Here is a 144,179-nt window from a genome sequence, read left to right as displayed (position 1 = left end):
TAGGAGATGCCATTCTGATCCAAAGCCCTCTGAAATTGATGGAAATCTTTCCATTGACTGCAACGGGCTCTGGGTCAAGCCCCAAGCATCCAAGTGTGTTTATACCTTTTAAAAAAGAAGGAATTCACTCTGCACATGTTTCAGTCCCTCACATTTATTGTCAGCAAACCTCTGGCAAAAGAATGCCTTCCTCTGCAACAGGACTCTCACTGAAGCCAGTAGGAGCTATATATACAGAGACTGAGGACAGACTCTTGATGTAAAACCAATAACAAATTGGAAAGAAACTTGATTTTGAAACCACACAAGACAAAATTTAGTGAGAAAGCAAATCTTTCTTTGTAAGAAGTACAAAATAACTCAAGTTTTGTATACCTGCAGGTTAAGAAGGAAATTTTCAATGAGGCACATTGAACCTTTGCAATATACATTAAAAAAAACACTCATGTAAATCTAATACCATTATAACCATCTTCCTTAAACACTGTAATTATATCCTCCAAGGGTAAGTACATGAATGGTAAATTAAAGATGCCATTTAAATTATTTTATGCAAAGCAAAGATTTTTTTACTTATTAAAGGAATTTAATACTACTTATAGGTGTCCTTGTTAAATGCAGATTGACAGTGAAGTTAAAGAATAAAACCTCATTTATTTTTATGCTAGTTTATAAATTTTCTGAAGTCCAAGTCCTCTCACAATAGTTTACAGTAATTGGATTAAAACTATCTTCAAATACTTTCCACCACATCTTTTACATGAAACATCTCGCAAAACCCATGTCTATATAATCGTTTTACAGTGATTATCAAAAAAATACTATGGAATTAAATAAAAGTGGATTGTTATGGATTCTCCTCCCCAAACAATAAAATCCTAGCACCATACAAAATATCATGATTTAAAACTGAGTGCTGGCTCTCCTTCTCTCTCTTTCTTTCATTTTAATAACCAAACAAATTATTTTCCAAAGCATGACTGTTAATATGCAGATTGGTTTCCAGAGTAGTTTTCAAAAATATTTTTTTTCTTGCATTTTGCTTCAAGAAGAAAAGTATGAAGTAAAAAAAAAAAAGAAAAAAGAAACAGATATGGGAAATAAAGTCCTAAGGTCAATTAACAGTGAGTCCCCACGGAGGCAAAAGTGGACATTTCGCGACGGATGGTGCTGAAAGGGGAGAGCTCCAGTTCTGTGGTGTACTCATTGTCATTGTCATCACTTGTCACTGTTGAAGACTTCTGGATGCATTCATCACAGCAGCAACAGCAACACTCCATAAAGGCCCGGCTGAAAGGTTTACAGAGACAGAAAAGGAGAACTGGGGTAACACAGGACTTAAAGAACAAAAGGAACTGACTAATGAGATGGAGGAGGTCCATAGTCTGCCGAGAGACCCCTGTGGACATGTAGGCAGTCACAATGTTGCAAATGTTTTCAGGAATGATGCAAAACCCATATAAAATGGTCAAAGCCACCACTGTACAGTTCATCTGACTTTCCAGCTGAATTTGTCGCTTGTTCCCCCTCGTGCAAGCCTTTTCCGCCCTCCTGATTTTCCTCGCTGTTACCAGGGAGCAGGTAATAGTGAAAAGGGTAGGCAAACAAAAATAGCAGCCGAAGTACCACCAGAGTCTTGCCCCATCGTAAGTGAGAGCTAACACGTAGATGGTGTCAGGTAGCGCGGTGGATATCTTCACCACGCACCGCTCCCCCGGTGGGCTGCCGCTGTATTCGGGGTCCTCCTTTGCCAGCTGGCGCAGCACAACCTCTGGCAGGGCCAGCAGCAGCGCGCCCACCCAGATGACAGCCAGCTTGGCCGTCGTCGAGGTGCAGTTCTCGATCATCTCATAATACATCTGCACGTTGGTGGCAGCACGAAATCGGTCGATGCAGAGGGCGCACAGTGTGAATGTGGTGACTCCGAGAGAGGCTACCTGGGAAGGAGAAAAGGGAATGCAAGTTAATACAGGTACTGTCTGGGGGGAAAGGAAAAAAGGAAAAAAAAAAAGGACAGCTACAAGGGTACAGTCCATTTTTCAGTGGAGAGTGGGAAAACTTCATCTCCTTCAAAAGTCCCCTGGTCCCCTGTTGATGGCAGTCTTCTTAGAGACAGAAGATGAAGGCCTGAACTCACTCAGGCTGAAGAGGGAATTAATTTATTGTACATGGGATGAAGGCTCTTACCATTGAGCTGTTCTCTGGAAGAGATTTATACTCTTTCATAGTTAAAGAAAGCTCAATTTGTACTCTGAAACACCAGTCAAGTCTAGCCCCTTAACTGACAAAGGCAAAGGAAAACCTAGTTTAGGGGTATCAGTGTAGGAGACAGTTAAGGACCATGGTGCCGAGCACCATCAAAAGAAGCATCACAGACAGAACTTAGCTTCCAGTGTTTGCATCCAGCATGCATCTCAAAAGAGTACGTCCTTCTGTTTTTCTGCCTACAAGTATTTATTTCAGCTTGGTGTCATCCTCTCCTGGAGGCCTATGCAAGCATCTGTGCAACAGTGAGTGGAAAAAAAATTGAGGAATTGACCAATATATAAAACTAAACCTCTCCCCCCCCTCCTTTTTCTAAGGGGTGTTTTTCAGAAAGATCAGTTCCACCACAGGGGTTGGAATTTAAGTCAAAAGGGGAGAGATGGGAGAGTATTCCTTCAGCAGAAGTATGAACTTACGCCCACATCACATGTTCATCAAGCATGTAGGGGATCACAACATTGAAACCTTCCATATCTACAAAATTTAGGAATCCTGCGGATTAGGCATCTACTGAACGGAGTAGGATCCAACAACTGCTTTTGTGGACTTAGGCTTTTAAGTGAAATTTTGATGGGACGTAGGCACATAAAGTCATCCCGTACTGTGAGTTCAAAGAGACTGTATCTGAAATCTTCAGACTTCCAGAGCCTGTGCAAAACTGACCTTTACTATAATAGTTAGGCTTTAATAATCTATCTTCAACATTTCATTTAGAAAAAATTCACAGGAAAATCTAGGCTTAATTTCGTAGGAAACAACATCCTGTGGGAGAGTGTACTGCAGGCCAGGAGAAATGGCAGAAGTATCATTGTTTATATGATTTAAAGATGGATTGGACAGAGCTCTCAATTATATACTGTAAGGAGCAAGTACAGAGCAATGCATGTTCTCTAGCTTTAACAGCCATCATTCTGTGCATGAATAGAAATCTTGTACTGTCATGAAATATAATTTCCTATCATTTTCTCCTGTTTATAATTAAATTTCCTAAAAATAAATTTGCAAGAAGACTATATACATTTTGGGATAATCCTATTTCCAATAAATTAAACTTCAGTTCAAATTCAAAGCAGAACTCCCATTAACTTCAATTGGAGAAAGATTAGGTGCCCTGTTGCATTCTAATTCATTTATTTTCTTGGGTTTGCGTGCTTGTGTTATGCTGAAAACGTGTTGATGCAAAATAAAAGAAACTGTTAAATAATATTCCTAATAAATATAAAGAATGCTTGCTCTTATCATGAATAAACCACGTGTCTGTGCAATTAACTGGGAAATCTAGGGTAATATTAGGCAGTTCACTATAATTTTGCTTACCCAAATTTGATGTGCAATGATACATTTAAATTTCATATAGGTAGACTAAAAAAAATATTTTCTGATTTCCACCATAATTTTGAAATATTCCTGTTTATGCATCTCTTGTAAAAAGTTCTGCAAAGATAGATAGTACAATTATGCACAATTATATAAATGTATTATTAATTTTGGCCTTCAGTATTTAATAGCCATATCAGATTGCTAAAATTGAATATCACTGAAAAATATTAGGCATTTGGGATTAGAACTGTCAGGCATTGGCTTAGTTGGGGAATTCTTTGAAGCAGCTTCCTAAAAGATGGAATGAGTAAGATGCAATCTCTTACTAATTAACTTGCAGGAATATTTAATGATGACAAAGCAGTTACTGTAAACATTTTTAATAGGCAAACCTATTGATTTAGGAAGTTAAACTGACAAGATTCAAAGAAAGCTTGGTAAATACAGCAAAAAATAAAAACAATTAAGGAAAAATTACAGTTACAGGGAAATCTTAATGAACAGTGATAAACTTAGGTGATGAAAGATAATTTTCATGTATCACTGCTGAGAGTCAGATTTTTAAATTCAAGATGAGCAACTTTGTTTCCAAAACATTTAAATGTGTGTGCAGTCTTCAAATTCCTTAGAGTGACAGCAAAACCTTTAGCCAGAACATCCAACATGAATAACAAAAGGGTCAGGACTCGGCTCTCTACAATTACGGGAGACAGGGAAATAACCGAGGTTCAGGAATGAATAGGAATTGAAATAAAAATCAGCAGAACAGAAGAAAATCTGAGGTTTTGTGCATTAACATTTTCTCTCTCAGCTCTTACATGAGCCGCTCCCCCCGCCCCCAACACACACGCCTTTATTGCTTTACCATTTCATTGCAAACAGGCTGTTATACAGTGGCCAAGACATTAAAACTCTGGAGTTGTTAAGGCTGGACTAATGAAAGAAGACAAGCCTACCATGAACAAACATAACCTACGGGGTTCCTGTCACATTAATTGACCAACAACTTGGAGGTTTAAGACAGTGAAATAGAGCAAGAGGAAACAACTAAGAACAGTTGAAGTCGGCTTTGAAAATACTCCTGTGGATTTACTGATGAAACAAGCTAAACAAAGCTGGTGTTTCTCTGGAACAGGCAATGGTTTCCTATTTTCTGTAGATTAACAGAGTTAGTGATGCCATGGAAAAGCTTGCAAAAAAACAAACAAACACTCCCAAGCAGATGAACAGGGATTCACTCCAGCTGACTTGCTTAAAGGCAGTAGAGCAATTTAAGGGTCTGATTACTTGCCCCACATGGCAGACTATGAGTAATAGCCAGCAAAATTAATGGGTGCTGCTCACAACCTATGTGGGTGAGAATTGGGACATGCATTTTGCGTGTTCATGCAATTTTAGTTTAGGGGTGTTTCTTCATACCAGTCATACTAATAATTAGGGTTAAGCTGAAAACATGGAAGAAGCCAGAGGAGTTTCCTTTTTAATCTGTTACATTGCCCTGAAATAACCACAGAACAAAGATAATTTGTTTGATGGGGAGTAGGTAAAGGACAAATTAACAAATCCTAAAGTGGTGTGAAGCTGCATGGAGTTTAATGGTGCTGCTCTTGTTGTAACAGCTGAGTTTCTGATATGCTGATATGCTGTTGCAGTCTTAATTCCAACAACATGGCAGGAAATGAGGCAAGGCAAGGGCGAGTCAGGCTCAGTAGTTTTTGATCATCACTTAGTTGTCTGATTTATTTCCATATGGTCCCTATGAAGATTCTCTTTCAGTCTCTAGACATTCAGGATGACACCAGTTTACATCTTTCTCTTACTAGATGATATCAGAAAAGTCCCCAAGTTTCTAACTGAACGACCAGTGAGGAGGTGGTGAAGTAACCCCTGCTTTGAGGAGGTGCCCACCCTATTTGGGCAGAGAACCACTGTTGAAGGGATTACCAGGTACAGCATACACACACAAAAGAAGACATTATTGTTACAAGAGAGTCTCTTAATACTGTTGCTCCTTTAAAAGCATTGACAGGGATGTTAGTGGGCACCGTGATGCTCCTTCAAGACAGTGCATAAACCTTTGGTCATTAGCTCACCAGCTGTTAGTCAACTGTGTCAAAACTCATTTGGGGAACTGAGGCCAGAGAGAACAACAGTAAACTCAGGAAATGCTCAGCTTAATTGCATCAGTTCTCCTCTCCGTCCCTCCAACATACCCATTCCCCTTTCACGGACTTTAACAATTACCGAAATGTTCCCAGGCCTTCCCTGGCCTGTCCTACTTCTTCTCCTGGCTGTGGTCCCACAGCTCTTGGCCCTGGCCTCTAGGCGTAGAGCCTCTGGCTGACCAGGGAAGCAGCGCAGATGTAGTATGGTGAGCAATGCCAGTGGAAATAAGACTGAATTCTCTCTCACTAATATCTGCGTGACTATATAAAGGTAATGAAAACAAAACCAGAAACGAGATCAGAAAAGGTGACTTGGGTGAAAAGGTCATCAAAGACCAAATTCTGTGAGTGAATATAAAAGAGAGGTTAGGTCACTCAGTCCAGTAAGACGAAGACCAAGAAGTGATATTGCTGCTATCTACAAATAAGTCTATCTTGAGATACAAAAGTTACTTAAGCCGAAGGACAGTGAAAATAACAGAATGGGAATCAACCAGCCATGAGCAACTCGAGGCTGGAAATGAGAGGGACCATTAATCATCTCAGGCAACATGTTCTCGTGCACGCCTTCTGATGGAGAAGTGAGGGGAAACAATGTAGACTGAGTTTATATGGAACAAGATAAAATAAAGGAGTTATAAGAAGTGGCTGCCTCTACCAGCTGAAGCTGGATTTTCTAAGACAGAATATATTTTATGTTGATAACACAGAGTTTCTTAAACTACATGGCACTCTTCCTTCCTTTGTTACAAAGCAGGATTTTCCCGTTGTTATAGGAAAGCTGAACTACAGAAAAGGTTGATGACTACTAGCCAAGCCATCTCTGAACTCTCAGTTGCACCCTGTAGACTCTTTATATCCATTCCTGTTATATAAATGACTAATTTTTTTCCTCCAAGCCATTATAGTTTATCATCTTATTATGGCTGTTCTATATCCACATCAAACTTCATAGCTTTAGAGCATGTTAATGCAACAGACCATGGTGGTTCTTGCAGACTTGTTAGTTTTGCCTAGGATAAATAGTTAGTACAGACTGCAATACTTTTTTTTGTGCTACTCTACACTTACAGTACAGAGTCCAGTAATAAGACTGGACTACTGCAAAATAAAAGGTCATCCCGTTGCAAACAATTATTTAATTGCTTAAGTTTATCTAGATTTCTGGTTTCTGTTTTTTCAATTAAAAACAAAAACAAAAACAAAAACAAACCCAAAACCAAGAATGACAGTCATTACTATAAAAGAACAAAAATAAGTAAATATAATATCTCTATATTTCTTACATGAAGTGCTATTAAATATTAATGGCTTTATGTTTTAAAATAGGTAAGGGTCACTCAGTTAAAACACTACCGTGGTGTGGCAGAAGTAATTCAGTACCTAAGGAGTACTGGGGCCAGGGTACCCCTCTGACATTAGCAATTAGCTTAAGCATCCTGGATGAAAATCTATGTCACCTTAATTATCTAAAAGACAGAATGGTAATTCTGGAAACTACTATCATGGAGATGTCCTACACACGTGGAACAACGGGTACAATACGGTTGTTTCCTTTGTAGTACTATCAACATTCAAATCAGGGAGACATAGAGCACATGTGCTTTGTGTGTTTCTTATCCTTCTGTATATCCTAAGAGTAATAGTGTTCAGAATCAGAATCCACTTCCAAGAGCTGCTCTTGAATTCTGTTGGAAGCAGAAGCCAACCAGACCGTCAGGGCACTGGAAATACTCATTAGTACACCACATGCTTATCCAGAGGGTTGGGAAAATCACAAAACACAGAAGGATTTAATTTTTGTTCATTTTCCTGTTTGCAATCTACCATGATACCATATACATAAATTTAATTTACTTTTTTTTTTCTTTTTTTTAAATAAATGAGTGCCATTCTCCACGGAGGATCAAATTCTCATCATGTTACACAAGGGACTCCTGCACTAATTCTTAATATTAACAACATGGAACTGCTGCTAAAAATCTGCCTCTTCCTCCTTTGCAGGCAAAATCCTGTCATATGGAGAAATGACATCCCAGTGCTCATAGTGGAGTCAATGGTGATAGCAGATGCTGCCTTTTTCTCTCCACACATATGTAACTTAAATATTACCGACCCAGTTTTAAACCTAGTCTGACAGAAATTCATTTCCATGCTGAAATGCCACATGCAAAGTTTAAGCCAAAAGCAAATTTTTATGGACAACTTATAAGCCCCTAAGGACAGGGTTTGCAGAGGAAAAAAAGATTGACAGAACAGCCAACATGGCAGCTACCATCATCATGCTGTAAATGCCTAAAGGGTGGAGATATATTAACACTTCTGTTTTAAATAATTATTTATTGTGTGATAAGTGCTGAAGATATTTTGCTCAGTAAAAGACACATGTAGCCATTGCCCTAGAAAACTCTCAGTGAGAAGCTTTGAAACTGCAAACCTCTCTGACGATCTTTGCCTACGACCCAGAGGACTTACTGGAGGTTCAGGAGCCTAGCTTTGACTAGAGTCAAAGAAGAGATGTAAAGAAGATGCCGCATAACAAAAGACACAGAAAAGACAGATAATACACAGCTTTTATAAACTCCCATAAAAAATGTATTTGCTTCCCTAAAGTGCAACTTAAAATAAGGATATCTTCTGACAGCTTTAGAACAAGCAGAGAACGGCCACTTTCTTTGTGCCTCTCACTTGCCTCTACCAAGTAAAAGAGAGAAAGGGGAAATGCCTCACCTCAAATTGTCCCGGAGGGTCAGCTCCAGGGAAAGAGTAATTCGTATTCCAGGCCAAATCAATCCTTATGCTTTCCGCTAAGAATACTAATCATGATAGCTTTCCTGAGCTGGAAGTTACCCACCAGAAAAGGAGTGATGCCACAAATTGATTGCCAAAAGCACATGCAGAGACTGGGCATCATATTTCAGAGGCTTTCATTGTCAGCCTGCTCCAGAGTGAAGCCAGTCTCGTATGCATGATATGGTCCAGATGAGGACACCACAAACTTTGTCTTTCTCTTCTTTGTGGGGGGTATGAGGGGCTCATGTTTATTAGCACTGAGTGCAGGGCTGAGTACCATCACTGGCCTCAGAAACTTCTTGCTCTGTGCTGGACTGCAAAGGATGGTAAATCAGCCTCTGCAAACCCTCATTCTAGACCGTTCCCCTATTCTAAATCCTTACTCCACTATAAGTAGCTTGTCTCAACCTGCCAGCATAGAAAGTGATGCCTACTTCCAACGACCCCCCTCAAACTCATCAAGCTTCTAGCATAACCTCCAAGAGCAGAATGCACACAACTCAAGCAAGCTTCCTTTTAAAGCCCAAAAGATAGTTTCTAGTCCTAGTTGACACAATCCATTTGTCATCTTGAGCAAGCTGCTCTGGGCCTTAAACAACTTACTTAACCTCTTCACTATTGGCTTCCAGCGTTAAAATAAAAAATAAAAATGCTTCTTCAGAGGACTGTTATATTTAACACCTGTGAAATATTTAGAAGCACAGTAAAACTACTGATTTTGTCTACATCCACACTTCTTTCTATTAAAGCCTAGCATAAATCTGTAAGTAGGGGAACTGGAACTATATTTTTCTGTACTCCTTTTTTTTTTTTCTTTCCCCTAGTCCTTTTGCTGAAAAGACTGGGTGTGCTTAAACAAAGAGAAAAGGGTTCCACGTTGGCAGGGCTTGTGGAATAGAAATTAGCCAAGGTCATTGTCTTGGTATTGTTGTTTACCCTATATCTCCTGATTCTGAGCAATACTGAGAAAAGTATATGGAACACAACATAAACACAGTGTACAGGTAAACACTTCAGGCACGCGTGCCTAAAGCTAAACTTCTGAACCATCTGCAGAAAAGTGGCAAAATTTCAAGAACTGCTGAGCAGGGGATTAAAACTGCGAAGGAGAAGCTCATCTCCACACATCCTTATGGGCAGAGTAGCTGCCCCAGTTGTTCTAATTCCCTTCTCAGTTCCCCCTCAGTGCATTCAAAACTGCTTCTCCAGGACAGTGCTATCATCAGGGTCAAGTGAAGTTCTTGGTGGAGATAATTTCATCCACTTCTACTAACCATCTGTCTTTCTAGCTTTGTTCTTTAGTAGTTTTACTCTCATCACCTAAAGACCTTGTGAGAAGCACAGAATTAATTTACTCAGTTTCTTCCTCAGACATGTGCACAGCATTCCTTATGCAAGCATAGCCATGACATAGTTTTAAAAGGTAGTTAGAAGTGGCCAAACTGTGATGCAATATATGGCTGAAATGACTGCTTAATGTACTTGGTCACAGCAGATCTTTATTAGGTATGGAAAAACTGCCCTTTAAATTAAATACTGTGGAGACCTTCCACTGCTGGAAGCTCAACATTTACCTATACAAATGTGCTTGAAGATATCATAAAACATTTTCCCCAGACTGTGTGCATATGTGTTATCACTGGCAACAGATGCTTTGTTGAAATTCTGCACAATACCCATTAAACAGCACAAATGAAAAACAATTGGCCACAAGAGGCTAAACTAAGAAAACTCAAGGTTCCTCACTGGGATCACTCGAAACCTTCAAACACAATACAAAGCATGCTTGAGTTATGTTAAAATGCTGTGATCACCATATCACTTGCTCTGGATAATCAGACATCCCCGGTTGCCTAGTTCTGAAAGTACAAACTGGAATGACAGAGGGTGCAGCCCAATAAGGGTCTTTGATGCTTGAAAATGAGATATTTCTGGATCTACAACTCTGGGTGAGACACGTAGCTCCCTAAACAGCATGTGAGGAGAACTGGCATACAAAAAAGAGTGCAAAGCATGGAACAGAGAGACACTTAACAAAACGCTGGGCTAACTTACAGAAAACACAGACAACAGCTTAAAATTTGTCCATCTTCAGGAAGATGCTTCTATTTGTATTCCGTGAAGGTCTGGAAACCTCTCCTGAAGATAGCTGTCTACAGCTTTCCTCTCAAGGAGCTAAGAAGGCTTCATCTTTCTCCCATTGTGTGCGAAGGGGATGAGCCTGCCCAGGTGAGTTACGAGGGAGAAGACAGTGTCGTTCACCTGCCAGATGAGCGCACTGCTGTGAACAATCCTTGACAGAGCACGGAGCGGCAGCTACTCACAGGGCAGATTTCACGACATGCTCCACATCTGCATTGCTCCTGGTGGTGTCAGTGCCACTGTATAACAGCTGTGAGGTTTGAACAACACTTGGAAAGTGGCAAAACTTTGCTCTAAGTCCATCCTCCGTCTCAACAGGCTCAAATCCTGATTTCTAGGACAGTGTCCTCCTCGCCAAGCTCAAGACAAGCTGTGGAGAGGCACAATCCACTAGTGGTGTACACTATCTGCCACTCATGGCTTCAGTCTACAGAGGGGGAAATCCAGCCTTTTACTCACTGCTCCCAGGGTGATGAATATACTTTACATACATGAGTATTATATTTAAAGACTACTGAATGAAAGATATACAATCCTGGGAGCAACACAGAACCCCAAGGATATATCTTTTTACATCTGTACCTCAGATATAAATTAATTAAATTTCCTCAGGGACAGGGAGAATGTTTCACTTTTAGATGCCAGTAATAATTAAGCCCAAGACAGGCACCATGCTAGTGGTCCATCACGACTGGATTGGTGTCAGTTCTTGAGTAAGACTTCAACTCTAGACATCTACAGAACTTTAAAGTGAAAAAATAAGGTGTCATTAAAGTATAAAGGGGGGATAGCAACAGCTGAATGTTTTTCAGGATTACAGTTCTGAAGTTCGGCAACTACATTTCAGATAAGCTACTTTCAGTTTGACAAACTCTTTAGTGCCCAAAGCTGCACAGCATAAGCAACTAATTATGAAGAATAGCGTGGCCATGAAAGTAATTTCAATTACTGATCTTTAATTAGAATCAGCATTACAAAGAATAATTTCTATTTTGTATGTGGATGCACCAAAAAAAAGGTGAAATGTCACTATAGGAAAGTCTTGCAAACACTTAAACTACACTAGCTACTTTAATTGAAATGGTTACACTTTAACTGAAACAGTACCACTTATTGGTTAACACAGTAGCCCCAGAACCCAATTCAGAAACTTTAAAAGCTCCTAGTACTATCGGTTTCTCAACAAATACATATTTACTCCTTCATGTCTTCTTAAATGCAAATCGGTTAAGTGTGCTCGGAGTTTTTCAAAGGTAGTGGTATACCACTGGCCTTGAATTCATCTAAGCGTAGCACAGCTCCACCCTTTGTCCAATACCACCGGTAATAAAGTGTATCACATACGAAAGAAGTGATAGCAATTCAATGGCTACACACGCCATACATCTTTATGAACACTTTCTTAAAAATATCGGTTGACAGTTAGTTATGTATTACCGTGTACCAATGTGCTGTCAAAACTGATATTCTGTGCATTAATAACAAGTTGGGATTTTTTTCTTTTCTTTTTCTCAATATCTCATTCTTAGCACAAGAGAATCAACAGTTACTTCCTCAGCTTTCAGTTACAGAATAATGTTGAACGTAAGGTTTTGTGAATGCAGCAGAGCCAGCCAGAGCCAGCCAGAATTACGGGCTACCATCCTACCAACAAGCATCAGCGTTCAGTTCCAGTAAATAAATAAAGCGGACAACCTGAACGCTGCCGGCAAGACTCTGGCCAGCTGGCTGAGAGCTTCTTTGACAGAGCCTCTGAACAGCTGCCAAGAAGCTGCAATTTAAGTGGAGCCGGGGTCATTTTTTTTTAATAAAGATAAGCCAAAAAATAAGTGTGAGATTTGAATGCTGAAGTATAAATTAAGAGCACATAAATGACGTTGATGGTCCTTTTTACGATCACCTTCTTACAGCCTATCCCCAGTCACCCCCTCCTTCCACTTTCCTGATTCACTTCAGGAAAACAAGAAACGTAAACCAAAAGACTTGAGATTTAATTCTGAGAGGATTCTTCACCTTTCAGGATCACAAGGAGCAAGGAAAGTTCGGCAGAACTCGCGCGAGTGGAAGGAAAAGCTAGACGCGCTCAGCCCGAGGCTACAGAAATCCCGATGCTGCTGCACCTGATGCGGCCAGAACCTCTTCCATCACCGCGGGGCCGGGCCGGGGCCAGGGCCCCGCTCTGCCTCAGGAGCGCCCGGGGAACCCGGACCACGCCGCACCTGGATGTCCCCGGGCCGCCAGCAACGAACGCGGGCAGCGCCGGCCCCGCGCGTAGCTAAGGCCGGCGGCGGAGACGCGACGGGAGGGGTGCTCGGGGGCTCGCGTCCCCTCGGGCGGGCGGGCGGGCGGGCGGGAGCGACCGGGCCGCCCGGGGGCTGGCGGAGGCGCACGGGCCCGCGCATCCCTACCCACCGCCATTACCTCGATGTACGGGACGATTTTGCAGGAGAAGTCTTCTAGGAGCCACTTCTTGGTGAGCTCCTGGAAGATGACCAGCGGCAGGCAGAAGAAGACGATGAGGAAGTCCCAGAAGGCCAGGTTGGCCAGCAGGGAGTTGGAGATGCTCCGCATGTAGTAGTTGTGGCAGACGATGCACATCACTGCCATGTTGCCCATGATGCCGATGCCGAAGATCACCACGGAGAGGCACATGACGGCGTAGGCGCCGTACGACTCCTCGGTCAGCGGGTAGAAGGGGTTGCGGAGGCGGGCGCGGCGCCCCGTGGCGTTGCCGCGGCCACCGGCCTTGCCCTCGCCGCCGGCCGAGCCGTTCAGGGGCAGCCAGCGGGGGCCGCCCGCCGCACCCCTCCCCGCCGCCGCGCCGGCTCCGCGCTCGCTGCTCCGCGCCCGCCGCCGCTCGGCCCCCGCCGCCCCGCGGGGCGCGCAGATGCCGCCCGGCCCCGCCGCTCCGCCGGGCGCGGCGTCGGCCCCGCGGAGGAGGGCTCCGCGCCCGGGGAGAGCCGCGGCCGCCCGCCGGCCCGGGGCGAGGGGCGTCGGGGCTGGCGGCGAGCGGGAGCGCTGCGGGGGCGCCGGCAGCCCGGCGGCCGCGGCGGGGGCCAGGGCGCAGGCAGCCCAGGCGCCCAGCACCTGGCAGAGCAGGGCGAGGGGAGCGCGGAGGGGCTGCATGGCCGGGAGGCGGCGGGGCTCACCCGCTCCCCTTCAGAGGCGACGGCCGCCCCGCTCGGCGGGGCTAGGAGCGGGAGACATGCCCGCCCGGCTCCCGGGGACAGCCTGCCTAGCCGGGGCGGGAGCAGCCGCGACGCCGCTGCCGCCGGAGCGTGGCTCCCGCTGCCGCCGGGGTCCGCCGCGGGAAGCGGCCGGCGCTGGGGGCGCGGCGAGCGGAGCAGCGGGGAGGCTCTTCTTGCCACCTCCCGGGGCAGACTCGGAAAGTTGTGTCGCAGTCCCCGACGCGCCGAGTTAATGTAGCAAGTGCAGCGCCGGGAGGACCCCCCTCCGGCGCTCCGCCCTTTCCCGGGACCGCTGCCTCCGCGCCAGCAGTCGCACCGGCCTCGTGCTGCCTATTTACATCCTCCCGCCGCTGCGGGCAGTTGGTGGCTTTATTGGTGAGGAAAGGTCCCTTGTGGAAAACACCTTCCCTCTCCGGATAATCGCAAGCACTAATTCCTCCTCTCCAGCAACCTCGGAGAAAACAGGTTGCTGCGCGCAGCTCAGGGTGTTTAAGAGCTTTGCAAAACTCTTGCCGGGATTAATCGCCGCGCCGCCTAAGCGCTCGCACCACGGCGGAGAGCGGCGACAACGGCAAAGTTGCTGGCGGCGCCGGGCGGGCGCGGCGCCGGGCGGGCGCAGCCCCGGGACCGACCCCTCGGGGCTGCTCCTGCCTCCCGAGCCGTGCGGGCACCAGGAGAAGCGGGGCGGCAGCCGCGGCCGCCCGGGCAGGCAGCGGGTGGGCGGGGAGCAGCGAGGCGGTCTGCGGCGGGCTCCGCTCCTGCTCCCGGCTCCCCGCGGCTCCGGCCCCGCTCAGCCCGGCACGGCTCGGCTCGGCTCGGCTCCGCCGCGGCTCCCGGGGGCGCGCCGGGGAGGCGGGCGAGGAGCTCGGCGGCCCGCAGTGCGCAAGCGCCGCCCGGCGGCGCTGCGGGGCCGACCTGCTGCCCGGCCGAGGCCGAGGCGCCGCCCGCCCGCCGGGGAAGCCGGGCGGCGGGGCGCGGGGAGGGTGCGGGGCCAGCCGAGCCCTGCCCTCCCCGCCCGCCCTCCCGCAGCCTCTCCGTGCGGGGATGCGCCGGCAGAAGCCACTTCCCCGCTGCCCGCCGCCCCCGGGCGTCTCTGCAGCCTGCCGGCTATCCCCACGCTGCTGCCAGCGCCCCGGTCTCAGGGTCTGGCCGCCCGCCTCGGCTCGCGGATGGCAGCGGGGCCGGGGGGAGCGATAGGCGAGCGAAGCGCCTTGCTCCGGTACGGGGAGTCTCCACCCCGGCACGAATCCCGGGCGACGGGAATAGAGGGTGAGAGGTGATGGGGCAAGCTGTCGGCGTCTGGGTGGAAGGTGAGGAGAGGTTTTACCAGCCCCTGAGGGCACCTTGCTGTAGGGGGCAGAGGGCACGGTTGGGGGGGGGGAGGATGGGGTGTTCCTATATGAGAGCGCAAAATGAAGCACAAGGGTGCCGTTGAAGGAGATGGCGTTCAAAACGTCACCCCCCGCAGCTGGACAGCATCAGAAGCGTCTCCACGTACTTTCAACGCCTGGAGAGGCAGGTCTATGTTCCTTTCCTGTTTTGAACATTTGTGTATGGTTTCGTTTCTTGGCTTTGTACAGTCAGATAAACTTCGCAGCTCTTTCTCCTTGGTTCTCTGATTTTTATTTAATTCAGGTGATTTCTTAGCTTGCCAAAGTTCGATACAATAAATATTTCACTGTAAGTAGCCTTAAGGATTCTCTATTGCCTTTGTTTCCATTTTTAAGAGTTTTAGTGTAGCTTATTCCCAACAGGTTTAAAAGTTTCTAACTTTTCCCATAAAGCAGTTTGAGAACCTTTCTTTCTCCCCCTCAAACGTAACTGATTTGATATAAAGATCAGAAATTTAGTCAAAGCTACCAGAGCTCCCCGGTTTAGGGAGAGAAATCAGGACTGTGGATCTAATAGTCCTGTAAATTCTTTTCTTGCGGGCCAGTTTTTAAAGTCTTGCGATCCCAAGTATGCTTGCAGGTTGGGGCCCCGTCTTTTTTGTATTAATGATCAACAAAGAAAACCATGTAAATCTACAGTAATAGAAAATACACATCACATACACGCATAAAACCAATCTATCAGCTGCAACAACAGAGACAAGATTAGTACCACTTTTTCTCAATGGGGTTGAATCAAGCTGTAGTGTCGAAAAGATCCTTTCGTACGAATTGTTAATTATTGTTTGTATGTAAAAACACAGCTGCACAAATTCACCTAGCTGGCAGAAAGGTAGGCTTTACATGAAGGTACACACTAGGCTGACCTTGCTGTCAACAGAGAGAGAAAAGTGCCTTCCTGAGGTCATTTATCTGATATTAATGACCAACGTGTGTGGTATAAACAGCTGTCTGGAGGTGCCGCTCGGACACATCTACCCTAGAAGGAGCTTAGAAAATAATTTTGGATGAAAAATTTAACCTTTCAATGGCTAAAACTAGTGAGTCCTGTCCCATTCAAATCTAGGTGTAGTGCCGTTCCCCTGGCTGTGACGGTTACCCAGAAAACACATGAACAGGACAAATGGAAAGCTTTTCCTTTTCCTGAAACTGTTCTCTCACACAGGTAGGTGAGGTGTGATTGTGGGAACCTTAAGGCGTTTCTAAGCTTACAAGAACAAGTGTGGTAAGTTAGGCACCACTGTGTTGAATGTCCCTTAGTATAAGTCAAGCCATTTTATTCATCATCTTCCTTAGCAAGGTAAGTGTCATCTCATGGAGTTAAATGATCAAGCTGATTTTAAGACTTCCTAATAAATAATAAGTTTTATCTAATAAAGATATCTATGAATAAAAAAAACCCCAACCTACCAGGAAAAGAAGAGAATGGTAAATATATTTAACCTTTTTTTCCCTTGTATTTTTCTCCCATTTGTTTCTTCTGAGCTCAGCTGGTGTATAAAAGGAGTTAATGATGATAATGAGCTTACATTTACTGCGCCTTTCTTCCTGAAGAGTCCCAAAGGGCATTACAAACAGATATGATAAATTCACTGCTTGTTCTTAAAGGATACTGAGGAATATTGCTTCTGGCTTTTATATGGAAGGAGCAGGCAGCAGTTAGCAGACATATTGCCCTTCTGCATACTTCTGCAAGAAATATGGATCACGAAGAAGAAGGTTAAGCAGTGTTTGGTTTACGTCACTGATCCTTTAATGGTGAGATAAGAACTGAGTCGCGCATAGGTTTTCCAGTGTCAGCATTCCACCTGCTTTATAATAGAGAAAATTGATCTCTAAACACAAAAATTCTCATAAATTATTATTCTCTGCTTACATTTTGTCACATTTCTCTTACTTCATTAAGTATTTGGCTTGTTACAAAGAACAGCACATACAAAAAAATTGGATTCTGTAGCTTGTAGCCATATAACCACCTTGCCTGGAACGGAGGAGCTTGTTGTATTTATGTAGGCGTGATGGAAGTGTTCTTCTGGGCTTTTGTCTTGTTGAAACATTTACATCAAAGGGAATCAGAGGAATGATATTTCCCAGAAGTTTCTTATCTCACTGAGATGTAGTTTTGTGTAGAGTTAGGTGTATCTGCATCTCACCATAATTACCTAATTCTGCCAGTCTAAAAAGGCCCTCTTTTGCTGGCTTTAAAAACAGTTAATTTGCCATTATGATAGTACCGTTTACTATTGCTGCCCTGTTAGATGCTGAAAGTTAGTGCCTGAAGGTTGTGTTTTCCCAGTTTCTTTGGTCTCAAATATTTAATTGAAATTTTGCTGCAGCCCATATAGTTTCTGAGTTGATTTTCTCTGGGGAGGGGGGGTTGTTGAGGTTTTTTTTTTGGGGGGTGGTGCATATGTCCTGTGTCTTTGAAATACTTTTGGTATTTTTTATGATAAGATCTTCCTTTATGATAAAGCTCCTATTCTGTCATATTCTGATACAGCCTCCAGTTCAGTCAGGCTTTCACAACTCATAGTGTGCTTCTCTTCTAAAGGACTTGTACATGTTTTGACAATCTTTCTACAAATTCATGCATCAGCCTAGAAAGAGTCTCACAAACCACAAGCAGACGTTTATATTTATAACACATTAAAAAAAAAGAAAAGAAAAGCATTTTTCTCTGTTAGATGAGGGAACTAAAATTCAGAGATGTTTTTGCAGCCAAAATCTATGAAAGGAAAACCAATACACATGTTCTTACATGAAAAAACCCAGAAAATTATGGAATTTGAAAGGTTTCCAAATACATTCATTCTTTTTGGTAGGTGTTCTATGACATTTCAACTATGATAAAGAAATCAATAGGCTTTCAATGCCTGCAATGTTGGTTTTTTGACATCTCCAGTATTCATTATCTGAATAAGTGATACTCCTAGCCTGAACGTGTTACTGTGTTGCAGCAAGAAGGGATTATTGTTGTCCTTTTTACCTCTCCTCAGGGTTCATATCAACAGTTCGTCAATGAAGAAGAAAAAGAGTATATTTCCAAAATAACATCTGTTCTTTTTTGGTTTTAAACTATGGTGTGCTCAGCTACCTTACACTCCACTCTCCTTCCTCGTTTAGGCAAATGTAATAGGGCAACTTTTTTCCTATAGAAAAAAGACTGATTTGTTTACGCTGTCTTCTTACATCTCACTGGGTTTTGATGTGTATTACCTTGTCATAAAAGTCTGAGTTCAGAGAGAACATAATTTCTGCAATGTGGTGTCATTGAGATTTTTATTCCAGACTGACCAAAATCCCCTAATCAATGGAAGGACTTTTGTTGTTGAATTCAGTTGCATATATGGCTGGGTCAGGCCCTGTACTAATAAATAAATGTTGAAAAGTTTGAAACTGAAATTCAAAAAGGAATTCAAAGTTTAACGATAATATTGGGAATTTCTCACAATTACTATTCTGATTCTGCATTTATTGACGTCCATTAGGAAAGCTTATGATGACTCCCGAATATAGATCGCTATTCCTGTTTAGTTTCACATTTTAAATTATAATAGTTTTCTTTTTAACCTTTCTCTTTTGCTGAAGTTTGAGTTCTGTTTTAAAGGGCAAGCATCAGTGCTTGTATCACATAGTCCAAATAGATTTGTTGTTTAAGTTATCCTTGTTTTGAAAGATAAGTATCAGCAACCCTTCTATTACTATTAGTAATAAAAAGACAAGTGATCTATATTACATGGAAAACTAAAATGTGGTTGATACTTGCATTGCTGCTTTTCTGTCCTGTTTTATCCAAAAGGCAGAACAACATATAGACTATCTAACAACATCGATCATTGGAAAGAGATGTCATCAATACTTTTTTTAAGGTGGATTGCTTGGGGAATAAGTTATATTTATATAATGTGGAGCTATGGGAAAGAGTATCTATTATTAGTGACTATCCTTGATAGACCATAGATTAAGACAATGAGGGTGAAGCCACGTGAGTCACGTCCATCCACATCAAATCGTTCTATTTCAGTCTCTCATGTTAGCATCATCCCTTTTACCTGTGTTCATCTTCACAAGGTTCTGTGCAGAAAGTGCTCAAACAGATAAAAGGTCTCAATAAGAGGTGAGATGCAAAGACTTCTTTTTTTCTTTGCCTGGCTATGAAATTCAGACCAGGGGAAAAAAATAATAAAACCTTTCCTTTTTAAAAGTTTATCCAAGATTTTCACTCTGTAATCGGTAAGAAATGTAGAAGGGCAATAAAAGTCTTATGGACACAGGTTAAACCTTTACAGACTTTTAAAATGGTAGCTGGTGTCAGCTTTCAACCTAACTGATTTTTCTAAAGTGCCCACCATGGTGAAATTCTTTTGATCATTGCATTTCAGAGAATTCTTAGATATTTGTTTGTTTGGTTGGTTGGTTTTTGTTTGTTTTTTGCTAGCTGCTTTATACAAAATATTTTTTCCTATACTTACCAGAGCCCTTTTACTTTCCCCATGCAGAAAAATGGCCATGGTCCTTCTCACTTTCTTGATCTCCAAGTTTGACTATTTCAACTCATTTGGATTGGAGCCATAAACCCTAAAAAACACAAACTAGTATTCAGAGCTTCAAGTCAGTCTGCCCTTGTGATACAGATAATCACCTGGAACATTGCTCCGGTTATTCACTGCTTGCCCTAGTTTGTTATTTAATGCAAAACTGAAGTTCAAGGGAAATTAAGACCTGAACTGTGGTGACTTCTAAGTTGTGGTCCATGACCTAAGGAAGATCTGTGAGGCCATAGCACAGCTGGTCTGGAGAACCTGATGGAAGAATGAAAGCTCCACCGTTTCCAGTTGAAACTGTGCTGAGAAATTCTGAAGAGTTGGCAGTAGTTCATAGATCCAAAAGGTTTTGGAAGCACTGCTGTCCTTGGGGTGGCCCAGATTGCCCAGCATAGCAGCACCTCCTCCAACCCCCCCTGCTGTCCAGCCCAGAGTGGGCGATAACATGTATCTCAGAGTGGCAGAGGCAGTTGAATGACATCTCGGTTGTTGGTTTTAAGCAGCCAGTGCAGCTGTAAAGAGAAATGAAGAAAATGAGGGGAAGGGGAGTTGAGAAAGACTCTGTGAAGGACAAAGAGGGAGAGGAGTCAAGAAGGCTGACAGAAAAAAAAAGTCATGAGTGAGGAAGAAGGGATTCTCTTGAGAGAATATGAGGAAAACAAGAACAGCTTAAGGAATAAAATGGAGAGGGAGAGCCTATGGCGTAGAGACTGCCTCATCCCTTGAAAGCATGGAGCAGACAACTTTAGTTTAGTTGTCCCTAGCTCCTGTTGTTACCTCCCAGTGTTGTGGTCTCCGTCTTTCCCTCCTGCATGCATCTCAAGATTTTTCTCTAGTTTGGAATGCTAAAATGTATTTAATTGTAAACGCTTAAAACCTTACGTTTCCTCCATGCACAGGGGATTTTCTCCCTTCCTGTACCACGTTAAACTACTAAATATGCAGCGCAAACATACATTAGCTTTTGTGTCCAATGAAGTGCACTCCAAACCCTCATATGTATGCTGCCCTCCGTTCCTAACAGTGAGTGTAGGCCATTGCTTTGCCTGTACAAGATATTTGTTTTTCTGCTGTGGGCTGTCCCTTCTCCAATGCAGTAGCTTGCTGCTGTCTTTTTAAGTTGGTTTTTTTTTTATAGTTAGACCTTAGTTTGTTATTTTCTACCACTTTAACATTACTCTAACTGTAGTTTCATCTGCAGAGATCATTTACATGCTGTTTACCTTTTCTTCCATCTTATTAATGAAGTTATTAAAACAAGAAACAACTTTATACCTTGCAGTAGACCCACTGCATACTTCCCCACAACTTAGTGCAATCCGCTGCCATTTCTCATCAGCCAGTGTTTGTGATCCCTCAACCTGTTTTCAATTTACATGACAATGTTTACATCCAGAGCAATTTGAATTCGTTTTGGGAGATTTAGTGAGACACTGTATTAAATCCTTTATTAAAATCACGCTGTGTATCTTTCATCCAGGATTTCTGCAGTTCTATCAAAAAAGCAATCATGTTTTCTTGGCACGACATGTTCCTTATGAACCCATGCTGCTTATTGCTTATCGTTCCATTATCCTTTGAATGTTTAGAGGAGTGTTTTGGGGTTTGTTTTTTTCCCGTTTATTTTCTTTTTCCCCTCAGCAATTGTTCTGTTCTTTTGCATTACAGAATGTGCTTGAAATTAGACTCCTTGTTTAATAAACCACCTTTCTTCTCTTTATTGGTGTTTGAGGCTATACTTGCTATGCTATATGACTTTTCAGAAATAACTTTTGAGGGCTTAGTATTTTCAGTGTGTACTCAGAGTTGCCTTTAACCTGGACTAATTGGCTGGATACAGCTGTTTTTCTTACTTGTGTGCTATCAACAGCAATTTTTTATTTCTCGTTTTCTGTCAATAAGAACAAATAATAAATACATGTATCTGAGAAACATGAGTTTTGCCCACCTGTCTCCTACCAAAGTAACCCCACTTTTGGGCTATGTTTGCATTTATTTTATGTCTTTTAACAATCCCCTTTGGTATCATTAACTTGTTCTTGGCTTTATCCTGAAAGCCATTGAGCACTTCGACTATGGTCTAACGAAATTGTAAGAATATATTTACATTTCATCGCTGAAGTCATCATGCAGCTTTTTTGGGGAATATTCATACATTCAGGTTCAGCACAAGATTTTATGCTTTGCTGTTGCTCATACAACTCATCTTCTATGGTTCATCTTTTCCCTGAATACTAGCCCACTCTGTATATTTTGCTTTCTTTTTCATAAATAAATATGTCACCTTGGGGAGAAGAGTTATTTAAAACTATATGATATGTTTCATGTACATTCTCCCTTTCATGTCACCTTTGTTCTCAGTTAAGCACAGATCCAGAATGTGTTAAAGTTGGTAAGAATATTCCAATTCACCGCAATCAATTTGGATCACACCCTTAGTTGTCAAATCTCATATTTTGTTTTAGTTTGGGGTCCTCTTTTCTATTTTTTTGTTTTTTTTTTTTTTTTCCCTCTTTTATTTTTTTTCTCTCCCCCACTTCTTTATCCCATGATAAATTCATAGCTTCTGAAGGTTAACAATGAATAGAGAGATCTACTAACTGCATCTCAGCAGCTGGGGGGTTATTTGTTTGTCCATTTTCATGTTATGCCCTTGTGAGGGACATATCTGTTACCTCTTTTAGGTGTAGCTTGATTTTCCGTATTAGCATAATTTTCCATATTTGTTTTAAAGACTGAAATTCTTGCCTTCTATAGCATTGTTCCAGTTTGCCAGCATCTCTTAATGAGGACATAGTATAAAGTCACTGGAAGGGTCAGCAGGTCGTTGAGGAGAAGAGGCAGTCAGGGATGCCAGCTCTTCTGTCACTGATCTTATGAATCACGGATGTCCTGGACCACACAAGGCTTCTGAGGGCGTTGGTAAAAGCTGCTTGTGGTCATGTTGTATTAGGCTGTGCTTTTTCTACCTAAATAGCATCAGCACTCATGTCTGTTTAGGTGGAAACCTCAGCTTGCTGCATGAGCTAGTATATTCTTCCCTTAAAATCATCGGTGAATACCCTAATTTAAGCAAGCACCATTGCTACGAGAATGTCTCTTTCAAATGAAATATCATGAGGAGGCACTTGTTAGCCGTGCCCATTAATAAATTCCAGGATGCTTTTTACAAGACTGAGGATATCTTGACATTGAGAGTGTGGTCATTTCCCGCACCAGAAATGTCTTCACTTCAGTGGTGGGTGAATGACTTGTACAGCAGAACAAATTTTTGGCTGTGGCTGTTCTTTGCTAATCAGGCCAGCAAAGATACAGGGATAGAATTAAAGTAAATCGCCTTTTAGCTACTTCAATTCTAAAGCTTCTAAAAACTGCTTTGGGTTTCAGGGATGCTTACAGAAATAGTGCTCTGGACTGTTATCTGCAGCCCTCTTTCCTCCTGAGGGGTGTCACAGAGCCATCCTAGATGGTGTTTGGCAATCAGCAATTTTCTTAAATCAGGAAAGTCTCACTTGCCTTGTTTTAACTGCTTTTTAGTATGTGTGCTTCATAGCTTAAAGAGACCAGAAAAAAAGGCCAAGGATCCAGTTTGGTCTCTGTAAAGAGCTTTAGAAATGCATTATTGACCTCTCAAAGAACTTAATTCTATGGGAGCCTGAAAAACAGAGAAAGCTATGTGTTTTCCAGAAGGAAAATGTATTACTGGCTGGAAGAGGTATTTAAAATTGTTATAAAAAATGATAATTCAAAATCCACCAAATAATCTATAATCCATTTTTAAATAACTATGGTTTGAAAGAAAACTAATGGCATTTATTTTTCTCTGTCTATTTTTACTTACAGGCTGTAAGTTAAGAATTATTATAGTCTAATTCATGAAATGAGTGTTGTCTGGTATGATATGCTTATTTTTTTTGCTCTTAGCAGCCACTGTCAAACTGTATTTCATTTGGGTGTTGGCAAAATGTTAGCTTACTGTAGAACGAAACACGTACGCATTTCATGTGAAACACACATGCATCATATAGCCTGAGCCTGGCTGAACTGTACCTCACTGGGAGCTAAGGTTTCTGTCATGTCCCCTCCAACGTTAGAAAGGTAAGGGACAGCGGGAGTGATTTATGTGAAGAATTCCAAAAATATATTTAATTAATAGTCTAAATAGGAAAGGGCTGTGCTTTTATGTTCGTGAAGATCATTCTGAGACTGAGCTTCTCTGAAAAGCACCCATAGTTTAGCTTGAGTCACCCACTTGAGCATTGCTTAATATGAGGGGCTGCTCTTTCTAACCACTTGCAGGGAAGGCTTTAGCCGGAGCCAGGAAACAGAGCACAACCCAAGCTGCCAGCTTGTTACTGCGAGAATCCTGCCTTCATTGAAGTCTTTGGATTAATGACTTCAGACAGACAGATGTGAGACTCTGAGGCCATGTGTGGGGGAAGGGCTTTCTCGTCGGAGGGCTCTGGAGTGTTCTTGGTAGCAAGAGTAGCTTTATTCCCTGAAAAATACAGGGTGGTGACTGAGCAGCTGTGAAGGAAGGCTGGCAAAATGGAAGGAAAAATATAAATATTGCAGGTATCTTTGAGCTGGGAAGTAATGCACAACAGCTACTCTGAGTCCATCCAAGAAAACCCCATGTTTCTTTGTTTACTGTATAAATCTTAAGCTAAAATGAGTTCCCAACATCTGAATACAGTAATGTTACCAATGCATCATTGCTAATGGAAGTGATCTGAGTTTCCCATGAGCCATCAGGAGAACTGATTTCTTTGGGGTAGAAGATGTTATAAAACACCAGATCTGTCATAGCAAATCCATCAAGATTATCCCCTGCACACTAGCTTTTCTGCTATGCTCTCAAAAATAAATAATACCAAATAAAATCTAAACATCTTCATCAAGCACTTATAAATTAGGGGATACCCTCTGGGGCACAAGTCACAGTATGTGCATTTTACAATAAAATATTTACATATTCTGTGACATCTGTATCGTACAAGAGAGTATAATCTTGAATAGCATTTGGAATGCAATGGTGCACATAGAAGAGCAAGTAGAAATGTTACACAGTATTTCATAGAGTGCTTATAAAATTACTATGGGAATATAAAAATGCATAACACTGATATCCTGAAATCCATGTAATAGATTTTTGTACAGATTGCATAGTCAATATAATATTAATTACATTTTTATAATGCTGTATGTTGTAAATGCACATATGCACAAGTAGTGTTCCACACAAACACATGCTCTGTCAAACACTTACTAAAGTGTATATGTCACACTTTCTATTTTGTGTTGTGTGTTAATGTTAAAACCAAGAAAGTAGCGGCATATTTTCAGTCTAAATTCATAACATTGGGAATGGATAAATGGGAACAGATGTGATGTAGAAGGAATTTTATTCTGGAGGGCTGTCATAACAGAATTAAGCTATCCAGCTGACTTCATATTCAATGGTAGAAACTTTCAACAGTGGGTGGTGTATGAGCACAGAGGCACACCAGTTTAGAGCTCAGTGAGTACTTCTTAAATATAGCCAAAGTAAAGCCTGGTGAAAGATTTAGAAATAATAAGCAGCAGCTGATGCAAAAAATTTGCTGGGTGGACATAATGTGTCACAATAGCCCATCACACTGAGATAATGTACAGCTGCAATGACGTCAGCTGCCCTATCAAGAGTCCTGTGATGGGGTCTTGGAATAATGCAACTGAATAAAAATAATAAAAAAGGCTCTGTTAGCATATGCAGTGTGGTGGTAGGCTGGGGACTTCTGAGTACCCTCTTGAGGTGTATGACCCTTGCCAAGAGCATGGAGCTTCTCAGGTTTGGGGATGAACAACTCCTGACGCATTCAGTTAACAGTATCTCTCAAAATTTCCCATGGAGTAGGCCCTGCAGCTACAAGGCCAGAAAAATGTATCTTGCATCATCAGCATAATGGTAATACTCTGTCCTGTGTTCAGTAATGATCTCACCAAGAGACTTCGTATTTACAGCATGGGAAATGGGAAAGGAAGAGAGCCTTGAAGGGTGCCACATTTCAAATTCCTTTACTCTGACACATAATTACCCAACAGAGCCAGTTATCTCCCATTTTTTAGACAGCTGGAAAAGGAAGGATGCTTTTATGGGTAAGACCTTGGGAGACACAAGCTCAATAGCTGGCTCTGAGAGAGGTCTTTTAGTGTGCCCTTGAGCAAGTGCTCCAACTGGCTGCTATTTGGTACCCCTTATTTACAAGAGGATCACTATTTCTGGTCTTCTAATTGTCTTGATATTTCTAGGCCCTTGGGGATGTGACTGGGTTGCAGCAAAACACCTATAAAGTGTCAAACACATGACGTTCCAATGTTATTTGGACCTGTGTGCACTACCAAGCTGCAAATAATGAGCAATGAATAAGACTACTGGAGAACAGCTTTAGAAACACCAGCCATTTCCTCTGGTTGCTAAAATGAAATATTATGGATTAGAAATATTATTTATTTAAAAATTCCAGGAAAATCTAAACAATATTAAACTTTTTAAGGGACAGAACAGGTAATGACACCTATAATTAATGCTGCCCTTCAATTTAATTCCAGAATTTTTCCATTTTCCTAGAAATTGGCAAAACTGAGTAGGATTATTTGCTTCAGGCTGAATTTTTAGGCTATTTTCTTAGAAAGTTTCTGGGTAGAGTATTAAGGAAACAATCTATTGTTTTGATCACTATGAAATGCTGACACCTGTTTCCTTTGGAAGCTTTCAAGCAGAAGCTTGAAATGTATTGCAGAAGGCCAGAGAAGGAGGAGGTTCCCTTTCATTATTTCCCTGAAATGTTATTCCACTCGAGCTGTTTTCTCTCTCTGCAAGATGCGTGGTGCGCATCCTGTTTTCACTGCAGATGATCCAGCACTCTGACCAAGCCATACACATGCCAGCACCAGTGTCTGTGTGCTGAACATTCCCCATGCCAAAGGAATAGCACCAAATCAGGGCTTTGTAATTGCTCATCCCAATTGCTGGTGCTATGGAGATGTATCTGGCTGCAGAGACAGTGAGCAAAAGGAAGGAAATTCCTTCTTCTACCATTAATGTTTTTATTAATCTCCCTGCTCTAACCAGAGATCAGAAAAGAATCATAAAAGAATCTCAGCATCAGAAAGGAAAGGAAGGAAGACAGGAGTTTTGCAGGGGAGGCACCTAGGGGGTGGGGAGCGGAGTGGAAGGGGACAGGGGGTGGGGAACGGAGTGGAAGGGGACAGGGGTGAGGGTGAGGTTGAGGGAGTGACAACTCATGAGTCTGGAAAAGGGGGAAATGGGGCAGGAGACTGGGAGCTGACAGATGAAAGAGGAGGTGGAGAAGGCCTGGATGGGGTGGGACTTTCTCATGGAGACAGACCATGCAGATCTGAAACGCCAAGGGAGCTTGAGATAAAGCTCTGAGCAATGCAGGAAACAAGAGTGAACAAAAGACACGTCATAGTTATTGAACAAAAGCTACATGTCATAGTTAACAAGAAGAAGTATGGTGTAGCACAAATGCAAATTGTAGTGGAGGGGCAAACACACCTACACTGAATGGGAATATGTTCAGAAGGAAGGTATGGTGGTGTAATCCATCATTTGCCACTCACAGACAGGCAAATCATCAGAAGATGTCAAAGAAGTGGGGCCAGGACATCACTTTCAGTCACCAACACAGGAAAAGGGAGCTGGGACACCAGGCGTAGAGAAGAGAAGAAAAGAAAAATCTGCTGCAGTCCTGTGCAAAACTTATACCAAAAAAAAACTTATACCAAACCACAGGAGACAAATCAGAGCTGCTAAGTCTTAACCCATCCTGTGCCTCTGTGGTGACTCTGCATCCTCACTCTCTATTCAGGTCTCTGCATTGCTCAAGAAAGGCAAAAAGGTTCACACAGAAAATGCTCCATTTAGAAATGATTCCAGCCAAAAATATCAGTTGCAGCCCTCCACAGATACAGAAGTATTCCAGAGGCAAATCTCCTCTTGTTTTGGATTATCTACTATCAGTGCGTCAGTGGCAAAAGCCTGGTCTGGGCTTCTACTGCACAAGAGGGAAGAGAGAAGCAAGAAGAGTTCTTGCCCCGAGAGCTTCTGGGCCATGAATATCTGCTGCAAGCAGGCAGCAACAGACCCCCCAGGAGTGACTGGCAGCTGTCTCAGATCACCAGCTATCCCTAGAGGGTCTCAGCAGTGCTGAGGGTCTGCTGTCGGTAGAGCTGTGCACACGCTGCAGAGGCAGCCTGGGCTCTTCTCTCTTGCTGGTGTAGGGACAGATCCTTGAGGCACTGTAGGCTCACGGCAGGGCTGGGTGTGGATTCCTCCCCTCACACACACATGCACACACACACAGGGACACATGCTGTCTTGGGTATCCTGCCCCTGACGTACCCTGTCAGGGAATTACTCTGTGTGTCTGCCGGTAACGGTAGCAAAAGTATCAGTCACCAAAGATAGGAGAGGAGGGGATGCAGGTGAAATCAGAAGAGGTGATGCCAGTGAGCACTGCTGCACTGGTTAACGTGTGGGCTGTTCTGTGTACCCTGCTGAAACTGTGAAGGCTCAATTAGCAGCTTCCCCCCAAAGGACTGGCAGCTCCTCTAACCCCGTACCTGCTGCATACAGTGGATACACACTGGAATGGCTTGTGAGTCACGTGAAATATAAGATCTTGCCCCTTCTGAGCAAAATGCCTCTCAATCTCAGCCGTATATGCTGCTAAAGATCTTTTTCTTGAGTCTCTATGATTGATATTCAGAGAGTGAAAGAGAGGGGAGTGGTCTTGGCTGTCAGCATGAAGGAGAAGCAGCAGGACCTTGGCTGCAATGAGAGGTGTTTAAAAATCTGAATGCTAACATCTCCTACAGCACTTCCCTGAAACAATACGCTGGATAAAATAATAGGAGCCCTCCTCCTAGTATTTTACAGACCAGCCTGTTAAATGAGTGACCACCCCGTCAATCTAATACATTATTGTGTCTGAGTACCACTTTTTGATATATTTCTATCCACGTGTTCTCGAGTGCCTTTTATATCAGACTGACATGGACTAATAGCTTGTAGATTATCAGAGCAAGCAGGCAACAATTGAGAAAATTATTGGTGCCTATTAATATGAGAATGCTAACTATTATGCTAATTGTGTATTCACAAAAAAGCCAGAGAGCAAATATATGGTACCTTCACATAACAAAGTGTTTCAGCTGATGTTATTACTGATTACATTTGAATTCATACTTTTCAAAACACTTGTGCTTTTTTACTTTTATGCTTGACAGCAAATTTCTAAAAATATTTGGTGATGCATCCTGGTACCAACTGTGCAGGGTCTGCAGTAATTTGTTATCCTAGAGAGTCATTCTCAAGCTGGACAACCCAGTTCAGTGTGGCAGGACTTTTAGGAATGGTAATATCATTTCATTAATATGTGCCCTAGTGCTTTATTTTTTAAGGACACTGCTGACCACACACAAACACACAGACACAGTTATGAATGCTGCACTGCCCCTGTAGAAATGTGTCTACCATATTTCTGCTAATTGTGACATTTTGTGTCACTCATGGGTGCTGGTACGTGGCTCTGAATAACTGAGACACCAACTTCCCGGTTTTTCTTGCTGGTTTCCCCTGTTGCATATAATCACAAGAAGTGTAGGAGCAGCTTTTTTTCTCTTCTGTTGCCAGAGTATTGCTATTTCTGACATCTTAACATCTAGATGTTGTAAGGGAAGACAAGACAAAGCAGTCTTGTTCTAAGCTGCCATGGTGGGATACCAGTATAACATCCTCTTCTTTAGAGCTGGGGACTGGAGAGAGACCTTCAAAAAACCTCATTCTCCAGCAATGAGGCGAGTTAAATAACGACTGTCTGTGGCAGATTTTTGTGTAGCTCATTTCTAAAATTCTCCAGCAAGGATCTCCCAGCCTCTGTGGGAACAGCCTCAGAAAACACAGGATTTTTGCTTTACATTGAGATGTCAAATAAACCTGTGTTGTATGGCTTAAAGGTAAAGACCAAGTAAGGAGAGCAGTCTTGAGAGAAGATAATACACCTGCAGAAAACTCTTTCCACCCTACATACATTTTTTTCTGAGGCTACAATAAGTTGAAAAGAGATGACCTCTCTCTTAACAAGCAATCAAGGATGTTCAAGGGCTACTGGAAGGTGCTCCTACTTGCTGATCATGCTGTTGAATTTTTTACCCGACATGATTTGGCACGATTGAAAAAAGAAGTCTGACATAAAATTTCTATTAAAATGTGAAAGGGAGGAGCAACACATTCTTCTCTTTCCCTGGGAACACAGCAATTAGTTCACAAGAGTTTTTTAAATCCCACAGCAGCTTAGTCAGAATGAGAGTGAGAGTTTTTAGCCGTTTCTGCTGAGATGTGCTTTAAGAAAAGAAATTATGTTTCATGGAATACTTTGGCAGTTCTAAAAAAATATGCTCACCTCATTGCAAGACTGATGAAGTTTGAGTACCATTAGTAATAACCATCTCTGAATATCCTCTAAGGATGCTACTGTTATTACCATTGAAAATTTAGCAATCCTGCTGTAGCAGCATAAAAATTAAACTGATGAGCTGCAGCTTAAGTATTTAACAATAAGATATCAAGCGAACTATTCAAATACGCTGCAGCTTAGCAGTTCATAGCTGTAACTAACGGAGAACGCAACAACAAATATTAGAGATATTAGTGAGAAGCATGCAGTGTGAATGCTGGGGAGGGCATAATGGATGGCAGAAGAAATGAAGCAGCAAAGATAGGTAATTACTGAAGGAACAAGAGATTTTAGTACCTCTGAAGCTGACAGGTAGTAAAGCATTAAATGTCTGATCCAAACTGATTGAAGTTGATGATACTATAGTAGCAGCAGCTAATTTTTCTGTTATATTCTAATGGTTAAGGTGCTTGGCCAGGAAGACGACTGTTTTCAGGTCAGTGCAGCTTTTTTTATTCCTCTATGTAGTCAGGAATGTAGGAGTTACAGGAACAAAAAGGAAGGAAGAAAGAGTGGCTCCAGAACTGAGGGTTAGACACTCATTTTTTGCATAACAGGTTAGTGACTAGTACCTTCCACGGGGAAATAGCCTACATTCAGTTCCCTCCTTGGAGTCGTTTAGACACCTATCTCCCGCCTACCTCGCGTCCTAGGGCTAGGACTTTCTTGGGAAGCAAGCGAACACGGCCCCCCACCTCCCCAGGGCATTTCTGCACATTACATTACCTACTCACTGAGAAGTAATCCCAAGCAGCCAGGTGAAAACCTGTGTGTAGAAGCCTGCTGGTGACCGAGCAGTTGTCGAGCAGCTTGCTGCCTATACATCCACTAGCAGGAGGAAGCGCCTCTTGAGCATTATTGGCAGCAGAAATCTCAATGTGGATGGAAAAGGAAAATTATTTGGGGTGTGTTCTGGTTTCGGCAGGGAGAGAGTTAATTTCCTTCCTAGTAGCTGGTACAGTGCCGTGTTTTGGATTTAGGATGAGAACAAAGTTGATAACGCACCAATGTTTTAGTTGTTGCTAGGTAATGCTTACACTAGCCAAGGACTTTTTAGTTTCCCATGCTCTACCGACTGAGAAGGCTGGAGGTGCACAAGAAGCTGGGAGGGGGCACAGCCAAACTGCCCAAAGGGACATTCCATACCATGTGACGTCACGCTCAGTACATAAACTGGGGAAAGCTGGCCGGGGGGGCCGCTGCTCGGGAACTGGCTGGGCATCGGTTGGTGGGTGGTGAGCAATTGTACTGTGCATCACTTGCTTTGTGTATTATTATTATTATTATCATATTATTATTATTATCATTTTATTTCAATTATTAAACTTTTTATCTCAGCCCATGAGTTTTTCTCACTTGTGCTCTTCCAATTCTCTCCCCCATCCCACCGGGTGGGGGGAGTGAGCGAGGGGCTGCGTGGTGCTCAGTTGCCAACTGAGGTTGAACCACGACAGGGTGGAGTGTATGAGATACTTTGTCAGCTGCAATCCCAAATGGGGAGCTGCAATCCTGGCAGTCCAGAAACCCTAGGAATGACAGAGCTCTGCTGAGCTCCTGGTGTTCTCCTGAGGACCTGAAGGCACCATTCAGAGATTCAAGTATTTGTTTCTGGCTTGAACTCAGGTCAGTACCTCTTCACTCTAAATGGGCATCTCCCAGAGCCAGAAAAACACACAAAAAACCAGAAAAGGATTTGACTGATCAGGCACTTGATCTGACATTTGTTTGTTGTTGATACTATTTTTCATTGCCTCCAGGATATTTTTCCTGGTTTTACTCAGGCAAATAACCGTGAGTGAAATCAGAGTCAAGCTGTTCAAATTTAGCCAAAAGGATGGGTTTCTGCAATCGTATTTAGTTATTTGTCCAGCTTGTGGAACCCCAAAACTGATGCATGCATATGATTATTTATTATATTGCTGTTATTACTTTGACTGACAGGAGGAAATAAATAGAACTTCATACCAAGATCAAATAAAAAAGGGTCCAGACATATGTATTAGATGGCTTTGAAGCTCCTGAAGCTCCTTTTTCTGAGCCAGTAAAAACTATAATACAAAAGTAAAAGCAGAGGATTTTGTTACAGTATATTTGTCATAAAACTAAGTGAATTACAGCAATACTTGCAGAAAAATACTGTACCAAGAATGGCATATAAATATCACTTTTAAAGTGCAAATATTGATCATGAATCTGTCTTATAAGAATATAACACTTTTTTTTTTTACTCAGTAAAGGCCTTAAAATGTAAGATTATATCAAAATTATTTGTATATAGGCAATAAATAGTATTTGGTGGTGAACAACATTAGGTTCCAAGGCAGAAGCAAGGGACAGCTATTTCTCTAGCCTGAGGAACCTCTCTGTGTAATAATGAGCACAATTCTCATGTTTTTCTTCAACATCAATGTGTTCAATATAGGCACAAATTGAGCTTTAAAGAGGATTTTTCAGGCAATTTATACTGGTGTTTGCAGCTGTTTTTGCTGGAGGAGAATTTGCACAGAAATAAAAAGTCTATTAACATCCGTAAGTACAATTGCCCAAGAGAGAAAAAGGATAGAGAAGAGGAGGACGTCATTCAAAATGATGACAATCACTGTAAAAATTGTTCTTTCTCTATGTTCCATAACAACCATCAGTCAATATGGAAGTGAATCTGTTCTTTATTACAATTCTTTTCCTCCAATTTGTGTCCAAGATGGCTTGCTTTTGGCACTCACATTTCCTCTTTGGAAGCTGAAGAGAAAAAAAAAAAGATTAATTTAAAAAAAAGAATTTTAAAATTACGTTAACGTCACAGAGCAAAAATGAGAACAGAGGAAGTTACATTTCAGCCCTACCAGTTTCAGCAGTGTCTCCCTAATTTGAAATTGCAGTGGTTCTGTGAACTCGAGTCACGTTTTGGTTTTTGCTTGACCTTTTGTACGAAGAGGCAGGTGTGAGGGAATATTCAGTCCCCTATGAACATGTTATACTAATGAACACAGTCTTGGGAGGGGAAGGCAGGGGTCGGGGGGGATGCTATAAACCCTAAGTTATTTTCCATTCCCTTGCCTCCCATCCAGAGGGTGTTCAGTGCTTTTCAGAAAGTGTTTAGCCGATACAATCTATCCTATTGTGATTTTCAGTTTACTGTGCAAGTGATTGACTGATGTTGCTAGTTAATGTAGTGAATATGTTTCTGTATATGTTTAATCTGTGTGGTTTAGGCTGTGTTGAAATCACATCAATTTGCAGGGTTAACTGTTATGCAGCATAAATAGGGCCTGCACGGAAATTTGAATTGGGAACTAAATGAAAGGAGGCAGAGATAATTCCAGCTGTCACTATCAATATTTCCAAATGTTTGGGGTTTTTTTTAATGCATACTTCTCCCATTTTAAATACTAGTTTGGGGCTACATATGGATAAAACAGGAAACCATTTTTGACTCAGATTTTGCTCCCCCAGGAACCACACAGTTGGACGAACTGATGTACACACACACACACACACACTGCACAACGAGCATTGCCCACATTCTGACTTGCACAGAAGGCACTTGCTGTCTGCCCTGCAAGAAACACCTGTAATTTGCCCAAAGAGTAGCGTGCTACTGATACTACAGATAAAGACATTACCAATATACAGACTGCTTCTCCTTCAGCACTTTGTGACTTTCCAACTCATAGTTTAAGGGCCCTTAGTGCAGCCTCCCTGTTGGTGCTGACCAAACAGGGCACAAAGCTGTGATGGAAATCTTTAGCCAGATGCCAACATTTTGTAGGATTGCCAGGATTTGGTAGAAGAATTATACTTATTTTAACATTCTATTTAATTTATATTGGAAAAAAAGGACTGTGGCATTAACACCATCAAATGTGTGCAGACACATTTACCTATAAACAGACCAGAAGGCTCAACTAAATATTCCTTCCTGCCTAGATGAGGTGGGGATGTAGAGGCAAAACAAGTGGATGGAACATGCTGTTAGGCTGAAGATCTGCAGGAAAGACCATTTCCTCTCATCTTGACATCTCCCTTTATCTGTTTTAATCTTGGAGATGGAACAAAAGAATATATGTTTCACAGGCATCTCTAGCCTATCCTGCACAGCTGCACTTGCTGTGTGTTTCTCTTTAGCACATTGAATGATTTTACACATCCACATCCTAAAATATGTAGGGAATAGCTCCCTCCCCTGCAAAATAGAAGGCATTGCTGCAAGCCATAGAGGACCAATCTTGTACCTATTCCTTAAGTGTTACAGGGAAAATCAGTCTGTTAATTGGATTGCAGCGGTAAACTGCACTTGCTGATCCATTTGTACAGTATTTCCTATATTTAGAGCATGCAATTTGTGAATTATAGTCAGACATCTAGGTTGTAAATTCATTTACAAATATAATAAGAGTCTTCAAGAAACACAATAGAAACAGCTCATTAAGGAAATTCTTCCCTAAGAATAAACAAACTTTGCATCTCTTAGACTTCTCTTCTCTGATTGGAGGGCTTTTATGTTCTTCCAATAAAAAGAAGATAAAAAGCATCTGTTTCATAGTCAGCATGTAGACAGCATAATAGTGTAAGAATACAAATACTACAAGAACTGCAGATGCTGGGTCAGTCCATCTATCATAATATCTTGTCTCAAAAAGTATTTGATGTCCAATGCTTCAAGAACAGTGTAAGACTAGCATATACAGACAGCAATCTTTTCCTAAAAAAAGCCCCAAAGCCCAAAAAACACGTTTTCTTGCAAGGTCATGGCTTTACGCTTTAGAGTTCATTTTCATGAATTCTAACACGTCATGTGTTTGCAAGAAAATGTATGAAGTAGTTTAACAGATTATGCATCCTCTGTAAGAAGTATGGCCTAAGAAGTAAATTAATGGGTTTACCAAAGATGAGAAATGTTTTAGATAATATTTTCTGCTTGCATTTGCTTAACTGGTGTTTGGAAATATCCATACTAATTGGGACCCCTGGGTGCAACAGCAATACAAATAATAAATATAATGTGAGCATTGATCAAAGTTCCCCTTTTCCCCTAGTGCTAAGATTAGAAGTATGAAATTACAAGAAACACTAAAATGGATTTAAAAAAAAAAAATCTGCAATAATAAACTTCTATGTTGTTATCCAGCAAATTTGTAAAGGTATTTTAATACTCAGCAAAAGGTGCCAAGGCAGATTCAGACCAGCAGCTGAGGAGGCTATTTTCAGAGGTTTGCTGGTCAGAATCTGGCAATTCTTTTTCTATCTGTCCCTTAGGTCACAACATATTTCCACATCTGTTTTTTTTAAGGTACATCTGATCTTGGACTGCTGCTTATGTTAATAAACATAGCATTAAGAGTCCATTTCTCCTCCCACATGCATTGATTACACTGTAAGAAGCCTACAGCTAAATTTAGGTCCCTAGCGTGCATTCTGGGGTGGCCAAGAAAGAGTTTGTAAGGTACTAGCCAAACTATTCTAGTTCAGTTTTATTCTTGATCCAGGCTTAGTCCCTCATATCAGAGACCTTCCCAGAATTAGGAAATTAAATGAGAAGACTATAATCTTGAGCGTACTCCACTGATACCTAAGGAAGTTTTGCCATGATCTTCAAATAACACCAGGATTAAGATATTAACCAGCCAGAGCCCTGGTGTAATTGGGCAAGTCTGGCTGTGTGGCATGAAAGCCTGCTCACCCCAGAATCAAAATGGTCCCCTTCTGGTGTAGAGTGGGTGGAAGGAGTGAGACACTTGGATTTTCAAACTGAACAAAGAAGTTTATATGTTGATCTTAGAAATGAATATGATAGTGTAAGTTTGTCAGATCTTATGTATTTTGCAGGCCCACAGTCATAGAAAAGACTATTAACCTTGCTATATAACACCTACTGAAGAGTCCATTATTTTTACTCCCACTAATATGCTTCTTTTGATTCTGAAAGTATGATTGTAAAGAAGCATTTCTTTACCTTTAGAAATTTAAACGCTGGCTCGCAAAACATTCTCCTCAGTGTTACACAAGTGGGAATTGAGTTTGCTTTACTGAAAACAGTTAATAAATGCCAATTTCAGACCCTTTTGCTTGATTTTCTGAAAAGAATCTTCACAGTGTTTATACACATAATTCTCAACATATGCTTAACGACAAATAATGAGCAACCCACTAGTACTAAAAAAGTAGATCCAGACATGCTATTTTAATACGAAGCCATTAAAACTGTCTGTCAAATATGAATGTCAATCATTTTCAAGCATCTGATCTGCAAAATACCAAGGCACATTTACAGCAAAAGCAAACTGCAAAGCTTCTTGGTTTTGACCATGATATATGGCACGAGTCCTTGTGAAATCCTCACTCTTGCAATTGGTAAAACATACGCATTTATGGAAAAGTTGGCAGAAGGAAATTGACTATTTTAAGAACAATAAAAAGATGGTGATGAGCTAACAGATTTCATCACTATTCTCATTTCTATGAGAATTGGCCACTAGGCAGGGTTCAGCACTTTAGGACTCTGCTGACAGGTAACATTCTCTGACTTTTCTTTGCTTCCTGAGAAATCTTCCCAGATGACAAAGATGCAATAGGAATTAAGATCTGATCTCAGTCATTACCAAATTATTACTGGAATAAGAGAAGTAAACCTGGCAGAATTAATAACATGGTGTTCTTGATGCACTTTTCTTTGTTTCCTTTTCTTTTTTCATCCAGCAAATATTTAAAATATTTTTAAACCAATAATAAAATATATATAATATTTTAAAATATTTTAAACCCAACAATTACTTTTTGGTGTTGTTGGTACTGTTTTGGTGGGTTGCACATCATATTTCTGGAGTCTAAATTTTCGGCCACAATAAAGGGCATAACCTTACTGAGATTGATGACACACTGGCCCATAGCTGAGGACAGTATGTAAATATGTAAATATATATATAGCTTCCAGTGCTGCATATCTGATCTTTCAAAGATATCCCTTTAGTAAAGACAAAATGGTGAGAATAGTTACTCGTCCAAGAAGACAAACCCATTTTGTAATTCAAAGGAAGGCTTTTTTAAGAAGATTGAAGAGATGGATGGCCATTTAGTTTATTAACTGTTGAATAAATACACTATAGTCCTGTAAAAAAAATACAGTAATATCTCATTAAGAATATTATCTTCTTTTGCATTATAAGACCCAATGGTAAACTGCAATGGAATATGCTGAGAGTTATGAGGAGCAGCTGAGGTCACTTGGTTTGTTCAGCTTGGAGAAGAGAAGGCTGAGGGGTGACCTCATGGCAGTCTACAACTTTCTCAAGGGGAGGTGCTCATCTCCCCTCTCCAGTGACCAGCAATAGGACATGAGGAAATGGAATGAGGCTGCGTCAGGGGAAGTTCATGCTGGACATTAGGAAAAGGTTCTTCACTGAGAGGGTGGTCAGTCACTGGAACAGGCTCCCCAGGGAAGTGGTCACGGAGTTACCGTAAATCGGCAGATGAAGAACTCTCTAAGACTCAATTTGGGGTTTTAGAAAGCAGGCATTCTTTATTGCAGCGCTGGGTGCAAGGTGGAATTTCCACAAATCAAGCACACCTAAGGCTAGATCACCGTTACATTTATACACAAAAATTACAAGGTAGTACACTCCTAATTACAATGATTGGTTAGTGATTTACATAAACTTATAATATCTGCTGTGTCATTCCCTTCTGTTCCTACGCTTGCGCAGGGGAAGGGTCTTCACCTGGGCAAGGGTCTTCTTGACCTGTGGGTGTGTTTTTTAGTATTATAATGAGGACAGTTCACTTCAGGACACCTTAAAAGTAGGTTTTGTTGCCAAGTTGGCCAGCTAGATATCTACCTTGCCAGGTTGTCAAATAACTCATCCCATATACAATAGAACCTAGGGGCTCTGGTTATGGTCTAGAGAGTCCAGAGAATAGGGAATAGGGACTTCAAGCAACACAGCCTCAAATAATAAGTAACACAGCATCCTATACATAATGCTACCATAGGGGCTAACTTATTAGAATCAAAATGTTCTTATAGTTGATTATTTCATAACCTAAAGATTCAGTAAGACTTAAGATCATCTTCAACAATGGCACCAAGCCTGTCAGAGTTCAAGGAGCGTCTGGATGATGCTCTTAGTCATATGGTTTAGTTTAGTTAGTCCTGGGAGGAGCAGGGAGTAGGACTCAATGATCCTTATGGGTTCCTTCCAACCTGAGATATTCTGTGATTCTATGATTCTATGATTGTAAGCAATATGAGCTAAAGAAAATGTTGGTACACTCATCACAAAGTTACAAGGGGAATTGTGAACTCTCAAACTTTTTCAGTTTTCCTCCAGATGTAATTGCAAGACAATTTCAAGTCAATTAACTGTAGAAAATCTGATAAGATATAGCCCTGTCTCTCCCACCTGACAAAAGCTGAGGCAGAGTATAAGAAACAGCACTGATGAATAATGTCCTTTGATGTGCCTTATGGTTTAGGGATGTCCTGTGCCAGAGAGTTCATATTTCTAATTAGTCAGGAATAGTCTGGAAGTAGGAACTGCTAAGCAATTAGCTGTGGGCATAAATCCCATCAGGAGTTAAGCACAGGCAAGCTTTTGGTGAAATCCAGCCCTTCCTGAAATTGAAAGCAATACACACTTATTGATTTCAACAGCATCAGCAACGTATTGACTGCATCATTTACCAGTTCATCAGCCATTTTGTCCTTGATCTGTTTACTTTTCTCATCCTTAATGCATCCAGTGTGAAATCCACTTCCCACTTCATGCTAGAAAGGTGACTTTTTCAATTCACAGGAGCAAAATGTTGAGAGTTCCAACTGATGGCCTAAAACTATGGCTAAATTCATCTAGTGTCTCCCACCGTGAGGTGGCATGGTTGCAGTGGGGTAACACCAGCCTTGGCTGCAAAGCAGTCTTCATTGCTTGTGGCCTTTCGAACTGAAAAAAGTTAAAACCAAAAGGAACAGGGTGAACTGAGGAACAATGTCACCTCCAGTGTGTTGCCTGAGAAATCATTCCCAGTGACACTGCGTAGACTAAGGACCCTGTGCTGGGAATAAAAGGACTGGTGACCTTGTGTCATGACTGCATTCAACTAAAAGTTGTTGTCTTCTAGTTGTTTTGTTGATGGCAACATCCAGAAAGTCCCTAAATGTTTAAAGGAAAAGTGAAATGTGTTATAGATTTTTCACAGTCTTTACACTAGGAAGAGTTATGTGCAACATTAAGCTTAAATTGATTTTCAGTGTTTGAGCACTAGCCTGGACAGTGGGTCTAATTAGTGTCTGCAGTTATTTAAATAACAGTATTGAATGCCTGGGTTGCAACAGTTCCCATCTTGGTTTAGAATGATGTTTTGTTATGGAAACTCTTCTTGTGCTTCTGAGAGGTGAACTTACTGGGGAACTTTAAACATTGAACAAAAATTGCTTTTGTTATTTAAACTGTGATAGTTTTGCCCGAGTACTCAGCTTTGAAACAAACAATGAAAACAGAAGCTGAGCCACAGAGAAACCTGGCTGCCAAAAAACACATCTCATGGGAAACACAAATCTATATTTATAAAGGGCTTAAATTTGCCGTGATCCTTTGTTAATAAACTTGGTCTTTGGATGTCTTTTCCACCAGCTTTGTGCAAAGTAGGCAGAAAACAGGCCTGAGTGGTACCTGTGGTTCATCAGGACAATGCAAACCCACTATAGTCTAAATCACAACACCTTTCTCCATCCTCTGTAAGGAAGGTATTTTGAGACAGAAAAACTGCTAAGATGGGGTCTGGGAGGGCTGTGGGTCACTAATTTATGTTCAGCCAAGAAAACAGTTCCACAGGAGCTGGCACATGTTAAATGAACCAGTCAAATCCGAGAAGAAAGACACCTGTCTCACCTTGGCTTGCACTCCTTAGCTGTGCTGACTGTTATTTGGCCACTACTTATATTTAGAAAAAATTTGTGCGTGGCTATTACATGCTCATTTCCTTTCAGAGTGAGGAAACAAGACAGATTTATAACTAAATGCATATGACAGGCTTCTCAGCTAATCCTTCAGCTTCTGAGTACCCTCAGTTCCCATTGAGGGCGTGTGAAGTACAGGAGTGATAGCACCTTGCAAATGCACGTAAGAAGGAGTATTCAGGGTTTGCAAGTTCAACAGAAGCAGTGACAGAGCTTCAGTACAGGGGTAACACCAGGGACATCACACATTTTTCTTATGTTGTGGTTGCATTTACTTTCTGAATGAGTCATATTCAGATTTTTTTTTTCTCTCCACAAATCACTATGAAATTATAATGGTAGAAAAGTGTAATTTCAGCCTCTATGCTTTGAGTGATGTTCTTCTAATTTGCAATCACTTAATTAAGGTCTGACATGGCTCAGCTATTCTTTACACATACAGTGGTTGGCCATCTGGGCTTCACTAATAAATAAGCACTTTAATGGCTGAACTACTTAATAAACTTTCAGTGAGAGAAGAGGGAAATTAAGTCAATTCTTTCATTATGAAAATATGCTGTGCCATCTAGTTGTTCAAAAGCAGATGTCACTCCAATTCAATTAAGCTGTTTAATGACCTGCGTGCTTATTACTAACTTGACTGAAGGTTTGACACAGTTAAAGTAAATACAAATGGCTGGTAAGATTTCAGCTTGTCACGTTTCTGCTTTTTGCTACTTCCCCAAAATATCCACTTCAATCTCTGGTTTTTTCTTATGATACATGACAAATTTGCACTGCCTGGTCTGAAATAAGGGTTTATGCAAATTGTTAACAAACATACTTTTCTTATTTTCACTTCCAAATGTGTAGTTTTGGTCTCACAAAGAATGTGTCAAATGATTCAAATGTGAGGCAATCATGAATGTTGTTGGTTAGATAGACAGCAAAGCTCCCCAAGCAAGATCTTTGTTTAGTCATTTAGCTTTTTTTGTTAGTGACAGATTGGGAGAGATATTAAGGCTGCTTTTTTTCTGTAAACAATTTCTTATAATATGCCAGGTTTTAGAACATGTTAATGAAATCTCTATATAAGTTCCTCCTGGATTATTAAGAAAAAGACATGCAATGCTCACTGATTATTAAAATATTATTCAGCACTTCGGTTTTTATAATGTGCTTCCCTCTTCCTTCTCTCCCTCATCCTCCTGACTTTTTTAATTAGTTAATTATTGCTTAGTACTTATTACTTACACAAAATTCAGCATGGATTATCTCTGTTGCAAACTTAAATCCATGTTGCAGACTTCATGGCCACATATGCATTGTGAGGTGGCTCACCCAGTCTTTCCTGACAGAAATATGAAGTTGTGTTGATTAGGTGTAGGTCATCCTGGCTATGCAGCGGTATAGACTTAAAGAAATTCTACAGACGCTGTGCCTCCCACAACAAGGTGTACACGCTAACTGTTGCCGTGCTGCATAACTTAACCTCACAGCATTCACTAAGTCCTTTTCTTGACCTTGCCATGGGCAGTAAAGTCAGTTACAGCTGGTCAAAGCAAACATTTGTAGGAAAGGTCTAGGCATAGCTAGCCCTGCCTGGGGGTGGGATAAGGACTAGGTGGCCTTTTAAAATCTGATTTTCCACTGGATCCTATGCAAGTATCTATATATTATAAGTAAATGAAGTTTTTCAGATGTGCTGATAATTCCAAAATGGTGACTTAAAAACAAAAAGAAATTCTGAAGTAAACCCTAATGCAGATGCTGTGGATGGATGGCTTCCTGCTAAGGAGCAAGAAGCCTACCCTTCAGACATTCATCTCAGGTCAAGGCTCTCTTGATTTCCAGAGTCCATGATGGGAAGCAGATAACCTGGGAGCCCTGGAGGCCCAGAGCCGTCCACATGGTGATGCAGCCCTAGAGCAATAGACCCTGAAAAACAAGGCTCTTCAGCATCTGGTGCTGCCAGGCAGCTGGCAAGCCTCCATCTGAGCATTGTCTATGTTCCAGCAGAAGGGTTTGAATTGGATGTGTTTCTGCAAAATATTTGCGTTTAGACTTAGTTGTCATTTTCCAATTTTTAGCAGGCAATTTTTAGCCTGCTTTTGCCACATCACAGCCCATGTTTTTGCTGGGTCAACAACGCACAGCAGCACTTCTTCTGTCCATTTCTCTATCCTTGTGGGAATATGGGGCTACCTGGAAAGCACTGCTTCGCCCTCCAATTCTTAAATGTGTCCATGTGTTTCAGAAAATAGCCAAAGGTACTCTGAGTAAGGGCTTTGCCACATGGATTTTGAGGCCACTGCAACTGTGTTGTTTTTTTTTTTTAACTGGCTGTAAACAGTTTGGACTGGAACTCATCTCATTTGTGCTTTCCCATGTCCAGAAGTCATCCATCTGTATTAGGAAGTAGGTACATTTATTTCCCTATCAATGTACCAAAAGCAAACTTGTAATTGTGAGGACTTTACAGTTCAGACATGGCTAAAACTTGTGACGTGGAAAATGTTTTAAGTTGCTCTGGAGGAAAATACAGATTCTTTTAATTCGGAAACATGAAAGACCATAGCCAAACCCAACTCACTTGACAACCAAGTACCAGAGATGTTCTAGAAACCCTTCTGAACAGCTAGAAAATGCAAAAAAATCAAGAGCAACAAATCCAGTGACTCCATCACTGTATAACGTTTTCCTTCAACTTCTCACCTCTGTGGCTACGGTCATCACCTGCAATTCACAAGCTTTTTTGGAAGGTGAATCACAAGCACATAAAATATAATGTTGTTCTCTTTTCCTCCATCTCCTCCGTTTTCTCTATTTTGTACAGTTTATACTTCAGTGAGCTTCTCTGATGTTTAGCCAATACAAACCTACTGAATTGTTCTGGGACACAGATGCTCCTTAAGAAAGTTGCTTTTCTTTCCTCCGTTACATTCTCCTTATATGTACTCCTCTGGGTGAAGTCTTACTTATATGGACTCATCTGGGTGAAATCTCACTCTGCCTACTACACAGTTCAATGTAACAAGGGTCTTTTCCTAGTGCAAGGCTACCTACATCTTAAAAAAGAAGATGCTTTCTGCACTGAGTGTTGTAATTATTCAGCAGAGGAATCAGTCTTTCACTTGGGGTATTTCATAGGAAAAGGTAAACATGTCCTGCCAGTGCTCAGACCTGAATGAAATCCATTTTGGCATGGCTAGTACGGTTCTGAGCTTGGTCTGATCATTCACTGAACTACCATACTCCTGTGGCTTTTGGCCAGCTCAGAGTAAGGGTGGTGTATAGCCTGTGAAGCACTGTAAAACACTGTGTTTTTTCAGTCTGAAGAGAAGGGCTGATATTATCTAAGAATATTATTTTTGAAAACCACTCTGAAATTAACAGAGACAATTTTGAAACTTGAACAGATCTCCAAACTTCCTCCAATACAACAGATTTTAAGAACTAACCAGGAGTTAAACCAGAAAATAAGTACAAATACTTTGTGGCACACTACCCAAGGATTGCCCTGTCTACTTGGTCTTTCTAGCCGTGGTTACATGTCACTATATGCTCATCAGCAAATCCAGTTTAAGAAGTTACTTCCACCATTTCTGTTACTTATTCCCACTCCTTCTTAGTTCTGGTAACCCAGCTTTTTGTGTGACTGTTTCCACAGCTGCACTTGTGGAATAACATAGACTAAAGTGATCACTCTCTAACATTTCTTTTTAAGGAAATATTGGTTTAGGCCAAGACATTTAAAAATTGTTTGGAGAGCTGCCATGCTCAAATCCAGAGGAGATGATAAATTTTGGAGAGGGGATGTAGGAGATCACAGCTGGGTACAAATATAAATCTGGAAGTGGATTTGCTGCCAATAAAATAGCAACTTGTGTGGAGAGAAAGCTGCTTCCCCCCAACTAGTAATTCACTGTAATTTAAATATTGAAAATTCTCAGTTAAGCTCTCTTTTTATCAGGCTTTGATGGGGATATTCTCCAAATTCAGATAGGATTTGCAGAACAGGACAGTAAGGAAGAGCTGCCAGGCTCTTAATGGCTTCTGGAAGCAAGAAATAATGCAGCAGGTTCTGCTGATGAATGAACCTGAGACTGTCCTGACATATTGTCAGGACAACCCTACTTAAATAAGAGTAGGTAAGGAAAAACAAGTCACATTTTCTAGTCAACAATGAAGAAAAGTGCACAGATCTTCTAAGTGCTATTTTGCACTTTGAGATGTAGAAAGAAAGAAGATTCAGTATGAAGAAGCTAGAAATCAGAGGGTAAGGAATAGGCTCAATAAAGAACTTCAGCCTCCTCAAGATTAGCCCTGTATAAACATTGCATTCCCACAATCTCAACTCAAAATGACTCGTGGGGTGCAGCACTTGCAGCCAGCTGATGAGAGCCTGCTCTCCTAGTGCAGGACCTAGCGGGTCCTAATCTCTGCTATCTTCAATATAGATGCATGCATAGTACTAAACTCCTTATTGAACTTAGCTGTAAAATATCTGTGTGCCTGTCTGCAGGTCGACATCTGAACACAAATGTTTTCTCTGAGATTCAGTATCAGGATGTCGAGGGAGTCTCTAGTACAGCTTTGCTTTTGGCCTACAAGAGGACTCTCTTTTTGTATTGACCAAGTTTTGTCTTTATATTGGTGATGATTTTCAGAAGGCTCTTCTTAAGGTATATTGTATATATCTTAAGACACTGTAGAAATTAATTCAGCAATTTCAGTGCTGAATCTCATGTGGACGTCTGTCATCATCAGAAGAAAAAACTTAGCTGGTTATGATGTCATTAATGAGCAGCTGGGACGGTAGTAAAACATTTGCTGTAGGTTAAAACATTCTTTGATTTTGAAAAGTGACTGTAAAACTGGAATCTTGAAGCTGTGTGTGTACTGGGAGAGGACTTTAAGAGCGCAGGCAGCTTTGCAGGTAGCTGCTAAAGCCATTGCAGGACATGGAGTTACTGTGCAATAGCAAGGACAATGCAAGCAGAGTATTTTCCTGCCTGTTATTCTCCAAAATTTACATTCTTCTTCCTACCCCCAAAATTAAATATAAATAGATAGATAGATAGATAGATAATAAAGAAAAGAAGATATCTAAATTCTGTAGTTGGGAAGCAAAAACAAGATGAATACAAAGCAGCACAGGAATTGCTCCCTCAGTCTGCAGGGAGACAACCTGAAATAACAGTCCTGAGACATGTGAGCTGCACTCATCTTCGCTATGACAAGTTAATGAGAGCAATTTGTGGTCATCCTCTTAATGACTTTACTGTTGATGAAATCACACTAAAAGGAGAAACCGTGTTGCAAAGATTTGCACAGTCCACTGTGAATGGCAAATCTTTCCGGCAGCAAGAGGAGGCAAATCTGAGCTTTTTCAAGGACCTCTGGAGAGTCAACCTGTAGTGCTATTTCTCCTGTAATGGTCCCTGGCTGGACACGGTTTCATAGGTGTCTTAATTGCTTAAGACCTAAGACAGTAATGCTGCCAAAATGGATGGTTGCTCCCTGCATCTACATAGATAAATTCTACACCTTTTCCCTCTTTTTCTCTCTCCCTGCAAAGATTAGTTTTGAGCTACATCAGGGAGCTGATGAGCCAGATCATGCAACCCTACTACTACCAGCACAAAGGAGGGCATGGGAATTTATGACCAGAGACAAATGCAGGACTCATGGTTTTGGTGGCATCATGGACTTGCTGGGGCTTAAGTGATTTATGAAGTTGCATCTTCAGAAAGAATTGTATCTATGCAAAACCTGCTGACGCACAGGGCCTTCCATGGAGATGTTAGAGAGGGCAGCAATTGTTTTCAGGATCCAGTGGTGACATTTCAGCATATCAGCGATGGTGTCTGAGAGCAAAGCAGCAAGCTGGATTCACAGAACCCAGATGAAATCCGGAGGACCTACTATCAAACATTAAGTATCAACTAAGCACTGTCAGTGCGGGATCCTTGAACCCACGTTGTCCTTCCCAGACAGGGAAGTGACTGCTACACTTTCACAAAATGAGTTCTCAGAGTAGGGCAGCATTTCAGAATGCAGTCAGGTAAACCGGACACAGAGGCAGCTCCACAGAGCTTGGTATAAAGCCAGGGCTGTTAGCTCCTCTTTGCATTCAGGTGCACCAGTTCCATCCATGTTCTTTGTTACAGATGAAGCAATTTTAAATGAATTCCTGCAGGAGCGCTAAACCTATTAAATGTATACACACAAGCTCCTTTTTCTCAAAAAGTTATAATGTAATGGATAGCTTACCTGTTACAGGGTTAAATCTGTTAGACGAATTATTTTCTGTGTACCAAACCAACACATAATAAACTAGAGGGTTTGAGATATAATAATTGCTTCCTATATTGGAAAGAATTGAGCTCTAGCCTTTTGCCAATGAAGTAAGTTTCAAAGTTCTTTTGCCTGTACTAGTACAATAACTATACTTACTTTTCCATGATGGTTTTGGTAACTGTGCCACTCTAACAAGATTAACAATCATAAGAATGAAAGCTTTTCTGTGCATTCACATAAAGTTTTGTTTTTAAGGCCAAATGTCTAATTAGCAATCAGCTGGAGCAGTCTGAAGCCAACGGTAAATCTTTGCTATAAAGTGCAATATGTTTAGGTCTTCAGTCCATTATCTAGAAAGAGCCATACATTGGGGAATCTGATTCACATAGCCCAATCTATCTGTAGTGTAACTGCTTTGAAATTGCCATAATTACACAAAGGATGAACAAGGCTCATTGAGTTTAAGAAAGCGACAAGAGGACTCATCTCCATATTTCCAAAGATAAAATGTTAAAGATAGTGATCACTCATCAGCATTCAGGCCTATGTCAATCTCTACTCAAACTCTAAGAGTGCTGACTTAAAAGGTGTTTAACTTGCTTGAAAATGAAAACCAGCACTGGATACATTGTGCAAACTTTCAAAAATTGATTCCTGCCTCACTTGGATGTGCAAAAAGAATGATCATGAAGTTGTAAAGATACAGTTCTTAGCTACTTTTCATACCTATGCAGCATTATGCACAATATCAAGACTCTGGTGTATAATCTCAGAAGGCAGGAGCTTTTTATATTTCTTTTAGAAGTATTAAGTGATGAACTTTAATCAAACTTGGTTTTCTCCATATACAATAGTTTTCCTGCTATAGTTTTAACACAGAGGAAAGATCTATTTCATACTTTGTGCATGATGCCCTGTTGCTTTAAGTCTGTTTCCTTAGGAAAAGGAATAATTCACTAGTGTTTCAGAGCTCTGAATGAAAGCCTCTAACAAAGCAATCGGGCAAAACCCTTGCCAGCTTTTAAAAAAAAAGCTTTTTACAAGCTGAACAGCTCTCAAGAAAGTGCTTTTGAAAACCTAGTGTCCTTGTTTCGGCTGGGATAGAGTTAATTTTCTTCCTAGTAGCTGGTACAGTGCTGTGTTTTGGATTTAGGATGAGAACAAAGTTGATAACACACCAATGTTTTAGTTGTTGCCAAGTAGTGCTTACACCAGGCAAGGACTTTTCAGCTTCCCATGCTCTACTGGCTGAGAAGGCTGGAGGTGCACAAGAAGCTGGGAGGGGGCACAGCCAGGACAGCTGACCCAAACTGGCCAAAGGGACATTCCATACCATGTGACGTCACGCCCAGTACATAAACTGGGGAAAGCTGGCCGGGGGGGCCGCTGCTCGGGGACTGGCTGGGCATCGGTCGGCGGGTGGTGAGCAATTGCATTGTGCATCACGTGCTTTCTATATTCTATTATTATTATTACTACTATTTTGTTTTATTTCAATTACTAAACTGTTGTTATCTCAACCCGTGAGTTTTCTCACTTTTACTCTTCTGATTCTCTCCCCCATCCCACTGGGGGGGGTGTGAGCGAGCGGCTGTGTGGTGCTCAGTCTCCGGTTGGGGTTAAACCACGACACCTAGTTACTTTCTGAAGTGGGAGATACGCAGTATTTGAAACCTTGACCTGTAGCAAAGCTAAGAAAGGAAACTAAATCTCTTGTACTCGGTGGACTTTAAATGGAATGACACCCCTTCTGGGAAAATGGGCACGATAAGCTGGCCTGTAGCTGCTATGCAAGCTTGTTAATTATACTGTTATCCTGACATCCTTTCTTTCACATCCCCCCCATTCATCTGTTTCATTTATGTGTTGCATCTGATCATAAACATGTACAATCTACAACAAGGACTGTCTTTATATGCCTGTCTGTGAAGGGCATAACACACATGATTCCCAACTCTGGCTGTGGTCCCTGGCTTGACTGGCTTAAAAATGATGTGTATATTAGTCAGATGTTTTTTGTCCACGGAGATCAAATAGCAAATACTTCAGATGCACTTCTAACAAGATAACATGATTGCTCAGGCTGAGGTCTTACTCTTTTAAGTAAATTACAATGAAATACGGTTGCTATTGTGATTGTCTAAAGGCAGTTTTTCTGACTAATCCCTGTTCCTTTTCAGCTCATTGTGTCAGAATTTATTTTTTCATTCCTGTTCTGTTTGACTCTCACTTAATGGTCTCAGCTAAGTTTGAAGTACAACCACAGTGAATTAAAATGCTCCTCTATCACTATGCTGATGCTGGTAAAAAAAAAAAGCAAGTAAAAATTTGACTTCCCCAATAGTATTATATCTAACACATTTTTCATTTAGAGCTGCTATTGTTTACTTCAGATGTTAGCAATTACTTCAGCTACTGGGGAAAAGTTTCACCTGACTGCTTGTTTCATTCGTCTGTCCTGAATGAATATCTGAATTTACTGGTACATCTTGAAGCTTCTTCAGTTTCACAATGCTCTTTTTATCTCAAGTGGCTGCAAAAGATAATAGCTGAATAAATGGACTGAACTGTCCAGATGATAGCCACTGCCTTGAGAAATACTGCATAGGTTTTGACTTTGGATTTTGCTTAAGTGGACACACGGCTAGCCAAATGAATGAGTCTGTGGCAAAACTTATAAAAAAAATAATGTCACAGTCTTGTTGGACAGTATTGCAGGAGGACTCACAAAAGGCTTCCTGGGATTGTATCTATGCGTGTCTCTTCTCTAGAGCCAACTTTCAGTCGTCATCCTCAATTTGTCTCTCTTTAAAGTGGGTTTCCCTTTGAAAGCATCTTGATGCAACCAGAATAAGGGTAGACAAGAAAAGCTTAAACATCCTCCAGCTATATGCCAAAGAGATTTCCATTATAGAATAAAGGGAAGAATAAAAGGCTCATGCTAGAGGGTTTGTCATGAAGATCTTATTTACATGAAAAGCACTTATTATACAATATCTGCAAATAATAAAATCCAGATTAAGAGAAATCTGTGGAGAATTTCCCAATTCCTTCTTTTACACATTTATAAATGAAACAACATTTTCTTTCAGTGAGTACATACACCTTTGGGGCTGTAGTAGTTCCAGTACCGTTAAAAGAAGAGATGTGATAATCATTTGCTCAATAATTTGAAGTCCTCTCCGTCCACTTGCATGTCGCTTAGTACTAGACGAGTTAATAGTGCCACCGCTTGAAGTACAGCTGGGTAGAACTGGCAACAGATTGTCTAATTTCTAAGGGGTTGATTTAGCCTTAAAAATATCACTCTGGTTCTGCAATGTACAAGACAGATGGGTTATTTGTATAATTAGGGCTTAAGTGTTAAGTTATTCTCTTGGTTAAAATGCCCAAGTCCTCTATTGCCAACTACCATTTAAGTTGTGTGCATCTAGTACAGGGAAGGATATACCCTTAAGTGTTTAATAATGTGTTTTTCAGATAGCTGGGGACAGAAGGGTAGAACACTGCACATTTCTGTCCCACATTATTTCTGCTCTTAATTTGGGAAATCGAGCCATTTATGGATCATAACCAAACTTATTTGTGTTTACCAAAACCTCACATCTCATCAAGAGCCTGGCTCTGCTCCATCAGTGAACAGGCCAGAATTTTTGGATTAACAGCTTTCCACATTATTTATTATGCTGTCAATTTTCATGCTGTTCTCTTTAACTAAAATCAGGATGTCTCAGCCACCAATGGCAAGACGTCAGTGTCTTAATGAGCGTGAGCCTGCTCCTGTGCCTACAGAGTTCAGACACTGTACTGGGTGTCCGTGCCCCGGTGCTGGCAGTGGGGGCTGCAGGGCGGCCTCTGTGAGGAGAGGCCGGGGCTGCCCCGTGCCGGACACAGCCGGTTCCAGCCGGCTCCGACCGACCCAACACAGGGCACGGCTGAGCCCCTCGGCCACGATGGTGGTGCCTTGGGGAAGACATAGTTAAGAAAGGGCAAAATGCTGCATGACAGTGAGAAGTGAGGAAAATGTGAGAGAAACAGCCCTGTGACACCAAGGTGAGAGAAGGAGGGGGAGGAGGTGCTCCAGGCACCAGAGCAGAGATTCCCCTGCAGCCCGTGGAGGAGACCATGGTGGAGCAGTTATCCACACTGCAGCCTGCGGTGGACCCCATGCCGCAGCAGGTGGATATTTCCTGAAGGAACTGTGGCTTGTGGAGAGCCCACGCTGGAGCAGGCTCCTGACAGGAACTGCAGCCCATGGGAAGGACCCACACTGGAGCAGGCTTATCCCAAAGGACTGCAGCCATACTGAAGCTGGGGGAAAGTGTGAGGAGGAAGGAGCAGCAGAGAAGAGCTGTTATGGACTGACCACAACCCCCATTCCCCATCCCCCTGTGCCACTCAGGAGGGGAGGAGGTTGAGGAGCCAGGGATGGAGGAGTGAAGTTGAGCCTGGGAAGAAGAGGGTGGGGTGAAGGTGTTTTAGTTTTTGTCTTTGTTTCTCACCATCCAACTCTGGTTTTATTTGGCAATAAATTAAATTAATTTTCCCCAAGTCAAGTCTGTTTTGCCCATGATAAGTGATCTCCCTGTCTTTATCTTGACCCATGAGCTTTTCCATCTTTTTTTCTCCCCTGTCCTGCTGAGGAGGGGGAGTGAGAGAGCAGCTGGGTGGGCCTTTTGCAGCCAGCCAAAGAAATGGGATCTCCCCTCCCATTCCACTGTGACATCAGCACAGATGTAAAGGTGTGGAAATTCATACAGATGCGGATTTGGGCACTCTGTATGCAAAGGTGAATAAATCTCTCCCTAATTTGGTTAAAAAAAAGCCTCATGTCTTCAGAGTAGGGAGGCTGGGCCATCAGGAAATTTGCTCTGATAAAATCTCACTGTCTAAATCAAGTATCTCCATCTCTCACCTGTCTCTCCAGCCTCCATTGAGCAATAGTACCAGTCAGACTGCTGCACCATTTTCAGGTGCCTTTGCATTTGCTGTCAGTTCTACACCCCTATGCCTTACGTACATCCACATCCACCATCCCAACTACAAGAAGTTTGAGAAGCTTTGAGAGTGGTTTTTTGTTTGGTCGGGTTTTTTTTGGGGGGTAGGGTTTTTTTGCTTTTTAGTTTTTTCTTTAATTTTAACTAAAAAGGGTAACTACAGTGTAATGTGAGACAGTGGGGAAGCACTTGTTCTTTCAGCCAGGACATTACTGCGGGAGAGAGGAAGCACTGGTCCATTCCTGGCTTGAAATAAATTTGTTAAGAAAATACGACTAAGTCATAACATTATTGGGCCTAAGTTTCACTTGTCTGCAGTGAGAACACTGCATGTAGCCCATCCACCCACTCCAGTCTGCAATGAAATATGGTGGGATACTGGGTGAGCTTACTGAAAATATATCCATTACCACTGATCCCATCTCTTATGGCACCTAGTTCTCTACAGTCTTCTAAAAAAATAAGCTCATCAAGATTCAAACAGTGCCAATTGGCAATTGTTTTCCTCTACTCCCTGTGCAAAGATTAGAAAGGTAATTTTTTAACCAAGAAGAAATTTCTTTTACAACAAAATAAACCCTGGAAGTAAGCATACATTGAAAAGAAGGAATTAAAGGGCTGTATTACCACAGTACCACCTGGCATTACGCACACTCATCCATACGTGTTTTGCAACTGTGCAGACACAGCTATTGTAAACTGTGATTTAATCTGCTGCTGCTATTTTGAACTTGTCAGTGTTCTCCTTTTTATCAAGACCAACTGTTGCATTTTTTAATATTCAACCTTCGTGAATGAATTTGAGGAAAAACAGGGGAGTACTGGTATGTTCTATGAAAAGCAATGGTGTTTTGAACCGAGGAGGTGCCAGTTCTTTTGAGATCTCAGTAAGAAAGGCACCGACACTCAAAGCTGGTTAGATGGTTTATTAAGAATGGAAATTACAGAAAAGGTGACAGCAATCTTATGTCCCTTTTGAAACTGGGAAGCACAGCTGTTGCAGAATCAGACGAGCCCCTCCTTGTGGGTCACGGCATGCTGCACGGCATTCCGGTCCATGGTGGGGTTTGCCAGCTCTGTGTTCACTGGCACTCTTAGGTAGAGACTCATCAGTCACTGACAGCTGTCAAGTTTGGAAACTGGACTCAGCTTTGACGAGTCACTTGGACAGTGTGCTCCAATACTCTTATCTCAATAAAGGTATGGTTCCCAAAGAGTTGCGGATATTGTTGGAAGTGCCCAAGATAAGGCACTATACATACAATTATTATTGAATACATATTGAATACATGCAAATTGGTTACTTATGCATTTATTATGTATACCTTGATTAATTATGCTATTGTATAAAGCAGTTGCATAGCATCCATGGTACAGAGGCATACACGTGAGTAATCATTGATTACTTTGTTGGTAAGCACTCACAGGCTATTCAGAGTGCACCTGTGTACATGAGAATGCAGCAAGCACACAGATCTCTAACTCCTCATACAATAGTCTTCCATCTGCCTCACTACAGATAGGAAAGACTGCATGGAGAAGTTGTTAATGAATATTAGTGACATTTCTTATCACCCGATATGTTCAGGATAGTCTCCTAGATCCCAAAGCAATGACAGTCTCAAGCAATGGTGTTTCTATCTGACATAAATGATTAGACTTCAGTTCCAGTAAAATAAGCTGGAAAATCCAAGGGTTGCTTGGACTGGATTGGGAACCTAAGTATATTGACTATAAGGAGAAATGCCTAAAGAATGAAACACTCAAGGAAGACAAGTTGATCTTCAATAAGAAAAAAAGCGCTTCTCAATACAGTGCCTCTTCTGAGGTGTCTGCTCTATTTGAGCAAGTAGTTTCATTACACTTTTCATCAGATTAAGTTTTTATTTATTATTTAGTTTATGTTTCAGACCGGAATTCTTTACCAAACCTGAATTACCAAAAGCAGAATATATCACTGTCACACTTTTCCCTTGTGTCAGTTTCAATTGGAATTGATTTCCAATTCTGATTTGCTTTGCTGCACGTGCTCTTGACAGGAGTATTTGGTACAGCTCTATGCTTTCCTGACACATATTAGCCAATGACCTCAATATTTAAAATGAGGCTTGCGTACCTTTGCCACAGCCATTAAGAAATGAGTTAAGAATTCCTTGCCCTATCATGTCAGATCAGCCACCTCTTTACCCAGATTGAAAAGTAGGCCAAAGACATTCACATTTTTCCAGGCCTTACAGAAGAGCTAAATGAGCTTTGAAAACTATTGCTATTTTTACAATGCCTTGGTAAGCTTGCTGTGAAGAGGTACACTTTAGTCCTTGCCAGAAAGAATGATCTGATGTGAGCAGGCCCTGGCACTTGGTGAGTGCAAGAATGCATCTAGCTAATGACGAATATTGTAATTTTGCCAAGTTTTTTTTTCCCCCACATTCAGTTTATAAAGAAAAAACAAACTGACCTCTCTCAGTTCAGATAGAAACAATTTCTAGTAACTGGATCCAGAGGAATTAAACCTGTTTAGAAACATAATTGTGAATTAGTATGTACAGATTGGAATAATCAAAAGCTTATTCATTATCAAAACATATAGATCATGGCAGTCAACAGATTTTCAAGTTACAATATCTGATTTTTAGAAGTGCACTGATAGATATTTAAGGGGCACTCCTCATTCCTAACTGTCCTTTCACGTATAACTTCTGACCTTCCCATCCCTTCAAAGGAAGCTTTTCAAGCTTTCTTTTTTGCTGCTTTTTGCTGCAAGAAGGACCCAAGCAGCGGCACATTGCTAAAATGCATTGACTGACCTGTAGGGGAAAAGCAATGCCTCACCTTTCTCCTTACTTTTAGCGCTAGTAGGTTTACCCTCGACAAAACACAGCAAATAGTGGAAGCGTACAGTAGTCGTCTCCCTTTAAGACAACTGTAGCTTTATGAGCAGTGAGACCTTATGCCTTTCACACATAGCAGGGTACCTATGCACCATGAGAAACCTTGACTGATGTCAAGGTGACCTTTGACATCTCTCTGTACTGTGGGTTTATGTCAAACTCAATCACTGCAACTGCTTCATTTTTTAACGGGATTTTGCACCTTTAGCATAGTAAACGGTGATAGGAAAAGAGTATCCTTCAAGATGGAGTAGCGTATTAATGTATGCCAGAATAAGAGCATTAAACACTGCTGTCTGATGCAAGCCCCTTACCCACCCCCCTGTTAAAAACAATAAAACCCCTCTGGTAATACACATCCCGCCTGTGGCTGATCATATTTGTCATTTGAAACATTGCTTCAGAGGGCCTTTGAGTTGCTTAAGGGGTCATTTGTAGACAGAAGAAAGAAAGACAGACTGTACTTAAGCAGATTTCAGTGTTCAGTTTTGCCACTCTTTTAGTCACAAAATTGAAGCAACATTTCTAAACTGCCATCATTCAGAGATTTCCTTTCAGCGAAGTAACACCTCCGTAATTCAAAGCTACCTGATAGCCAGTCTTCGAAACTACAGTTAAATACGGACTCAATTATAAAGCTGTAGCTTGTACTTCACAAAACTGTATTTTTTTAACAGTGGTAGTCCACAGGCTGTACACACACAGGAGAAGGTACAGAAGAAATTTATGCTCCAAGCTTTGCATGTAATAGAACAGTTACGAGACAAAAAAATTCATTTTTTCCTCTCCGGCACATATTTCCACATTAAGCATATTTCCTCCTAGTTTACTTGCAAAAATTGAAATTAAAACAAGTATCTACTAAATGTAAATTTATGCCTATACTTTCAATTTGCTTGGTTTATGCAGACAAATGATAACATTGCAGCAGTTTTACGGAGGTACCTCTGTATGTGTGTGTTGGGAGTTGTAGCAGAAAACAAGAAGAAAAAACACATTGTAGCATTGTTCTGGGGTGAAGTCCATCAATAGCTTTACCACAAATATGAACTCATGAATTATAACATAATTCTGCTATACATTTTTCAAGCACTTGGGATCTGGTAATCCATCATCAGATAGATGTTTCCACAAACTGTAGTTCTTACTGGGAATTTCATGTATAGGAAATGCTGTGAACAGGAGCTGCAGCAAACTCTCTCATGAAGACTCTCTACTATCACTTCTTGCCTTTGGTACTGTCGTCTGAAACCGTTCTTCCCTTCTCTCTCCATCTTCTGCTGAATTTCCTTGTTTCCAATTCTTAATATTCACTGTTCAGTACACTTGGAATAATGCTTATTTGAAGTAAATTCTTATTTGAAATTTTTTCTCTCCTTTGCTGAATAAAATTTTCTGCAGTGCTCCCATTCCATCTGAAGAACTTGAACATATGTATTTGCTTAATTTTTTCACAACTCCATTTCAATATTTGGCCTTGCCCCTTATTGCAGTGCCCCAGTTCCTGCCAGTTTCACATATTAATGCAATGGCTTTGGCCAAAAAAGTGACCTAATGTGAGTAAATTATTGTGATGTAAACCACTGTGGTACTGAAGAGCTAAGCACTCATCCCTGTCAGCACAATAAACTCTCTTCCTTCTGTTGCAAACCTCACCTTGTTAGCCTGTGGGCTCTACTGTCTTTTTTGCAACCCCACTTCCGGCTGCTCCGTAGCCAAAGGATTACTATTAAGCAAAGCATTTCAAAGTCTCGTCTGTAAATCTCTGGATCCCATGACAGCAAAAGCTGATGAGAAAGTTCAATCACCACTGAACAGCAGGTCATCTACCGGGAATGCCTCCTTGTTTCTGCAATATATGTTATTTATTTTCATTCTGTCTTTCCAATTGGAGTTTCAAGAAAGCGTGAGGCCTCCGAGAGCTTACATTCAACTGACTTTAGAGAGACTTCCAATTGTGTTTAAAACCCCTTAAAACAAGGACTTCAAGGAGCCCAATCATACAGGCATTCCTGAAAATACTATTCCACATTTATTTTGTTTTCTGTTGTGCGTTTTTCTTTCTGAAGACTCTCGTTCATTTTTTTTTTTAATTACAATATTCCCATTTTTATGCACTCACCTGTGTAACTGGAGCTGGGGATGGGCTCATGTTCCCTTATTGTTCTTTTATAGCTTTTTTAATTTTCCCTCATAGCTCCTCCTTTATTTACAGTGAGATATTCTTTGCCCTTGCCTGTGGTGATGTTGCTGTGTGCTATACACTTCACATTCCATGCATATTTACCATTTAGTCCACATCTCTAATAAGATGCTGTTGTTTTGATGCAGTTACCCTGTATGCTGGGATGTATGTGGATGAAGGAGATGAGACACCAGGAAGACATGCCCAGAGTTTTCATTGGTTCTGAGTGTACCGATGTTAAACTGATCTACTATTGGTTCAACTTTTCAGTGTCTTTAAATACATTATGATCTATTTCAGTAATTTTTGTAAACTATTAAAATAGACATTTGACCTTTTATTAATGTTTTAGAAACTCAAATCACATACCTGGTTAAGAAACTGACCAAGGGAAATGTGACTTTTGTTTCCGTTAAGGAGGTTGCTGATAATGGCTAAGTCATTGCTGCCTGAGACGCTCAGCTTTCAGAAACTGGAGCCTGTTGGTGCTGTAAGTTCAGGACACAGCAATCTCAAGTCAATCAGCTATTCACAGGCCTCAGCATTTACCAGGATGAGTAATTAGAGGTCAGAGTCCCATCTCAGTGACTTCCACTGCTCCATATAAAGGCTACCAATGAGACACAAACATTTTCAACTGTCTGTACACTAATTCCTTTCTATACAGTGATCTTTAGTATTGTCAAAGACATAATTTTTCATTACTAATTAAAATTATTTCTATGAAATATATTTAGAAGGAGAATTAAACATGTGTGTTTCAATCTAACAAACTATACAAACATTCATTTGGAGCATTTTCTTGGATGAAGGCTACTGATGACATTCCTTACAAACAAGGAACTAAAAGTCAAATACAAAAACCCCTCAATATGTAGAAAAATCTTTATTAAACATTTTAATACAATATTCAACAGTACAAAAATCAAGTGATGTATATGCAGAGTTTTCTGGCAGCGATCTCAGATGAGATGTGGTGAAATTGATTTAGTTTACACTGAAGTTCGAAGCCTATTCTTATCTATTACTTTACACAGACTTATTTAGAAAAAATGTACAATATCAATATCTATCAGAGCTGTTAACAAAAACCTAAAAATAAAAACATTTCTTTCCAGTGTTTTCATACACTATATACAAGAAAAGTAAAAAAATTGCTTTCAATTTAACCCCTAACTTCTGAAATTATTTGGATATGGCCAGTGTCTAAAGTTTTATAATATCCATTTAATAACTTGTTATAACTATTTTTCGCTTATGTGTTTATTCACAGATTCAGGCAAGCTTTCGTAAGCCAGTAATGCTCTTTGGTAAACTGCTTGTTCAATTCCAAAGTTGTTTTTTTTCCTTTTTGAAGGAAATATCCACAAACCACTTTTAATATTGGTTCTCCCTATACACTAATCAATAAAGAACATAATTTCCTGGTTTATGACATATAAACCCAGTATAATTTTTTAAGAGTACCAGAAAATTATCAGAAGATATTTAGATGAAATTTTAAATGACAAATTGTATAATTTACTAAACAGCCCTGAGAAATTTAAAAATAAAATGTCATCTACTATCAAAATAATAATAATCTACTTACAAGTATTCCATCTTGCTTCTGAACTCCCTTAAAAATCAGCTATTGTAAATATTAAGTAATTTTGCTCTGACAGAAAGCATTTGATTTGACAGGAATTTCTACATTAGTTATCGCTGGAGAAACACGTCCTGAATTTGTCCTACGGACTTCTGAATGCAAAGCAAAACCACCAAGTAATTGTTCTAGTTCAGCAGTATTTTCAAGCCATGATATCACTAGATCAATTCTGTATCTCTAAACTTAGTCATACAATCTGATTATGTAAGACAGAAAAGGCAGATCTGGGCAGTGTAATCTGACAGTAAATTTAGCCAGATATGTGAGAGCCTTTGAAAACAGACCCAGCTAATAAGCATGCTAACAACTTTGGTACCCAGTCGGGCCACTTTAAAAATCATTACAATCTAGCAAATGTCAACATTCATTTCACAATTTTACACTACCCTCACTGTCATGGCTTGACTTTAATTTTAGTGATAATCATTACATGGTCACATTCATAACTCTATTGAAATCTATAGTAACTGGTACACATGGTAGTTACCTTAGTATGATTAACAGGAAGAGTTCTGTCTATGTGTACATATCAGTGCAAAATCAAAGAAATCTCTAAAAACGGACAACCTCCCTGTCAAACTGGCTTACTGAGAACAGTAACATATGCTTGCACAAAGTAGTCTGAAAGAAAGTTTACTGAAGAGCTCCTTTTCCCTATCTCTGCTTACATTGTTTAATACAGAAATGAACAAAGCATCATCATTCTGACTATATTTCTCACCAGTAAAACTCACCAGTTTAGAGTAACCTCATCACTGCCTTTTTGAAGGACAGATGGATACTAGATTGCTTCCATCAGCCTGAGCCAAGCAGCCTCCAGTGAAAAGCTTAGCACCTCTACCCGCACTCAGATCACAAGGCTGTATGCCAGGAAAGTAGTAAATACAGCAAAGCATAATTCACATTAATATACAAACTAAAACTTCATACATACAGGCTGAATTCCTAAGAAAGGAACAAAGATTTTTTTTTTTTTTTTTAAATAGCGTCTCTGATCCCAAAAACCCCCAAAATTGGATTCTTACTGGATTACTTCCTATTAGCAACACATCACTATACAACATCTTCAGCAACTGTAGTGTCAAAAATTTGGTAATAAACTTGATGTTTCATCTCATCTCTGACATTATAGGACTTGATGAAGCATTCCAGCCATGGCAAGTCATCTACAAACAAAACCCCAAATTATTGTTTAATACTCATTTCTAACTTTTATAGGAGAGAAGTATAACTCGAACAGGATCTTAACTAGGATACCTAAATATATACAACAGTTAATAGGAAGAAAAATGAATTACTGATTTTGAAATTCCAAGTTGTATCTTAAAATTTCCTACACCATCTGAAATGGTGTTCAGTGACAGTCTTCTAAGCCTCACCCTCCCCACCCCAACGCACCCCCCCCCCCGAAATACTTGGTACCAGTAGTTGTACCACAGTATAGCACATATAAAGACTTTCCAATAATAAAAACTCATCTCCGTGTGTCTCAATGAGACAATTTCATTGGTCTAAAAGGGAACATCCTTTACACCCTTTACAATAGTGCCACTTTCTGTAAGTATGGTAAAGACTCCAGCATGGTTGTGGTGGTCACTGACAGCCACATCCTTAGAGGGAGTACGCTCTGGAGGTCGGAGCTGCGGCAGAGACATATAGCTACCTTGGACGTGTGTAGTTTAGGCAGAGCTACTTTCTGCCATAACAGAAATACTGCACAAAAACCTCTGTGACTGGATTTGGATTAAGTTTTTGCTCAATTTCCATGGATGTTTCCTGTAGCAAGGGATGCTCTAAATCAGCACGTGTGTTCAAAAGTAGAATCTCACCCAAAGCATGTGCCATACGCTGAATTCCCTTTCAGTTTTCCCTAATGTGCGGTGACATTCAGTACGAGGGTGTTCTGGTTAACTTCCATATGAATACAAATGACATGTTAATGCCTGCATAGACATGACTGTATTCATGCATCACTGCATGCTACATGAGAATTTACTGAACCATTACTTTTCTTTCTCAAAAGGGAGTTCTACCATTAAAGAAATGTATCAAAACAAATTAATTGCAACTCTCCTTACAGACTCCTGCATTTCTCTGTTCTTAGTTTTGCCCATGCGTAAGTTGAATTCTAAGACTTTGCATATGCAATAGCAGATTGAAAGACCCTTTCCCTTCCCATCCCCCCTTTAAAATAATGGCAAGCTGACCTAATTTTCTTCCTGGAGGACAGAGCGTATTCATGGTCATCTGCATCTTTTGCTGAAGAAAATTACTAGTTAAGATTTCAGAGGCAGGAATATGGAAAAACTTTTCCTGGAAGAGAAAAGAAAAGTATGAGGTGTTGGAAGAGGGGTAAGAAATCATTAGCCAGAACCCTGACCGCATGTTCTTTTATCATTTCAGGAACTTAAAATTATCCAGATAGGTAACACAACAGAAGAACAATAGTATTTCTAAAACTGTTCAGATACAGAAAAAAAAACAGTCTGAAAAAATTAATAGTCTGTATTTCAGTACCCCTGAGTATTCAGGGACTACAGCTGCCCAGAAAGCACACATGTAGGTCTGTATATATATAACTGGCAGGTATTCCTCATAAACTTCCATAACCAGACAACGTTATGGCTGGAGAGGATGGTCGGTCCTCCTCAACAGTCCCTCACTGCAGTGAGCAGAACATTTTGAGATGAACAAAGTCACTTGAAAACAAGGGGGCACTGCAACCTGGCTTCATACAAGTGAAACTCCCTTAGTTTGAGTTTCATTTTTTGATAGTTATAGAAACTATGGAGAAAGGCTTATACTGTGGGATACATTTCTGAATGGAGGAGTAAAATAAATAATGGAACACTGAAACGTTAAATAAACCTTTTCTGCATATTTCTAAACCATATACAGTAAGCATGACTGACAAAACTCCCATTTTATTCTTTCCAAGTTTGTTACCTGATTTTTTATCTCTAAGGGCTCATCATCTTATATCTTCTCAAAGTGAGCTAAGGTTTTTGATGGCAATTTCTCCTTTTTGTTAAAAGATACAAATACAGAATAATCTGCATTTTTTTAATTTTTGTATGACACATTTAATGAAAGTGATCAGAAGTTAGCAGATAATCCAGCAGCAAAATTGACACAGATAACTACTTTTTCCTCTCACTCTTCCAATTCTTCTTCTGACTATAAAATTTTCCAATTTTTTCCTTCAATGACTTTTCCTATGAAGAGGAGAAGAGAGAAATGAACTGAGAGCGTTCCTACAGAAGTGCGACTGGAAGCTAGTGTAAAGTTGCACTTCAAAGTAGCCCAGTTCCTTCTCAGGTGGTGCTGAAGGACCCGAGTTTAGGCTTGGAAGGTATTGGCTTGTCTTTGAAGTACCACCAGCAGGAATGCTAGCAGGTGGCACTTCAGAAGAAATTGTGGTTTTTTTTCCTGCAGCTAAGCTGTAGTACCGAGCAGTATCTGATAAGAATCTGAGCTACCCTGAAGTAGAGATTTTTGGAATTCTGCATCAAGAGATGGTTTAAAATCTTTTCCCCACCTTCCTTTTGCAGTTTAGTTTCTCAATATAAAAAGGAAAAAGGGCAGTAGAAGGAAAAGATGACTCACTGAAATGAGGATTGAAGTCTTTGACCTCCTTTGCTGCTAATACGCTGTGTATTTTAAGAACACACACTTACATTTCTTCCAATATTATTTTTACTTACTGTCTTAAAATTAAACAAGGAAGAGTATTTCCTTCAAAGTCCCATTCAAAGTCATTTAGTACAATGGTGGAAAATATGCAGATATATACACATTAAATAGCATCGCTGTGGGGAAAAAAAAAAATCCCACTAAATTGTTTCTCTGTCCCATTTTGAACAAAGTTATAACTCTGAAGTGCCACTACACTGACTATTTTCCACTTGGGTAGATAGATTACTCCAAATGTGTATTGTGAGATCCTGATATTCCCAGCTATGAACTGCTGGAATAAGAAAACACACAATGTACTTATAGAAGGACAAAAGGTACAATGTAATAGTAATCTATTTTAGATTATAATTCTCTCCTTTACCAAATTCTTCTCACTTTTTTATTATTTTCCCTTTTCAAAATAATTGACATACCATCTCAAAATTTAGGGTAGTAACTAAAATGGGTGTGTGCGTGTGTGTGCAAAAAACCAAACCAAACCAAAAAACCCAAAAGGTAAAACAAAAGGAAAAACCCCCGCGAAGTACATAGCAACAGATATTCCTATTGCACACAAAAATACATGTAAAGGAGTAAATTCACTAAGGAGGATGCTAGACGTATACAATTCATCTTCAGCCCTAAATTGGAGAAGTAGGAAACAATGACCAGCTCTTGTTAGTCAGAAATCCTCCACCTTTCAGTATCACAAAAAATTCTTACTCAAGCCATCATTGTGCATGAAACTGCTAATCTAATAACAAAGCTTATGAATTACAGTAAAAAGGAAAGAAGTTTAAAAAATCCTGAAGAGTAATCGTTAGTTTACTGTCAAAATGGAAGACGTCCAAAGTGGATTCTGCAGAGGATTGTCCTAAGTCTGGTGATTCTGATAATTTTCATTAGTGACATGCTTTATGGAACAGCAAATAGACCCACTATGTTTACAGACAAAATCAAGGTGGGGGAACTGCAAGTATACAGGAATAAAGAATTAGAATTAATTTTTTACAAACTTGAGAGCTAGTATGACACCCACCCACACACACACCAGATACATATATAAAATACTGCTTTTAAGCAAGCCAAATCAACTGCTCAAAGAATGAGGAATAATATCTTAAAGCCAAGGTTCTACTCAGAGATGAAGGGATTATATCATGAATCAGTAAGCAAGAAATTAAGTGATCACCATACTGGTTTATACATATAGAAGCATTATCTGACAATGCCTCATGCTAGGGTTTAGAAGTTTTAGCACCTCAAGGAAGATGTGGACCACCTAGGAAGAAACCAGGAGAACAACAGTGAGGATGGTCGGAGCTTTCAGGGAACTCTTATGGAAGAAAAAAAACTCTGATATGAAAAAAACTCTTAGATGGAAGAAGATAGAATGAATGGTGGTTTTTTAGCCTTCAGAAGGTAAAATCATTATACAGTGTGTAGTGACAGGAAAACCATCTGTTCTTCAGTGTCTCAGGTAGCAGGAACAGTCTTAAGTTGCTTCAGAGAAAACTGAAGATAGGTTAATTCTACGGTTAGCAAAGTTGAATAAACTGCTTCTGAAATCAAAGACAAATATCTGTATAGCTATAGCTAAGTCCTGCCTAGGTTCAGGGGAAGGAAGGCCTCTTCTACTGCATGGTCATATGAAACAAAAATCAAGAATTACTGAATGGATAGATTCTACTGAGAGTTAAAAAAAGAGGTAATGAGATTTTGAACTAATCCAGAAGTTACCTGCATAAATCCTGAAACATTCCCATCATTCACACAGCATTCAGGCTGCACAGTTTAACATTGCCAGTAAAAGAGAAATTCAGCCATGGAAATGTATAAAAGTCTATGGAAATATAAAATAATCTATCTACAAGTTTCAGTTTTGTCTTCATGCTTTGATATTCTATGCTATTTCATTGAAAAATTACTAAAAATTACATTCTGTGCATCTTCATTGATGGACAGTATTAGTAACATTACAGCACTTGTAACTGTCCCTGCAAAGCACTGCAGGTAACATAGAATGAATATTTCTGTACATACATTTGCTATTTTTAAAACAAATAAAATCCAAACCCACATAATCTGTAGAGTCTATCTTTACCTAGATTTACTTACATAATCAAAAAGGTATGCATTTAGTGCTCCTGTTCCATCAACCAGTGTAAACTTCATAATAAAAACATACTGGAGCGGCTCAATACCTAAAACTGAAGAAAAAAAAACCTGATCTGTTTCTTAGAGGGAATATGCAAGACAAACCATAACAACTCAAGCTGACAATATCCCTCCTTTAATAGTAACTGACTTTGAATACTGTCATTAAAAGTATAAATTGACAGGCCAAAAAACAGAGGCTCTGAATAGCAAAATGTGGTTTGTATTTTGAGCGCATTGCAATTTACCTAGAAACACTTTAATAGATGAGTCTATAAAAATGCAGAAAGATTTTTAAGTACTTATTCTCATCCTAGTAAAACAAATGCTAATATTTGCTTAGATCTTAGACCCCACCTTGGTAGGATCCTCCTTCTCCTGTTCTTTTATCCATGCAAGATTAAAGGAGACTTGCTCTTAATTCAGTGATAACAAGATAGCATTCCACCTGAAAACGTATCTTCTGAGGAAAACAATTTGTTTCATATGATGTAGTAAAAGCTACCAGGCAAAGTCTTATTCAGAAAAACTTTGCTGGCAGTTCTGAAAAGATACCAGCATAAGTAAATGACTATAGTCATTCTCTCACTGGCAGCAGTAACTGTTATGCTGCAAACATTAAATATCTTAAACATACAAAGTTACTGCAACTCTACATCAGTCCTTTCTGGGTACATCTACTTAAATTGGCTAGTCATTTTATGTTCAAATGATCTGATATACTTGCAGGTTATCATTTAGTCTGAAAATACAGATGATAAAATAAAACCACAACATAATTCCTTAATAAGTTGTGAAGTTTTAAGCTCCATTTTACCTCCAGCATTTGAACGTGTTGACTACATACAAGGAACAACACAAAGCATGGAACACACATATATGTTATGGTATAATCCCTTTCATTTGAATATTATTTCTTGCAGACTCTCTGGAATATGCTTAGCATTGATAAGGCTTACAGAAGATAAAAGTCTAACTTGTACTAGTCATTAAATAAGTTCTTTTTAGTTCAGGTCAGAAAAAACTGTATCTTCAAAAGGAAAAGCAAGACTAACTTCTAGGACTGCAAGCAGGTACACAGTTTAAAAATGACATCTGCAACCAAAAATTCATCACATCTGTACCATGATAGGTGTTACTCGTGACACCTATGGTAGAAGAAACTATTCAACATATAAAATCCTTTAATTCATACTGTAATGGTTTCAAAAGTAAAGATGTTATTTCAACTAGTAGAAGGTGAATACTTTTTACAGCTTTATACTCAAGCATAACCATAAATGGCATGCTTTCTGTACAAAACTGCAACCCAGAAATGAAACTATTTCATATAAACACTTCAGAATCAAGGCACAAAAGTATTTCAGGACAATATCATGTCAGCTGACCTTGTGCTATTTCAGTTGGTTCCCATGATGGTCGTTGTTCTGCTGCAATGGAACTTAGACTCTTGACAGGCTTTGGAGTTGAACACTGCTTGCACCTAGCATTTAAAACAAGATACTGAGACTAACCAAACACTGATTTATTTATACTAGAAGCTTTCTGCACAGAAAAAAAATAATAATTCCGATTTCCTTACTCAGTGGGAGTGCAAAAGTATTTCTATTGCTGTTTAAAATAACTATTTTACCAGACACACAAGCTTTAGACCACATCAAAACCCTTAATGCTGTTTTTGAATTATCCCGGAGAAGAAATAAGTCATTTTGGTCTGGAAAAGACCACCTCAGTGAATAGAAAGGAGGAAAACTATACATCAAGGCTGAGAGAGTTGGGGTTGTTCAGCCTGGAGAACAGAAGGCTCCAGGGAGATGTTATTGCAGCCTTTCAATATATAAAGGGGGCTTATAAGAAAGACAGAGAGAGACTTTTTACTGAGGCCCGTAGTGACAGGACAAGGGGCAATGGTTTTAAACTGAAAGAGGGTCAATTTAGATTGTACAGAAGGAAGAAATTCTTTATGATGATGGTGGTGAGACACTGGAACAGCTTGCCCAGAGAAGCTGTGAATGTCCAGTCACTGGAAGCGTTCAAGGCCAGGCTGAGTGGGGCTTTGAGCAACCTGATCTAGTGAAAGATGTCCCTGCCCATGGCAGAGGGTTGGACTAGATGATCTTTAGAGGTGCCTTCCAGCCCAAACTATTCTATGATTCTAAGATCACTACACTGCTAAACGTATATTCACGTCACTACTTTGTTTAGCAATACAAACAACATCTCACTTTGTAAAAGCAGGAATGAATCTGAACTTGTAGCGCGCTCTAAAAACACAGCAGGGTTAGAGGAGAAATTTGACTTTATCAATGTTAAAAATGTTAACTGTGAGTTATTAAAACAATCTCTTATTACTGGTGTATTTACACCAGTAATTATAGATTTTACATGTGACATAGTAAACAAATGCTGCAAGTGGATGAAAATATTGAAGAACTGCTTTCAAAGTTCTCATTTGCCTCAAGAAGTAAAATTACAGAACAACTATCTTTTTCCAAATTAAGCTTCTGTCCTAGTGTATTACAGTTAGAACTTAAAATAGACATTTATTATCTTTTAGAATTACATACAAAATGTGCCATAAAAATCAACAGCACTAGTTCTGCTCAAGTGATATAAAGACAAGCTCAATGAAGTTATTTTTTTCCTTTAAAAAACCCACCCAAACTCCAATAAAGTAACTTAGCTGTGAATTTAGTTTTTTATATGCAAGTGTGTGTGTTCATATATATATATAAAAAAATATACATGCACATGCACACACATACATATTCATACAGGTATTCAAGGTCATTCCTACAGCAAAAATAACTTTGCTTTTCGTTCTACTATACAGAATCTTTAATTTTAGACTTGGCTAAGTATATGCTACTGATAAAAAAAAGCATGGAACAAAGCTCTGAAATGTCAACATCTCTGTGAGGTTCCTTCCTAAATATCCTATAAACAATCATGGAATATCTTATAGAGCGTTGGCTTTTACAATACAGCCATTTAAGCAGAGAACGATGTCTGAAGGTGAGTTGTGCGCAGCTGGGGAAATACATGGATTATGAAAGTGCAAGGGGAAATACTTTGTACTGGTGAAGATCCAGTCCCAGTAGAAATACCCATATATTGCCTTTATTTAAAAAAGTTGTGGACAGCCATATCTGGAAAGGTCAAAATAATATATGACAAAGAGAAATAATTATCTGTATTTATTTTATCACAGGCCCTTATGGGAAACTTTAGGGTTCATGTGAAACATGCAATGTTTCTGCACAGAAATTTTTTTACTGCCAACAGGACTGAAGTAGTGCAACGCAGCACTCTGCTTGAACTCATTAGGACTGCTGAGAGGGAGGACTCAGTAGCTTGCATGAAGTAGACTGGTATTTCTGAACTTGGTAACTGCATGCTGCTGTGTAGTACTGGGAGAACAGCTCTCATTGAGCAGGAACAAGGTATTGCATGGCATAGAACAGATACCAGACCTAGATGTGTGTACTGTATTCCACAGCCTTTGAACTACGGAATTCAGAAACCCGTTGAAGTTGTCTCTACAGTGACCGACATCCACAAATAGGTAAGGCACTTTGCAGTGTTGTGGATCTCAATAAATGGCAAATGGTGAGGAAAGGCTGTCCAAAATCCTGTATTCCTTCCAAAACCCAAGCTTTCCCAACACTAGGAATGAGAGAGAGAATGAGACATGGATTGACAGCCTGAAATTATTTTCTGGGTCTCTATTTAAATATTATCTGTGTACAAAAAAACCAGCATACAGTTCTAAAGCAACATATGTTTTGACTTTAGTCTAACGAGTAAGATCAGAAAATGGTATTTTCTGACCAGAAAATGGAAGACCTGGACTAAAAGAGGAAGATTTAGGCATTTTGCAGCCTAAAGAGACTCATATGTGCACTTCCATCTCTGTAGTATACTGCCTTACCCACACACCACAGGCAAGACTGAACCTGGGGTGCTGTGTAATTGAGGACATAAGATTTATAGAGCAAGATAAAGCCCAACTGCAGTTGAGTCCTTTGATATGAGGTAGTAGTATGGCATTTCATCCCTGATCTCAGTACTGCTGATCATGTTATGTATTTTGCATCAAAGAATCTTTGGGTAAGTTATCCCTTGAGCACTGCAGTTTGAATTACTGAAGAAAATGGTATCTATTACTGCAACTACTAAAATATCAACAAATACTTTTAACCTACCCATAATATTTTATGTTCCCTTGTAATAGAAAAGGAGCTGAAAGATCTAATAATTCAAGATCATCTTCTGTGGATCTCACAGGAATAACACATTTAAATCTTTTTGTAAGCTTCCAGACTTCTTTTAGTGTTCCACCTATTAAAAACAGAAAAACATGTTTTTTTAAACTGTAATCAAGAATAAATTGAACAATTTGCATTTCTTGGCTGATTAGATGTTGATTTCAGGACCTTCAATAAAAATTGAGACCTACTACAGAAAACTGAAAAAATTGTCCATAACCTTCTCACTCTTATTCAACAAGAGACTCAATAAAGAATCAAAGACGGATGTTTATCAGAGCAGATACCTTAATATCTTCCTCATAGCTAACACTGTAACCATGAAGTTGTACTTAGTTAGCATCACTTTCATATAATCTCTCCTATGATTTTACTAGCAATTTTTTGGGGGCAAAAAAAAAACCCCAAACCCCTGACTTTTTGCAATTGCTCCTAAGTAAGTTTTTTCAGCTTTTAAGTAGCAAAAATCTATTAATTTTTAACCAGCAGTTTATGAAACAGTAGTTATTCAACCACATCATAATTGACATGAGGCAGGATATGCAGAACCACCAAACTTTATGCTAATTTGAGTGCTACTAAATTGGGGCTATGCTAGGAACACAGCAGAAATTTAATATATTACAGCTGGAACCCTGAGATTTTCAGACTCCAGTGACGACAAGAAGTTCTTTCGAATTTATTATAAATCATGGGATAACCTGCGTTCAGTCTCTGTAGTATGGCCTGCAGAACGGATTACGGAATCTTTCTGACATTTCACCAATTCAGTGGAAATGTGGTAAATTTATTAACACACTGAAAACAGTTATTTGGAAATAGTTCAATGAAAATATATGATTTAATCAGCTCGTGAACAACAATAAAAAAAAGCAACCTGTTTTAAAATAAATATATTCTTGTATATATAATAATAGATATATTATTGTATATATAAATATATACAACTGTGTTGTTTACCACTAACTATAACTAAGACATTTCAAAGACTTTATGACAAGTAATTACGACACTGGATTGTAAAATATTTATTGCATATATTTGTTACCTGTATTGCAGAGGTAACTAGAGTAGAAAATAAAATTAGTAAAATTGCATTATTACTGGTGATGAAAAAAAGCACAACATGAAACCTCCTCAATGAACTTAACTTCTAGTAAAAAAAAAAATAAAGAAAACAGAGGCAAGGATATTTGAAATGGCTTCCCAAAAGGTTAGAAGGCAAAGGTTCTCCAAGTACAGTGACACAGATAAAGCCTCTCATATACATTTGAACTCTCATTCAAGGGATTAACATACAAAATTCAGGGTAGTTTTAACTGACATTGCTAAAAGGTCTCCAGAATTTCGACTTCGCTGTAATACGAAGTTACATCGAGCAAATGTATTCTGGCTTCCAAGATACTGGCACAAAACACAGAGAATTACCAGGGGTTGACAATGATATGAATCACAGTGATTTCATGTACAAATACTGAGGATATGCAAGGAGCATTAATCTACTTGTCGACCGTAACATTTCACTCTTCAGTTCAACTAATCTGTAGCAATGGTTATGGATTCCCCTCATTCCCTGTGGAGGGTCATGTAAAATTCTGTCCATTATCCAACTATTTCCTCAATTCCAGCCCAACAGATGCCAAACACTCAAAAAGAAGTCCTTGCTTCAGCATAATGATTATGGGGAAGAATATTGTGTTGCACAAGAGCAAATTGCTTGTGTTTAACAAACGAGTAGAATCTAGACCACGTCTGTCTAATAAATGTCATAATGTGTTTGGCTTTTGAGGGTTGTCTGTAGTGCTGGGAAGATTCTTAGGGAGACTTCAAAATCTCCATTGCCAAAAACTTAAAGATAAAAATTAAAATAGCATGTAGTTTTGGCAAGGTTCATGATCAATGTTCTGGGAAAAAAAGTGCTAAAACACTGATTATGCCCTTTCCTTGTGCTCCAACATGAAGCACATATATCCACATACACACATACTTAGCTGCTGGCACTTTAATAGCTGAAAAAAGATTTACTAAGTTATATTGTTCAGTTATTTTAGGAAAATAGAGTAGAAATAAATTCTTTTTTCTTTTGTTTGCACAAAGATAAGGTTAGATTGAAAAAAAAAAGAACAGTTTGTAACATGTCAGAAATAAAGCAGCTATCAGAACTAGTTGAATATAAAACAAAGCAGAAAACAGAAGGGGTTTTGTCATTGACCCTTACAGAAAGGACCACCTGACTTACATTTGTGTATTCACACCACCATGTGAGCACAATTGAAGACTTTGTTTTAAACTCAGAATGGTACTACATGCAATTATTTATTACTTTTATTCTATTCAAAACATTCCTTATTAGTAATCTTGCTAAATTGCTTCGTTTAAAGTTCAGTGGCTATTTCTCTTCCCTGAGGAAATCTGATAAAAAACAAACCAAAAAACCTCACACTGCGAGAAGCTCTATTAATCTGAAACAACACTGACATCCAGAGGCTGACAAAGTTAATTGTAGGCTTGTATTAGAAGCCTTCCAAAACTTTTCCATATCAAGACTAAAAATAAGGTTTTTTTTTTAGAAGACACAATGAGTTTTCAAATCAGAACTGAAAAATCCGTAAGCACAGTTAGAAAAAAAACCCAAATGTTAATTTGGGTTAATTAACATCCAGATGTTAATTTTAGCAGAATCAACAATAAACTTATTGGTATAGTTTTAAAATAGACAGAAGCACCTTACAAGACCTTCACAGATGACTTTTTCCTGTTTGCACAACAGTAACTTAAAGTTCCAGCTGAGTTTTTCTTTTCTTTGAAGATGCCTTTATGATCACCACTACCTACACTGAATACAACTTCAACATATCTTAATTTTGTAGATACTCAGAGTGGATGCTGTGCCATAAAAGAAGTGGTATATTTGCAATTTATCTTACCTTCTATCATGAGCAAAGTATCTTCAGGCTGTTGAAGCATTTCATCATGCTTTACAAAATGGATAGCTATTTTCCTTTGTTTCTGGTCTTGTGTAGTCCACATTACAGAATCATACCAGGATGTATTGTGTAATTCCGGGTTTGGGGCAGTAACAGCAGAGCCTTGCAAAATAAAGTCAAAATCATCTCCATCTGGAACTTCTTGCCTAAAACCATTTCCAAAATGAGTAAGTAAATTCTAACAGCTTCTCCTTAGGCAATCTAGCAACAAGGACAACAGTACTCCAAATAAATATTAAAATACAGTCATAAGAGTTAAAGTATATACAGGAAAACTAACTTTGTTGTTATATCAGTTTAAACATTTAGAGTTGTATAGCAAATTATGACAAGATAATTCATTTCCATGTTAATAAATATGCTAAGTAAACTAATCTTACCTAGGAGCAGAGGCAGCCTAGTGGCTTCATCTACACATATGTAAATCCATGGAAAAACAAATATATCAGCTTTATGTGATTTCAGTTGCGCCTTAAAAGGGCCACACAACTGCATACCACTTCAGTAGAGTGAAAAGACCGTATAAGCTCATATGATTTCAAGTTTTATGTTCTAGCCTATTTTACTTTGAGAGGGGATAAAAGAAAAAAGGGCAGGAGCAGAATAGCTTCACATATGTACTGTAAAGGGAAAATCTGTAACTCTGCACCACACAGTTTCTTTCTTGTCCTGCTAGAGTGCACCATTCATGCATTTCCAGTTGTCAGCCACAGAGAAGTAATGCAGACCATTCAAATTTTACCAATATTACCAGCAACGGGCAAAAAGCCAGTGGTTGGCACACAAATTAAAAATGCATTAGAATGTTTTCTCCTAAGACAGACAGACCTGCTGGCTTCAAGTGGAATATGAACCGTGACAAAAAGGACAATGAAAAAAAAGGCAAAAGCTTGGGCTATTTCATTTATATATAGAATATATAAAAAGGCTATAGTAGTCATGGAAAATTGTGGGCTAAGGATAAAGTTCATAAGGAACAAACAAAATTCTATCAATTGTATCTGCTTATTACTATACACAGTTGGCAAATATATTAAAAAAGTGACAGAAGTGGCAGAGAGAGTTGGTAATTATCTCCTTTTTATAGTTGGTAATAAAGACCATGTACTTGTATTTATGAAGATGACACTTACTCTGACATTAGCAACCAAGAGAATGATATAACATCTGGTAAGAACCAATATTGCTAAAGCTGCAAGCGTGTTACTTTGCATCCAAAAGCTGTAAGAGAAGGATAGTAGGGGCATTTTCTTGTCTCAGTGATGTTTGTATCTAATAAATCTTGCAGAAAATGTGCAAAAAAATTTCAAAAGGCTAGGAGAATGCTAACGTGCCATCACTTAAAGAAAGCAATAGTTTACACCAGTAACAATAAAGCTGTTTGCTTGGGACTGATGCTAGGCTAAGTCAGGCAAAAAAAAAGTGATACAGGATTCAGCTGATCATGAATAGCACTGTAATGCGTGTCACTGAGTAGTTTAATCAAAAATAGGCCATTTCAAACAAACTTTCTTTCATTTTTAGATGAGTGTACACCAGAAATGGTATATGATTATTTGACTGAGCATTATTTGATACAATGACAAACGGCATTAAAGGGGAAATAACAACGATAAAATGGTCAGTGAACTGACTCGGGTCAGAGAAAAAGACAAAAATACCAAGGTGAATGGTGTTTCCCTGATATTTTTGGTCCAGAAAAGATGCCTTCTCTGGAAAATACACTTTAGTCAAAAGATATTTTATTCATTCACTTGGAGACTATCATACCTTTTTGCATATCCTATTTTAAAACCGCAGTACGGAAACAGGTACTTAAATACAACTTCGGTATGGGAAAAACCACACTGCTAAATTTGAAAATTAAAGAAAAATTATTGTCTTGAAAGCACTCAAAAGATTCTGTAAATGGGACTCATTTGATGATTTAAAGTTTTCCTACCTATTACCAGTGAGTTTCAAATCTCTGTTCAAAATGAAATACCTTTACATTCAGCTCATTTTACACAAAAAAGAGGATGAAAATACACTGAAAATCTAGGCATCCCAAAACAAATAGAACAATTCCTAATTACTTTTATTGTGTGAAACACTTACAAAGAGTTGCATTTGGAACAATGAAGTTTAATAGATTGATAGAGCTTCTGGGGTTTGTAAGTTCTCAGCTTTGCTCTAATGCGATACTGTTGAGGAGCCGTGCTATTCAGAATGGTTTTCAGTTCTGTGTTATTCAAATCCTGATGATCTGTTAATACTGCAAAATAACAACACACACAAAAAAGCCATGCATACCTATTAAACACCATAATATTTAGAACATGGGAAATGGCCATCGCAGACGTGCATTTTCCCTTAATGCCCAGCTTCTCTTCCCTTCCCAGTTGCAGCCTTAGTTTTATCAATACAACATGTTACTACAGTCTTTAAGGTAAATCACAACAGGCTGTGGGAGCATGGTGTACTTCACTGTACAGAAATTCAACATGTAGAAAAAAACCTAATGAAAGTAGAATATACAAATATGCTCTATTCCTTTAAAAACAGAATAAAAACAACGTAACATTCACAAACTTATACTCTTAGAATAGCTCTTCCTATAATAAGTGAAAGATATTATTTCAACCTTTGAGCTTATGTCTCAAAAATATTTTTGTTCTTTAGTAAAAATAAAATTCACCTTGAGGTCAGTGTTTCCTACCTGTAACAGATAACTGCTGACATCGCCGTAAGTGTGATTCAAGATCTAAAACCAAGAAGAATTTCCTAATTATTTTCCTTCCTTTTTTCTTCTTTATCATGTCCACACACAAAAACAGATAGATAGATAGGCAGATAGATACACACACACAAAACCAAAACCTGAACAAAGGAAAATGGAAATCCTAATAATGTATGAAAACAATATAGCAAAAGGAAAAAGCGATGTAAGCAGGAGACAAACGAGTTAATACAGAGTTAATCAAGAGTTAATATATTTGAGGAGAAATTAGTGTATACGTTAAATAGCAATACTCATCAAAATGAACACTTTTCAAATGTATACTGTGAACGATACTGCTAACATAAACTGTATTCATCCCCCTGTAATCTTTCTGGACAAGAGCATAAATACATTATTCTAAAACCAATATGGACTGCCTGGTCCCTCCTCTGAACAACCTCTACTACACATACACAGTGCAGTAAATATGTGCAAAATTCTTTCTAAATTTACAGTGTTATGGTCTAGACATGAAGTATTTATTCTTGACTTTTGCACCCTTCTAGAAATATCCTGTCACAGTATGGTAATAATGGCTAATTAACAAAGGATTTTTAAAAGCTAGAAGCAAAGATGCAGACTATGTCCAACCAGCTTTAATTCACTTTTAGTTATTCTTATTCTGGCCTAAAAATACCATTCAAAGAATAATATGGGATCTGTAGAACTGTCTATAAGATACTACTTTTCCATGGCGCTGCACCTTGCAACTCTGCCACTGACACAAGTTTCCATCCAACAACTTTAGAAGGGTTCCTCAGCAAGCAGCTGTTTAGTAGTGTTTTCAGTGCCTCTCTCTGAGGAATCTCCCTTTAGAGGGAGGGAGTTACGTCACTCTGCTTTATGATCTAATATAGTATGATCAAGAACACCATCTGTGTTTAATAATTCATTCACTACCTCCTATGAAAGTATTTTTCCATGTATATGAAAGGCTTCTGCTGCAAGACAGAAGGATAGGGTAATGTCAATTTCCAGTCTAATAACCAAAAGAATTCTCTAAGGCTTTGTACGTGAAAGTAACATTATACACTTACCTTGACCTTATATATGTCAGAAGAACGAACAAACCAGCTTTCAATTGCTCTTACCTGTAACACTGTTAAAAGTGCCATCTAATTCCACTGAAGACATGCTTTCCATATTCTGACTGTCTGCCAGATCCACAGATTCTAAGAATCTAAAAATAAATGACTAAGTATTTTATAACCTAGAGAAATCTTTCATATACATACTTACACACATACACATATATATAGGACTATACATACACTTATATGAAACCAACTGTTTATCAATACACAGGTATAATGTTCAGACATAAATTTTCCAGCAGAGACATAAAACTCAATTGAACCAGAAGTTGCAGGAGTGTATATTAATGATGCAGATGAGACACTCCTTTCCAAATCACTCCTGGAACTTTAAACACAATATAGAGCCAAAAGAAATCTGTACTACTGGAAACAGAATTCCTGATAAAGGAACATGGACTTTGGTTACTTAGCCTTTCCTAAGGGAAAAAACGAGAGTTTTATAACCTTTGCAAGAAGGGGCAAGCCACTCTGGAGGACTACAAGGATGTTGTGAGGTTATGCAAGGAGAAAATTAGAAGGGCCAAAGCCCAACTAGAACTTAATCTGGCTACTGCCGTAAAAGACAACAAAAAATGTTTCTATAAATACATTAACAAAAAAAAGAGGGCTAAGGAGAATCTCCATCCTTTATTGGATGCGGGGGGAAACAGTGACGAAGGATGAGGAAAAGGCTGAGGTACTTAATGCCTTCTTTGCCTCAGTCTTTAATAGCCAGACCAGTTGTTCTCCGGGTACCCAGCCCCCTGAGCTGGAAGACAGGGACGGGGAGCAGAATGAAGCCCCCATAATCCAAGGGGGAATGGTTAGTGACCTGCTACACCACTTAGACACACACACACAAGTCTATGGGGCCAAATGGGATCCACCCAAGGGTACTGAGGGAGATGGCAGAAGTGCTCACCAAGCCACTTTCAATCATCTATCAGCAGTCCTGGCTAACCGGGGAGGTCCCAGTTGACTGGAAGTTAGCAAATGTGACACCCATCTACAACAAGGGCAGGAAGGAGGATCCAAGGAACTACAGGCCTGTCAGTCTGACCTCAGTGCCGGAGAACATTATGGAGCAGATCATCTTGAGTGCCATCACGCGGCACATACAGGACAACCAGGTGATCAGGCCCAGTCAGCATGGGTTTATGAAAGGCAGGTCCTTCTTGACTAACCTGATCTCCTTCTGTGACAAGGTGACCCGCTTAGTAGATGAGGGAAAGGCTGTGGATGTTGTCTACCTAGACTTTAGTAGAGCCTTTGACACCATTTCCCACAGCATTCTCCTGGAGAAACTGGCTGCTCATGGCTTGGATGGGCGTACACTTCGCTGGGTAAAAAACTGGCTGGACGGCCGAGCCCAAAGAGTGGTGGTGAATGGAGTTAAATCCAGTTGGCGGCCATTCACGAGCGGTGTTCCCCAGGGCTCAGTTTTGGAGCCAGTTCTGTTTACTATCTTTATCAACGATCTGGATGAGGGAATCGAGTGCACCCTCAGTAAGTTTGAAGACGACACCAAGTTGGGCAGGAGTGTTGATCTGCTTGAGGGTAGAAAGGCTCTGCAGAGGGACCTGGACAGGCTGGATCAATGGGCCGAGGCTACTTGTATGAGGTTCAACAAGGCTAAGTGCTGAGTCCTGCACTGGGGTCACAACACCGCTATGCAATGCTACAGGCTTGGGGAAGAGTGGCTGGAAAGCTGCCTGGCAGAAAAGGACCTGGGGGTGCTGGTTGACAGCCGGCTGAACATGAGCCGGCAGTGTGCCCAGGCGGCCAAGAAGGCCAATGGCATCCTGGCCTGTATCAGAAATAGCGTGGCCAGCAAGACTAGGGAAGTGATTGTGCCCCTGTACTCGGCCCTGGTGAGGCCGCACCTCGAATACTGTGTTCAGTTTTGGGCCCCTCGCTACAAGAAGGACGTTGAGGGGCTGGAGCGTGTCCAGAGAAGGGCAACGAGGCTGGTGAGGGATCTGGAGAACAAGTCTTATGAGGAGCGGCTGAGGGAACTGGGGTTGTTTAGCCTGGAGAAAAGGAGGCTGAGGGGAGAACTCATCGCTCTCTACAACTACCTGAAAGGAGGTTGTAGCGAGGTGGGTGTCAGTCTCTTCTCCCAAGTAACTAGCGACAGGACGAGAGGAAATGGCCTCAAGTTGTGCCAGGGGAGGTTTAGATTGGACGTGAGGAAAAATGTCTTTACTGAAAGAGTGGTGAAACATTGGAACAGGCTGCCCAGGGAAGTGGTGGAGTCCCCATCCCTGGAGGTATTTAAAAGACGTGTAGATGAGGCGCTTAGGGACATGGTTTAGTGGTGGACTTGGCACTGCTAGGTTTACAGTTGGACTCGATGATCTTAAAAGTCCTTTCCAACCTAAATGATTCTATGATTCTATAATTCCTTATGTATATAACACAGTTCAGTAAAGCATTTATATTACATGCTTCATTTTGAGCATCTTTAAGTCTCACCATTTCCAAGAACCACATACTCACATGCTTAAAATGTACTCAATTTATTTGCTTAATCACAGCTTTTATCTTTAAAAGATTATATGCCACTATAAAACAGAATAAGTATGTTAATGTGGCCAGGCCTTATTATTACAGCACTGTAAAATAGAAATCTTAATCCCTACTGTATTTTAATTTTGAAAAATTAGCCTTTATTTACCTATCCCCCCAAATAATTACTCTTCATCTTAGTGGTGTTAAAGACATATTCTGTTCCAGAGTTTCTCGTTCTTACATATGTTTACAATTCTAAACTGTGCAGTTGTTACATTAGCCTAGAGTTTTCCAGAATCATCTAGAAAAAAACCCCTACATATAGAACTTACGCTTTTAGCTCCTTAACATCCGGGTTACTTTCTGGTAAGACTCCTATTCCTCGACCGTAACAGGTGCCACCATGAAGATGAAATTCTATTTGTGAGACATCTTCATTGTCAGCACTTGCTTGTTTCGGATGAATACTGTAAATTCTCAGAAAACTTCCAATCTTAAAGAAAAAAAAAAGGTAACACAAAGTTAGCTATTTACTTGGAAAATTCTAGGCCTCATAAAGCTTCTTCCCTGTTTTCAGTGAATCACAGAAAAGCTGAAGTTGTCAGGGACCTCCGGAGATTGCCTAGTCCAACCCCCGTGCCCAAAGCAGAGTCAACTAGAGCAGGTTTCTTAGGGCTGTCTCCAGCTGGGTTTTGAATACTTTCAAAATATTTCCAAAAGCTCTCTGGGTGACCTGTTTGTTTTGCTTTATCAGACAACATTACTGGCAGCAAAGGCTGATGCAGAACCAGCATAAGCCTTCTTACTAAATCTGATTCTCACGCAGACTTCAGAGGACAGATCAAACAAGTCAATATATTCCTTTCCTGAGGGCGCAATTTTACTTCTATATTCACAACACAGCCCTCCAGAAACCGATGTGCTGTGATTTGTCCATGTATGATCGCACTCAGCAATTGACCTCATGTCCCTCATCATGCATGGCATATTATCTGTTTATGTATACACGTAAACACATCTGCTTCCCAGATTTCTTTATTATATCTTACTCTTACATTACAGATAACATTTTTTTCAGTACCAGGACAAAAGGCAACATGTGTTAAAAATTCAAAGATTTTGGCACTGTTCCTAACTGTCAGATCTTCTCCTCAGGTACATGGAGAACATGCTTCTTGTTTTGCTTAGAATTATTTTGTGTTCTCTGAAACAGTTCTGTCAAGTTACACAAATGGACTTAGGCTAACTTATACAAGTACCTATTAAGAAAGAAGTTACGGAGTGTTGAACATCAAACACATCTTTATAACTTTGCTTTTATTTCAAAATACCACTCCCATTATCCTTCGCCCCCCACCGCCCCAAAAAACCCAAACCAAAACCAAGGTTCTAAAGGTAGATAATCTGGAGACTTAATTATATAGTTAATTTCCCTTTGATGTGTTTTAAAGGCCTTTGAATCAAATTAACTAGCACCCAAATATTTTTTTTAAAGTATAACCTAAGATCCAGCTCATAGCTGGCAAGCTACACACATTCAGTGACCTGGATTTATGTTCACTCTAAGTATCTTTTAAATAGCCCTATATAAGTGATAAATTATTTTAAATTGACTTCAATTAACATTAATATTACAGCAGCCAGTCTGTTAAGTCTTATTTCAGCTTCAGCTCCCGCTTTAACCAGCAGAAACCTAAAAAGTATGCCTATTAGACTGGATTGGCCAGGCCAGACACTTACAAATATATGTATATATGCATAAAAGCAGACAGAGCAGCATCTTGATTCTGGAATCCTCCCCTGTATCAAGGAACACACTATGACTATATAATGCTGGTATCAAACTGCTCTTTTAAACAATAATCACACATGAAAAAGGCAGCATATTTTCAAATTCAGGTACCAGGGACATAAAACGCGCACTTCAGCCTGCACCTATTTTGCTTCTGGCATGGAGCTCTTCCCAGAGTTTTAACTGATCTGCACCATTAGGGGGCTGCTCATTTTGTTCATTCAAAGCATATCAACAGGACAGCTTGTGCATTTAGATGCCAGTTATGAGGCTTATCTGGAGGCTTTTTTTTTTTTCTTTCCAGATGCTAAATTTCACTTAATTTTGTTGAATATCCAAAAATGCAAAGGACAGCCATATTACAAAACTAATCTAATGACTATGACAAATGCTTTTGGAGAAAGCTTTTTAAAAGTTCTTACCTAAGTTCTGCTTATGTCAATATAATAGTGCCAAACTACTTCCCCCCCCCCCCAAGAGTAATTTGTATGTAAGCAGGAAATAGTCGATTATAACTGAAGAATTTCTTTCTTTCAAAAACAAAGTATGAAAAAACTAAGTATTTACTATATGTACAAACATAAAACATTACACATGGGAAAGGAGAGCCCAGAAGCCAAGAATACAAAATGCTGGTTTCGCCTTCTAAACTTGTGTGCTGAAATTCATGCAAAAGTCGACCGAATTACATGTTTTAGCGCAACACTAAACTTGAAGATTTATGATCACTATAAAAATATATCTTCCTGTATATGCATTTTATTAGATCCCTTTTCTGAAAATGTCATTATTTTATATATTTTACTATCACTTAGAACTATACTAAAGAGATGCATTATAATCAGCATTGCCAAATACTGCAAAAGTCCGGAAGGTTACGAACGTGAACACAGACCACCAGATCTGGCTGTGCAAGACGGACTGCAATTGCCGTGAATTCCTCTGGGAGGCAGCATCGCTTACTGTTAACAGCGGCGAGCAAATGGGGGGGTTACGGCTAAAAACGTTACTGCATTTCTGTTGTTTACAGAATGCCTGCAGACCGAGACACTTTATATACTTGACTGAGAAGAAATTATAATCTGCATTAAAGTAAACACCGTGATTTACAGAGCCATCACTAAAATCTAGTACAAAACCAACTCCTTACTTGACTTTGCAGCAGTTCTGTTTATGAACTACCTACCTCATTTAGAGCAAGTTCACTTAAAATGAAATTAAAGCAATAAGAACACATTTCTTGCAGTAATATAAAAGACACTAATACCCTATTTGCAGCCTAATTCAAATATGACTATTTTAAAAATACATATTAAGGCTAAAAAGAATTAAAATGAAGAAGTCACATATGCAGTTCCCTGTAACTAGTCAACTAAAACAACTTTTTAGCGTAGCAAATTCTCATAATTATTTCAAAACATACAGGGTTGTGTTCACATTTAAGACACTGACGAATTCGGAACGGTCATTATCGTGGCAGTTAAATGTTCACATTTGGCCAGAAAGACACTCATGACAAGAGGCGGTCTTTTATCTACGGGAATCACTTAACAAAAGCATCTGTACTAATTTTTATGCCTATTTTATGGCTGATGATATTCAATGAGATTTCTTTGTCATTATTTTATCATATCAACAGTCTAATTTTACTGAGTAAATTGTACACAACTTTTGCAAATGAGAGGAAGCATATACACAGCATTTGGGTATGGTCCTTCACAATAAAAAATAGCAACTTAAATCCATTAAAGGGTTTGGAGGAGTTGGGGATGGGATGGGGGGGTGTTGTGGTTTGTTTTTTTTTCCCTTTTAATGAGTACAAAGACAGAAGTGGGGAAAATACCACTGACAGGTCAAAGGAATGCTACCCAGGCCTGAAAAATACGAAGCTAGATATTACAGCCATGTAACTCATTTAAGTTGCAGGTTGGAAATGTGACTCAGACACTAGAAAAGCAAGCAAGACTTATTCCAAACTACTATCAAAAAAGACATGACATTGTATACGGCGGGAGGAACAGCTGAAAATATTCAAATTCTGCATCTGATGATACATAACACGAAGCAAATACTGTGACATTACGGACTAAGACTTGTATACATGTTCAAGGTTAATTGTTTTAATGGTACTATCCAGAAAATGCATGGCAACACAAAATTGATGGTATCAAGCCATAAGAGGAATGCACAGTACCACATATTCAATGAATGACAGTACCTAAGGAAATCTCCAACCAGCTGTGGACAGCTGGACACCTACTGTGCACTGACTGAGCACTGATGTTCACTCACTTTGATGCTTACCATCTTGCAAAATGCCCCAGATGGAGAAAGCCATGTCAGAGACCTGTTCCCGAGTTGTATAGCAAGGTCAGTGAATCCTGACAACCTCTGGAAAAACTGGAATAAGAAAGGCTGAAGAATAATGAACTACAACCTATGGGGAGCAACGGTACTCTGGAGAGTTAGTTGCAGGCTGGGATTCCTAGAGTAACAAGAAAGCCTCATGTACCCCAGGTAGCCAGAGGAAGAGAGAAATTCATGAAAAAGCAGCGAACACCATTGTCTTTGCTTAGTTGTAGCTCTTCCTTGTGCCTTTATACCCCAGGAAATAATCTGCTTCAGAGATGAGATTTCTGAAAATTCTGTTTGTGTTCTGCTAAGACAGCAAATGCTGAACAGCCACAATCTTTCCCAGCAGGAAAGGGAGGCCAGTAAATACAGGGGACAAAAAGTCTACTTAGGGTATCAACTGTAGTGTGCCTTCAATATTACTAAAGTTCTCTCCATTGAAAATTGTAAATATTATTTGACTGTCTCGGAAAATGGGATAAAATGGTCATATCTTCAGTGTTCTCTGGACAGACAATCCAAACAAGGAGCTTTTAACAAACTCTTGCAGCAATATCCCCCACATTGTGCTCCAGGATTTGCCAAAAATTCACTGTAATGCATTACCCACTTTCTCTAGACTGTAGTGCTTACTCAGAGCTGCTTTGTCTGAACATGTGCCTACAGATACAATTTTAAAATAAGAACAAATATTTCAGTGTTTTGTGTTTGGTTTTTTTTTTCTCCAATCTGCCATTGTTGGTATCAAGGCTGCGTAAAACAGATTGTTCCTACATAAAACATCATTTCAGAGCTGCAACTGTCATTGCAAGTGGTACGTGACAACATGAGAGTGTAACCTAACAATTCCATAACAATTTACATTAAAAAATTCTAAGCCACTGTCAAATGCAGAGGAGATGGCTGAAAAATAGTGCACTTTTATTGTTTCTGTAACCATAAACTGGCAAAACATCTAGTACAGTTTCTGTCCACACTGTTCTTGTGTTCACACTCGGGAAGGTGCACATGCATACACTAAACGCTCTCCAGTTTTATACTTCTACATAAATGATTCTTTTTAAAAAATCTTTGCATAACAAGATCCTGAACTAAATAAAATATTATACAGATTAATATAGAGTATTTCAATTATACTTTCTTATGCTATGACACGATTTCCACTAGTATTTAAAACCAAATCTTTTATTACATCTTCCATTTTCGGAAAAGTCTCCCAAAATTTTATTATCTTTAGATTATTCTGTGAAATAAAATTAATTGCACATATTGCAACCTGAACTTAATAAATTTTCCTGAAGTTTAGCTGTTAGGATATCAGCGCTTTTTCTTCAATAACTCCACTAAGACGATCCACTAAAAAGCGATGTTCAAAAGTGATCTAATTTAAAACTTCTACAGTTTGCCTGAGTGAAACTACTGCAACTTTGGACATAGCCAGAAGGAGAAAAACAGCCCGTGCTGCTCAGTTGGTCAAACCAGGTTTCTTAACAGTTTCCTTTGACATTAGAGCTTCTGCTACACAGTGCAGTATCCAGCAAAGGCACAGATGCTTTAGAGATAAGGAAGAAAGGGCTTATAGGAAGGAAAAAAATTGAGAGAGCTGATGAAGACATCCCACGTACCACATATTCAATAGGAATTCCTGAATATAAATGGGAGAGAGTAATAAAGGCAGTATCATCAGCTACTCAAGAAAATACATTTTATTAATATTAAAATATTTTTTCCCCTTAATTTTCAAAACATATTGCTTCACTGGCTCATCAGCAGTTATTTATATCAATAGATTATACCAGTTAGCAAGAGAAAAATTCTGGAAGAGAACCTGTAAAAAATGAAATACGTCTGTGAGTAAGTTTTGTTATGATTTCTTACACAAAGGCAAGTTATTTTGCTATCTGTCATTTACTTATGAATGGGCATTAATATATTAAATTGATTTCATGTCTGCCGAGAGCCCCAGCCTAACAAATGGCTATCACTTATTTTTATTTTCTGGTAAACACTTTCTTAAAAACAATGCTTGGGTATAGAGGGCAAGGCATAAAATGAAACATGTATTCGTTGCTAATTCACTGTATTCAGAAGCAAGATGGCAGTATTGCTGAAGATCAAATGTTTAATTATGTTGTTGTTTTCTCTATCTAAGCACAATCAACATTACTGACCCACTAAATGAAGATTGCACTGCAAATTGCAGAAGTTTATAGAACAGAAACTCTTTTATTGACTTTAGAATTACGGGCCTTTAATGCGACTACAAGTTTAACCCCACTTTCTATCATTTAAAAAATAATTCTAAAGCATAGAATACATTTTCTGAGTGCGTTATTTTCACAGGATTATATATAATATTACAGTGTCTGGAAAGAACTGCTTAATTGGAAGAATTTTTTTCACGGCAATTTTAGGGTAATGAGGCTGTTTTACACATGTTGAAGGAGTTTTGTATTCAAATAAAAGGTATGGGGAATACAGTGAAAGATAAAGAGGAACATTTGAAACTAATTAACAGCAGAACTGAATTGATACATTCTCTGAAGTGAGTTCTAAGCAGAAAATAGGCCACAAAACGAGAGTTAGAAATACCAAACTGTGCATTACCTTAAGTGATTTTGCCAGTTGTACATGGTTATCATAGACTAGAATGTCCACCGTTAGATTTCGCAGCTGATGAAGAAGAATTTTTTCTCCTTCCAGGTCTCTTGCTTCCACAGGCACCTTCCATGTTGGGTAGGGACATTTTGTGCCATCCCATACCTGCAACGCAAATGAACTATTTTAATATGCTCAGAATACTTTAGATTAAGATTTTAAATAACTTGGGTTTTTTTAACAAATTTGTTGTTTGATTAAAAATGGGTAACAGTAAGAAATCTTAATTGGAGTCTCAGTCTTAAAGTCCTTAAATTAGATTCTATGGGATTTTTTTTTTAAATTATTATTCCTTACAGAGTATAAAATAACATCTACAGAGAATATGATCAAGTGTTACGACCTGGGATTTGTTAATATTAAAAAAAAAAAAAAAATCAGTGCTAGCAAAAACTCAACTGTTTATCCAGCAGTTACAACTATTAGAATTCACCATATGCTGAACTGTCTAATATTTTAATCCTGCTATAGGTTTTTTTAACCACTCCAGCTACAGTATGTAAAGACTAAGTACACAGCATATACTCCCTTAATTACTGATGATGTCCTACATCAGTATATACTGCTAGTTATCCAGAACATATTAGAAAAACATCAGTATTTAACATATGCTTAATAAGGAGGATTCTAAAAATTGTTTGCCTAAAGCTAAGTTCTTGATACGCTTAAGTATTGAAATAACAATAGAGTTATTTTCGAGCTATCAAAGTTATTGTGAAAAAGTAAGATTACCAACAGACGTAGCACTTTGGAACCAAAATCTTACTACTTAAATCAAACATTAGAATTTCAGTGATACCCGCTTACGATCTATTCTGTAAACTATGGTTTCCTGAGTTCCTGAAGATATAACCTTCTCAAAGACAACAGATATAATGGTCTGAAATATTGGCATAGAAAAAGAAAAATCTAGAGGCGTTTGGACTCTAAGACTGAAATGCTGCATTTCATAGGATTTCATGCATATAGATTCAACAGAAGCTAATTTTCAGACAGTTTGTGATACCAAGGCATTTTGTCCCATGAGTTAGGCGCTGCGGAGGGGGAGAAAAAAAGACACCAAAGCTTAATTTTTAAAGGGTTTCTACCCCTTATGCTTAACTGCTGTGGATCAAAGGACCCACAGGAAAAGATCTAAGAATCAGCAAAGACGTGTAAATACACTGAGAATAACTCACGGTTGAAATACTCATCCCAAATCAAGAGATAAAAGGGAAAACTGTTCACAGTGAAAATGACCCATAACATCAAATTAATGTTCCCAAATAAGAGTGTATTCTGAATGACCCAGATAATGAGGTGGTACATGCTGCCACAGGTTAAAAAAAAGCCTATGAACTTCTGATCCTGTACCATGAAATACTTAAAACCACCTTTGAAAGAAAGGTTGCCCATTGCTTGAATTATCAAACCTTTTCCAGAACTGAGCTTGAGAAACATAGATTTAGTGCATATATATTATGAATTTAGTCACTTTGGCAAAATAAAAAACCTTAAGTTTGTCAAGTTTCACATTATTTTTCAACTGGCTTTATCTGGGAGACTTTGGCAGTTCTACACTTAAGAGATGGATCTGACAAATGGATTGAAATAACCTGAACGTTCCCTGTCAGATGCAAGGATGACAACTCAGCTTTAGAATGTGCTTCACCAGAGGATCTAATGGGGCTAGCGTCAGGAATTTGTAAGCCAGTAAGCTTTCTTTACAAGGAAAAAAAAAAAAAAAAATTCTTAGAAAAGTAGTAGGTTTTGTTTTTTACTTGCACAAATATGAAAACAGATCAAGCTCTCTACCTCAGGAGCTTGCCAGCCTCACTTTACTCAAATTATGGATGAAAACACAGAAGCCCTGGTTTCAAAAACCAACACTGGTCTAAAAAACAACACTGATTAAATTAATTCTGGATAAGAAATAGCAAATGGTTCCATTACTAGTCATTGTTGGTAGGTTGGTTGGTAGGAATAGTTGGTGACAACCTTTGATCACCATGGTCGGCAAAACAGTGAAATGGGAGAGACACAATGAAACCTGTTTCTCTCTTCAGCAGAGTATGCTAATTGTATGACATAGCTTAACGTAGACAATTTAACTGACAGACAGAAGGAAAGAAAAGAATAATAATAAAACTCTTACAAAAGGCATAAATGACAGAATAATTTCTAGTGTGAGTTTTTTAGCCTCCATCAGTTTGAAAAACAAAATTCTCAGAATAAGGTAAACATTTATAAGTCAGTGATACCATCTTTAGGCCATGTCAGCCTCGTGCTGTGCATATCCCAATTTATCAAGTGTAATATTAAAAGTTATGCTATGGGTGATGCACAAAATCATTAAAATTCATTTTAGTTGCCTTTGAAGCAATCCCCACTAGTTACATGAGCTCAACACTTAAAATAATCATTATATTTTATAGTACAATCAACCATTAATATAACTGATATACTTGGAATGACATGATAAATTTAAAGCATTATTCTAAAACGTATAACCAAAATAGTATTATAATAATAATATTTAATGATCACTCCATTTGAGCTGGTATTGAATTTGTTTTTTTGTTTTGCAAATCAACAAAATAATCAGAGATCTGTCTACAGTTTTTTAAAAAGGCTTCTCTTCTATCATGACCAACATTTGATATGAGAAAGGGATTTTGCCATGCTTGAAAAATGAAGGAAATTAGCAACAGCATTCCAATGTTAATCTACCATTTTTAAGCTTGTCTGATATATTTTGATAGGGATTTAAGTATTTAATATTTTATACTACTAAAAAAATATACTGTCAAAGGAATTACGTATCAGAAAAATTGATCTACCATTATTTGATTTCAAACTTTTACCTTCCTAAGTCTATCCTGACTTTTCCACCCCAAGTCATTATCTTTGCTATACAAAACTGACAAAATTGACTTCAGATCTTACAACACAGAAAAGAATGTAAAGAAATATTAATACTTTAAGAAAACACTTGTCTGTCCTTGCAAAGGGTCCTTCAATGCTGAACATGTACTTATTAATGAACAACTTAATTACAGTCCACAAAGTTCTGAAATTTTACTGGGTCTCATTTGACATCTATTTCACAAGGGATAATTAAATGGAAATGTTTGTAACAGCTGCAAAGCATATTACAGGATGACACTTCAGGTTTGTTTCTGTGTAGCGCATGCATTGTTCTGCATGAGAAAATTGCTGCTTTAATGAAGGAATAATGCAGCGTGCTGTTTCTAAAAATGTTGTAACAATAGAGCTTAATACAGTAGAACCAATAAATAATTTTATGAAGTCATAAAATGGATAATAACAGGCTGTTCATCACTCACATTTTAACAATCAACTTATAAAAGAAAGGAAAAGAAATGCAGAGGAGTTTCAGAATAACACCAGACTGATACATCTGGAGCTAAAACCAGGAAAATTATGCAGAACTCCTTTTTTTTAGCTGATGTTAAGGATCACCCTTGGAAAGTACTCTCCTGTTGTGTGGCACTTTGCATTTTGTACTTTCAGTGAGCACTGATCCCCAAAGCGCTTATGTGTAACTAAAAGAAGCCACCTAAAATCCTTCAAGATAGAGAACTTTCATTCATTTTCTAGATACTGTTACTTACTGCATTAATTATATCCAGCAGATCTAGAAAAACAAGCAATAATTGCTGCTAACTAAAAAACAAGGTTGAAATTTAAAAGTAACAATATTTTTCAACTTTAAGAAATCTTGCAATATTTATCTACAAATGTTTGTGAAGCAATGATCCATACCAATGCCATCTTACAAAACCTCTCTAAAGAAATAAATCAGATGAACAACTTCAAAGAGAACTGGGATTTCTGTTTTCTTTTCATAGAAATAAAATGGTCAAGGATCACAAATTTGGTTAACCTCAAAATATTTATCAACATAATATTATTTAAAATCAATGAATATGTCTGTTTTATCAAAAACTGAATCACAATGTCTTAATAAATAAGTCTAACAAATTATTTTAAAAAAATAAATCTACCTTTAGAAGAAAAGAAGATCCATCCACTTTTGCTTTTCCTACCAGCTGGCAAGTGAGATCAAAGAACAGCATTGGCTGAACACCAGACAATTTTACTGCTGGTCCAGAGATGGAAAGATTACTGGCTGCCCAAACACGCAATTCTTCTATTGTTTTCTGTTCTTCATCCATGAAAGTGTACACTTTGCTAGAGGTTCGAGGAACTATGGGCGCTCCTACAGTTCCATCAAATGTCAAGGATGCAAATCCCACACTGGTAATTCCCTGCATCTGACCATTGTATTCCCTGACCTGTAACAAAATATGAAGGAGAAAAAAAAAATGTTTGCACTGCATCGAAATATACAGACGTTTCTGTTTTATCATATGCATGAAGAATGGATTATTGATCATTTTTGTTCCTGGTGCTATTAGGAAAACGGAGTCAAAATAAAAACAAAACAAAAAAAGGAAATTAACATTAACAAGAAAACAAAGTGAATAAGCAGAACATATAATCTAACACAACAAATTTTTTAAAGGGGCAGACTAATACCTACCTCTAGATATACAGCATCAGTGCCAAGTATTTTATTCACAAATCTCAATTTTTGTGCAGGGAACACATCAGGATTGCTTTTACAGATGAGGAAACTGAGGCACAAGAGAAATTAATTTTTAGGGGTCACACAGCAGAGCGACGGCAGAACAAAGTTACTATGGATTCCTGTTTTCTGCCTCTCACAATAGCCCCGTTTCCTGATATTATGGAACTGAAAAAGAAAATACCAGTTCTAGGAGCTATTTTTTTTTTCTATGAAGCAAACAGTGACCAGCTTTCATCCCTTGAATTATGAATACAGCTTTCACAATTACTCTTATGTCTACTGCCCTGCACATGGCAGGTCCCCTGTATCCTGCTGATTTAGCTGTGTATCTGCTACCATATAAAACAGTGTTCAAAGTCTGAAGCATTCCTTCAAGGATCTAGTCTAGTCTTATTGTTCCCTGCACTTTTATTTTTTTATATATATATGTATCTCTATATCTATCTCTATCTCAAAGCACTGCATGACTCATTATCCAGAAATCTCAAACCAGCTGTTTTGATCCATTCCTTTTTAATTAAAATTTGCTTACCAAAAAAGCAACAAGACTTCTGAATATAGCATTTGTGAGACAATCTAGTTTAGGATTCCCCGTGCTCAATTTTCAAATGGTAGAAAATCCTACTGATTTAAAAGTGCAGAATCTGGAAGATGTGACAGAAGTTCTAAACAGCAACATTTTTTTTACAAAACATTGCCAATGATTTAGGCCTGTATTTTATAAACACACTGAAATTTAAACAGCACACAAATCAAGTATTCCTTGGAAATTCATAAACAAAGCAGTTCAATCTTGGTGGCAGGAACTCCTTTAATCCCTGCTACTTTGACATAATGCATAAATGCATTAAGGATCATCTCTAGGATAAACTTTCATTTACTTAAGCATTCTCCAGACCTGACCGATGGGGCACATCAATTCATGACGTAGTTTTTCTTCACTGTAACACTGAAAAGCTTTAGTCTTTTAACTTTTAGGTTGAAATATTGAAAATACAAGAAAAGCTAACGGACAAATCAGGGAAATACATAGTTTCATCATCAATTTGTGCCCATTACCCATGATCTGGAAAAAAAAGTTCCACTATAACACTAAGATGTTATCTACTATAAAAACACAGACTTACTTTAGTTGCTGCCACTGGCATTATATTCCATAGCTTCTCAAAATAACATCCATCATCACTTTTACTCATTCATCCGCTATCAAAAGATACTTCAAGTATATTTTTAAGCATCTTGTCCAACACGTCAAATGTTTCTCAAAGTGTTTTAATTTCCAATTTACCTACTTATTTATTTCTTCACTAATTCTTTTAAATCATCATCAAAATATCTTGATTTCTTTCTTACTAAAAATTTTGTCCTAGACGACTAGCCTATTTATGAGGCCTCTAAACCTTTCAGGAAACCAGTTCAAGAAACTACTTTGTCTCCCTGGGCTTCCACTAATCCTTCACCATAGACTATTTTCCCTATTTCCCAAATCCTTTATGTCGTGTTTTGAGCATTCATGAGGCTGTGCTTAAACATACTGTACTTTTGACATCTCCTAGTACCCTCATTTAGTGGCTTCGAAATCAGCCTTAATGTAGGGAAAGGCAGTTATTAAATAACAAAAGAAACAAAATATGTATGAAGGTAAACCTGAAGTGTCATGACGAGAAAATTACCAATGATCTTGAAGCAAACCCAAATGTCCTTAGGCATAGTCATGTGGAGAAGCCACTGAGTGGTCTCAAAGGTAAACAGCATTCAGCAACATTATTTAGTGAACAACAGAACAAACAGGAAAAGTAAATGTAGAATGGATTACAGAACAAAATATTTCATAGCTGGAAAATTACTTATGTCAGACCCACAGAACAGATGACCGTCAACAGAAATTCTCCAGGCTTGTCCTTTAAAAAGGAATCATTGCTAAAGTGATGAGGAATCACTGGAGTGTAAAATGAACAAATCCATGGGCAAATGTTGTTTCATTATGGCACTCTAAGTAGAACTCAGATGAAGTTAAGCAGTGATACTATAAACTAGTTATATTTTCCACACACAAACAATTTTGAAATGGAATTAAATTTAGGGAAAAGAGCTAATCTGAGACTTTTTTGATATGATGACAATTCCTCTCAGTAGATTTTGTGTCATTTCTAGAGGCCTTGGGGTTTTTTGAAAAAATTGGGGGGGGAGGGGGGGGGGCGGGCGGGGAAGAACAGGGAAGGGGGCAGATGGCTATCACTTTAAAAATTCCCTGAGAATTTTAAATAAATTTAATAAATGGTTGCTAAACAAAAATATCTTCTGCGACAAAAATGGAGCAGATACAATATATTTGGCTTGTTCTAAGCAGGCAAGTAAATTCCAATACATATTGCGGGTGTCTTTGGCATAGTTTTTATAAACTAAAGAACAAAAGGTGAACTGTCACCTCAGCAAACTGCGTGGACAATAAACTCTAGTGATTTCTATGGGATACAACTCTACCCTGAATATGCTCATTGAAAAGAAGCTAATCTTGAAATATTTATAAATAGATTTACAGCAACCTAAACCACCTGATATTTTTCTTTTTTTTTTGGTACTGAAGCTGGTGTTATTGACCTCACCCAATGGAAGAGAAAGATGCGATAGTAAGTAGTGTATAAAGCTGGAATAATAGCATATTATAGGTAGTTTTCCATCAAAACTGATTGTTAAATTGCAGAAGCAAAGGACTATTATGAAACCACTGCAGTCACATATCACCTTAGAATATCAAAAAAATGCCTTGTAAAACAACATACACTAAGCTAACGTACATGTTCTTATACTAAGAAGGAAGATTTCCTAAAATAAATTTAACTATAGATTTATGGAAGGATCAGGAATTCAAGATAATATTTTGAAACACGAGTACATTAAGCTTAAAACTTGATTATTATTTATACATATAAAATTCTTTCAAGACATCAAGTTGTGTTGTGGTTTGGCTTTTTTTTTTTCCTTGAATTATTGCATTGTCTGAAATGCACTGTCCAAACTTCTGTTCCAATTTGAGTATACATTCAGCTGAAGACCTCATTGTAAGGTATCTTTTACCTAAGCAGAAGTCGAAAACTTACGATCCCCGTGATTCATGGTTGACAACAAAATAATAAGAGATCAATGTTCACATGCTGCTACCCAGTCTTCCCTTAACTGCAGAAATGTCATATATGTGAGATGCTAGTGAAAAGGAAAGAAAGAAAGAGTGGAAAATTGTCTACAGGTAATGTATCTGCAAGAATTATAGTTACCGTGGTGAGCAATGTATTCCCCTCAGTTAAACACATGTATATAAGCACATGCCACTCTGTGTGACACAAACAGGGTTCAGTTGACACAGAAGCAAGATATCTTACACAAATAAGCAGTGACAAAAAAATCTCCTCCTTCTCAAACACAGAATTGGATCACAAGCCTCCAGGAGCAAAAAAAATTTGTGAAGGTATAGACGGAGTTACAATTGACTGTACTGAAAAGGGATACTGTCCGAGTACTAGAAGGGTATGGCCCAATCACTGAACCACAGGAATTTTGGTTGGCAGGGTCTTCGGGAGATCATGAAGTCCCACCTCTTCCTCAGGTCAGGGCTGTTGTCAGCACTGTGTCACATCAGGCTTTGGCTAGTTGAGCCTTGAAAAATTCCAAGCATGGAGATTCCAGAACCTCCCCAGGTAACCTCTTTCAATAACGCACTACTCTTGTAGTCCATAACCATCCTTGGAAACACCCCCTTTGCCATACTAAGTCTTATCATCTGTAGATCCATAAGGTTCCCCAGCACTGATTACTAAATATTTTGATTGTATTGAATGTTTAAAAAGATCTGTAGGAATTTGGGGAAAATACCTACACATGGATTATACTTCAAATGAAACTCCATCCAAAAACCTAGACAGGAACTTGGGATAGTGCAAAAAAAAGAACACTATACTAGGTGCCACACGCTCTTCTAATTTGTTCTTATAAATGATGGCTATGAAAGAGGATTTCTTTCTAGAAAGTGGATACAAAATTTACCTTATGCTAGGGGATAGGGGTTCCAAGTCACAAAGGGATGCCCTTCAATTATCCCCATTCACTCACCACCTTACGCAAAGTTTTAGAGACAGATCACTGCACTTTAACTTGAAAAATAGTCTAGAATAGCTGGAGCAGATACTTGATGGAAAAACACAAATAAAACATAGGTTTTCCATTGTGTCAAGACAAAAAATGAGTTCGCTTAGACAGGTATTTAGCTTATTTCCTTGGGTTCTTTCTTTTCTATTTTTGGCTGCACAGGTAGCCAACACAGAATGGAATGGCATCTAAGAGCCACTGGTCCAAGACAGCATGGGTTTCAGACCTGTCTGAACTGAACCAGAGAGCTTTTAAAACTTGGAAACACCCCATAAGTATTGCTTGCCATTTGAGCAGCAATGGGTTATAAACAAAGGTTGCTTTCTCCTGTTAAATGCTATTACTTTATCAGTGGTTCTGACATTTTAAATAAGAAACAAAGCAGAAGCAGGTTGAGAAGGTGTCTTGTTAAGAAATTATGTTTATATGCCTCAAACTAGCTGGAAAAAAAACCCAAAAGAACTGCCCTGAAGTCTTTTAGGGTATGAATGGCCTCAACAATTTCATTCCTAAATGGCCTTTCTTTTAAATGGGAGTTGCTCCTTTGTGTTATGGACTTCTTAGAGAAAAATCAAAGTCCTGGATTTATGATGATTTGTCTGTAGCCACTGAATACAATACACTATGTCCAGCATCACCTACAAGGATATTAATAACTAATCCCCTTAATTTGTCCCTGTTCCACCACTGCTGAAACTCTTGAGCTTTATTAGGAATTGCATAGGGCTAAGAGGATGCTAAAAGTTGGAGTAAGACCTTTGGAGATGTTTCTCACTAGCTCTCTCCAGACTTGGCAACATGAGAACGACTTCAGTCCTACAATCTGGAAACCTACATTTTTAAAACTATTCTGGAAACAGGAAATGCTTGCTTTCCATTCTGAGTGTCATGCAGTGCACGAGGGTGGGATGGGATGGAAGGCTGAAAAAAACCCATCATGAACACTGAAGACATACTTCTAAGCTAAAACAAAATTGCAGATCAAGGGTTTGAATGATATACGCATCCCATGACAGAACATGCAAACAGACAAATACTCCAATACCAAAAAAAATTAGTTTTGTTAAAATTGTTACTAATTTAATAACTTATTGCTCAAAAATAAGCTAAACAACTGAACCTGAGCCTTAACACCATATCAGATCCAGAGATTAATTTCTTTGTAAAAGTTTGATGATTGTCACTGATGCTGTTTATATGCAAAAAGTTTCCTGTCAAAAAAACCATATGAATGCATTAGGTATATTTCCTTATGTTTTGTAAATGTTTTCTCACATTAAGTAGAGTAAATCACAGTCTAAACAAGTTTGGATAATATGGTATGCTGATTATATTTTCTTGTATTTTAATAATGTAATCCTAGCGTACGTGTATCTCCAGCTGTATGAACAGAGAGGTAATAATGAAATAGAGAAGCAATTTGAAGTAACTTAGTAAATAATCTCTGTCCTTATATAAATTAAACCATTTTGAACATGTTTAAATACAACAAAAAGAAAATTGAACTACAAAAACTATCTGCAAGCACCTTCCAAAAGAAAGTTAACAAGGCTAGTCATATGGAAGTAAAATGAAATTTTATGAAGACATGAAAAATACACCTAGATATTAGGACCATAAATTATAGCTTATCCTCTACTATTCCTGAGAATTGCTGTCTGCAAAATAAGATTGTCAGAAATGTCTTCAGCCATGGAAATACAAATTAAAGAAGGAAATGAATAATATATTATACATTTCATTTACCAGTTCACCTGAACATACTATAACTATTTTGTGGAAAAAAAATTGTATGCAAAAAGTATATATACTTAAACCAGCTGAGATAATCTCTGTTTTGATAAGAATTTAAAAAAAAAAAACAGCAGGCATTGTGATACTGCTTTAGAAATATTCCTCAGAGAAAGTGGCATAGTATATTTGAGAAAATTCTAGTAAAGTAAAAAATGACTATTTTGGAATATTTCCTACATATTTAAGACATGATCAGGTAACTTGACCAAAAGTACTCAGATGAAAATTTCAGAAAACATATGTGCAAAATTCTAAGACTTTGAATTATGGAGAAACTCTACCACTGCCTACAGTCAGTATTTCCTGACATTATTCACTATAGGACAAATACTTGTTTTTAAATTAAAATTTGTTTTTAATTTAAATTAAACTTTTAATTTTAATTTAAAATTTAATTTAAATTAAAATTAATTAAAATTAATTTAAATTCCATTCAAAGTGAGTTGCACGCCTTACATAATTTTTGAAGGGAAGCCAAAAGCAATAGTAATACTGATATTTCTGAGAAAAATGTTGGTTTCTCTGTGTTAAAAAGAATCTCATAATTGTTTACGAAAAAAATTTTAATTGCTTCCACTCTTCAGAGCAATAATTTGAAAACAGTGGTGCAGTGCCACAGACAACATGTTCTTTGACATCCTTTTTAGCAAAAAGTCTCAAACCTAACTTTGCCCAAGTTCATCTATTTGGACCACATTTACTCAGAGGACACTAAGAGTCTGGCAGCTAAATTCTGCCAAAGTTTAACATTGACTCAGTACGTTCTATATCTAAACTCCAGACTTTCCCCTCTCATCCTTATCAACCTGACAGCTATGGCCAGAGCTGCCTAGGAATAAGAAGTGAGCAGATACTTCTCCTGTGTCTCTCCCTCGGTGCCTTCCATATTGCATCAAGTAGAATGAAAGAGAAGGAATCAACTTTCATGGGACAAACTGGATTAAACAAAAGGAGGCAATACACAGAGACAAGGAAACTGCTAGCAAAGTGCAGAAGTAAGACTGCTCCTAGAAATAACAGCAGACTGGTTTAAAGATCAGAGTAGGTAACCTAGTGGAACAAATGCTATGTTAAGTATTACTCAGTTAAGGAGAGTGATGCACAAGAAGAGAGACAGGACAGAACTAGTAAGGATAACAAAAAAGGGAGTGTGACTGAGCCTTCCGTTTTTATGAAGCCATGCTCCATATGCTTGATATTCAGATTCCTGCTCCTCTGTGGACAGGCAAACAGCTTAGAAACTCACTAGCAAGACATACATCTTATACTTGTCAACTGACTGACCTACGGAGGAAATAACCATCTATATCATGGTTATAAAGTACTTTTGCTCAAAGCAGCAATGCATTTATATTGTAAATCTAAAGAGTTTGAACCAGATGAATATGCAATTGATAGCATGCAAGGAATTTGCTTTTTCTTGCTGTTTTTCTCGATTTTGTTATTCTAAAGATCTAGGATGCAGCATCTAACCACAAAGCTAAAACACTAGAATTATAAACCATAATTATTCCAAAGTTAGTAGATGACACAGTTACTGTTGCCTATGCAAACACAGTTCAGCTCACGGTGCGTTTATATTATGACACCCCATTCCATTACCCTATTTTTCTATGCAGTGCATGACTTGAGAAGTGCAGTGGTGATAAATTAGTGCTGTGTAACAAAGAAGCTGTCATCTTTAAGACTCCTACTTCATTTGTTACAGCAACTGGAGCCTATGTATGGAAGAAGTTAAGGCACGAAAGTAAGAGAGGAGAATAGTATCACAATTACTATGACAAAAAGCTAGATAATTAAGACTTTGTAATTGCTACAGAGATTGCATTATGCTGAGGAAGTCATATAAGTAAAGTTTATGAGAGGTCACTCCTTTGGTCTTCATCCTCCAAGCGTTCCATGTGAGTCACACAGCTCTATAATGCTGTGTGTTCTGGAAAAAGACCCACCAAAACACATCCTAGGCAGTGACCGTATCAGACAACTAGAGTATGCTGAACAAGATGAACACCTAAATAAGAATGTGCTTCACTTTCCTCCAATTCTCAAACATTAAAATGGAAATCAAATACCAATTCACTTCACTGGGAGTGAGGAAATAAATTCTTGTTTGTGAATCACTCAGAGGTAATAAGGAATACTAGAGAAAAGCCAATGAGGAAATTAATGGTTCTATCATCATGGCAGGGTTTGAGTAATACAAGAAAGGCAGAATACATGCCAAAACTCCCAAGTCAAGTGAGTGATAAAATATTGCAGATTTAATCAGTACCAGCAGGTTGCCTCTACCCTCTCTTTAACAGCTTAAACATTAGGCATTAAGTCTAAGATATTAAGAGCGTCCACTGTGAACCATAAAAAAAAGTTCCAAGAAAACTCCGCTTGAGATAACTCCTTCTTTGCCATGAAGATAGAGGGCGGCTAGACAATTCGGTCACAAGCCTAGTTTTTATATTGGGGGGTGGGGGATCCCCCCCACTGTCATCTCTGCAGAGCACTGACTGCGGTTGAAGGCCCAAATACAGTACTGCAAATCACTAAGTACTATAATTCATGAGAAATCATCATAAGCAGTCATAAAAATGCACTTCAAGAAATATTAACAGAAATGTAATTAAAACTGGATAATCTTTCAGTTCTGTTACTAAGACACTTAAAATTTTCATTATCTGCAACAAATACTGAGCAAATAAAATTATTCTCTACCCAGAGTAAACCCAACAGAATCCTCTCCATTAAGTTCTTATTAGCTCTGAACCATCAGACCTTGCCAACACCTGTGTTACTCTGAAGAGAAGTTATTCATTAGCAGCTGAAAGTGTAGCTGGCAGTAGTCATTTTTAAAATGTGTTTGCTATCAATGTCAACTTCTTGGAAGTCTCTCAAAAGCATATCTGGGACAGGGAAACGTGAATACACGCTGTAAGGACTATGTATATCTGTCCTCATTGGTAAGCACAGCTCTGACAGACTACGTCCTCTACTACCCTTGACTGCTTTCCATTCAGCAAGCTAAGAGAAGGTGATAAGGCCTGAAGACAAAAGGAGAACAGAATGAAGGAGGAACTGCAGACACTGTAATTAGAACTCTAATTAAAGTTGATTTCTTTTTTTAATTGAAAACTGTGTTGCACAGCAATCACACATACCATGCTGGTTGTAGGTGAAAGAGAGGAAGAAGTCACCCCCCTCCCAGTTCACTCCTAGCAGTTGGCACCAGGCTTCTATGTCAGATTTTTACCTGCTCAGATCAGATATGAAAACTTCCAAAGTAACTGTTTGCTAGCCTGGGGTAGTCAAAACATTCCCATCCAGAAAAAGACAACTTAGTGACTAGATCATTCTAAGTTAGAAAGTAATTAAACAAGCTGTCAGCTTATGCATCTGAAGAGATATGGATCATGAGCAGCTGGGGTCAGTTAGGGCTGGAAACCACTTAAAACAGCTCAGCTGTGATGAAGGAAAAAAAAAAAAGTATGTGGGGAAGGGATTAACAGACCCTATCTTTAAATACTGAAACATGATCTTGGAGAATGATGAAGTACCAATTGATAAGGATTTTAGAATGATCTCCTCAAAAATTTGATGCCAAAGCAGGAAAATGGTGAGGTTCCTTACATGTACTATATCAATACGTTTCCTTAATAAGTTTATATTAAAGATAAATAGTGGAGCTGAGACACTATTATGTTTGCATAAAAGAGGGTGCATACATAACTTCCCTGACAGTGGTCTTGTCTGGTTTTTTTTAACCCGTACTTCCCACATCTCAAAAAAATCCTATATTAACCCACCACAGACATGCAACTTTTTAATCCTTTTAATCAGGCTTCTTTCTACTTTCTCCTTTTTCACACATATATTATAAAATACGTATTTTGATTTCAGAAGCAATAAACATATTTCTACCTCCACTGAATTTCAGAAATGAGTATATCTGTGTAATACTCACCCTGCTGGATTCAGAATGAATTTAAAATTTAGCATAAGAATTTCCCATCTGAAGTCAGCTCAATGAACTTTCAAGACTAACAACACATCTCAAGTACTGATTAGCAACACAAGCTTCAAAATCTAAATATAGTTTCATTCCACTCTAATGATACATAAAGATGACCTTAAGGAAGCTTTATACTAACGCAGAATAGGTTAGCTAATTTCTCTCTCAATTGTAAATATTTATAATATACATGAATAACTGAAGACTGTTTCTGAATCTTAACAAGTTCTTTCTTAATAATCTCAGTGGTACAAATCCCAATTACCGGATAAATCTTACCACTTTTTACATTTATTGTCATGGGTTTTTTTCTTTGTTCTCCTGCTACAGCATATCAAAACGTACCTGCTTAGTACTACTGCTCTTTATCCCTTTCATCACCCTTTTGTACAATGCTAAATTTCCTAGATCTCTCAAGAGTGTCCAAATATGCAAACTGTTTTTTTTTAACTGGCCTCTTTCAGGACATTTACTAATTTCTGCTATAATTATTTTAAGCAAAAATGAAATATATAATTATGTATGGTTATCTTGCAAAGTAATACGTAACATGGTAAAATCATGTCTTCGGTACTATTCTGCATCTCTTTAAGTATGGTCCAGAATTACAAGACTTCCATTCAGTCTCTGTAGTGTGGTTCCTCTTCCCTATACAGTTGCAAAGCAATAAACACTGTTTCCTTCATGGCCTTTGATACAGATAAATACGGTGTAAGGCAGAAAAACATCAAAGCAGCAGCTAGAGCATATTGCACACTAACAACCCCAGATAGATTACGTTTACTTGAGTAACTCTCCAGCTGATCTAAACTGCTCCACAATAAAAGCTCTAAAGTAAACCCTCAATTCTATTAGTTTGAAGAGGAATAAATTGTGCACATTTATGTCAGTTAAATTCTGTTCATCTAGAAGTATTACCATGTAATTTGTGTCAACTAGTTTAACAAATATTAAAAAAAAATAATGCTGTTCTGGAGTTGTCATAACCACATCCAACACTTTTTTAAAGAGAGATATCAGCTTAGTGCTCTGTTGTTGTTTAAAAAATTTGATAGTTTATTTCCAGTTTTAGTACATACCATAACCGTAGCTGTTTTATCAATCAATTGCTTTATCCAATGTCTCCACGTGTTAAATTTCAGTACATGAAGAATTAAATTATTCCTACAGTCCTCTCACTGCAAAAAAGCAAGCACATAACCCCCCCATATCCTAGTACATACCTTTATTCTATGAAATCGAATAATATCTCCAACTTTGTAAATTTTTGGTAGGCAATCTAGATTTCCATTAAAAAGAGTGCATGTTAACTTCACATTTGATGGGTCCACAAGTGTTACAACTGAGCAATAATCTGTAAAATATAAAAGTGTTTGAATGAATAATAGGCATTATGGAGTTATAAATACACAGATATTAAACTTGGGATGAACAACCATATGGCCAATTTTTTTCTGCTATAATCTGTGTAACTCATCTGAAGTCAATTTAGTTACAGTACCATAACAACTGAAGTGTGGCCCATCTTGCCAATAATTAGCCCAAACAACTGAAAATGAAATGGATGATTAAGCACAGGTCTATGAGTCAGGAACACACAAAACTTTTTCTTCTGTCTGCAACAAGCATGCTATTTTTCAGGTTTCAATTACTTCCTCTATAAAATGGGGAGTGTATGTACAATCTTGTACAATCCTTTTCTAAGACTTATTTTTGCACTGTCTTCTGAAAAGGTAATGAGTTCTACAAGTTCTAAAAGCAAATTAAAGCATAAATTACTTATCTTTCACTTCAACAAAATATGCAAGATATATACTGCAAGGATACAGTCACACAGTGGTAGTTAGAAAGTATAGTAAGAAACTGAAACTTGCCCTTTTGAAGCTAAACTTCATTAATAGAATTTAACTTCTATTAGTGACCTAAAAAGTAAACTCAAAACAAGATACAAATATGACAGAGCAAACCAGCCCAGAATAGAGCAGTATTTGCAGATGACATAAATGAAACCTGTATTATCTATTTCAGCTTACAGAAGCATGTGTGCTCGGATATCTTACAAACATAAAATGGAGTGAGAGTACACTTGCTCTTTCACACATGGTAACTGGTTAACCTGCCTGAGAACTTTTCAAATACCCAATATCAACTTGGCTGTATGTTTAGAACCTCAAACATCCGCATATCTTGACCTAGGTTGCTTTTAATCAAGGAGACAGAGTGCTTGGTTTGGATACTTACTATGCTAGCATTTACTGAAGCTTACAGTTCAGGGCTGAATTACAACTTTTTCAGCTGATCAGTAGAGCAATGACATCATAACCTGTTATTTTTACCTTGATAACAACCTTGATACATTTATGTACACAAAATTTTGGCTTTTAGAAAGAGTTAGCAAGATCTTCAAGCAAAAAGCACAATTTTTAGGCATTAACAGTACTCAATGATTTACAATTTAAAATTTCTAAAGTTTGAACTCTTGCAATGGTGAACTCTGTTGGTTTTCCATTTAAGCACACCATTCTTAAATGTCAGAATGAGAAAGCACAAAACCAATATTAGTAAGAGTGGCGAAAAATTTTAAATCAAGTAATTTTGTACCTTTCCACACCGGTATACCACTGATTTACTATTTTTCTTGGCATTCTTCTGTACTCTGAAAAGAGTGGATATATCTAAAGTGTTTGCAGCGCACACAGTACTTTCAGACAGCATCATAAATGAAATGATTCTGCTATTATTCATTCTGACTAAAAAAGTATAAATCACTAGATCTGAATTACCCAAGATGCTTGGGCAACTCTCCAATTTTCTAATGCCATCTACTTCAACTCACATTTTTGCTTTTACAATCCTATTTTAAGAATGTAAGTTTTCACTGAAAAAGTTAGTTTATTCATACTGCTGACCTGCATATAAAATGCAGACATACCATATAGAAGCAGGAACAGTTCCTCTATGTACTGCTTGGATCCATTTGCTCCTGCTATAATCTTACTATTTTGGACACCCATTTAAACTAAAAGTTCTTTGCCAATTTTTATGTTGCATTTTGGTAACATCCAACAACAGAATCTCAACACTGTAAAAAGAAAGTAGTTGTAACTCTTAGAAACAGACGTGCATGAAGACTTACATCCATTCTCTTGAGGTACCAAGAATGGGAACACTGTTCAAGATATAAAACTCTCTGAACAAAGTAACACACAAAGACACGATCACAATTCAGCAGGCATCAAGTCAACAGTAAAGAAGCAAAATTAACAAACAATGAATAAACCTGTTTATGAATTCTATTGCTGATATTCAAACAAACTACAGAAACTGACTATATAAAACTGAAATTTGAAACAACTGACCAGAAGCTTCTTGTTTGGCAGTGTGAGCTTTCTCAACGTCTATAACGGTGAAATTAAACAGAGCAAGACTATAAATGAAGTTCAAGGTCGAAGTGACTGTGGCTTGTCGGTAAGCCCACGCCACAGCAGATACGCCCACAAAAGAACTGAGGCCCATGGAGGAACCCACACTGGAGCAGAGGACACCACCAAGAAGGAAGGTACGGGGTTGGGGGGAGAGTAAGGAACAAGTAGCAGCAGAAAGAAACTGCTACGTACTGACCCCAGTCTCCTGAGCCACCTTTTGTGCCCCTAAGAGACACAGTGTAACCTGCAGCAATAACAAGGGGAATGGAGACTAGGAAGGGGGAAGGAGAGGTGCTTGGAGTGAAGCTAAGCCCGAAAAAGGTGGAGGAAAGGTGTTTTCCCTAAGCATTTAAATATTTCTCCTCTGTTTCTCAATACCTAAATCAGTTATTAAATGTTTATGTTAACCGGCAATGAATTAAATTCCCCAAGTCAAATCTGTTTTGCCCGTGACAGACACCTTTTCAACTCTCAAAAATAAAACCCCAAACAAAAAAGCAAAAAATCCAAACAATCAAAAACCGCAACTTCCTTTAGCTATAATTCTACAAGGCAGTTAGTGATAATGACACTAAACCAGAGTTTACATATCTGGGAACTGAACAAAGGTGTCATAGCACTAAAACAAAGTCAATAAAATCTCTATCATGCATTTCATAAAGATATAGACACATAAATTGTTGCTAGACAGCTTTGAAAGAGAATACTATCAGTCTACTAAAACTGATAGATTTGCCTTATATAAAAACTGTAGGAAGGCAGTCAAAAGAAGACAATTGTTGTATGTAAACTCTGTGAACAGATTCCCTAAACATGAAGACAGATACATTAGACTGGATTAAAATACATGCTTGTATGTGCACTGCCTATGCCTTCAAAAGAAATATTCTGCCATTTCCAGCAAATACACCCTTAAATTTTACAATCATTTAAACTTAAAAGTTTAAATTCTCTAACGATTTGAGTGACTGAAGCATTGAAAGAAGAAATCCAGTAAAGGCTTAACAAGAAAAATAAAACTACTTTTTCTACAGATATAAAAACCTATAGTATTTCTATAAAACCACTAGTCTTCTTCCTCCCCAAGATTTTTACACTCAATAATGATAAACTCTCATCTATTGCACTCAGAAGTTGCTAAGTATCATTCTTTTGCACACTCCACACCAAAGGCACAAGGCCAAGTATCATATAGCACCTATTCTGACATTCTATGCTGGGATAAGCAGACATGAAGAAAGTCTAGTCAGTGGCCGACAAAACTGCAAGTATTTACTACTTTAATCCAAAGACAGATTGTTAACAAGCCAAGTTTCTTTGGGTATGAATTCTAGAGGTTAACTTAACAGGTCAGTTGCAAAGCGATATGAGCAAAATGAGCAATTAGGAAGAAAAAACCATCTGGTTCACAGATTCACAATGCTTTGGGCATACAGGATAACATGTTACAGTGCATTGATATAATCCAACATCGGAATCAAGAGTGAAATAACAAAAACATTCCACATTAAAACTGTGGTTACTCTTTGATGCTGTGTTTATATAGTCTAGTCAGCTTCATACATGTGCAGCTGCCTATTTAAGGGGGAAAAAGTTAACAAACTCCCTCCATTTTCTGTGCAATTAGCATACTCAAAAGATTGATAATCATCCTACTCAAAGCAGTATAAAATATTATACTTGCTTTATATAGTCAGGGAATCATAGAATAGTTTGGGTTGAAAGGGACCTCTAAAGGTCATCTAGTCCAACCCCCCTGCCATGGGCAGGGACATCTTCAACTAAATCAGGTCGCTCAGAGCCCCGTCCAACCTGACCTTGAATGTTTCCAGGGATGGGGCATCCACCATCTCCCTGGGCAACCTGTTCCAGTGTTTCACCACCCTCAGCGTAAAACATTTCTTCCCTATATCTAGTCTCAATCTACCCCCTTTTAGTTTAAAGCCATTCCCCCTTGTCCTGTCACAACAGGCCCTGCTAAAAAGTCTGCCGCCATCTTTTTTATAAGCCCCCTTTAAGTACTGATAGGCTGCAATAAGGTGTCCCCGAAGCCTTCTCTTCTCTAGGCTGAACAACCCCAACTCCTTCAGCCTTTCTTCAGAGGAGAGGTGTTCCATCCCCCTGATCATTTTCGTGGCCCTCTTCTGGACCCACTCCAACAGGTCCATGTCTTTCTTATGCTGAGGGCTCCAGAGCTGGACACAGTACTGGAGCTGGACCCCCTAGGTGGGGTCTCACCAGAGCAGAGCGGCAGAATCACCTCCCTTGACCTGCTGGCCACGCTTCTTCTAATGCAGCCCAGGATACGATGATTGGCCTTCTGGGCTGCGAGCGCACGTTGCTGGCTCATGTCCAGCTTTTCATCCACCAGTCCCCCCAAGTCCTTCTCGGCAGGGCTGCTCTCAATCCCTTCATCCCCCAGCCTGTATTGATACCGGGGGTTGCCCCGACCCATGTGCAGGACCCTGCACTTGGCCTTGTTAAACCTCATGAGGTTCAGACGGACCCACTTCTCCAGCTTGTCCAGGTCCCTCTGGATGGCATCCCATCCCTCAGGCGTGTCAACTGCACCACTCAGCTTGGTGTCATCTGCAAACTTGCTGAGGGTGCACTCGATCCCACTGTCTATGTCATTGATGACGATATTAAACAGTACTGGTCCCAATACGGACCCCTACGGGATGCCACTTGTCACCAATCTCCATCTGGACATTGAGCCATTGACCACTACTCTCTGGATGCGATCATCTAACCAATTCCTCACCTGAACATCTTCTACATAATATAGGTTCTCTGTCTCTGTGATTTTAGACTTCCATTCTTAACTATCACCTCAAAACATTACTTCTACAATAAACCTAATTAAAATAGAGCTCTTCAAGAACAAAGCATAAAGACTGATTTTCTTTTAAAGAAATCCTCATCCAGCAAGTCCTTTTTGAAGGTTAAAAGTAAAAAGCCACCTGCTTTTCCTTCCACAGCTAGAATGTGAAAATTGCTTTCTGCTTTCCATAGCAGCATTATAGTTCAGTGATTGAATTAACTTTTCTGCACAAATGAGTCAAACTCTAAACAGAATTGCTGAATTTAAATAACGTCCCAGTGTTACAGGAAACAATACAATAAATGTCATTGCTCTAACTTTTGATTTTTCACAATATGCTTTCCAATGAAGCTACCAAGCTTAATAATAATAATAATAATAATAATAATAATAATAATAATAATAATAATAGTATAATGAATTATTAAGTTTACATATTGGAGTCAATTTGCCTTTACTAGATAAATTTACTCCACTAATTAACTTTTCTTAAAGAAGGGAAATTTTACCACTGCTAATTTTCACTTGTAATGATCAGGCTTAAAAATATGACACAATGGATGCACAGTTCAGCAAATTTTTATGCTATAAAATAAAGATTTTACTTTCATACTAGATTGACTCAATAAAAGCATTGGTTTTAGGCTAATAACTACACAGAACTCCAAACTGCACCTATGGCTTTTTTTTTTTAATATACTTAGTTATTATGAAGAGGTATTCCCACTCAGGCTTAACATCACGCGAGGGACCACCAGCAATGGACGGCTATCTGTAAGGATGCTTGTAACACCTCAGAATTGGTGTTTATGAAAACAACAAGGAGAGAGAAGTGATGTTTGGTTTAAATGGAAGTACAGAGTGATGCATCTGTCTGATATGTTTCTTATATCCTTTCAGACTAGTCCTTACTGCTCTTCAAAAATACAGTTACTTTAACTTGTTACTTAGTTTTTTATTTCATCTTATAAAAAAACCCACAACTATTTGGTGAAGCAGCTATTTATAAAAGAAATTTATGCAACAAGAGGAATTAACTATTATTGCAAGGACTATCTTAAAAGCAATAAAATTTCAAGTCAAGATCAGTAGAAAGTTACATTAACTACATGGAGAACGCTGATCTCCAAGCTTCTAGGTCCTGACGTCAAATAGTTTGAAATATGAATGTTTTCTAGCTCTGTAACAGTCATTGGAAAGCTAAAGTTTTCTCCACTGTAATGACAGTTTAGGTTCATTCTTCAGGTTATACCTTTCTTTTTATAAATGACATAGCATTTCCACTCTTTTATGGACTGTTACGTCAGTCATTAGCATGCTGAGAAAGTCAGCATCTCTCCACAGTGTACAGATATATTAAAAAACCAACAAAAACCATAAAACCCACAGCTTCACTTACAAATTTATTTTTCAGTCATCATAAGAATTGTTACAAAAGCTTTCCAGATTAGTACTTACTGATGTTGTAGGAAAGCATTTAGTACTTACTGATTAAACGTTTATTTTCATTTTACTGAGGACTTCAGCAGTTCCTAACAAATATGCTTGTATAAATTTTTAAGGTAGAAAGCATCAATCTAATTATGAATCCTCTTTTGGGCAATCACATATGTATTCCTGACTAACATTTAAGTGGAAAACCCACTATCCTGAATCAATAACTTCCCCCTGCAAAGAGCTAAAAAGGTTTTTGGCAATGCTGTTGGCAATGAGGGACACTAATTAGAGATTGCCTTCTGTTTCTTATATTTCAATACATTAAAAAAAGGAGAGAGAGATTATTGCAGCGAATTATTCTCTCTTCAAAACTACACCAAACATTAATACTGTTTTCAAGAATTACTGGGGCCATTCAAACCACAAGTGTCTTTGTACTAAAACCAAGCAGTTGAACCAGCTAACTTATCAAATATGTTCAACAAAACACAGGAAGAAAAATAATACAAATATACACACACTCCTCTGTGTGTATACATATGTACATACACGCACAGATATTGCAAAAGCCCAAAACAAAACCTCTAAAGAATCAAACTGAAGATGTTTTACTGCAGCTTGTTATTTCTAACATGGCGATACACTTAAGAGATAAAAACATTCAGTAACTACCAGAAGCATCTGGTTAAACAGATGTTTTAATGCCATCATTTGTAAATTGTAGATCAAAGTAACTGTCTTGAGATTTCTTTCCATTAACTATTTATTCAACTTTAATTTTTCATTTCCTTTTTGAAATTTTTGAAACTTTTCTTTATCTTCAATATTTGATGATAGGAAACAGCGATTATTTAAAAAAGAAACACATACAAACCACTGTGAACAGAAGGGAAAAGAACATTACTCTCATCTTTAGGCTCCAGAAATGAAATCACTATCTTTACCTCTGCAACAGTTTTTATTCTGTTCTGCAAAATTTTAAAAATTCTCAATATTTTGATTTGGAAAAAACAAAATGGAACACAATACTTTAAAGAACAAAACTACTGCAGATTTAACTCTGAGTCTGCTTCCTCTCAAATAGACCATCAGATAGCACAACCGTCTGTGATTGGTTTGTTCGGCACTCTAAAGTTGGTTTGCTATTACTTACTAAAAATTGACTATTTTAACTGAAGTTGCACACATGCTATAGTTTAATGTTTTTTTCAGCTACATAGTTTTAAACAAATTCTGGGCTAAGAATGTTGATGAATTTGGCTCAAGATCGAATAAAAATTGAAAATAAAAACAAAATACACACAGCAAACACATGGGCTGCAGTCCTTTGGGATAACCCTGCTCAAGTGCGAGTCCTCCACAGATTGCAGGGTAGATCAATCTGCTCATCCGAAGTCTCTTCCCCAGGCTGCAGGAGAATCTCTGCTCCAGCACCTGGAGCACCTCCTCCCCTCCTCTTTCTCTGACCTTGGTGTCACAGGGCTGTTTCTCACACTTTTTTCCCCTCACTCCTCACTGCCATGCAGTGTTTTGCCCTTTCTCAAATATGTTTTCCCAGAGGCGCCGCCATCGTGGCCGAGGGGCTCAGCCGTGCCCTGCGTTGGGTCAGTCGGAGCCGGCTGGAACCGGCTGTGTCTGGCATGGGGCAGCCCCAGCCTCTCCTCACAGAGGCCGCCCTGCAGGCCCCCTGTTACCAACACCTGGGCACCTGCACCCAGCACAGCTTGCTTTCCCATTTTCAATCCTTTTTCATGCTTGGCAGCCCCAAATCCTTCTCCTTAAGCCCCCAGCAACCTAACACCACCCATTCACTCCTATCTGGGAATCTCTCTCCAACCTTTGAAAAGCTCCCTCTGGAGTCTTTCTTTGAATTAATACTTTTTAAATATTAAGTATTATTTAAGTATTAACTGTAGCTAAATCACACGACAGTTCCTAAGTATTCAGCTCTAGGGGCAGAATAATTTTTATTACTATTACTTCTAAGCTAGCAGTATACCTTGATTTGCTATACACACAGCAAACACGCACACACTTAATTTAGTATTTTATGAATGTTTGCATTTCTAATTAGATGCCAGAACACCTTTTTGTTTCCAGTCTAAATGCATTGAGTTCCTGCAGATACTTTCACTTACCATTATTCCTCATTTACATCTAGGAATATCTGTTGTGTTGTAACATTCATAATGTAAAACAATTGGAATTTGTAATTCTCCACTTTTATTGGGCTACAGTATTATCAAAACCCAATTATTTTCTGAGAAAAGTGACATCCAACTTTTCCACAGCTTTCTCTAACAACTACCATTTGCTTTTTCAAATCAAAACAGTATTTCATCTTAAAGATTTGCAATTTACTGTTTAGCAAAATAACTTTAGTGTATCCATGACTATGTAGAATATGATAATATTCATTTTAATTTAGTCTCAAGAGGAAAAAAATAAACATGCACTATTTTTTGCTATAAAAACAGATGCACGGTTACCGGCTCAGTTCCCAACTTAGTGACTACATCTATTTTTAACTGTTAACATTTAAATTAGATTATCCCATATTCTTCAGACTTGTTTTTTGTTTACATTTCAGAGTTATTTTGGGGAACACTACTGCCTTCTCAACATCAAGTTAGAATGTAGAGCAGAAAGGTTTTCTAGGAGCAAGCCTTGTCACCTGCTATAATAAACACCAATGAGAATATATTTCGACAGCTACCTGCATGGGAAACACCGAACTGCTCTCCTGCAGACACCAGGGCACTGAGCCCTAGTGCTGCAGATACACTGTTTCTTCTGTTGACATGGTCAACAGTATGTAAAAATGCTGTTGAATTCCCAAAAGCTATTCATTAGCTTGTGAACCCAGCTAATCTAATATATTCTTGAAAAATCCTATGTTGTTCTGCGTAACTTAACTATGACTGCTGACTGGACCGGTGGCTGCCTTTAGTACAGCTGACACTTTGTGTACGATAGCCCAGAGAGCAGCACACGCATGTCTTGACTTTTCTGTGGGCAAGAATTAGACCACACTTTAGCTACAAGTGAGAGCAAAAATTTCCTGTCAGTAGCGTCCTTCATACCGGTATATCTGTTTATCTAGAAGAATACTACGTGCACCGATGGAAGTAATTAAGCATGTCCATGATACAGATTATATCAGTATAGTTCAGTGGAACATACTGAAGCTAGATTTGCACAGACCCCCCAGACGTTCCTCCAACTCATACATTCTAAACTGATTCAAACAAAGGCTGAAGATTGCTCGGTCTTCAACAAGTGAAGCCATTAGTTGAACCTTAGTTGGACTTGGAACTTTTTTTGGGTGTGCCACCATGTTTGCACAGCTTTCAGCTATTTCATTTATCTTTCAAGCTACCTAACTGTAAGCAAACCTCATTCTGGAAGCCATGGTACTGCAGGTATAGCACTGTGCTCTCACAAAGGCATTTACTGCCTTATCTTGAGTGTATCACCTTCAGACTGCTGCTCACAGTTTTTGAGGGAGTAAGATCACACAGATCTGCTTGCAAAAGGTTTTGCAGACAACTAACTCTTGGTTCTGATTTAATGCTCACTTCTTAAATTTCTGTATTTAGAAGCCAAATTGATGGTTATTGACATTATTCAAGAAACTTGCATGCATAATTAAGACCATAAAAATCAACAGTCGCCATCATAATCTATTTGGTTTTGTTCTGTTAGAAATACATTTAGAAGGGAAAAAAAAACCCAACTTTAAAATGCACAGTAAATTTATAATAAGCAGAAAATACTTTGATTAATTCTGAATCAAATAAGAAATTCTACTACTTAAAAAAATTCAACAGGGATCTCACCTAGCTGTGTACTTACTGAGCACCTAGTGAAATGGTAGAATCTTCTAGCAAAACTAGCACAATCAGTAAGTGCTCACCTCACAGAGAGAAAAAATGATTCAGTTTTTGCACAGCTTCTACAAGTAACAAATATGCTGGTACTGCATTTATAGCATATCATAACACATTGTCAAAATCTCAAGGAAGAATTGCACGTAGTTACACAGTAATCCTTTCCCACAAGGACAGATGCAGGGCTTTTGTACTTTTTTTTTTTGTACAGGTCCTTTTCCCTGTTTTGTACTGATAGTATTAGCTTGATAAATATCTTCTTCAATTGCTATCTCCACCAGTCTGCCTAAACCGACCCTGATATCTCCTACCTATCTGTTGTTCTGTTTCCTTGATGTTAGCTGAGAATCATGGTCAAAGGATCACCTGAATTTGTTCACTTGTTTCTGGTTGATTTTTAACAAACATAGTAAGAACAGTTCTGTTTGGAGGAGTTTTTAAATCTCTTGAATATAACACATACCAGTTCCTTTGCTTACGTACGGAGGCTTGAAGAATTTCACAACGCCGTACAAATTCACTATAGTTCCATCCTTAAGACAATTCAGAGGAGTATACACATATTTTGGTGTAACAGACTGGAAAAGCATGATAAAATTAGGGAACAGAAGAAAAAATTACTCATTCACCCAGAATTTTGTCTTTTAACACCATCCACCCTCAGATATGCTTTATTTCATCTTAAAAAAAAATAATAAAGGTTATCTATTTCTTTCTATCTTACTCACTTTAGACTCTAAAGATAAATATATATATATTCACAGGCAATAAAGCACACAAGACTTATTTCCATTTCTTTTTGTGATTGCATCTTCCTTACAATAAACTAACCAGTCAGTTCAAGTAAGTTTCAATACATGAAATAGGTGATTAAAAGTCATTATAATAAAGAACGATGGAAAGTAATTTTTTACTGATTGATTTTAACATGCCCATCCAAAGGGCTTTTTAAAGCACATACATAAATAATTTTGTAATTCTTATCAGCAGTGTCGCTGCACAAAATCACCGTCTTGCGGGGGGGGTTTACCTCTCACAGCCATTGTGTAAGCCTTCCTATTAAAATAGCACACTTCTTGGAGGATTAAAGAAATTAAGGACTACCTTCTACTATTTAAGGACTACTCTCCTCTCATTTTAAGGTTACATTATATGCTGATTAGTCTCTCAAAGAATACAAGTTCTGCTAAGTTGACTGAAAACTGTGGTTTTCAATTACCGTATCGGGGGAAAAAAACTGAAACTCTTCATAAAATTAACACAAGTCAAGCTGTATCATCTTCAGTACTAAATCTTTTACGTTATGATAAAGAACAATAAAATTTCAGACACCAATTTCTATGCCTTTAATGTACTATTTCACATAGAATTTTAATTTAGACACATAAAGGCTTGTTCCAAATGATAATCAAAAGAAATGTTAAGACTAGTACATGAAGTCTGATTTTAAATCAAAGGAAGTTTCATATTTCCATTTTTTTAAAGTACAAGCATACGATCTTCTTTAGAACTGAAGTTAACTTTCCAGTTCATATTTCCTAAACCAACATGCAGCCTATTTTGAGATCGAGGTGGGAACTATACTGCAAGTATAGAAAAAGTACTACTTTTTCATATTTTATTCTGTTTTCCAGGCATATTATTTGAAAAATCAAAAGCCAAACAAATGACTGTTGGGATAAGAGTGTGGAATTAAAATGAATTAAAATTTAAAAAAAGGAAAGAAAAAGAATTCCACACAGTCTTACTTACAGGCAGTTAGTCTCACGTGGTTTAAAAACATCCTAAATATAAACTCACCACAGATGCAGTTTCTGAAGCAGCAGTTGCTCTTGGTATAGTATAAATCTGAGGAGAAAAATATAGCAAACTCTCCGATTACAAAAGTGAAGGCATTGCAAATATAACAAGATTTGGTAACGCTAAAGCAAATATAACACTGTAAGCAAATACAAAAGAGCACTACAGACACTTTTGCTATGTGAATCACCTCTGAAACTAGTTAAATTTTATCCTGCAGAAAAAAAGAAAATAGTATTTACTCCAATTAAACTCAGAGAAAAACTACTTTAAATAACATACATTTTCTAAAGTAGAAATGCACTTGGTTGAATATGTCAGGTCACACTAGTAGAGTCAGCATTTGAAAGTCAGAGGCCACAAATTTAAAACTCTACTTTCTAACAGTGACTTGCTTAACAGAGAACTTAAATGGGTTTAGGTTTTGTACATGTCAATGCTTAGAGCAGGTCTACCCTCAGTGACTTGTTACTCTCCTTTGGGGAAAAAAAAATAATTAAAAAAAAAAAAAGATCAAGGAAAATTCACCAGAATAGGATAAATTCTCTTTAAAGGTAGTTCCTAAGCTTCTAGAGCCATGCTTACAAGCCAGACTTATCTTCAGTGTAAGGTTTTTTAAAGAACTAATCATGGTGATTTGACATAACGCCAACACACACACCCCCTATAATGAGAAACACAGGGCTCAGCTGCCATCCTGATGCAACACCACAGTCTGTCTGCCAGACACAGGGTCCCATGTCACAGCTGCACATCCCCTCAGCAGTCCAGACTCCCGCTAGGGATCTGGTTTTGCTCTCCACCCTCAACTGCATTCTTGAAGCTAGTTTTACTTCCATTTATTTATTTTAAATAGTCGGGTGAACAGTTATAATTGAGAAAGTGAAGCACACAAAAAATTCAGATTATTTGTATTAATTTTAAGCATTCGATGAGTGTATCAGTAAATTAAGTGCCACAAGCTCCACTGTGTGGTCAGTGATGAGATAGACACCTCCTCAGCACAACCTACACATTGCGTGAGCTGCACATCTTCCTTGGGATTAGACTGCATGTCACGAGGTCCTGCCAATACTCAACTGCGTGCCTCAAATTTAGTGCCTAAAATTTAGGTACATTTAGTCCAGACACATTCGCCCAGACTCAGGGCATGGTTTTGCTATCTATTATCTTCAATGGAACATACTTTTTCTACCTACATACCATTGTTATTAACAGATAATGTCATGAAACAGTCCACGCTACAATTTTAATTCATTTTGTTTCTCATTGAGCTGCGTGCCAAGCTTTAATTATCTATAGAGGTCAATTCTGGCAAAAAATACCTTTCTGAAGTAAAAAAAAAAATATATATTTTCTTAAATTTAAAGTTATTGTCAGACAACAATTATACAGACAAAAGTTCAAACCTTGACATTGGCACGCTATTTATTTTAGTAAGTCTCTTTTACATGTGATTTTGTGTTTACATTTTTATAATTATTTCTAAGTTTGTTTCAAAATCCGATGGATAGGCTCAAAGGAATCACCATACAGTGTAATGCTATATTGTTCTCCAGTGAAGGTGCTTTTTCCTTTTCACTGACTACAGAATGGAGTTTGCAGCACTGTCATGAGAGTTTAGTACAATGCTATCATCCTTCTTTTTAACAGTAGTAGACAATTACAGTGATCAAAAAAGTGCAACACTTTCTCACCAGAAGCCCATAACTGTTGGGATAATTTTTGTAAGAAATATTAGAAATATCCCACTGACGTGTCCAACAAAGTTTTTAAAACCTTAGTTTCCATTCCACACTCATTCCCTCTCCCCCGCCCCAACTACAGGTTTCCAAATGTAAATTAATATCCTAAATCTTCTGTAATTTTTGTAAGTCCTATAACGTTAAAAAAACTAATGCTTAGGCTTAAAAAGGGTAGCAAATGTTTCTTGAAGAAAAGACACAGTGGCCACAACAAACATGCACTGCTGATGTATTACCACAGACAAATAAAAGCAGCAGCAGAACACTCCCATATCTCAACAGATGGAAGCATTTAAGATGAACAGTACTGATGTGAGAATAGTACAAAAGAACAAGTATTTTCCTCAGAAAAAAGGGGTGTAATTCTCTTTTACAAATTAAGAATCTAGGAATCCATGTATTTCAAAGGCAAAGTATAATGATGTGAGTTAAAGCAGTACAAACTCGTAGCCCAGAGAAAAGTAAAAATGACAGACCTAAGACCACTCTTGCACCCTCTGCCTTGTCTGCGTTACTGCATTCTGTTATGCACAAGAATGGCTTAAACAGCTCTAGGGATCTAGCTAAAGCCAACTAAGGTCAAATTTCTGCACTCAACACGCAGAAATTTACCTGTGAGGCATGAGATAATTTGGGTCTTGCACAGATAGGGGTATTATAAAATTGTATGCGCGCACACACACAAACGTGTTCTGATTGTTTCCTGATGGACATGGCAAAATAATCTGTTGTACTTCACATTCTAACAGATTTTATTGTTTTTTTCTACTGTAAAGCAAAATGTTAATGTTGGTATTTGGAAAAAAAAAAAGTAAAAAAAGTTGGGTAACCACGTACATAAATGGCAGATCCAGCTTCTTCAGACACCTCCAGGTGGCAACCATGTCTACCATCTTCTCTCGATGTAGGCGATTTTGCCAACTTAAATCCTGCAACTACGAAGGTGTCCTATGGGGACAGGGTGATAAACAGATGATTACATAGGCTGTATCATGTACTCTATTTTAAGAGTATGTGATGTGAAATTTCACCCTAAAGTCTCAAGACATTCAAGAAACAAAAATCCTGAACAAACTCTGAACACTGCCTTTAAGTTTCTCTATTTAGTTCTTCTACCCACGGAATTCATTTTTCCAACTAATACCAGCAAGTGTTTTTTTTCAAATTCTGCTAAAATTTTTGCACTCTTGATGCTACTGTGACCGAGTGCTAATTTTGACAAAGGCTAGAGGGGAAGAGTCACACTGAATAAAGCAAAAGAATCATTCCCCTTTGAATATACTGAAGATGGACTCCTTTCTCGGTAAGCTTAACTAAGCTAGAAAAGGAATCACACATTGGATCAGCAGTGACAAAACACACTTTTCTCAGAGCTTATTTCTTACTGAGTTACACCTGCACTTTGAAGAGACTCTCTTTGTAAATATTTTCTGTTTTGGTTGGATCAACATCTTCCACTTTCTTCCTTAAGGGTCAAATAGATAAGTCAATCAATAGGCAGGTTTCTGGCAGCAAAAGAGACATTACAAACTTCTCTGGCATCACTCCTGAGATTCTGGCACAGGAAGCAATTGCATTTGCAACTGCACTTTCACTTTGGTATAAAGTTTCTCAGACACCACAAAGTGAACAAGAAAAGGATGATTTAAGGGGTAAATGACTTAAGTCCCTGCAGCAGCTCACTTTTTAGTAGCAACCTTACCAAAAAAAACCCCAAAAACCACCAAACCAAAAAAAGGGAAGAAGATAGAAAATACATTTAGGAGATAGAAATGGTAAGAAAGGTATGTGACCAAACAAAGATAATGCTGGGAACTCTGATACAATGTAAAGCTCCTTTATAGACAGCTCCTTTGGTACCAGAACTGTACAGCAGGGCTGTACCAGTGTGATCCATTCCAATAAACATATTAGACTCGGAACCCTATTTCTATTCGACCTTCTACCAAAAGCGCTTCCATAAGCTTTACTGAATGACTTTTGTTCATGTGTTTATTTGATTACAACAAATAAAAGAGTTTTCTGATTAAAGTTGACAGTTTTAGCCAAATACTGCACTATGATGGCTCTTTTTTGCTATTTCAGCAATCTGACAATGCTACTCTAAATGATTTAGGATCCAAAACGTTAATGTTTTGTGCAAGAAAAAGAAAGGCTGCTAGCTTAAGTGACAGTGATATATTTAGTTATTAAGGGATTTGCAAAAAAAAAAAAAAATTACTGCAGAAAACATAAGTTTAATCAGATAGTTTAATACACAACAAAACTACTTAGGGCATGGTGATTTTCAGGTAGTGTCATAAATGGGAATACAACGTATATTTTGACTAAAAGATAATATGTAAGTCACCTAAGTGTAAGCCATACTCAGAGCTAAGTTAAAATGGGTCAAAACAATTAGACAACTCAATATTCCTTGCACCTGGAACATACCGCCCTGCTAACATACATTAAAGTTGTTTTATTCTTTCCAGATACAAACACACACAAACACAAGCTTCAGGAAACTCAGCTATTTTGCAGAAACCAGGTGCTAGCATGTGTCTTTCCTTTCAATGTTGCTGATACTACTCATGGTGTTCCTTCAACAGTGGAATCAACCTTCAGCTGAAAAGCTATGCCCTGCTATACATTATTCCCGTTTCAGCATTTTATTAGATTGCAGGCTGCACAAGACTCTGGGACTTGGTTGCTGAGTCAGGATTGGAGCTCTGTACAGCTGACTTGACTTGTTCTCCTGTGTCAGAAGGAACTTTAGAATTACACAGACTCAAGCCTTTACACAGGTGATAATAAATGGAAACGTTTTTGTGAATAATATTAGATCACCGGTGATTACTCTCATGTAATATGCAATGTGTAACATGACATTCAGAAAACACCTGTGAAAGGACTGTGTGATTTCAATGAGGAAAAAAGACAGCACTAATCTCAAAATCTAGTTTTACAGGTAGAAAGAATAGGTATATTCTCAGATTTGTTACAAATTCACAGTCAACTTTAACAGGTTGTGACTTGCAGTTTCTAAACATGCAAAAAATTTACATAAGGTTTGCACAGTGCTTTGAAATTTAATGCTATATTAGTTTTCAAAATAGATTAGTTTCCATTTCACCTTTAGCTAAGAGTAATTATTAGAAGTTCTCTTATAATTGGCTTGGGAATCAAAGCCATTTACGTAAATCGGTGGATTTTCATGTCAACAATAGAGTATTATATTGCATATATATAAAAACTATAAGATTTGACAAACATTTTTAAACAGCAAAAAGAAATCCTACTTCCCTCATTCAAAAGAAGTGAGAAATAAAGGAAAGACAATATTTTCCCCGATGGTTATTCTGTTACAGAACCAGAAGACTCTCAGGAAACAGGAACAACATGGTTATTCACGTTTTTGGGAATAGCCTGCTTGTCCCCTCTCCCCAGGCTAATTAGCTAAAGCTGTTACAGTATGGGAAGTACAATATGGAAATCTACAAAACTGTGAAGTTTGAAATTGTAAGCAGCAAATAAAAAGTATCGGACCTTACTGAAATAATTCTTTAATGGCTAAAACTTTGTTTTTTTAAAAATTAAATCTTTTTCATAACTGCCAAATTGCAACTCTGTTAGTTTCAGAAATTATTCTGTTCCCTCAGATTCAGATTCTTCCAAAATTAAAATCTCATTTGAGACATGTGGAAAGTACCATGAAGATTTGGTTCACTGGGGAAGAGTGAACACTGGTTTTAGTGCACTTTGGCTGTCTAAGGGCTGTTACCTGTGGGTTGTGGTTTCCTACTCAGCTCTTTAGTACTCATCTTCCTATCTTCTAATTGCTGCTCAGGGCCTTGTTCAAGACTTGTATTTTTATCAGGACAATAAAACTGATTTGTTCTTTAAATTTAAAAATGATTCTGCAGCTTGTATATTTAGCAAATTAATTCAGGAACTTCCCATCCTGGGCTCACTGTCAAAATTCTGTGGAATCGAGAAATCTGTATAAAGACTGTCACTTCTTATTTTATACGTATCTGACGGTTGTAAAAAATTTTTCTGCCCTAAACAGACTGAACTGATTTTGCTATTCTTCAAGGCATGTTTCTCTCTTTAGCATGGCATATGACAAACATTAAAACAAGGCTTTAATTCACAGCAGAATCCAATGTAAAATTGAATACTCTCTGACCTGCACACGCTACCACCCAGCCCAAAGCCCCTCTGCGTTGTTCCCCCAAGCTCACATATATCAAAGGGCTTAAAGGGGCCATGCACCAATTTTGAGGTCAAATTAATAGCACAATCTCTAAACGGGTTCTACTGAAAGGATCAAGGTAATTTTTATTCCTTATGGCTAAATTCATTTGAAATAATTCTGTCTGTGAAATACTTCATTCACAATCACTAGGTGATATTGACTTTTTCTTCACATAACCTATGCTGGTTGGAGGAGAGATACTAGATGTAAATAGAGGAAGATGTCCTACAGAACTTTTGTTGCTCTCACCCAGACTTTTATTTAAATAGACTACACACTACAGATAATGTATACTTCCCAAGACCTACCACCATGCTATCTGTCAGAGCAAGCACCTTTTGCTGGAAAATGTTTTTTGACTCAGTGATTTCTTCAGAAACAAAGTTTTAACCCGTTCAGTTCATGACACAAGCTCGACTATCTGCTAATGGAAGCCATATGGCAAATGATGCCAGAAAAAAATCCTCAAAATACAAGGAATCATATTGCTAAGCAAGACTTCTGAAGTATTTTACAGAGTCATTAAAAATATAGTAAGCATTTTAATATTTATTTAATATTATTGTTAATATTATTTATCATTATTAATTTTTAATAAAATAAATGTGACTGGAAATAAGGCAAGGTAAGAGTGACAAAGAGAGAGAAGGGTCTACAAAGATATATGCCAGCATCTTTCATTTCCATGGGAAGTTTTCACCTACACATGATCCTGCAATTTTATTTTTCTTTTTAAATGCTGCACTAGGTCACAACTATAACTTCAAATAAATGTCTTCAACTATTCACTAAACATTTCTAAAACTGGTGGTTTTTTAGCCTTGCTTTTTACAGAGATAAATTTCACTCTCATGTCAGTCTGTCCTACATGTTTCTGTAACTTCCAAACCTCTTTACTGACTTCAACTAAAATTTGAAAAGTGATAAAAATCTCAAAAGAGTTACATTTCTGTTAAAAAATGAGAAACACTAAACTTTTTCTTATGTCACCTGCTGTTTGAGGATTGTCTATATGATAAAAGCAATAATTAAACATTCAGTTCCTTCTTCTAATCTATACGTATTCATCAAATCTGTATTAGTTTAGTCAGATCAACAATGTTGAAAACACAGGGATTCAAAAGTTTTCAGCGTCTGAATATTTAAAAGCATATAATTATATAAAAACTATAATATAAGTCACTATACATTATACAAATGCCTCAGCTCTAATTGTAGGTGTAATTCTTGAAATTAGCAGCTTTGGTCCCATATATCTCATGAACTGATGCATGCATCTTTGAAGCTGATATAATTCAGGGTGTAAGCTACTACCCAGAAACAGCAAGATCACTCTCAAGGAATGTAAATAGCTCTTTCCCTCTTAACAAACAAACAAACAAAGAACCAAGCAAAAGTCATTATTTAACATTAGGTAAAATTACATAAAAAGAATACTCGTGTCTGAACTGAAATTCAGAGCAACTTGGACTATAAGTGGTATTTTTATGTCATGCCCTAACATCTGCTATAATTTTTACCCTTTTTCAACATACAGATCACCAGAGTTCAGGTGTACTAGTCCATTTGAGCTGAAAAACCCTGACAGAATTCTAACTAAGCCATTGCTATTTCCATATTTGAGAAAGCTCTTAACTTTTGTGCATAGCAAATATTTCTAAGAATGTGAAAACAAAGCCCTATTTTCTTCACTAAATAACTTTCCATCTTTTTGGAGAAAGACTTTTTATCAAGGCCCGTAGTGACAGGACAAGGGGCAATGGTTTTAAACTGAAAGAGGGTAGGTTTAGATTGGACATAAGGAAGAAATTCTTTATGTTGAGGACAGTGAGACACTGGAACAAGTTGCCCAGAGAGGTGGTAGATGCCCCATACCTGGAAGTGTCAAGGCCAGGTTAAACAGGGCTTTGGAGCAACCTGATGTAGTGAAAGATGTCCCTGCCCATGGCAAGGGGGTTGGAACTTGATGATCTTTAAGGGTCCCTTCCAGCCCAAACCACTCTATGATTTAGTGTGAATTTATATCGCAAATGAAAAAGCACTAACATGAGCTCATAACGTATTGTACACTAATTTTAATTTGATATCTGGCTAATATTGAAGTTTCAGCAAACTGACAGGCAATCTAATAAAAAAATATTAAGTTGAGATAGTTGTTTTCAGCTTGTTTTCTTTCTTTAGTTGCAACACTGTCTCACAAACCCATAGGCTGACTTGCTAATGTCCTTTACCGTGGAGCTAATCAAACCAAGCTTGCATCTCTGATGAAGCAAGACACCAGCACCGAGCCAATAAGGAAAACCGTGTTTGAATTAATTTAAAAAAAATCAAAAACAAAAACAAACTCTTAAGTGTAACTGTCTTTTAAATCAATTTAATTCTAAAATCTATCTTATCAAATGGCAATAGACATTCAAATTATGAACATAAATGGATGACTTCTCTATCATCCATATTCATAATCCTTTACTTGCTAGGTAAACAGCACTGACAAAAAGAATTGTTTTATTGCAATATCATTGTTAGAAAGAATTTACATAAGCAAATACTTTTCATTTTTTCCTAGTTCATATTTATAGATTTGAACTGATTGAATATTTCTAATTTTGGTGATAGCTACACAAAGACAAGATAAGATTTGTGGAAAACAATTCCTAAAATAAAATTAAAAAAAAAATATTTTACCCCATGTTGTATAACTTTTGCACAATCCTCTGCCATTTTTCCATATATTAGAATATTGATGCTGTTGATCTGTGAACACGAGTTATCCAAATCTACAGAAAAAAAAGCATAAGTGATTCCAATCACCATACCTTCTCCAAAACAAAAAGGCAATGGGAAGAGAGTTCCAAAATAAGTTAATCTACAGAGTGTAACACTTTTAATTCCAATTAATCTACAAACAGAAAATCCTTTCAAGTAGCTATACAACTGCTTTTATGTGCTAACTATAGGTATATCAAGTAGACTATTCTTTATAAGAGGACCATTTAAAATGTGCACACGTTTTACATCAGTGTACATTAAACAGAAATGGCAAAGATTTCCACTTGGACAATTCAGTGTACGGTGCTAGAGAGGAAATATTATCCAGTCACATTTGATTTTTCACATTAACACAGATCGTATTGTAGAACTTTATAAACTGTAGGTATTCCAGGACACAGACATATCAATAAGTAGCCTTCCAGGAGCACTGAAGCAGAGAGTACATTCTTATTTTAAAAGTTTTCTACTTTTTACTGTTTCAGAAACAATGCTAATGATTTAGATGCGCAAACTTATTTTTTGAGGCTGTGGAGAATGTGCAGAAACTCTCGGCCCTCCTGAACAGCCACGTGAAATTAGCAAGACTGAAGGAAGTTTTGCATCCCTCTTTGTGAGCCCTAAAGCCAGCAGGGAAACTGACTCAGGTCCCATCAACTTCATTCACCTCTGCTAACACCAGTCACAAGCAGTATCACCAGGTAGGATCTGCAACCCTCAGCCTGCTGTTCGGTCACAGTCACAGAATTTGTAGAATCAGGAGGGCTCAGAGGAAGCAAGTGATGGTTCTCTAACCAGTGTAAGGAAGGAGCTGAGAAGGAAATGGAAAGAAATGGAAAGTTCCTTGAATCCAACAGACTCCTGACTAATGACATCCTCCTCCTTCCTGGCTGGAGGGGGTGATGAGCTTTGGACTTAAAAGGGACATATTTTTTAGTATCATTTATTATATGATGAACAACTTAAGTCTTTCAATGTGTTAATATGTCTACTAACATTCGAATACGTGAGTAATCAGATGAAAGTGCATTTTTTAACTGTTTAGATTAAAACATAATAAAATACAAATATTTTGCTGCTAATCAACATACTGACCTATACCAAATGTGCACTTACATAGTATATACACTATGTATATTATATGGTAACTATTAAATGTGCATTTTTCTTAGTCCTTCGTTATGATAAGCAGTTTAAAAATACACTATTAAAGCTGTACATATAGCTAATGCATTTCCAGGACAGTATTTTAAAAGATTCTGCAACAAGAAGTCTACTGAAATATAAAGACTGTATTGTTTCCATTAACTTACCTGGCATAAGTTTAAAATAATCTACTTTTGTAGAGAACAAACACTTTTAGAGAGCATTTTAAATATAACATTTTACTGAACACTAAAAAAGCAGATACTAGTGATGTAATAGCATGATGTCAAAAAAGTGTCAAGAAGTTCAACAAAATAAAGGTAAAATGTATACTTAAATGTAGTACCTTGAAGGACAACCTTGAAAAAGTCTGTCCCATCTCTGAGTTTCGTTAATGGGTAGGAAAGAATAACTAGCCCCTAAAACGTAAAAAGAAAAAAAATATTATGAAGACTATACAACTCTAAGTTACTGAAACACTGATAACAGCTGAAACATCTGTAAGCTAAAAAAAGGTAGAATTGAAATGGTAAGTGCAAATTACCATCTGAATTCTTAAAAAAAAAATTAATAAAAGCTGCTAAAGACAGCATTGAAAAGCAATATTCTTGGGATACAACAAAGGAAATATTACATGTCAATAGTACTTATATGCTACTGACTAGATGATAAGCTTAGACTAAACAATGAAATAGTAGCTATGGAAGTACCTTTTACTAGTTACAATAATAGCACAAAGGCTACAGTTTTAGCACAAAACCTGAAAGGCAGCTAAAAAGGTAGGGTGATCAAAATCTTAAAAGATACAGCAATTTCTCCAAAAATATTGGCAAAGGATTACAACATAAATATCAAAACAAAATCACAGTCAAGAGATGAGACATATATGAAGTTAAACAATCTTCTGTGAAAAATTAAAAAAAATGTACAGCTGGAAGAACAGTATTACAAAGTTTTGAAACTGTAGTGACCTATTAATTTTTTCAATAATACAAATGCTCTAAAAGATGCAAAGGTTCTATTAATTATGTAAAAATACTCTTTTATAGTGAAGTTGAAGTTACAATGAAGCAAAAATCACACACCAGCAACTTCAGTGATGTTAACATCTCTTTGGAACAAATGTGTTTTGTTAGAAAGATGATATCTCATCAAAAAAGGTTGTCCTTCAACAGTAGCAAAAATGTCAGTCAAATGTATTCTTCCAGAGTATGGCAGGTAAAGCATTGTATTCTTCTCAAGGATAGAAACACAGAAATTGGTTCAATAAAGAAAAAATACAAAAATTTGAAAACAGACTCTATAAAGTGTTTAAGAGAACTACACAAACAGCACAGGAAATAAAATAAAAGGTTTCTTGTAAAACACAGCAGGGGCAATCTGTCTATAAATACACAAAAGCAACAGTAAGAGGATAGTCAGGTAAATCATAATGATTTTACAGTACACATATTCAGTGGGAAGCTTGACTTAAATGTTAGTAAACACTTCTTAAACCAAATTAGGATAAAATACACAGTAGTGAATTGTTACTGTAGAGGCTTTTCAGAGTAAAATTAGTCCTACAACATGTTATCTGAGGAGGAATCCAAATCAAATACAACAATTTATTTTACTATCTCTTTTATAAATAAATACTGAGGCTCCACAAATCATCCTTTTCCAACCCAAAGTATATTTTAATTTATTACACTAAAAAAATAGCCACGTTGAATTAGATTTCACATGTACCATATTGCTTTATTGCTTTTGAGACAGTAGTAATGCTTCATTTCAGACCAAAATGAAGGTCAAAAATCTATGACCACATGTTTTTAACAGGTAAGTTCCCACTTTTCACAGGGAAGACTAATGAGTTTTGTAAGGACACAAGTATTAAATACTTATTTTAACAATCAGCATCTGCAAAATAGTGTTCTGAGATTTGTCTATGAATTCTTACAGAAAGGTTTGCCACTTGTTTTCAAAATTACTACTTTGTTTAAAATTTCAAGTATTATATATAATTGTTCTTGCCGAGATTGTTTGTCTTGAACTGTACTCACAGGTAAATAAAATACTATAGAATTTTTCTTGTAATAAAGTCTTTGCAATGAAACAAAGTCACCTCAGGAACACTCCATATTTACATGTGTATTTTTTTCTTACTAAAGAAGTTTCAATCCGCACAAGCATGCTATTTAAAAGCAGAATACATTGATGAGATAGAGACTGCTTTCTGACCATTTTTAGTTTTTATTTTTCCTTTTACATCCCCATATCTTCCAATGAGTTTTCAAATTCTGGGACCACATTCTTCACTATAATAGTCTGGCCCCACCACTTTCCTTTGTATCCCAAACACCTATGCTCTAGTTGTCTTCCTCAGCAGAAACACTACCCACTGCTTTCTCAACATGCCTGAAACTCTTGGGCTCCAAATTTCAACAAAACCCACCTTCGCAAAACCTGCTCAAATTCACTCTTCCCCACAAATCCTGCACTGCTTATTGAGCCCACAGACAAACTTCTTTCAAAACCCTCCCCATTCCATATGCCACTAGACTCGCTCTCAAACTGACTATGTGCAATTCCTCTAGTGAATGTCTCCTTCCTTGCCGCAGCCTCATTCCTCAGTCTGGTCCAACAGCTGATTTGGCAGCTGATTTTCAGGTTTGGTTCAGCTTTGCCACAGCAAAATCCAGAGGATGATGAATTAATGGGAGAAGGCATCAGGTTCAGTTCATGGACGTTATGACTGAGGGTGTATGGACATCGCTTGTGCTGTGTTACCAGAAATTTAAATTAAAATTTCTATTGTTCAGAGGGATGCCACAAAACAAAAAAGTTCCAGAAGAATGAAAAGACTGAGGCACACAAGCCAGACAGAAGCATCCTGCAAGTTTTTTGTTGCTTTTTCCCAGAACACACTTCATAAAAATCCTCCTCTGCCCTTCCTCCTCAAAGCAGGACCTGATCCCTATTTTGGCAGGTCTAGACTGACAGTGTGCTGTGCCACCGCTAAGATAAACTAACATCAGTGCATTCTAAGGTTCGCTTCAAGCTCAGCCTGCAGAACTGGATTTTCCTACATATTTAATGGTGCATTAGCACCAGCTTTATCAGCTCTCCAGTTGCACTGTTTTTATGCCAAGCTGTTTTAGTCACCTACTAATCCATGTTGGCAGCAGCATGAAGTTCTCTTAACATAAGGCAGGAATCTGAGAAAGAGATTCTATACGCTTTCTCTTTCAGCAATCAGCTATAACTCTGCATGTATGCTTTAAATCATAGACTGGTAATAATTGTTCTGCTTTCCTAATGGAAACATTTATTTTGGCAGAAACATCTTCTAATTTATAATCCGTTTTTGTCTGCTTCAACATTTCCTTTGCGAACAAGAATCCTTGTTCTTCCACATAAGGGGTGTTTGCAGACATAGCTCGTAAAAGCAGGAAACCCTATATGCCCTGCGGGTGAACAGGGACAGAAAACTGCACCCTGAGGAATAAAAACCCGGTTTATAAGCAGCATTGGTTATTGATGTTTCCATTTGTTCCTTTACAAGACTTAAGGGAGGCTGGCTCATTCTCAATCAAATCGCCTCCTATCACACTCTACTGCTGCCTGCTTCCAAAAAGGGCAGTTTTGCTCCTTTGCTTTACCTAATTGCACTACTCCTGGCACCTCTTTGAAGCCATAATGAACCAGTCCAGAGAGTGAGAGCAGCAGCAAACTACTCCTTCTCCATCAATATGGATAATCTTCTGCCAGTTTATTTCTCATGAATGGACACAATCACAGGGTCAGATAAGCACTAGAGCTGGAACTGAGAAAATACAGCTGGGGAAGCAGAAATGTTTTTTGATACAGAAAACCATTAGGCCAGTGCAGCTCATATTTTTTAAATATTTGTGCCATTTTTTAAGGATTCAAGCCACCTAAGGTTTTCTACAGAATTAGCTTGCTTCCCTTCCCGCCTCCCCCTTTCTTTTTGGCACCAGACTGAAGGCAAGCCTGGGATGACGTTGATTTACTGCCACTTAAGCATCAGGGATTATTAGAAGGATTTTCAGAACCATTCACAAAAAAGTTAAACAGGTTAAAAAAGAAAACCCTCGAGAATTGGCACTGCATTTTACAGACTGTACTTGTCTTTGGGATGAAAAAATATTTCTGCATTTCACTAGTACACTAGGATTGTACTTCCAATCTGAAATATATTTGGGACTACTGTAAAATATAAATGCACAATTGGTAATGATAAAAAACCTAATTGTGTCTTGATGCAGGTAGTTGCTATAGAGTCCTCTTTTCATAAAACTGACTCTTGCATTGCTTCATACAAGAAAGAAAAACTGCTTTAGAAGTCATTGCTCTGAAATCTGATCTTTAACAGGATGGTGGTGCTTATTACTATTTTTTTAAAAACAAAATACCACTTAACCTCACCCAATCCCTCCATTTTCAGCACAGCCTTCTGCATATTAATGTTTTTAAATGGGTCCACAGTTCAGAAATTAAGAAAACCTCTTATAAAATTTAAGTCTGACAGTGTAAAAGGAAGGGGCAGAACTGTGAATCAATGAACTCAATAGCAACATGCAACAAAGTTCAACAGGGTCATAATTTTGCATTGCTTAAAGATCTGCAACAGATGCACACAAAGACACACAGCTGCAGCAAGTCACCAACTGAGCTGGAGTATGGAGGTCCCTTATAAATATACCAGGAGCTATTTCAAAGTAACCCAAAATTCTTTTATTAGTAAGTTACCTGAAAGTATTTGTTGGTATGGTCAAAGCCTTCTTGCAAATTTTTCAAATCCTCCTTCTGCAAATGGCTTGGTAGTGGAATCTCAGATTTTCCTTTAATGATCTTCAGCAATTGAACAGGCATAGCTGCTTTATCTAAACAAAAATGATAAATAGACTCCTGAAACTACTGCTTGTTCAAATTAAGAGTTACTAGAAGTTGCAATTTACTCAGAACAGGAGTATTTATCTATCTATTTCATAACAAGAAAGTTTAATTACGTAAGACTAAAAATCTTCAGAGGGATTGGCCTCATCTCTTAGTACCATGAATAGCGGGAAGAGAGAAAGTAGTATTTCCTTGGCAATAGACAGCCACCCAAATTACTTTATTTTGCAAACATTCCAAAACACTGCAAATGGCAACAAAATATTACTTTATATATGAATGCAAAGGGTAATGTAAACAATGTATTTTATGTACAGAAATGCATATTAAAAACCAAGCAGAGACTTTGAATGACTCCTTCCCCAGCACAGGTCATGGATAAACAGTCTCTATATTCAGTTGTTTCCCTGTAAGACAATTTGACTGCATCAAAGTAAAATGTCTGTCATTTTAACTTATAATGAACAAAAATGCTATGTACAGATTAAAAAATTTTGATCAATGTATCAAGTAAAGAAAAAATAATAAAGAAAATAAGATAGGCATCTACAAATGCTAAACACTGAATGCACTGGGAAAAAGCTAAGAAATGTATGACTTGTCTATTGTTTGTTCTCGCTGTGCTAAATGTCAATGAAATAAATTCTTGGTGACATCACTTATAATACTGAGAATAGGGGAGAGGAAGAGTAGTCTATTATAGTGAAGCTACACATATGACAAATATAAGAAAGTGATCTAGCAATAAGTAGTTATTGCTATATTTTCTCATTACATGGTCATCTCATTCTTGGGGTATCTTTGGTTTTTTGCTGTACAATTTTTCTTTAAATCGGGTATCTACAGAAAACTCACAGCATTATCAATCTTCTGTTTTCAGTAAGTTTTAATAAACTAAGCAAAAAATGCTTTCTATTTTCTAAAAACCCAGGTGGCAGTATTATAGGCACAGTCCTAATTTCAGACAGAGTTTTAGCACTTTTCATATGACGGCGAAGAACAAAAAAAAAGCATTACCTATACTTTCGAATGGACATAAAAACTTGGTATTCTACTAAATAAAAGCTTAAACTACATTTTCATTTCAGTTCAGAAGTGCTTTTTCAGTGCTAGGCAGACTGAATTCTTACAAAATATTCACTTACAATTAAATGGAAACGGGAAGCCATTGCAAAATGTAAAGACCACTGGATTATAAGTTATAAACATAAGTCAATGCATATAGGTGCAGACACTCAGCAATATTATAGATATTCTTTAAAAAAAAAAACCTTATTCTTCAGAAGAATCAAAATTCCACCTTACTGTCACTCCAGTATCCAAAGATATCCGACTTCACTTATTACTTATGACTATTTCTCTAGATGTTAATGACCATCCTTTCTCCTTCCCCATTTTCCAGGAAACTCCCCAGCAATGTTATTCTTGTCTAACAGATACTATCAAAAATTCACATTCACTAATGAGAATTGTATAAAATAAAATACTTTGGTTCAAGCATCTCTTGAAGTCAGCCAAAATGACTATACGTAGGATAACTGGCTTTTGTTTTTCTCCTAGCCTCCAACTTGCATACCTCTCTCTTGTCGCTTGTCCCAGACTGCACCTTTTACTTTCTCATATACAGTAGCAGTGAAAAGTTGGCCATAATATATATTAATTTTAAATCTGCAATTCTTAGAAGACTAGTTAACCTTTCACTAGCAATATCAACTTTTTTTTTAACATTTAATGAGTTAAAAAGCAGTAATAGCAAAAGAACCTCTGGTTTCTTAAGCTACTGTATCTAGGCAATAAAGTATGCATTTAAAAGCAAAATACATTCCAGCAAGTCTGATAAATATCATATCTCAAACAGGAAAAACATTAGTGCCTGACTTGAGGGTCGTCTTATAAATTGTAGCTTAGACTTTGAAAACCAGTCCTCATCTACTCCAAAATACTAAGCAGCCCCAAGAACTCGGGAGCAGGAGAATAACAAGACCATACTGCCAGGCATCTTCCCTGCTTACAACATATATTCCCCTACTTTACAACATAAGTCAACAGGCAACTTGTTTCTCTGTAACTTCCCTCCCAGTGTGCATGAAATAAGGAGGCCTTACAACATTCAGAAGACACAGAGGCTCCAGGAGGCACCGCTACTCAAAACGCCATAGATTTTGAGCAACAGACATAAATTTATTCATCAGTATTCGTTAAGCTAAGAGCTTGACTACTAAGAAGAGATGACTCAAAAAGTTTATTACCTGGGCTACGTGCAGGAAGAATTTATATAGGGACAGGTAACTGGACAAGAATTAGCTACAGTTAAAAATTACCAACCTTCGCTTCAGTAATTATCTGTTTACAATGTTAACCTGTCCCAATTGCAAAGTAGAACGCGTTAACTTACACCTCAAACAAACAAATGACAAATTTAAACCTAATTACTTAAGCTTTTGAGAGTCTTTTGCCTCATAAAGAATTTTACTCTTCTGAAAGGAACCTAGAAGACACAAACAAGATCAACAACTACCTGGAACGGACAGCAGGGCAGGAGCTTCAACACATCATAAACCAGAAACAAAATCTCACTCTTTTACTGGGGTAAAACTGAAGTATTATCAAATGTCAGTTACTTGACATGAAACAGTAGATACTAAATTCTTACAAGGGTTCACAAATCTCAATACCCTTCTCCTTCATAACATCCGGTGGCCAAGGAGCTAGAAATACATAACAACATCCACAAAACTCACCAGTAATGGTGTTGACCAATTTTGGTTTCAATGCTGGTGCTTTTTTTTTTTTTTGGGGGGGGGGGGGGCCTCAACACATTGATCAAGGGTGAAGTATCAACATGAATGACACATTGTTCAGTCCCGCTGCAACCTCACCAGTGAGCTGTAAGAAACATTGGACAAGAGTTCTACCTTCTGACTGTCTGTGCTATTGTTGTGGGTTGACCCTGGCCAGCCCATAGGCACCCACAGAGCCATTCACTCATCTCCCCACAGCGGGACAGGGGAGAGAATAGGAATAGTAAAAGCAAAAAAAATCATGGGTCGAGATAAAGACAGTTTAGTAAGTGAAGGAAAGAGGAGGGGAAAAAAATACCCCCCAGAAAACACAAAACAAGCGATGCAAAGGCAATCACTCACCACCTCCCACAAGCAGACCAGTGGGAGCCCTGACAGTCTCTGACCAACAGCTCCCTTGGAAGACCCAGTTTTTATTGTTCAGCGTGACTCTATGGTATGGAATGTCCTTTTGGCCAATTAATGTCAGCTGTCCCAGCTGTGTTGCCTCTGAACTTCTTGTCCAACCTCAGCCTACTCACTGGGGGAAGCTGAGGGAGAAAGAGAGAAAGCCTTGAGCCTGTGCAAGCACTGTTCAGCCACCGCTGAAATACTGGGGTGTTATCAACACTGGTTTAGTCACAAATCCAAAACACAGCACTATGCATGCTGCTATGAAGATGGTTAACTCCATCCCAGACAGACCCAGTATATATATATCTCTAAAATAGAATCATAGAATCATAGAATCATTAAGGTTGGAAAAGACCTCTAAGATCATCGAGTCCAACCGTCAACCCAACACCACCATGCCCACTAAACCATGTCCCTAAGCGCCTCATCTACACATCTTTTAAATACCTCCAGGGATGGGGACTCAGCCACTTCCCTGGGCAGCCTGTTCCAATGTTTCACCACTCTTTCAGTAAAGAAATTTTTCCTCAAGTCCAATCTAAACCTCCCCTGGCGCAACTTGAGGCCATTTTCTCTCGTCCTATTGCTAGTTACTTGGGAGAAGAGACCAACACCCACCTCGCTACAACCTCCTTTCAGGTAGTTGTAGAGAGCGATGAGGTCTCCCCTCAGCCTCCTTTTCTCCAGGCTAAACAACCCCAGTTCCCTCAGCCGCTCCTCATAAGACTTGTGCTCCAGACCCCTCACCAGCCTCATTGCCCTTCTCTGGACACAACCACAACCCCCATTCTCTGTCCCCCTGCGCTGCTCAGGGGGAGGAGGTAGAGAAGTCAGGAGTGAAGCTAAGCCCAGGAAGATGGGAGGGGTGGGGGAAAGGTGGTTTTAGATTTGTTCTTATTTGTCATTATCCTACTCTGATTTGATCAGCAATAAATTAAATTAATTTCCCCAAGTTCGAGTCTCTTTTGCTCATGTTGGTAATTGGTGAGTGATCTCCCTGTCCTTATCTCAATCCATGAGCTTTTTGTTATATTTCCTCCCCCTGTCCTGTTGAGGAGGGGGGGGTGACAGAGTGGCTTGGCGGGCACCTGGGAGCCAGCCAAGGTCAACCCACCACAGCACAGAGCTGGGAGGTACAACACCAGCCAGATTTCAATTTCTACGCGAGCTGAAGGAGAGGCAAAAGCCTGGTGAAGAGAGGCAGATGCTGTTCCATCTCTGTTGACTGCTTTAATATTAGGAGTTAGAATTTCTGTAAAGTGTAACTAACTAATGCTAAAAATAACACCTTTATCTGTATGTTTTCAAACATGAACCAGGATAGCATTGTCATTAGCTTACTAGGATTTCAAGCCTCTAGTGAAAAGAGCAACTAGAAATCTTACAAAGCTTTTCAGTTCAAAGTATCTACTTCACACTATATTCTAGCAGGCTGTAGATGCGGCGCTTAGGGACATGGTTTAGTGGGCATGGTGGTGTTGGGTTGACGGTTGGACTCGATGATCTTAGAGGTCTTTTCCGACCTTAATGATTCTATGATTCTAGGCTGAGAAGCTGATCTGTTCCACCTAGAAACAGTCAACTTCAAAGTTAATCAGCAATATTGATATTCATCCAGCAACACTATAATGAGCTAGGGAGATGTACAACATAACGGATTAACACTTTTTTTTTTTATATTTCTGTTATGGTACTTGAGCAATTAGACTCTTCTGGGTTTTCTTCCCCCCACAAAGATGTCTAACAGCAAGATGCATTTTGTTACAATTCAAACATTATTGTTAAAACAAAATAAAGAAAGGAACTGAGGTTTAAAAACTCATCTCTCTGACGACTACCCTCAAATTCTGCAGCTTTCTTGCTTTTAAAAAGAGCCTTTGCCATTTATTTCAATGGGACAAATATGCCACACGTGCCTTCAAGGTTACAAACAAAAATTTCTAAAAAGGAGCCATCTGTAGGCTGATGTAGTGGGACCTGCCCATATTATTTACTTACTGTATACCCCTACAATTTAGGACATTTATGTAAATAACATTCAAGTAGAAACCAAGATTTTTTTTTCCTGATCTTAAACTTCTGTACATATAAAACTAAGGTCATGTATTTTAACTGCTAACCACTGAAGCTCCCAGATTCTTGTTCTCTGCAACTAAAAAACAGACATGAGTATCCAGCTCTTAGAGCTATAAAAGTAAATTTTCAAAAACAAACTAATACAGCACTGGCTTCCCGAATCTACATGAAGATATCTTTAGTGCTGTCCTTGGTGTTCACAGCTCTCCTGAATAGCAACTAAGTGAAAATAAGTCTGTCAGGTATCTTTGTTGTTCTCAAAAGGATGACTTCATAACACTGACAAGAATCATTCCAACTTGAGTTTGCTGCTCAAGAAGTCTGTAAGTGGCATAAACAGAGCTATTCAAAAGGATGGATGGTTAAAAAAAAAAAAAGAGGCTGCAAGAAAGGTAGAGAGCATCATGGGACACTCCTGGAACAGGAGGGACACACAATACACACACACAGTAGAAGGAAAGAAGGCAGTGAACTACAAACACCTTTTGCTTTCTAATAGCTGAAAGTGACAAAAATATGGAGAGAGCGCAATCAAAAAGCTTAATAATTTGAACAAGCAAAGAATTATATGAAAGGATGTACACTGTAAGAGAACCCAGAAGTAACACCCTGAAAGAGAGAGCGATCACTTGCTTAAGCAAATGATATAACACTGAGGATGGCTATAAGCTGAACTTTTATGTGCTGCTCTGCCCTATCCTTGATTTTCTACCTACTAATTTCCCAGACGTTAAATTTCTGACAGCAGAACAATCTACTACAACCCACTACTTCTGTCTTAATTGCCTACAGAATATTAACATGTATTCCAAAAGCATAAAAACCACCTTAAACCACAGTACACCAGAAAAAAATTGCCTAGTAGAAATGGCTTTGAGCAAGGGTTAACCTTCAACAGAAATAGGCAGTCATTTTAGATTTTTTTTCTTCTGAAATGAGGACATTATTCCATCAAAATATTGCAGTCACCAAATGCCTCTATCTCTAGGTCCAGAAGCAAGAGAAAAATTCCTGTAATATATCTGGAGGACTATACCTCACCCTTCTCACTTGCAGCTTGAGAGTTTAAACATCCACAGACCTGAATTAGGCAGCTAGGTATGGTCTGGGGTGCATGCACAAGAAGCAAGAAAAACTTTCAGGCTCACAGTCTTTTCATTAGTTCACACAGAAAGCAAAATAATTAGTGTTTCCTTTTAGGTGCAGCACACCCCAGATACAAGCTCCGAGACCCTCGTAACTACAGTGTTTAAGACAATGTATACACCCAAAGGCACTTACAGAATCAGGCAGTGGCTCTACAAGAGGTTTAAAGACTGTAATTTTTGAGCTTTGCACTGCAAAATAGGGTGGTAGGAAGAACCTAACCATTTAAGTCTTTTTGTGAAAGCCTTACATCTTTTTTCTCTAGGCTTTTAAAACTTTCGTTGTAATTAAAAAAAAAAATCTTAAATTATGTTTGGAAAAACACCAGAATTTAAACTCTCAGATTAGTTATATCACCTTTCAGTGCACACTGAAAATCATTAAGAAACCACAAGCTGCAGTTGCAAGTGAAGTTAACACCACACAACAATACAGAACTGTTGACATGAGCCAGCACAACATGACTGAAAGACAGGAACAAAAGAAAAATAAGCCACATAGAAAAGGCAAATTTGTTCTTATCATCAAGAAAATTCATCATTGCTTCTCCTCTTCCTCCATGCTTCTCTAAGCAACATGAAAAAGCCAAATTTTGTATGGCAATTAACATCATAAAGCAGTACAAAGTTTCTAAAATATTTCAGTACAAAAAGCTGTACGTAGCAAGCTCAGTATACAAAAATGTTCTCATACACTGTCAATGTTAAACTAAAGGTACCAACATACCTTATAATAGTCTAAAGCCTCAGGGAATGTTCTAGCAGTGGAAAACATCTTATTAGCCATGACAGACAGATCCAGTCAACCTCCTGTTAGAACTGTGAATCACCCCATGTACATTCTTAATATACAAGTTGCTGAATCCTTTTGAGCAAGGAGAATCTCTAGGATTCAGTGAAGATCAATTGAACTTCCACAGATGATAACAAACCAGAAGAAAACTCGTTTCATTAGTAATGGAATGATGTCCCATAGACCTCGTACATCTGAGGACATATGAGGAACAAGTAATATAAGGAAAATAGGGTAACGACAGTCAGAGTTAGTATCTTGTGTTTTTTCCTCCCAGATCAGGAGAAACAAGCATTTTCTGGAAGAGGACAAAGAGATCACAAAGCAAGACTTTCCCTCATTGTCTTTATTTGATTAATAAGTCCATCATATTTGTCTTCCACGTCTAGTTCTCTAAAACATTACAATTCTGCTATTTCCATCAGTAAAAATTCATCAAGACATATTTAAAAGAAAAAAAAAAAAATCAAACTGAGCCCCTAATAGCACCCTAAATTATGCGTAAGATGCATGACAAGCTTTACCACTTTTAGTTCATACTGACAAAACTTCAAAATATAAATGAAATATTATAGACAATAGAACTCCATTGTAAAAACTGCAAGCCCTTAATCCTGAAAAAAACCAAGACTGAAAAATAAGCATATTAATACTCTCCATCTTGACTCCAGAATTAACTTCACGGAGGAGGAAGTTGGATCTGTTCTTCTGTTATGGTTTACCATCATAGTAAATCAATCCAGTGCACAAGATAGCAAATAATTAACACCTCTTTGCCTGGATTACTCAGATCCACCCAACATTTGAGCCTTTGCTCAAGCCAAAGATACATACTACTGGGTCCTGACTCTAGCTTTCACTACAACAAATGGACTATTCCTCTGTAGCCTCCTCTAGAACACAACTTTTCTTCAAGAACTAATGAGAGATTAGCTTTGGAGCAGAAAAGCGAAGAAAACACAAGAAGTGAGAGGTAAACTGGGAAGATTACTCCCTTCTCCACAACCAAGAAATACTTCAGTGATACACAAAAATGACATAAAGGGGATTAATGTCATTTTAAGGAAAAGGAAGCTGTAGCAGTCAGAGGCATAAGGAGATTCCTTATCTATCAAAGCAGATGCTACTTGCAGAGAGACACTTAAACTCATTCTCCAAATCAGAGAATAAAACATGATTGTGTGGACCTCTAGAGGAAACCTCACAAAAGTTGCATGAAAAATGAAGGAACAGCCAAGAGCATTAGCATCTTATTGATGTGGTCAGTCAAAATGGTAGATATCTGAAGCCCCTGCAAACATAAATACTAGTCAGTGCAATATTTGGGCTAATTGTGCAAAAGTTAAAACTATTATGAAATAGGTAATGCCTCACTTCAAATATGCACACATATGTAGACACAGCCATACACTCTTTATATAGTTTGTGAAATTTTCTCATTAAAATGAACATTTACACCATTGAACAAAACAGACACTACAGAACTACCATAAACTCAACCTGCCATCAGTCACAAGAGAAAACTTTTTTCATACAGCCGTCTTAATGAAATCAAGAGGACCATTCATGAAGAACAAAGACTGTAGTCTAGAATTTTTGTACTAGTCTAATCTTGTAAATTGTGATTTCCTTGAGAATTCTCAGGAGGAGAACACAGCAAGTCAGCTAACTAAAACAGAAGGAAAAACCAAGTCAGCAGTGTGACACATCTTATTCCCTTAGCTGCAAGGCTTCAGCTTGCTGCTGCTGCAGATCTTCAGGCACTTATCTTCTGGAAATAAATCCTAGGCTATTCTTACTCTTAGTATCACAGCTAGTACTTACTTGCACTAGAATACAACTAGAATTCAAAAAAGAAAAATAAAACCACCAAACAAAAAACAAACAAAATCTCCTTTATTAATTTCAGACTAAAATTTACTAATCTGATATTGTGCAAGAGGCCACAATCAAATGTTACCTGCAGAAAACGGATTCTTACCCTGCCACTTATCTCAACAATATTTCAGCTCTAGAAAGCAGCCACCCACTGCAAAACAAACAGACCTCAGGAAGACAGGGCTGTAAAGCAGATCCTTTCAGAATGTGAACTGTAATCACTCCAGTCAATTCAGCAACTGCAAGAAGCTGAGATCTTTCAAACCAAGAGCTTAGATGTATTAGCATAGGCGTATTAACAACAAAAACTTTTTTTCAGTATATTCAGTGCAGAAAAGAAAAGAAAAGAGAAAAGAAAAGAACTTCTAAGCCGTAAAACACCGTGTTTGTCAAAGCGGGGACTCAATTCCCATAGCAGAGACCGTGTGCAGGGTAGCTCAGGGAGGGAAGGATGGTGCAAGGTAACTGTAGGTCTCACAGTGGAAAGCGAAGCCTAGCGAAGCGCCAGGACGGCACAAGGCGGCGGCCCAGAGGCCACGTCAAGGCGGCGCGGTCTCCGGGCTACGAGAAACCCCTCTTCCATAGCCGAGCCGCCCGCTCCTCTCAGCCCTACGGAGGGGACAGAGCATCTCTCCTGCACAGCAGCCGCACCGCGCAGCCGGGGTCGGGGAGGGCGGCCCGCAGGCCCGCCGGTACCTGTCTCCGAGCGCGGGGCGGAGAGCGCCCGCCGCGGCAGCCGCCGACCCCACTTCCGCCCGCACCGCGCGCCTGCCGCCCATGCGCGCATGCGCACCGGCGGCGCCGGCCACCCCTCCAGCCCTCCCGGCCGTTGGCCCCGCCAGAGGGCGTTGCGAGCATGCGCCCTGCGGAGGCTGGAAGGCGCTGCCCTCAGCGGCTGCGCGGGCAGAGGCCGGGCAGGGGGCGGAGAGCGGCGGGAGCGGGCAGCGCTGGGGGGGGGGCGGTGGCAGCAGGGGGAAAGGCGGAGGAAACAAAGTGTCCTCTCGGCCGGGGCCCGGCGGCCTGGCCCTGTGCCCCGCGGTGGGGCGGCGAGGCCGACTAGCAGGGCCGTGTCGGTGCAGGCCGACATGTTTGCAGGAGCCGCGCCGGCCCTGAGGGCGGCTGCCTCCCAGCCTTTGCCCGGCCTTTCCCCACCTCCGCTCGGGCTGCCGGCGGGTTGGGGAAGGCCGGAGGCACCGCCGTCTCCCAGCCCTCTTGGAAGGGGATGCCCAGTGCGGCAGGGACCGGCCCACTGTTGGGTGGCCGCTAAAACGTGGATGCTGCGGCCAGGTTCAGGCGCGCTAAAAGATGTCACCTGCAGAAGGTTAAAAAATATGGGGGGAAAAAACCCTTCTGCTTGCTGGGGATTGTTTGTTGTTGAAATGGCAGGAGGCACCAGGCCTCCAGTATTCGTCATTGTCAATGACACAGAGTCCCTCAGGCTTGCTGATGTTTGGATGCTGCAAGTTGACACACGCCAAGATCCTATTTACATTGCTTGCCAATTCAAAATTAGAGCATATATGGCTCAACATCGCAACAGCAAGGCTTCTTCCTTTAGAGATTTCAGCTTTCTCTCTGCAGTCCTGCATATTTGGGAGAGCTTTCCTTTTCTTGTTTCTCATCACTTAGTGACTTGGAAATCATTTTCTCCTTTCTCTACCTTTAAATCTTTTCCCTCACAACCCTCCCCCTATTTTGGAACTGTTTTAGTTAAGTCTCTGAAGTGTTTTAGTTACACTTTGAATTGAAATTCAAAAATTGGAACTTAAAACCATCCATGTTCAGGAAGCCTCTGGGGGGGGATTCACTGACATTTAAGTTTTGTACTCATTTTCATTGTTGGCAACCTTTTCTGGAACAGCTTTCTTTTCTTTGATCTTCACTGTTCGCAATAAATTTTAATCGTATACCTTCCATTAGGTATTAAGGTAGCATGCTTGGTTATAAGCAAAAATGTTATTAAGACCTTGTTGTACAGGCATGATAAAAATAGCCCATGTTCAGAACTAAGATGGAGCTGAGAATTTAAGCACACCTGGTTACCTGGAGGACTAATGATCTGGCCATCTGAAGAGCTAACTACAGCAGAGTAGATAGGCTGAGAAGATGATTGGTGTCACTTGCCCATGTCCTTTGTTTCCATCAAAAGGTTTGGAGAAATCAACCTTATTTTTAGACTATTCTGTCAAGTTAGCATTTCTGGTGGAATATTGCCTGTCCTCTCTTATGACCTCTGTTTTTAAATCTACATTTTGAAAACAACAGTTTTGATCACAATTAAAAATTTATCAGCAAAGAAGTTGATAAAGCAGTGAAGGATACAATCAGGAATGAAACATTTTTAGAGCCCCTTATTGAGTAAAAAAAAAAGACTGGAAAATTTGAAAGAGTGCAAAGTGACGGAATACTGCTTTAACCTACTGATGCGCTTCTCTTTTCTGTTTCTTTTTTCATGTCTGTAAAAGATCTGCTTAGCAATTATAATTATGGTGAAGTGAAATCATGGAAAGCTTATACACTATAGATTAATTAAATTAAAATCATTTGGAAACAGCAAGTTGCACTCCTGAGTAATTTAAATAGTTACTTGATCTTCTCATCTTACTTCTCTCATCTTTTGCTGCTTCTGTTCCCAGCTAGCTTTTCTAAATTTACTATTAAATTCTTTTATAAAGTAATCTCAAACCTAGAGGAATTTGAGTTTTGTATGTGCTGTCCTGTATATAATCAAAAGAGAAAAATGAAGGAGAAGCTGTATATAAGCAGAATTTTGGTAAAAGAAGGTAGATCCCAGTTTTATGTGTTGACAGAACAGTTGTTGGGTCTGCCATAAATTTAGCCTGAAATCTGATTTTCTTTAATTTCTAATACTGTTCTTTTAATTACGCTTATCTCCATCTTCAGTTACTCATTTTTCTTCAAGAAATTATACGGTTTCTGCCAGTAGAATATTACAGTCAATATGAGAAATTAGATGAACAATATATTGAATTACATTACATCAGAAGGTGATTTTTAATGTTCCAGTAAGTATGTGCTCGTGCTACTTGCAGTAATCTTGAAATGTGCTGCAATTTATACGTATCATGGTAGAAAATAATACCTCTGCAAAGGGGAAAAAAAACCTAAACCCAAAACCCCCCAAAAAACAGAATTCTGATCTTGACATTGGTGTGCTGTGTGACTTTCAATAGATCATGTTTAAACCTTTCACTACTAAATGAAAGTTCATAAATAAATAACAACATGGTAGCCATATTTTTGGAACTTGTGCTTTGAAATGGGGGGTTGCAAAGAGGGTCCACAAGTAACTGATGCCTGTGCTCCTAACCAGTTTAGGAATTCTTGAAAGCCCCAAATACAACTGAAATTCTGATCCCACTGAAAATAATGAAAACTTTCCATTCACTTCAGCAAGACCAAAACTTCCCTCTGTGCATCGAAAATATATGTGACATAAGACATTGAACCAAAGCTTTCAGAAATAGAAGCCTTATGCATTAAATCAATACCTAGTCACAGGAGCTCCTGAAGACTGTTCTCTTAATGAGGCAGGAAACTAAATAGGGGTTTGGGAAACTAGAAACAAGGTCATGTTTTTTTTCAAATTTTTGGAGCCATTTGAAAATACTGGGCAAGATTTTCAAATGTGTTTTGAAAAATATGCGTTGCAATGGCAGTCAAGTCCATAAGCAATATTGAAAATTCTATCTGTTTGACCTTACTTTCCTCCAGTATCTTAGTAATCGATAGCAAGAGAATTGTCCTATAGAAATACAGGCTATCTCCATTAACAGCTGTCTTGGTATAAAGTTTTCTAAGTAAGTTCAGCATGAGACATTTCATAGGCTGCTGATACAATGTTAAATGTGAGGTATATACTCAGATTCTAAATAATGCAGCTCTCAAAAAGGATCAGCTTTAATCTCATTTGAGAACTGTTGTAAAACTTTTTCCAAGTACCTCCACAGCTAAAGGCGGCCCTTTTCTACTCCTTTAACTTTGCTTTGATGACACTACTTGATTTTTTAGTAGACTTTTATGGATACAGGCCAAATTCAGTCAGTTGTGGGGCAGAGATCCTCTGCAGTACCTCTGAAATGACATGTTGCTTGTTAGAGTTGATAGGCTAATAGAAGTTAAAAATCGAGATCTATTAAAATTTCTGAAATGATTACAGTATAAATGTTTAATAATTTCTAGATGATTTCCAAGAATGCATTTCGACTAAGTGCATCTTTATAGACATAGTTCATGTGCAATTAATCAATAAAAAATCATATGATTATAGCATGCTTCTCACTACAAAGTGCTGCGCTTAAATGATTTTCCTTCTGTAAAGGACAGTCAGATCCATGAGTTTTTGTTATTGCTGCTGGCAAAGCTGAAAGGCAGAGGCCAGAATTAGTCTTTTGAAATAAGTATATATGAAGTACTGAAATAACTAATCCTTCATGATTTGTATTATATTAGTGTTCTATGCAGTTTAAGCTCACTTACATGGATATAGCTTATATGGATGTAAAAATAAATAGAACATACATTTAATAGGTATTTAATGGGTACATTATGATAATTTAAGAAGCAAGATTTGCAGAGGAGGATAAACCTTTTATTAGATCAAATTGTATAGGTTATAGTTTGTACATGTGATATGATAGCAGTGGAACACTTTCACAGACTATTGCTGGTATTTCAGTAGCTCGCTCACAGAGCAGATTGATGACTGGCTCCCTGACCAGAAGAAGCCAGCTTTAAATAACTCACTAATGGAGTACTGGGTGAAGAAAGACTTATTCTGGGCAGGAGACAATTCTCTCCTATATTTAGGGGATAAGGAAGAGAAACGGGAGAGGATCCAGGGAAAAGCAAGAGACTGAATGTAGGCAGGGGTGTGAAGAAGGACTCCACTATGGTGATTCTGGAGACATCTCTGCTTGTGGCAGTTCTGTGGTTCAGCAACTCTAAAATATGTCTGAAAATCTCCAAGTTTTCTTGTAAAAGAAGGTGGTATATGATACGTGGAGTCTCTCACAAAGGAATAGTCCTTGTGCCTACTGGCTACTTCAAAACATACTGGGGTTTTGAGCATTAATAAGATGTTAACAGAATATAAAGAATTATTACAGTCAGTGTAAATTTTGGAACCTGACCCAAAGCTGTTTGAAGTCAGTGTTTGTCTTTCCATTGGTTTCAAGGGTTTCCTATGCATCAAATCATCACAGATACTGCAGATTAGATTTTTGTTTGCCAGTATTAAGTCTGCTTCTGTGTTTAAAATGAGACATTTTTCTTTTCTAAATTTAATACAGTCATTAAGTATGCTTGCTCTGTGGTTGTGTTCTTAGCTAATTTGCTTAGCAGTAGGACTTTATTTTCTAATGAGGCAGCTACCCAAAAGCCTTCTGTAGAAATGAACAATAATGGATATTTTTTATCTCTTTGCATAGTAGTTTAATAAATCTAATTTATATAATTTCCCAAGGAGTTGATGTGTCAATGTGACACATAACCTGGGAGTAAGATAATGAAAAGAAACCCTAACACTTCAGAAGCACTGGATCTTTTCATTTGTTGCAAACACAGGAACAAAACCAGGAATATCTTAAGATATTTCTGCAAGAGAAGTACAGCTTTCATAGGTACAAGGTAATTAAAAACAAAATGGTATCACTGAGGTGTTTAATCTTTTAAGTGCTTGTACTTAATGTTGGAGCATTTGTTTGTACATCTATTCATTGCATGTGAATTTTGGTAAGTGTGCCTCAGTTGTAGACAACAGTGGACAAGAACCTAGGCATATATTTTCAAGGAAGTCATTAAAAGAGCTTATTAAAGGGAGCAATTGTGTGAGCACAGATAAATAGAACTGTTTCTATAAGAGGTATTTAAGTATTACTGGTAAAGTGTTTCTTGCTCTGTTATTTTCATTAACTGAAGCAATTGCTTTTCTATGATATATACTAAAGCCTGATAATTTTTTTTCTGATTTTTAAAATAGAATTCTTTATGAACCAGTTTATTTGGAAAAATCGAGTTCTTCAGTTTCAGGAGTGAAAGTCTATGGTTATTATCACAGGCATCATTGTCCTCCCTGTGGAAATCTATAGATGCCATCATGAACGGGAATCCTTTTGTGTTTAACAACACGATGGCAAACAAAAAAGCCACTCTCTGTCCTGCTAGGTTTACAGTCAAAATACACCGAGGCAGTTAGAACTGGAGTTAATTTTTAATGTAGTGACATACTTACTTTGAAACCAAAAAATATATCAGGAAGCAAGAGGAGACTTGGGAAGAAATGTTACTGGGAAGCCTATTCCTATGAAGTTACTTAGCTTTCACTAGCGTGATAATGGTGCCAGTTTTCTAGACATCATTGCATTCCCTAGCCTGGAGAAAACTTCAATACAGAAAATGAATTCTAATTTAAGAAAACCCAGACTTTTTGGTATAGATCAAATACCCCAAAAGCACAAAAAGCGTTTGTTTCTTTTCTTGAAAAATCCTTAGCTCTTAGGGCTCAATTCTGATAATTCTATCTTCATGGACTGTACTGGGATTATTCAAAAAATATCTCTCTCCAATTTTTTTCCTGCTTTTTTACATTTAATTCTCACTTTGGCTTTGCATCAATGTATTTTTTTTTAATTATATATTTCTTTTGGCTTTCACTAAGATAAAAGTAAAAGGAAAATTAAATTAAAATCAAAACTAAGTAAATAAAGGAGGGGAAAGACCTGTGTCTTAAATATTTATTTATTCATTAAATAGAATGACTTTATCACTAGTCATGTCCACCTCCTATCCTGAGATATCCTGAATGTTTTCTAAGAGGTCCTTAATTCAGGTTTTAACTCAAAGGGCCTCAAGTGGTTTTGGGTACCCTGAAGCTAAAGCATCGTGCATCCAGTGCTTGTAACCTCCTTAGGTTTGGTGTTCTGTGAAAAACTGAACAGAAGTTGTGCTACCATGAATGACAGACCACCTTATTTTAAAACTTTTATAACTTTGAAGATGTTTGTCTTTAATCTTCCAAACATTTTCATCTGTTTATTTTCTTAGGCTAGATTATTATTTTCTGAAGCTTCTGTGTTACAGAAAAACAGAGACAGCATTTTCCAAACCATGGCAAACATAAACATTTTTTTACATTTGGAAACAGCCAAAATATTCAAACTGAGGCAAAAAATGCTGTTTGTTTTTTGACCATGACTGAAATGAAAAAGTGTCCCTCAGCAACTGAATAAGGGGGAAGCACAGGAAAAACTTCTGACCTCTGTGATACTATCTGATATAACAGTTCAGTGATGATTTTGCACTCATCTTTACTTCTAGAGTTTGCTTAACTCAAGAGTGCTTGTGTTTTCATCCATTACTGGCCACATTTTTTTGAGTGCACCTGTGTGGTACTCGATGTCTTGCATTTTTGTGGACTTCAATGGGACTTAAAGCCACATGGAATTTTGCAGAAATAAGGATTCTTCAGCTGTGTTAAGACCTTATTTAACAGACTACTGAGCTCTTGAGAGGTACTGCATGAGCTCAATTTCCATAAAAGTGTCAGAACAGATATTCAGGACCTCCAGAATTATGAGAATATGTTGGTATGTTCTTACAACCTTGGCAAGAGAGTAGTTGCCATGGTCTCTAAAATATAGCAGACCTGGGAAGCATGGTAATCTGAAGAAAGACTCTTAAATAATATTAAATGCTGAGGATGTTGATTCTTTGTTGTACTACAAAAGCATTTTGTCAAATTGAAGAAAATGGTTTTAAAAAATAAGATGCAGTCAACAGGGATAAGCAAAAGATACTGCATTTAAGAAAAATAGTCAACTGTATAAATACATGAGGGTAAACA

At 38.5% G+C, this 144,179-nt stretch overlaps 2 protein-coding genes and 1 long non-coding RNA gene across 4 annotated transcripts in view; 1 reads left to right on the top strand and 2 right to left on the bottom strand.

The window, feature by feature from the left end:
* Positions 1-13,811, bottom strand: part of GPR37 (G protein-coupled receptor 37) — a 14,805-nt gene extending 994 nt beyond the window's left edge. Inside the window, exons 1-2 of the mRNA XM_076329718.1 lie at positions 13,107-13,811; positions 1-1,937 (exon numbers count right to left, since the gene is read on the bottom strand). The exon at positions 1-1,937 is cut by the window's left edge and continues 994 nt beyond it. Coding sequence (XP_076185833.1) covers positions 1,119-1,937; positions 13,107-13,811 — 1,524 coding nt within the window. The 3' untranslated portion in view covers positions 1-1,118. The remainder of the gene's footprint in view (positions 1,938-13,106) is intronic.
* A 1,225-nt stretch (positions 13,812-15,036) lies between these two features.
* On the top strand, positions 15,037-21,528 carry LOC143155671 (uncharacterized). The gene is made up of 2 exons (XR_012994449.1): positions 15,037-15,183; positions 19,764-21,528. It is a non-coding gene; the product is annotated as an uncharacterized LOC143155671 (long non-coding RNA).
* A 35,978-nt stretch (positions 21,529-57,506) lies between these two features.
* POT1 (protection of telomeres 1) lies at positions 57,507-137,064 on the bottom strand. Of its 2 annotated transcripts, XM_076329698.1 has the most exons (20): positions 137,012-137,064; positions 127,083-127,216; positions 122,674-122,746; positions 121,098-121,189; positions 115,010-115,120; positions 112,428-112,475; positions 111,091-111,205; positions 100,275-100,405; positions 88,528-88,818; positions 84,470-84,625; positions 78,051-78,211; positions 75,223-75,311; positions 74,069-74,113; positions 73,468-73,624; positions 71,311-71,516; positions 68,321-68,456; positions 65,504-65,598; positions 64,077-64,168; positions 60,491-60,596; positions 57,507-59,449 (listed from the first exon to the last, which is right to left on the bottom strand). In XM_076329698.1, exons 2-20 carry the CDS (start codon positions 127,203-127,205, stop codon positions 59,337-59,339), a joined length of 2,340 nt encoding a protein of 779 aa, XP_076185813.1. In that variant the 5' UTR covers positions 127,206-127,216; positions 137,012-137,064; the 3' UTR covers positions 57,507-59,336. The 2 variants fall into 2 exon arrangements, with proteins under 2 accessions (XP_076185813.1, XP_076185820.1); XM_076329705.1 differs by lacking the exons at positions 122,674-122,746; positions 127,083-127,216; positions 137,012-137,064 and adding an exon at positions 121,849-121,977.
* Between the last annotated feature and the right edge of the window lie 7,115 nt (positions 137,065-144,179).

This window comes from Aptenodytes patagonicus, chromosome 1 (genome assembly GCF_965638725.1).
Source record: "Aptenodytes patagonicus chromosome 1, bAptPat1.pri.cur, whole genome shotgun sequence".
In the NCBI taxonomy this organism is placed as follows: domain Eukaryota; kingdom Metazoa; phylum Chordata; class Aves; order Sphenisciformes; family Spheniscidae; genus Aptenodytes; species Aptenodytes patagonicus.
This window is presented reverse-complemented; position numbering and strand designations above follow the sequence as displayed.

What these genes read in the sequence shown, in the direction of transcription:
- POT1 (XM_076329698.1), bottom strand. Translation starts at nt 127,205, where the DNA reads ATGCCTGTTCAATTGCTGAAGATCATTAAAGGAAAATCTGAGATTCCA. An exon ending in TTTCAAGGTTGTCCTTCAAG is followed by an intron (nt 121,190 to 122,673) that starts GTACTACATTTA and finishes TTTTTTCTGTAG; the next exon opens with ATTTGGATAACTCGTGTTCA. An exon ending in TCCTCCAGGAAGAAAATTAG is followed by an intron (nt 59,450 to 60,490) that starts GTCAGCTTGCCA and finishes TTTTGTTTGTAG; the next exon opens with ATGACTTGCCATGGCTGGAA.